The sequence below is a fragment of the Arvicola amphibius genome, chromosome 12 (genome assembly GCF_903992535.2).
Source record: "Arvicola amphibius chromosome 12, mArvAmp1.2, whole genome shotgun sequence".
NCBI lineage: Eukaryota > Metazoa > Chordata > Mammalia > Rodentia > Cricetidae > Arvicola > Arvicola amphibius.
In genome coordinates, this window is record NC_052058.2 from 109,203,173 (window position 1) to 109,347,351 (window position 144,179).

At 44.9% G+C, this 144,179-nt stretch overlaps 1 protein-coding gene and 1 long non-coding RNA gene across 4 annotated transcripts; one reads left to right on the forward strand and one right to left on the reverse strand.

The window, feature by feature from the left end:
• Window positions 1-724: 724 nt before the first annotated feature.
• On the forward strand, window positions 725-77,496 carry Tnfrsf11a (TNF receptor superfamily member 11a). 2 transcript variants are annotated; one of them, XM_038350096.1, is made up of 10 exons: window positions 725-837; window positions 45,368-45,449; window positions 47,297-47,422; window positions 51,499-51,642; window positions 56,314-56,407; window positions 58,108-58,202; window positions 59,958-60,071; window positions 62,048-62,100; window positions 63,845-64,625; window positions 74,812-77,496. In XM_038350096.1, the coding sequence occupies exons 1-10, from the start codon at window positions 760-762 to the stop codon at window positions 75,162-75,164; spliced, it is 1,920 nt and encodes a 639-aa protein (XP_038206024.1). In that variant the 5' UTR covers window positions 725-759; the 3' UTR covers window positions 75,165-77,496. The 2 variants fall into 2 exon arrangements, with proteins under 2 accessions (XP_038206024.1, XP_038206025.1); XM_038350097.1 differs by lacking the exons at window positions 725-837; window positions 45,368-45,449; window positions 47,297-47,422; window positions 51,499-51,642 and adding an exon at window positions 53,565-53,988.
• Window positions 77,497-113,582: 36,086 nt separating this feature from the next.
• LOC119827464 lies at window positions 113,583-139,610 on the reverse strand. 2 transcript variants are annotated; one of them, XR_005287673.1, is made up of 3 exons: window positions 139,399-139,610; window positions 138,190-138,417; window positions 113,583-117,935 (listed from the first exon to the last, which is right to left on the reverse strand). It is a non-coding gene; the product is annotated as an uncharacterized LOC119827464 (long non-coding RNA). The 2 variants fall into 2 exon arrangements; XR_005287672.1 differs by having other exon boundaries at window positions 139,521-139,578.
• Window positions 139,611-144,179: the final 4,569 nt, after the last annotated feature.

Genomic DNA, 144,179 nt, shown 5'->3' on the forward strand with positions numbered 1-144,179 from the left:
GGGCAGAGGTGTACCAGTGTAGCCAACACTGACCTGGAATTTGGAGGAACACAAACCCGGAAAGCAGCAATAAGAAGTCACAAACACACAACAGGATCGCTGCATCCCACATCCCAGACATTAAACTAGTTCTGTATTAGAGGTAGTGACTTGGCGGTTCTGGTGAAGGGCTTCGTCAAGCAAGGTGCCAAGTGTCTACCTGAGAAGCTTGCTCAGGGTGTGGCAGAGGGGGTCAGAGACAGGTGCGGTGGTGACCTCGAGGAGAGCCAAGAGGAAGCTGCTGCTGGAGGCAGCCAGGATGCCAGGATAAGGGAAAGACTAGGGTTGTGTAAAGGATTGGGGGGCGGGGGGTGGGGACGTGGACACTAGATTGTGTAAATTCTTTAATTGTAGTTAAGGAAACCCCAACAGGGATGCACCTTCTGCAGACTGGCAGGAAGGCAGGGTCCAAGGAAGGTGAATGGCAACCTTGGTGGGGTTGTCTAGGGCCTGCCCCGCGGGAGGCTGCACCCCGAGAGCTCAGTGCCTGGGGACAGCAGGGCTGCGCACAGCTCAGGTCTGGAGCGCGCGTGGAATGTCAAAACTACCGGTGCTCCGCACCCCAGCATCCCACGCTCCGGCACCCCCTGGCGGACTCGGGCCGTGGCGCGGGGGCAGGTGCGGGGCGGGGCCGGGCGCTCGGGGCGGGCCCAGGCGGGTGGAGGGCGGTGACGCCTGGGGGCCACAGAGGCCGTGTGCCCAGCTGGCCCGCACCGCGCCATGGCCTCGCGCGCCCGGCGGCGCCGCCCGCTGTCAGTGCTGCTGCAGGGACTCGGCTTGCTGCTCGTCCCGCTTCAGGTAAGGACCCGCACCACCATCGCCCGCCGACATCCCCCCCCCACCCCCAAGGTCCAATTCTCCTGGCACAGCCGCCCCACAAGCACTAGCCGAGACTGGGGGTTCGGGGGAGGGGTTAGCAGGTGCAGAAACCCCAGCAGGAGCGTGGAGCGAGGGAAAGACAATTGGAGGGATCCTGGGACTTGGAAGGAAGAGGTTTACGGAACCCCGACTCAAGCAGGGGATCTGCAGAGCGCGGAGCTCTGATGGTATTTTGGTTCTCAGGGTGCAACTAGTAGGTACCTTCTGCCTGTAGCTAACGTGACTCTCAAGAAGATCGTATTTACAGACCTTGTTAGTGACCCCTTCCTAAAGACTACTCCCCTGGGGGTCTCCTTTCAGTCCAGGTGAATCCCCGGGAGCAGGGAGTGCCTGTCTTGGCCTTCACACTTTCCTCTATTTTAGTTTTCCGTCCATCTCTCCTGGGAGGAAGGAGAGGTGTAGGGATATCCTGAATGTCCAGGAAGGTAGAATTTGAAAGTTTCTTCGGCAAAGGTGACAAGCTTTCCTTTTCGTGTCTTCCTTTTCTTCCCTCCTCCCCACTAACAGCTCATGGATCGACAGGAATTGCTTGTGCTTAGAAACCTTTGACCATGTTAGGATGAAATATGTCTTTGCAATGGTTGAAAGTAGGGTAGTGGTGCGCCTTGAGCCATTACTGCTGCCAGGAACAAGCCTCGCAATCCTTGCTTCCTCCTGGCATGGGTCTGGGGCCCAGTGGCAATGGAAATATGAGATCACAGGAGTACGCCGTACTCAGAAGCTAGGGTCTTTCTGGAGCTCTGCAGACACCATCAGCAGCCTAGAGGAGGAGGCAAAAGTCGGTTGTGGAGAACCCCTTCCCTGCAGCCAAATCCCCACGCAGGAAGAGTTCCCAGATCCCTGAACCCCCTCGGGTCCATCCTGTACCCCACGCCGCACTAAGGAACCGCTAGTGTGTGATAGAGTTTGGGCTGCTGGCAACTTAGGGGCTCGATTGGGGTTCCTAGGAGTGATTTCTTTTCCACATAATTCAGCCATTTAAAGCATGAAGCTAAATGTTCATTTCTGTCCTGGTGGATCCAGCTGTTAGGGCAATGAAGCTTGTACATCCAACACTTGAAAGCCTAGTGAGCCTGGGAGTTCCTCTGAAGGAAGGGAAATGTCAGTGAGGTTTTTTGGCTCAGCAGTTTTAGATTTCGTTTCTCCTGTTAAACAACAGTCTTAGGCTTCTGTGAATGTCACTGCCCTGGGGGTTTGGGGTGAAGAGAGAGGAGAAAGATGGCTTAGTTGGAATCAGAACAGAAACTGTGCAAATGCGTTCAAGGTTGGAGCAAGACCTGATTCTAGTAAAGATACATTCCACTTTATTCCCATTCTTTCTGAGAATGGGTCTCTCAGAGAGGCCACGGGAAAAGAAGCCACTACAACCTAGTGAAATTTACTTCTTTAAGCACTTCAAATGTTGCTTAATGAATTGTTCAACAGGTCAGACAGGGAGGACCGTATCTGAACTAAAAAACTGGGTCTCCAGTGAATAGCAAGCTGCCCAGGAAGAAACCTGCCTGACCACACAGCAAAATGGAAAAAAGAGAAAAAGCACACACATTTGATTCCAGTAACGAAATAGCAAAGCGTTTGGAACTAGCCAGCACTTCTCATATTTTGTATGTATGTATGTTTGAATGTATGCATTTACTGGGTGTGTCCTTGACCATGCAGGGGATGGAAACCAGAGCCCAGTACATGAGAACCCAGCAATTCTCCACTGAGGTGTGTCTCCAACCTCATATGCTTTTCTCATATCCGGATGACAACTTGCATGCTGTGTGGGTCACTTGCTATGCTGTTTTATTTAGTGAACAATAACACGAAAGTTGCTATATGCTCAGCATAGTCACAGATTTTAAATTGTCTTTATCAGCAGTTTGAATTGTGTGTAGAATTTGTGGGCACAATGGACTGAGCGTATGTGGTATAAGTAGACCTCTCAGATCATCCTGTCTCTAACATCTATTTCCTTTCAGCTTTTCTTTAAATCATTTTTAAATTATATACAATTTTTATTTGTAACAAAATCATATTTCAAATATGAGAGGTGTGCTAGAGGTCAGACTCGCAGTGAATGGTTCTCAACTTGTGGGCCTCAACCCCTTTGGGGGTCAAATGACCCTTTCACAGGGTTGCCTATCATATATCCTGCATATTAAATATCCTAAATATCAGATATTTACATTATGATTCATAACAGTAGCAAAATTATAGTTATGAAGTAGCAATGAAAATAATTTTATGGTTCGGAGTCACCATGTCATGAAGAACTGTATTAAAGGGTCACAGCATTAAGAAGATTGAGGACCACTGGGTCAAAGCATAAGCCACCTGGGGATTGCTCTGTCCTTCCAACATGTGGGTCTGAGGACAGAGCTCAGATCAGCAAGCTTAGTGGCAGGTATTGCCCGATGAGACATTTCACTGCCAAAGAGGGCATTTTATTGCTTCCCAGTAAGTCTATTGGCAATATGTGCTACTAAAATTCAAGTTACCATTTAAATGACACTGCAACAATGAAGATTCACAGTGAACGTTGATTGTATGCCTTTGAATCATACACAGACTTCTGCATCATCCACTTCCACTCAGGTGACCTAAGGTGCTCATGGGTGCTTTGCCTGTGTCTGTCCTCCCCAGTGAAAGTCCCTACTATCTTGTATCTGTCTGCCTGTGTTTGCAACTGAATTTGTTTTCAGAGCTAATGAAAATATGCCTTTAGAAAGTCCTAAGTTCCTGTGTTGATAGTTCGGCTATTTATTCAGTTGCACAGTTGTCATCGAGATAACTGTGCTTACGTTCACCAGGTTACCTAAGGCTTCAGGGCTGGCTGATGCCATCTGTGGAAATTTGCAGAGTGTAAGCCATGCTCTTAAGAAACAGGACAAATGCAGAATTGAATCTGCCCAGGTTATAGTTAAATGGCAAAGACAATGGGAGAAGCTGTGATTGTAGGGAGAAGCTGTGGTGGTAGGGAGAAGCTGTGATGGTAGGGAGAAGCTGTAATGGTAATAAAGAAGTATGTGACAGCAAAGACAGTGGGAGAATCTGATGGTAGGGAGAAGCTGTGATGGTAATAAAGTATGTGATAAGAAAAACACAGTGGAGGAGGAGGGAGCTTTGGGAAGAAGAGTTTTCTCAAATAGTCTTTGGAGGATGGGGAAATCAAGCTTCAGAGAAGAAAGGATCCAAGAGGTGGGTCAGGAAGAGAACTTTCTAGGTCAAGGGGATGGTGCCTGTGGTTTAGACATAAAGGGATCTTGCCAATGAGAAACCCAGTGTTTATGACCTTACAGATTACCTCAAGGCTCTGAATTCAGGAAATACACTAAACAGATGAGCTATTAAACTTTTATAGTTTTGAGATAACTCAGACATGGCCCTTACTGGGGTGGTAGGGCAGACGAATAAGTGAGTAGACCCTGGAAAAGCCTTCAGGGGACCCCTCCAAGGAAATCCCCTAGGGTGTGACTGTGTTTGTACTCCATGGCACACCCTCTCATTTCAGTTGGGAAGCCTGGGTGTGGATTAGCTGTTTGTTTGAGAACGTGGACACACCGTTCTAAGCTTTCAGATCTTGGGTTGGTAGGATTTCGGATGCCTCTGCCCTCACTCCCTTTGGCCTTCTGGACCTCTTGTGATAGGGTCATTCTCAGCCTGTCTTTTCGTCGTCCACCCGGCAGTTGTTCCTGCACAAGGAAAAAAATGGTAACAATAAAGTTATGTCTCTGGAGTCATTAAATCACTGTTTTATGAGGCCCTGGAAAGGGGAGTTCCAGACTCAGCTCGCTTGTAGAGCTGCTGTTTTGAGGAGGTGCTGAGTGAACTTTATCTGCAGTGGAAGTACGAGGAAATAAGCTCCCCGTCAAATTTTCTTATTTTTGGAGTGCATAGGGGAAAGTGAGCAATTTTCCCACCTCAGACATTTGGTGGATTCTAGGAATGTCTGTGCTTTTTGTCTCCTGTGTGTCTGTGCCCTACCTGATAGCCCTTGGCTGTCTAACTATTTCATGCCCTAGGCATCTCCCCAGCCTCCCAAGAGCTGGGGGCTTCTTCCTGCTTCCTGTAGCTTCCTGTCTTCTCTAGTCTGGGGACCCCTGGCTGCCTTTGAGCCACGGGTCCCTAGCTCTATCACTGTGTCCCTGCGGGGACAGGCTTCTGTCTAGGGCAGTGTTTTCTTCCTGCACTCACGTCTTTACCCTTATTTGCTGTAGGATTCCCTCTGGGTGCTGGAGTACCCTCTGCTAGAGAGCTAGAAAGACAGTTTAAGTTCAGCTCACACTGTCTGCCCACAAACACTGAGGCCGGAGGAACCAGGAAGGAGCTGTGGGCTTCTGCCAATAGGCTTGGTCCCTCTGCAGTTGGTCAGGTGCTTTGAAGTTGGAAGTCCTGTGGGGTTTTCTGTCCTGATTCTGAGAGGTGAATCACGTGTGTTTCCTGCCAGTGCTCCCTTCCAGGCCCTATCCCCCCCAACCCTCCTTCTCCTCACCTCCACCCCTCCCCACCCTGACTCCCAAAACTCCCGGTCTGCCTCTGTCACCAGAGGGCTGGCTGACACTGCTGTTCCTACAGCAGCAGGTTCCCGTTCTCTCCGACAAACAGCCCAAAGCAGCCGCAGTCAGCAGGTGTGAACACATTCTTCTCAGCTTCATGATGACAACTTTATTCTGCTTTTGTTTTGTTGGCTGCCATCAATCTTCAGCTTTTTTTTTTAGGTTTTTTTTTTTTTTTTTCCCCCGAGACAGGGTTTCCCTGTAGTTTCTAGAGCCTGTCCTGGAACTAGCTCTTGTAGACCAGGCTGGCCTCGAACAATCTTCAGCTTTGACTGCTACATGCAGCACAGGCTTTCATCTGTGAGCAGTGAGGGAAAAGAGTGTTAAATGCAGGCACTTAATATAGCAAGATCAACACCCTTTACCATTTAGACTGTAACAGGCTAAGAGAGACCGAACGACGGTCAAACCCAGCCTTAGGAGACCAGAATTCTAGCCATATATAAACAGTGGAGCATTTTCAATGGGGGTCGTCCCAACCTGAAGTATCCAGGGAGATCGCCTGTGGTGCCAGGGAAGAGAGGCGGGGTTGAGCGTGTCTTCTGGGGAGACCAGGAACTGCAGGAGGCCCCTTGGTGGGATGCTTTCAGAACTAGAGAGGACAGCATTCCTGAATTCAAGGGTGTGGGGTAGGGAGAGAAGGCATGAGCCAGCACTCAATGCTTTAAGTGCAGGCAGAATAGTTCAGGTATAACCTGACTGCACATGGTCTGGAGAGAGATGTGATGGACGTGGGTGAGGGCTGGTAGCCAGGGCTGGTGTGGGCCAACAAAGAGGCCTCTGCCTTGGGTCAAGGAAGAACTAGAAAAGGCTCAAATCAGGTCAGGGCAATAGTGAAAGAGGAGTTGAGTTGAGTGCAGGGGCAATTTCAGAGCTGCTGGCCATGCCTGCGGTGCAGGTGGCAAGGGATGCAATGCTGCTCAGACCTCTTAGAACAGCGGGCTAGCAGAGCTGAGGTCAGCAACAGGAGCTTACCACCTGGATTAGAGATTTCCTTGAGGAAAGTGCTCGGTCCAAATTAGTCTTTTTCAGGTTTGTGTGAAAACAGACATTTCCTTTAAAAAAAAGTGAAGGTTAAAGTGTTGAACTGTAGCATAGCCAGCCTGAGTTTCCCTAGTGTGGAGGTAACATTTAAAGGCCCAGGGGCTAGCCTGAGGCCATGTGTGTTGGGAATCCACAGAGCCATTTCCTGTCCTAGAGGTGTTTTGTGCTGAGAACCCTGATGAAAGCCCTGGTCTGAAAACCCTGAAGAGACAGAGATAAGTGGCATGTGACCTCCCCAGGGCACAGTGTCCCGACAGGTGTGACCTGACCTGTGGTCTCACACACCAGCCTCAGGGAGATAGCCTGCTTCCTAAAGAAGCAGTGTTTGTATTGGACCCGAACTTCTCCCTTGTGAAATCATTTTCCTGGCAGGTTGCTGTTGCTTTCCTCTCTGCCTAGCTCCTCCTGGATTCCACCAAGAAAAAAAATTCCCAAGCCAGCAGGTGACATGGAAGTCCTTGGCAGAGACTGAACCATCAGGTTTCCGAGCTTCAGGAAGAACAACCCTTCTGGCTTACCAGAGAAGTGAAGTTTATTACATTTCCTGCTGGGAGTGGTGGGAGCACAAGGGCCACTTCCTTGCACCAGCAGAAATCTGAAGGCTTTCCATCAAGAATGAGGAAGAAAAACTAGCTTTTGGTGAATGTGCAGCCTAAACAAGCAAGTGGGGAAATCGGCGTGGCGTTGCCTACGGTCTGCGAGTGTGGCAGGTTGGCCCGGCCCGGGTTTGGACCTGTCTTCCTAGTGGGAAGTGGACCCCTGTACCTTATTAGTTTTTCTTCTTGTGTGAGTGTGATGTGCATGCATGTAGCAATGCACACATGTATGAGCGTGTGCCAGTGAGAAGAGGACACCGAGTCTCCTAGTCTACCACTTTCCACCTTATTCTTTAGAAACAAGCATTTCTCAGTGGGGCTGGCAGCCAGAAAGCCCAGGCAGTCCTTCGTTTTCTCAGCTTACGTAGTGCTGAGGGCACAGACCCGTGAGGCCCTGCCTGCTTTATTACTTGGTGCTGAGCACCGAACCCTGTTACCCGTGCGTGTGCAGCAGCAGTGACCCTCTGAGCCATCTCCAGACCCTCTTTCACTTCATCTAATGTCACTAGCACCGGCTGAAAGGTCTGGTTTATAACCCAGCAGTTGCCAACCCATTTCCAGGCTGCTTCTCTGCTTTCTTGTCAGACGCAGACAACCTGGTCCACAGCTCCCACGTTCTCTTTAAAGCTGGGTGAAGTTATTCACTTCCGCCCTCACCAATCCGTGTGATTGTTTAAACATTCCCAATGCTGGGAACTTCCCTAAAGCTGTCTAGCTTCATTTGACCCCATTTTCTCCAATTTGTCCTTTAATGGATGCAAAGACCGGTAGGCCAATGCCTTCTTTATTTTAATATTTTTATTGTTCAAGGTTGCTCACCCACAACTTTCCTACCCTGAGGTTGGCCATGCTGGCTTTTTGACTCTCTTGGTAAGCTTTTGTCCCTGTCAAGGCCGTTAATGTTCATTTGATAATTACTGCCAAAACTAAAGCTCCCAGGGTTTTTCAGAAAGGATGACAGTCAGGGCGCAGCCTTTTCTGACCTCCGACAGCTCAGGACCACCCTCCCCATTCTTCCTCCCAATCTGAGAAACACCAGGAGCACAGAGAAAGATTGGAGTGGAGACTTGGAATTTGGTGTTGGGCTCTCCTAGTTCGGCTTCTCTTGCTGCGATAGAACGGTTTGACCAAAGGCATCTTGGAGAAGAAAGGGTTTATTTGACATACCCATCCCAACTACAATCATTAGGGAAGAAGTCAAAGCAGGAACCATGGAGGAGTGCTGCTTACTGGCTTTGTAGCCGTGGCTTGCTCAGCCTGCCTTCATGTCCAACCCAGGATCACCTGCCCAGGGTTGTCACCATCCACAGAGAGCCTGGCCATCCCACATCCATCATTAATCAAGCAAATGTCCCCACAGAACATGCCCACAGGCCAGTCTGGTGAAGGCAAGCCCTCACTGACCTTTCCTCTTTTGGGGTGACTTTTGTCTGTGTCAGGTGACAGAAACTAACTGACCCGGGAGAGGGAGACGGAGTGGACAGGATGGAGATGGGGCTAGTGGGGCATACCTGAGGAAGATCTTGTCTAGTCTGGTGTTTGACTGCCTAGCCAGACAGAAGGACTGGATTTGGTAAAAACTAGACAGAGGCGGAAGGAGTGTGGGTCTGAGTTCTAGCTGGCTGTGCATACCAGGTTTGTATTCTGCCTGTACAAAAGGAATTCTCCAACTGTGGTCTTTGGCCCCAGCATCATCCCTGCGCGAGCCTCACACCTGACCCAGAAGCTGTGTGTGTGTGGGGGGGGGGGGGAGGAAGATGTTCCAGCCATCTGCAGCTAACCTTCTGACCTCCTTCCAGCAATTCTGATCAAGATAGGAGGTCTGCTGAGATAGGCCCTGGCTTTCATGGAAAGGTTTGTGCTAAGTGACGTGTTAACAACAGGATGTGACTACTGAACTCACTAGAAGCACTTGCCACTGGTTGACCCCTCCTACGTGCCACTCATGTGCTGGCTTTATCTGTCTTGCCCACTCACTTGCCAGGAAGATAAGAAAACTGGGGCATACATAGGTTAAGAAGCGTGCCCACAATTATACAACTGGCAGGGGGCAAAGGTGTAACTCCTTACAGGCAAGTGCTCTGGTGACCATGAGCTTCACCTCTCAGGCTGACACCTTGTGCAGCCCTCTGTGAGGCAGAAAGCCCCCCCCCCCCAGTGAAAGGATGTCAGCAAGCTCTCAGAGGACCCACGTTCTAACCCTTGGACCCATGTACAAAGCAGCATGTGGTGGCATGTGCCTGGAATCCAACTTCTGGGGAGGCAGAGAGAATCCCAGGGCTTCCGGACTGGTCAGGGACTCTGTCTCACAAACTTCGGGTGGGAACCGGAGAGATGACTCCATGGTTAAAGTCCTTCCTGAGCATACATGAGGACCGGCACCCACATAAACAGTCAGGCATCTCATGCACACCTCTGACCTCACCCGTACTGTGTCCCTGGACCCAGGAGGATTGCTCAGACTTGCAACCTTCCAGTCAGCTTAAGAAATGTCCAGAGTTCCCGGAAACACCTACCTCAAAGGAATAGGTGGAGAGTGTTGGAAAAGGACATGTGACACCTTCTTCTGGCCTCTGTGCATGCACACAAGTATGTGTACCCACATGCACACTCACACACGTGTGGTAACACATATACACAAATAAACCTTTAATCAAAATTAAATAAAAATGTAAATTGATCAAGGAAGATATTCAATGTAGACCCCTGGCTTTCATGTATACCTATGTGTACACGCATACACATATACACTCGCACAAAACCCTTCCCAGAATGGCCAGACAGGATTGAGCTCATTCATGTTCTCTGTGTTGTCTAGTAGATAATGTGTTTATTGAAGTTTTTCTGGACGTGTCGATGAGCAGAGATGAAAATGCCCCCTTTTTACAGCTATAAGAGATAGAAGCTACGCAGCGTGCCTTCAGCCCAGGCTCTGTGTGCTGGTCAATCTCTGATTCAGAAGGAAAAGGAGTGTGACTCACTGACTCCTCCCTGCTACTTCCTCAGGCACAGGGACCCCAATCCCACTCTGCCCCCCAACACCAGAGGCTAACTGTACTGAACCATGATGACTGCCCTGCTGCCACCACCAGCACAGGCCATATTCCCTCCACCCTCACAGACCAAGACACCCGTGGCGACAATGTATCAGCCCCACGCCTCCCCACCTCACCTGTACACACTTGCATTTACCTACAGCCGCTGCTTGCTAGTCTTGGGCTTGGATCTGGGACATCAACACAGCCTTCTATCAGAGGGTAAATGTTTGGGTTCACTAGCTTTTGGAGGAAGTTAAATTTCATTTTCCAAGGTTCGTTATGCCTTAGTCTTATAATTATGATAAATTTGAGAATACCTCTTGAGATCATTGCTCTTCATTGACACCCTGACTGGATTTAGAATTTTTAGGCCTGTAGCTGGGCACATGGACTAGAGGGGTCTCACAGAGAGTGGAAGAGGAAGGGCACTCCCTGAATGTGGCAGCACGTTCTAGGTTGAAAGCCACAGTCCCTGGCTCAGCTTCCTGTCCCATCACAGATGGACAGACAGCTCTGTTGCATCATGCCTTCCCAGCCCCAAAGGACCTCAGAACTGTGAGGGAAAATGAGTCTTCCCTCCATTGGGTCTTTGTCAGGTGCTTCCCCCCTCCAAAACAATGATAAAGGTAACTAATATATCTCCTTTGACCCAAACTTCTAGGCTCTATTTTGATGTCTGTGAACCATGTACACTGTCTTCCATCACTGACATTTTGTTTTAGTTCCTTGAAAGGCATTCTACAGATTGTGTGTGTGTGTGTGTGAGAAAGAGAGAGAGACAGAGAGAGACAGAGAGAGAGACAGACAGACAGAGAGAGAGAGAGAGAGAGAGAGAGAGAGAGAGAGAGAGAGAGAGAGAGAGAGAGGAAGAAACAGATGGACCACATGGAGAGAATATTCTGGGCCACTCTCTGCCTTAAGCTCAGCTCTGTGGCAGGGAGTGGGCTGTGCCCTGAGGGCGACAAAGTGAGGTGTCACAAAGTGACTGGACATCTAAAAGCAGACCTCTGATGGTGGGGCATGAGATGTAGGCAGAACAATCAAGTTCACTGGGGCCATATCTGAACGTGAACACACCTGTGTCTCAAAACTCAACCGTTAATTTCCAATGGTCACAGAATTTAAAATGGAAAAGACAATACTACAAAAATATTGCTCCCTTCCCAACAGCCAGATTTTACCCGTGAGAACCCTGGGGCCCAGTCTATGTGTAAAAATTATAAGTGGCCAAAGTCCCAGAACTCACAGTGATCTTAACTGTGCAGAGCTGTCCCTTTGGGTTGGGGAGGCAGAACTGGAGACTGAGCTCCACTGGGCTAGAGTAAGTGTGTGTGGTGCAGGTCATAGGCTGGGCCAGGAGCTGGCTCTCGATTTCTGGCCCATGTGACAAGCACAGAAGAGACCAGAAGCTGTGCAGTGTGTTAAATGGCTCTGTATGCTGTCCCATGACAAAGGAGGCCACTGGCTCTGGACGTGAGCACTAAACTTATTTTTGTGGCTCGGTCCCCCAGGGTATCTCAGATTTTGCCCCAGATTGATGAATTTTTCCAAGCAAACTTGATCCAAAGCAGGGAGAGTTTTACAGGGTTTTCTGTAAAGGAAAGACATGTGCCCATAGTGCACTTTGGGGGGGGTATTCACTGATTGGGTGGGTGAGCACTGTCCAATCCAGGAATCACGCACCGTCTGAACAAGTTTTTCCGTCTTGCTTGTGAAGATGCAGAAGAGTAAGGAAACCTGTCTTCAATGTAGTGTTTCCCACACAGTAGGTTTTTAATAAGGGCCAGTTTGTTCTTAGTTCTGTTCACTACAAAGAATGTCTACATCCGGGGACAGTCGAAGTCTCTCAGTGACTGTTACATCAATGGTTCTCAACCTGTGGGTTATGACCTTTTGGGGGTCGAACGATCCTTACACAGGGGTTGCATATAAGATATCTACATTATAGTTCCTAACAGTAGCAAAATTACAGTTATGAAGTAGTAATGAAAATAATTTTGATTGCGGGTCACCACAACATGAGGAACTATATTAAAGGGTCACAGCGTTGAGAAGGTTGGGAACCACAGTATTACTTGAACACTTGGTCCTTTACATCAACAGACACATACATATCCAGATTCCAGGGCCTTTGGGGTGGTCAGTATAGCATGAAGCAATAGAAGTGACCCAGGGCGAATACGTTGGGGTATCTTACTGGCTTCAGTAGAAATGGAGTACCGAGGGGCTAGTCCAGGCTTAGAGTTCCTGCAATTTACCAGGAGGGTTAAATAAATTAAAAGAAACTGTAGACCTGCAAATGAACTAGAGCAGGAGAAATCCCAGTTGGTTAGACCACCAGCCCCAGCATACAATGGCCTAGGTGCAGGGAAAGTCAACTTCAACAAAATGATCAAGATGAGCAATTTCACACCTCAGCTCAGAAGCTGCTATGAACCTGGAAGGTTGAGAAAGGCAGGAGAAATGGCAGGGTGAGAAGCCAGACTGTGTCCTAGATCAAGAATTTGGGCCAGACTGCTAAGAGGAAGTGCGAAGAGTAACTAGAGGCAGGGCCGAGCAGCTGTGTTTGGCACCGGGAGTGTGAAGAGGCTGACCTTCATGTTTGTCTTTGATGTCTTCCTGACATTGCCATTCAGAACATGAGTTTAGAAATGCAGAGTCTCAGATGTCCCCACACACACTGGGCCAGAATCTGCAACTTCATGATTTTCATGTGAGCATCCACTTTTTGGAGCAGATCTGAATTTCACTGAGGCCAGGAGCAGCAGCAGAGGTGGACAAGTAGGGCAGCCCCTTCCTTGACCCTTTGAGTCCTGTGATCTTCACAACTTGATGCTACTATGCCTGTGTCCCCAGTGAGACCATCAAGGAGCCGGTTTCCAATGCACAAGGCTCTGTATTGACAAGCTTGAGCTGGGTCTGCAACCCAACACTCATACATAGCAGATGGAGGAAATGCGACCCTGAACTCAGGCCAAAGGAGTTTTTAAAGGGAAAAAAAAAACACAAGCAGGGAGTTCCTTGTCTTGGCGTTTTAGGATTAGGTCAGGGGGTAAGGGCCAAGGCCATCTTTAAAATCATTGGTCAGGCGATTGGCGCGAAACCACACACTGCTGACAGGCTGTCTGAGGAACACCTGGACTGTAATGTTTATCGCCCTGTCTTCTGATTGGCTGTGTCTTGCTGCCACAGCATATTCCATGTTTTTTTCTGGAATGGAGTTCAACCCCCGGTTGGTCACTTAAGATGGAGGCCCTTTCCTAGGTGTCTGTGAGGCTAAGTAAGTTTTCCTAGGTCCTCACATTTTCCCCTCTGACTGGTTCTTAGAAGTTCCAATCATGGAACCCTTCAAATTCTATGATTTCTTGGTGGAGGGGCCAGAGTGAGTCCACATGACCAGCATTTGGATGGCTCCCAGTCTCTCTTTCATAAACTGCACTAACTTGTTTAAAATACAAGGCCTGAAAGTGACCAGGATAAAAAGCAGACCAAGCAGGGTGGAAATTAAGGTGGTGAGCCAAGGTCATGAGTTGAACCAGGATTTGAACGAACCTTGGTGGGCCTCACATTCTCTTTTGTGTTTGGCTAGCCCCTCTCTGACTTTGGCCATGGACACTTTAACTACTCCTGAATGGTCAACACAGAAACAACATTCTCCGCCCAGGACTGTGCACAGTCCCCCTTGTTGGAGAAAGATGAAGTCTAGGCCCCATCTATTCTGCTTTACAGCTCTGCTAAAGGTGTGGGAGATGGGGTTTGCTAACCTCTCTAGATCTAAATCAGTGGCTTCGTGCAGATGGGAGCAGTGCTGATTCTGGGTGATGAGGGAGGCAGGCCCTGTCCCCGCCCACTAAGCTGGCTCCCAGCAGTATGCTCAGGGTCAGAGCTGTCACAGGCTCCCTCTTAACTTGGAGGAAGCCCCCTCCAGTTTGCTATATAAGTCCTTCTCCATGTGGACAGAAGTCCTTGGTCTTGTTCAGGACCACTGTATGGGCACAGGGTGTCAGTCCTGTGGAACAGGCCCACCAGGTGTCATTGAGGGAATCAGGTATTTCTGAGAGTTGGGGAGTGTTAGGGTCCAATTGCAGAGGGACTGTCACTTGTAGGGGGGAGACCTTCCCTATTCAGAGGCATTGGCCTGAGATCTGATGGAGCGTCAGTTGTCCTTTGGATTGCCAGCAGCACTGGGTAGAATCTGAGGTCTGAGCTTAAGTCCCCATGACAGCAACATAATAAGGGGGTTGCAAAACCAGAAAGTAACAGTCAGGTCAGGCTTGGTGGTGTGCAGGGTTAGGGCTAGGTCAAGAAATGTTAGGAGTGAGTCTTCTGTCTGGACCGGGTTATCCTAGGGGCCTGTGGTCACTGCAGGGACAGACAAGGTAAGCCAGGTTCCTAGGGGCAGTGAAATGGTCAGGTGCGGGGTGCTTCACTTGGATGCAATGGGATCAATCACCTGTTTGGGGCTTATCTCGACTCTGAAGAGTGACTGGTTTCTGCAGATGGTAAAAGTCAGTCCCAAGTCGTGGCCCCATTGGTAAAGTCATAGACTACAAGTCTTACCAGTGGTCCAATCAGCCTACTTTCCAGCTTCAGTGAAGCTGATGACCAACAGGTTGCAGGCCGTTGTACAGGTGCCTTCTCTTTTCATAACTCTGGCTCGCTGAACAGTTATTAAATCTCCGGTGACAGAGGGCGACCTGTTGATCCATCCAGTGGACTCACATCCCCAGCTGGCATGGAAATATGTCTCTGGCCCCCTACATTTATATCTTTGGGAATTGGAGCAAGGATGACCAGGGCAAACATAGAACCCATGGGATCTAATGATTGCAACCTAACTGGTAATAGGATGCTCCTTGGTCTAGATGATGGGGAGGGGGGTCTCATCTCTCTCCTGCCAGTTTACAGAGGTCTGTGTAAAGGTCAGGGAACCAGGCTCCTGGAGGGGTCTGGTCAGAAGTAGTGCCACTGGCTATAATACCGCTGTTTGTATTGACGTTTATCCAAGTTTAGTTCCACGGGGCATGTGGGTTTCCTGCAGCTCAGATGTCAATGGGTACCATCACCAACGGGAGCCATACTACCATTTGAACCAGGCCTGGAATTTGAGAGGGTTGTCTGGATCTCTTGACACCTCCTAAACTTTGCCTTGGTAGTCCTCCTTGAGTGTGAAGGGATCAGCAGGCCTGGCATGGGTGTAATGGACCCAGGGGGCTATATGATCAACCTTGATGACCATGGGTGTGGTTAACGGAAGGATGTATGTTCCATTCCGTCTGGGTTCCAGCAACCCCAGGCAGTCTCTCATAATGTAGACCCAATTCCCCAGTGGAGTTCAGAAGGAACACCAGAATCATAGAGGGCCCCGAGCTTGGGCCAAACATTCTTGCGTGCCTATTGGACCCTGTGTATAGTATAGTATCGAGGAGGTCTTGGTCATCCAGTTCTGCCAGAAAATCTGCCTGGATGTTGGGGATGATGGGAGGTGGGGTGCCAGACATGATTTCAAATGGTGTAAGCCCTATCTGGTTAGGGGGAATTTCTGACCCTATACAAAGGGAAGGGGAACCACCCAATCCGCTCCAGTCTCCAAGGTCAATTCAGTTAGGGTCTCTTAGAGTTCTGCTCATCCTTTCAACCTGTCCTGAACTCTGGGGTCTGTATGTACAATGCAACTTCCAATCACTCCCCAGGAAAGTAGTTAAACTCTGACTTACCTGGGACACAAAAGCCAGTCCATTGTCTGACCCTGTCATGGTTGGAAAGTCATACATAGGCAGGATGTCTTCAAGCAACTTCTTCACCACCACCTGCACCGTTTCGTACTTGGTGGGGAAAGCCTCTGTTCACCCTGAAAAAGTATCTACAAATGTTAGTAAATACTTGTAACCATGCTTGCCAGGCGTTACCTCAGTGAAGTCTACTTCCCAGTAAATTCCAGGCATTTTTCCTCTTTGTTGAGACCCAGGGATTTTAGGGTTGGCAGCAGCATTGGTGATCTGACAGGCTTTACAGTTGGTGACAATATTTATAATTTTTTGTTGTACATCTTTGATTTTGATTTTTGACTATCTAAGCAAATCCTGCATTCTCCGTGCTCCCGTATGAGAAGACTGGTAGATCTGGCTGCGCAGTCTCCTTCCCAGCTGTTCAGGCAGAATAATCTTCCTGTCTGCAGCTCTCCATTCCCCCCGCCCCCCCACCCAGTCTAGATACTGGGTCATAGGGAGGGTCTTAATCCGGGCCACATCTTCCTCAGTATGCCCAGGGTTCTTAGGTAGATTAGGTGTCCATGGGTCTACCAGTACATGTGCAAAGGTGGTGTGCCACCGGCTGGGTGGTTTTGTCTGACAGGTTGTTTCCCCTGGGTATGAGTCCATCCCCTCTCTGGTGCCCTGGGCAATAGGTGACAACCAGTTTCTTGGGTAACCATAGGGCTTTGAGGAGAGCCTGGATCTCATTTTTATTTTTGATGGTTTTTCCTTCCAGGGTTAGCAGTTCCCTTTCTTTGTATATTGTTCCATGCAGATGCATCATGACAAAGTGTACCCATTGTCGGTGTAAAAGTTAATGCTCTGACCTTGCCCCAGCTCTGGTGCCTTAGTTAGGGCTATCAGCTCTGCCTGTTGGGTGGAGGTCCCAGTTGGCATTGACTCTGCCCATATTACTTCCTCTTTGGTGGTGACTGCTGCCCCCACATACTTTCTGCCTCAGTATGCCAGGTAACTTTCTGCCTCAGGCAATATGGTGTTCCACAAGTCTGGCCTAATGCTGTGCACCTGGGTCTGGATCCCGGAACAGTCATGCAATAGCACTTCCAGGTCAGAATCGGCCAGTGGAGTAGCCGGGTTCACAGCTGAGGGCACCTGGAAAATTATTCTGACAGCAACAGTCTAATAATGGGTCATTCTGGCGCTGCTCAGCCACTGATCAGGGGCTTGCTTGAAGAACTCCCTCAAGTGCATGGTAAGACTTTGTCCCAAGATCAGCTTGTCAGCATCTTTGACCAGTTGGACCATAGTCACCATTATTTGGAGGCAAGACCAAGCTGCCACAGGGTCCAGTTTCTTTGACAGGTAGGGTACAGGCCATCACCAGGTCGACCCCCTTGGCTATCCCATTGTTTTCTTTACATATTGGTGAAATAGTTTGGTCACACCTGGCAGACCCAGTGCCGGGGCTAAGATCAGGCTTTGTTTGAGTTTATCAAAGGCCAACTGGCGGTTCTTAGTCCAGGTGAAATCCCACCCTTCTTTGGTGGCCTCATATAAGGGTTTGGCCAGTTCTGCGAAGCCTGGGATCCACAGGATACAGAAACCCACAGAGCCTGTTCACCTCCTGGGGGTGTTAGGTGTTGGGATCTTAAGACCACTGCCTATCCTTTAAGATGTACCCCAGGTACGTTACTTGATACTTGCACATTTGGACTTTCTTTCTTTCTTTTTTTTTTTTTTTTTTTTTTTTTGGTTTTTTGAGACAGGGTTTCTCTGTGGCTTTGGAGACTGTCCTGGAACTAGCTCTGTAGACCAGGCTGGTCTCGAACTCACAGAGATCCGCCTGCCTCTGCCTCCTGAGTGCTGGGATTAAAGGCGTCCACCACCATTGCCTGGCTACATTTGGACTTTCTTGACTGAAGCACAGTACCCTAGATCCCCCAGGGTTGACATCAGTTAGGCAAACCTCTCAATCTGTGACTGCAATCAGCAGGTCATCAACATGCTGTACCCAACTGATATCTGGATTCTGTACTCGGTACTCACCCAGAGCCTCATGCACAGCTTCATCAAAGATGGTGGAGGATCCTATGGTAGTCTAGTCCACATCAGCTGGCCGTTGATCCAGATCTCTGGATCATGCCATTCAAAAACAAAGTACTGTTGGCTCTTCAGGTCCAGAGGCAGACTGGAAAAAGCATCTTTTAGGTCCAGGACAGTACACCATTACTGGTTTGGGGCCATCAAGCTGAATAGGGCATATGGGTTAGGCACCGTGGGGTATATGTCAAGTACCCTCTTGTTGACCTCCCATAAGACCTGGACCAGTCTGTAATCATTGGTATGAGGATTCTTGATGGGCAACAGGGGTTATGCACAAGCCTGAGGACACCCAAGTCCATAGCCTCCTGATGTGTGGTGTGACGCCTTTTTTGGCCTCTAGGAGCAGAGGATATTGGTGAACCTTGACTGAATCTGCCCCTGGTTTAACTTCCACATATATGGTTGCTAGCCCCATTCCTCCTGTTTTGGCCCAGGCTTATTGGAACTCCTGAAGCCATCTCTCCAGCTGGGGTCAGGCCCAGTGACTACCTGATGAAACCTATACTCTTTAGTCAAACTACTGGTCACCAATACCTGAATGGGTTTCCCATCCTCATTAAGTTATTTAACCCCTCCATTAGAGAAATATATCTTGGCTTTCATTTTGGTCAGTAAATCATGAACCAACAAGGGGTATGGGAATTCTGGGATTATCAGAAATGAGTTCATTGCCCAGCCGCTCCCAAGTCCACTGTTCTTCAGGTAGTCCATGAATAAGGTTAATTCCAGTGGCACCCAGATCCAGGTCTTTATATTTGTCATGGGTCTATCAACCGTCAGTAACACTGAGTTCTGAGCTCTTGTGTCCACCATGAAGTCAGATGGTTTCCTGTTGGTGGAGGATGTTCTTTCATTTCCTGGCCACCCAGACCTGAAATAATCACACAGAAACTGTATTGACTAATATACTGTTTGGCCAAGAGCTTAAGTGTATCCCTAGCTAGCTCTTACATCTTAAATTAACCTATTTCTATTATTTTATATTTCACCACGAGGCTTGTGGTTTACCCATAATGGTGTGTAGAAGTCTTTCTCCTCCTGAATCTCCATGGCATCCCTGTGACTCTGCCTACTCTCTGTATATATCCTTTTCAGCCTGGCTATATTCTGTTAAGCCATTGGCCAAAAGCAGCTTCTTTATTAACCAATAGCAATAAAGCATATTCATAGCATACAGGGGGGAATCCCACATCAGTTTTCCTTCCACTCTTATGGTTACCCTGGGCTTGGGGAGTGGGGACTGAACCTTATCTCCCCTAATCACTGTCCACATCCCGTAGGCTGATGACCTTAGTGTTGCCTCTAGTTGCCTTAGGGGTCACTCTTTGGCCCAATGTCCTTCCTCTTTACAATACACACATTGATTCTTTCCCAGACAGGGCCTTTCTTTGTTACCTTTTGGTTTCTCATCCTCCTCTCCAGCCACCAGGCATCATGGTCACCTCCTGCACTCCTCGGGTTCCACAGTAGCAGCATCAGCAGCAGCACATTAGTGAGGTGTTGATTCTTGCACTGCACCTTTTTAATTTCCTTTTCTTCTACAGTATTCCTTCAATTATACACTTCTTATTCACCACTACTAAATTCCTGCTCTTCTCTCTGAGGCGTTCTAGCCTCTGTAATTTTCTCTTAATATCTGGAGCTAACTGGTTAAGGAAAACCAGGATCATTGCATCAGCCTCTCAAGGAACACCTCTGGATTTTCATCTGTTTCCTGTCTTACGTCCTAGACTTTACTCAGATTTGCAGGCCATCTTGCAGCTGCTTTGATGATAAGCCAGGAGACTCCCCTACCTTCAGTTGTGCTGTGGTCCCATGCAGGGAGAAGGCTGCATCTATGAGAGCCTGGTTAGTGGTCAGCTCTCCCATAGAGTCTGGTACCAATTTCCAGGGCTTGGTCTGTATCCAGTCTCTCTCCTTCATTGTGAAGAGGACTTACAAAAGCTGCTGACAATCATCCCAAGTGGGTTAATTGGTGAACGGAATTGTCTCACAGCGGCTAGTGGGTTCCTTAGGGTTTTCCGAGAAGGGTGTGTTTTGGGCTCTCCAATTATAAAGATAACTAGTGTCAAAGGGGCAGTAGTGATGCGATGGATTCCCTTCCTGGTCTGGGGTCCCACTACCCTGAGGGGACTGATTGTGGTCACCAGGTCAGGGATGCAGCTAGGATTGGCAGAGGAGGAGCCAGACGAATTAGCAGTGGATCTTGTGGTGGAATAGATGTGCCAGGGTCCAGGGTGTAGAGTGGAGGGGAAAAACATCTCTTCCTCTGTGTTGCCTCCTTGGAGGATCTCAAGCTTGGGGACTGAAGGGTTTTGGATGGGTGGATGCTTCTCAGCAGTGTCCAAGATTTTAACCTGCCAGGGCGAGAATGGTTTAATCCAGGAAAGGGGGTCCTCTACCAGGTCTCTCCAGACAATTGTGTAGGGCGAGTGGTCAAGGTGCCCTACCTGTGGCCTGAAGATAATTTCCTCTACTGCTCCTATATGATCAGGTTGAAAGGTCCCTCGGGGGCAGCCAACATTGAAAGTTGGCCATTCCAACCTGCAAAAGGTGACAAGTTTAGACTTTTCACCATGACTGATAGGTTGTGAACCTGTGTTTTGATATCCTTATAATGGATCAAGAGTAAGTCTAGGGGAGAAGAAGTCATTTCTCCCATAGTGTATGTCACAGTCAGGAACACAAATACAGACAAACTCAAGAGACCGAGAACACAGGAAAAATTTGCCCCAACAAGAGTAAAAGCAAAGTAACAAACAGACAGCTTGTCGTCACACTGTGGGAGCAACTTGCTTGTGTGCCCAAAACACTGTTCAAACCTGAGACTCTCCATTCTTAATTAAATAGAAGTAGGGTTCTCCATCCTTACCAAAAGGGTCTGGAATGTCCTCCAGTCCTTTGTGATCATGGTTGTCCAGCATGTCTGCTCTAACCACTGTTGATCACAATTATGGATTCAGGCATGCCACAAGAAGCTAAAGTAAGGAATGTGAGTGTGGACAGAAAAAGACCGAAGACACTTACCTACCCGTTGTAGACCCTTCCGGGTGGGGCTTCCGGCTGGGGTCCGTGGGGTCGTGCGAGTTCCTGATAAATGCACCAAATGTCATGCATGTGTTGCAAGACCCCCAATGAGGCCATCAAGGAGCTGGTTTCTCATGCAGACTCACAAAGGTCTTTGTTGGCAAGCTCTAGTTTGGTCTGCAACCCAATACTCCAACACAGGGATGAAGAGAATGAGGCCCTGAACTCAGGGGATAGTGAGTTTTTAAAGGGAAAAAAAAAAACACAAGCAGGGAGTTCCTTGTCTTGGCGTTTTAGGATTAGGTCAGGGGGTAAGGGCTAAGGCCATCTTTAAAATCATTGGTCAGGCGATTGGCGTGAAACCACAAACTGCTGACAGGCTGTCTGAGGAACACCTGGACTGTACAGTTTATCACCCTGTCTTCTGATTGGCTGTGTCTTGCTGCCACAGCATATTCCATGTTTTTTTCTAGAACTGAGCTGAACCCCCGGTTGGTCACTTAAGATGGAGGCCCTTTTCTAGATGGCGTCTGTGAGGCTAAGTAGGTTTTCCTAGGTCCTCACAATGCATCCCTAGATGGAAGCAAAACCTGGGTGCGTCCTAGGCCTCAGTGAGCCAGTGAGCTCCTAGAAGCTAACCATAGAAGTCGTTGCTTTTTATTGCACAGGAAAAACAATCTTTATCTCAAATAAACTATTAAAGAAAATAATCAAGGAATGGCAAAGGAACAAAAGCAGATCCTCTTGTATGTTGTTGGTGACGTAAAGTGGACCAGTCCCCGTGGGAAAGCTTTAGAAATCTAAACCTGGAATGACCATATGATTTCCAGCTAGACTCCCAAAAGATTTAGAACACACTGAACTATACCTGTGTGCTATTGTTCTTCAAAGAATTGCTGACTGTAGCCAGAATGTAGAAACAGCTCAAGTATCCATCAACAGATGGCTGGGTAAATAGAGTGTTGTATATCCATTTGGTAGAATATTATTCAGTCATAAAAATGAAGTTACATACATGATACAGTGTGGACAAATCTTGAATATTTGCTGAATGACTCAAGCCAGACAGTAAAGAATAAACATTGTGTGTTTTCACTTGTGTGGAAGTCAGCCCAATGTTTCAAGGCAGGTGGAAAAGGAATGAGGAAGTGTTTACTTTATGGCTGTAGTGGTTTTGTTTGGAAAGATGAAAGTGTTCTGGAAAAAGTCAAAAGTAATAGTTGCACATTGTTGAGATTATAATTAGTGACAATGACTATGTACTTCAGATGGCTAAAAATGACAATTTAAAAACTTAATTTTATCTTAATAAACTTAAAAAAACTTTATTTGCATTTACTTTATGCTGAGTTTATTCCAATGTCATAGTTTTCTTCCCCCTTCAGTTTCTTTGGAATATATTTTTTCTTTGGTGCAACCTCCTCTCATGGCTTAGGTGCATGTATCATCTCACTGTGGCAGGGGGAGCACGTGTGTAGGTCAGTCCCGCCACAAGCTCTGTTAGTCCTTCCCCACACCCCAGCTTCATTGTTCATCTACATGAACTTAAAGGTTTAACTGCAGATTCTACAGCTGAATCCCTAAGTTCAGCATAAGTCTCTGCATTCTTAAGCATGTGCAGCAAAAATTCAGCATGCTTTTTGGGCCACCAGCCCCTGTCTAGCTCCACTGTTTAGTTTGGCCATACCTCCCAACTCCACCATTATACCACCTGAAATGACATGCACTGCTTTTTGTTTATCTATTTATCTATCTATCTATCTATCTATCTATTTTGTTTTTGAGACAGGGTTTCTCTGTATAGCCCTGGCTGCCCTGGAACTCACTTTGTAGACCTGGCTGACCTCAGACTCAGAGATCCATTTGCCTCTGCATCCCAAGTGCTGGGATTAAAGGTGTGTGCCACCATGCCCAGCTACACGTTGCTTTTTTAAAGTCACATCTTTCAGATCCTTGGTGGCTTTTCAGATACCCATGCCCTTGATAGTCAAAGCAGTTTCATGGATGTTCTTAAAGTGAACATGAAGATTCAAACCTCTTTGCTTGAATGATTTTGTAGGGTATTTTTGGGTCAAGAGAGCAAGTGAGCTCAGGCTAGTTCATCATACACTAGACTGTAAATTACCCACAAGGTGTTTAGAATGCCAATGGATGGACAAACATAAAAGAGCCAACTCCTGCATTTCATAATGGAAAGCAACCTTTACTGTTGGAATGTTTGCTCTGTCCAACCTTTGCCCTCCAGTCCTCCCTGTTGGAGCTCGGGATCCTAGTTCTTCACTTGACCCGAAAGACTGACCACCTTCCTGCCGCCTGTTGGGTCTTAGCAGTCCTTAAAATGTGAATCATGGAGTCACTCAAAAGAACAAGCTCTCCCTCCTTCCCATATTGCCTTTGCCGCCCCTCCCTGGAAGGCCAGGTATCCTGTGGATTCTCCTCTCCAGTTGAGAGCTTCCTAGGTTCAGGATATGCCCTACATCTGCCTTCATGTACCCCGTCTTGCTCTGTCTTTCCTTCCATCCTTCTCTCAGCCCCAGCCCTTCCTCTCTCCATCCAGGAAGTGGTAACCTCCTCTGTGAGTCTTCCCCCTCAGCATCTACTTCCCTCCTCCTGCTTCTAGCACATACATACCCAGGGAAGGTTTGGACTCCAACCAGGTGCCCGGAACATGCTTTCTCTTGTTCCCCTTGCACCCTTAGTAGGAACTGAACTCGGACCTTTCCAGTGTTTGGCTATTGGGAGAGCTCTACACTGGGTTTCTTTTCTGCCCTTGTGTCTGTGTCTACCTGCTACTAAAAGGTCTGTGAGGGCAGAGACAGGCCTGTCATTTAATCATGATTCTGGCCAACACTGGGAGCTCAGCACTGATGCCTTTGATGGTGTGATGGTAACAAATTTGAAAAGAAGGTGACCTCTGATTAGATCCAGACTAGACAGGTCTCAGACATAAAAAATGAATTAATTTTTTTTTAAAAAAACAATACCAAAACATGGCCTTTTCCTGTAACTGCGAAAAAAAATATGTGAGCCCTGCCCTAAGCCCTCTACAGAATGGCGTGTATGTGGGGAGAGACCGTCAGTGTCACTAGGAGGAGCCGCCAGGCTGGGATGCGGCACCTCCCAGCTGAAGTCTTGAAGGTCAGCCCTGGACACAGTCATTAAAGGCATTTCCGAATGTCTCAGTCTTTGAGGATCAGGGGAATTGCAGGGTTTGTGAGGGTCGTGATCTTCTTCAGAACCATCTCAAATGAACTGCACTTAACACAGCTCTGTGAAGCACGCGTGGGTAGGATAGTTTTCTCTAAGAGCCGCATGTAGGAATGCACTTATTTGACATAGGTTGTGTTTGGTCACTCTGGGAGTGCCACAGTTCCCCATGTTTGGTGTGTGGTGCTGCTGAGGGAGCCAGAGGTTTGCTGCATTAGGCTAGCCCCCACCTGCCACTGTGCGGATCCCAGTCTAGCTCTCCCATTCTGAATCCACTTCTGTGGTTTCTCCCCTGAACCACTGGTATACCTGGGGTTCCACATTCCCGAAAGGCTCTGTAACTCATGGTCTCTCAGGTCTCACAGAGGGACATTGGGATATACCAGTGATCTCCAGATGATTTCCTGACCTCACTGCTTCCTAGGTTCAAAGCAGAGTTTCCATGCATGCCTCTTCAATGCTCTTCAGAAATGTGAGATGCAGTTTTTGTGTATACAAAAGAAAAGTGAGTCTTTTATCCATTTTCACCACATCTGTAAGACTGAAAACGGAGTTAAAGGGTTTATGCAAAGTGAGAACGTCTAGACAGGCATCTGGTCATAACTCAATCGATGTCCTATTTAACAAGAGTCAAGGGCAGACAGAATCTCGCAATCGCTTTATCAGCAGATGTGCAGGGTAAACTCTTGCCTATACCCAAATGCTCTCACAGCACACTGAATCCCAGGCACAAAACTATGGAAGTGACTGGCCACTTGTGAGGTTCTTGGTGAGGCAGGTCACAGCCTGGTTGTGCCCTTGAAACCTCCTGTCCTTCAGCCTTGTCTGCTGGGACCCTGCTAAAGGAAGCAAGTGTGTGGGAACTGCCAGACCTCCAGTATTTGGTGCCTTCTTTCCTGCACTTTTACCTCCTGGGAGGGCGTGCGTGCAGGTGATTGATACCCTATGAGTTCCGCTCAGATGAGCAAGGAAGCAGCCCTCTATGCCAGCGCGCCCAGCATGACAGCTGTTAAGCAATCCTGTTCCCATCGTCTATTGGAGAGGCCTTTCAGTTTCTGGACGGTCGCTGCGAGCTCGCATCGAGTTGCTGTCATGGATTACTGCACCTGGCTCTCACTGCAGCTTTATGGGCAGAATTATGAGCACTGCTGTGAACATTTAGAGGTTTTTTTTTAATTTTTGGCTTTTTGATTCTCAAGTTATAGAAATGTAATACTGGGTGTTGTGTTGTTCTGTCCGGAACAAACTGAAAGTCCTATTTCAAAAGCCACCAAGCCTGTCCTGGGAGACCCTCTGGCCAGGCCTCAGTCACCACGCTCCGTCCTCCGCTGTGAATTCTGCAGCCACAGTCTCTATATTTCTTCTGGTCAGATCTGACATCTGCCAGTATTTCATTTTTTCCCCTAGAAAAACTGATCGTGTCTGACTTTGGAACTACAAAGACCCCAGTGCCACTTCCACTTCCGTTTAAGAACATTTAACCAGGAAACACGAGTGGGATGCTATCCTTCCACCTACAGTCACGTGACTCCTGACGAAGACCAAGCCAAGGCTGGGTATCGCTCCTTGATGAGCCTGTCTGGCCTTCCAGAGGCTGGACTTCATTCCCAGCCCTGTGAAGAACACGAACAATCAAGCAAATACAACAACAAATCAGAAAGCCACATAACATAGAGGAGGGCAGTGGAAGCTTCGGAGGAAGCAGCTAAGGAGAAGGTAGCCCTGAACACCTCAGGTGGAAGGTCCGTGTGTCAGCCCCTGAACACCTCTGGTGGAAGGTCCGTGTGTCGGCCCCTTGAATACCTCAGGTGGAAGGTCCGTGTGTCAGCACATCAGAACTACTCGTGAGGGGAAGTGTTTTGGCCTTCTTGGCTCTCTTCTTAGCAGGGGAGGAAAAGAATTGAGGAAGAGAGCAGCTTGTTTGTCATCCATCCCATTCCATGAGGAACAGAGGCAGGCAGAGCTCTGTGGGCTCCAGGCCAGTCTGGTCAACATAGTGAGTTCCAGACCAGTCAGGGCAGAAAAGACCCTGTCTCAAGCAAAGAAACAACAACAGAGAAAAAGAAGAAATGAAAACATTTGTTTGTAGGTTGCTCAGATCTTTAAATGCTGTCTTGCGTTGGTTTGTTTACTTCTAGGTGGCTCAGAGAGAAGTACTTTCTCAGGGTGAGCCATTCATAGTAGGGGAATTCTCAGTGTCTGGAGTGCAGTCACTGGTGATTTCTTTGTATCCTATTCTGAATGGGATCAGTCCCAATAGTGCCTAGAGAGGATTCCTTAAACTTTTATCTATTATTTTTGTGTGTGCAGTGTGGGGTGCATTGCTCAAGCACGAAATTCAGAGGATAATTTTTAGTGTCCTGTCTCTCATTCCACCTTTGTGTTGGCTCCGGGCACGGAACCTCGTCAGCCTGTGGAAGAATTCCCCAAACTAGAAAAACTAGGAACAGAGTGTTGCTTTTTTCACTTAATGGTTTATTTTAAAAAAACCCTACATGGTTTATTTCTACTATAACATTTAGAAATTTGATGCCATCCTTTCTGAAATGATGACCAACTCTCAAATATAGTCACAGACAGATGACATTTTATAAAATACAATCTATGGAAATCCCCCATTGGGCCTGGATGAGGTTCTTTTCCTCTGACATGACAGAGAGGGCTTCTGCATTGTTCTATGCCGTGTTAATTTTCACTGGAGAAGAAAGCAATTTGAGTACACATCATGAGTTTCCCTGCAGTTGGGCTGACTAACAGCCTGAGACATGGGTCTTAAAGACAGCTCTCCTTCAGGGTTCTACAAACAGGTGCTCCTGGCTCTGAAACAGAAACATTTCTTCAGCTTATGGCTTTATTGCAGAGGAACATAGATCCACAGAGACTTGTAAAAAAATGTTTATTACATTTCTTTCATGTGTGTGTGATGCGTGTGTATGTGTAAGTATGTGTGGTGTGTGTTTGTGTGTGGTATGTACATGCTTATATGTGCATGCATGTGTGTGTGGTATGTACATGCTTGTGTGTGTGCATACATGTGCTTGGTATGTATATGTATGTGAAGTATGTGTGGTGTGTGTATGTGCACATGTGTGCATGTGTGTGGTGTGTGTATGCATGTGTAAGTATCTATGATATGTGTTTGTGTGTACATGCTTGTGTATGTGTGCATGTGTGTGCACATGTGTGTGGTGTGTATGTATGTGTAAGCATGTGGTGTGTGGTGTGTGTTTGTGTGTGTGTGTGTGTGTGCATGTAGGTCAGAGGACATCTTGTTCTCTTTCCACCACATGTGTCCTGGGAATCCAACTCAAGTTGTCAGCCTTGGCAACAAGTACCTTTATGCCTTGTGACCCCAGACGCTTAATTATAATTTATTATCTCTTCCCAAGAAAAATGTGGACATTTTTCTTCTAGAAGATTATGTCAGTGGCTAAGCTGAACACCAGCTTGTCTGCTCTGAAAGAAAAGCACACAAACCAAGAAACACATGGCAAAGAGACAGAAAAACCTAAGCACACGATACCACCTTGCAATGGGAGGCCCTGCGTGGAGATGTGTCCTGTTCACAGGCGCTAATAGTTCTTGTGAAGTCAGGGAAAGTATTTTCTTAGGTTAGCAGATGTTTATTGTGTGAACTATATAGAAATTTCTAGCTTATTGATTAAAATGTAGTAGGGTCTTCTCAATACACTGCCTGGTGGTTAGGAGTTTTCTTAAGATTTCTAAGAATGACAGGTCAGTTTGTAGTCCCCAAAATACCCCCAATCCAACTCACTACAAACAGCCTTGTCCCTAAGCAGTGATTCTGATGTGTCTGTCTCTCAAATGAGTCACAGTTCGGGGGGGGGGGGAGCTGAGTGTGTGTCTGGGCTCTTGCCCACTGCTGGTGGTGAGATGGTTGGAAATAGTGTCCTGTAGGCAAAAGGAGGGGCCACAGCAGGAAGAGCAGGAACCCAGGTGTTTAACTGGGAGACACCTGCACACACACACCACCAATAAATAAAACTAAACTGTGGCAGGTTAGCTGGGTGAGGCAGTGCATGCCTTTAATCCCAATACTCAGGGGGAAGAGGCAGATAGATCTCTGAATTAAAGACCAGCCTGATAGCAAGGTCCAGACTAATAGGACAATCATGTTCTAGGACTGGACAGCAGTGTCCAGTCCAAATAATGCCTGTGGAGATATAATAAAATCAAGTCTGGTAATCTTTAAGAGGTTATGTTTATGATGTGTGAGTTATGTAACACCTAATTTTTCAGAGAAACTCTGTGCACATAGAGCTATAGAAAGGCAAATGTTTGAGAGGAGAAATGGGTTTGAAGGAATAACTTGTAAAGATCTATTTTCGAGTTGGGTCAGGTAGTGGTTTTGGAGAGCAGTGATTTTGTGTGTGTGTGTGTGTGTGTGTGTGTGTGTGTGTGTGCACGCACAAGTGAGGAGGGCTAATGCCCGAGTTACACTGGACCTGGCTGCAGAGATGATCACTTCTGTCCTGGATGTGGAACCAAGTACACTCCGTATTCTGAGGGATGATGTTCGATAGTCCGACGCGCAGGATGGACCATCACAATGCTTCCGAGCAGTCGTTTCAGCTCTTCTGCCAAATTCCCCTAAAAAGTACCTCCCTGTGAGTGTCACCCAGGAAAAGTGTGTGCTTATCTGACAGACACCATTGCTGCTTTCTTAACGGGTCAGAAGCAGTTGATAACATTTGCTGTCTGAAGTGCAGCCGCCCACACATCTGTCTCTGTCATCAGCGTACACGGATGTTCACATCCTTAGGCTCAGACAAGTCCCGTCTGATGAAGTCTGCATCAGCCACATCCAGTTTTGCTTCTTGCTTCTGCTTGTCCCTTTTATGAGGGGGCCACTGAGGCCAGAAAAGAGGCTCAGCTCCCTCCAGGGAAATGGAATCCTCTAAGAGAAGAGAGAATGAGAGGGCCCAAGGAAGAGCTGTGGAGATCTCGCCTCAGCTGTTCCTGCTAAGTTCTGCTGGGCTTGCTGTGGTGTCCCGAGAGTGCCATCCCAAGTGAATGTATGGGGCACCCATTCATGGAACCTGGAGTCTAGGAGATTGATAGCCAGGTCTGAGAAGCAAGTTCAGTTCAGCCTTCCCCTCAGCAGTCCTTCTGTAACGGAACGGAACCTCCTCATGGGCCTCCGTCACTGTGTTCCTTGATCTGCTGCCAGGCCAGAAGGCTTCATAAAATAATTTTCCATAAATGAGACTTATGTGGTTTATTCCAGGTCAGGTTCACATTTTCCTTCCAAGATGTCTAATAGACAAATAAACTCTCTTTGATTTTGATCTTGACCAATGATAACTCTTTGTTCTTATCTCACATTACTCTTTTTTAAATATTCTTTGATAGTCTAATGCATATAATTATATATATATATATGATTTCATTCATTTTCACCCCCTCAATATTCCCTTTCATCTACCCCCACCCCACAGAACTCTTGATTTTCCTAGCAAGTCCCAGCCTCCTTCCATGCGTTTCTTTGTGTATATTACCCACTAAGCTTCATTACATTGCATGGCGTAAGTGGGAAGTTACTGGAACATGGACAACTTATTAGTGGCTATGCCCTTAAAGACAGCAGCTTCCCTCCTCTAGTAACCATCAACTCACAGAGGGAGGGGTTCTCACAAGCCCTTCCCATTTCCTTGGTGAACCTGTGATAGGCTCGGTTTTCTGCAGCTCCTTTGTGGGTAACCACAGCTATGGCGAGTTCGTGAATGAGATGATCATGTCATGTCCAGCACTACCCCTCAGTCTCTGGATCTTTCATGCCCCTCTCCCCCCCCCACAATCTTCTATGATGTCCCCAGATCCTGGGAAAGGGTGGCATAGATGTCCCATTTAGAGCTGAATATTTCTCACTATCCCTTAGTCTTGGTACTGCATCCAGTTCTGAGTCTCCTCATTAGCTGTTGTCTTTTGCAATGAGAGGAAGGCTCAGAGCAGTGCTAACCTAAGGGTGTAAACATGGATGTTTAGGCTGAGTGGTGGTGGCACATACTGTTAATCCCAACACTTGGGAGACAGAGGCAGGTAGGTCTCTGAATTCAAGGCCTGCCTGGTCTACAGAGTGAGTTCCAGGACAGCCAGAGCTACACAAGGAAACCCTGTCTTGAAAAAAAACTAAAGCAAAATATCAAAAAGTAGATGTTTAGAAGGCAGTCTTAAACACATGTCTATATAACAAAACAAAATTGTGGTTTCTCTCCAGTTACCAACTCTTGGCCAAATTTACCATACTAGACATGAATGTCTCCTGTATTCAGTAGACCTCAAATCCAATCAGACAGGGGCTGGTACCTCCATATGCCACCATTGCAGCAATAGGCATCTCTTGGCAGGCTTGGCTCCTGCGTTTCTTCTCTAACACTGCTCTCCATGTCCTCACCTTCTCCATGCCTTTTTAGACCTTCCTGTATCTATTTAAATTCATCACCTGTTTTACAAACCTGACCTATCTTCTTAACTCCCTCTGGTTTCCAGTATCTGTGTCCTAATCCGGCTGATGTGCACATCCTGAGCTTACTGCCAGGTCTCTCAGAACTTCCCTGGCCTTCCTCTGCAGAGGTCAGGCTCATCTGTAGGTATTTAACATTTATCTCTAAATCCCATGGGGGAGTCTGTGACTTGTGTGGAGAGGTAGGAAGCATAGCGTGCTGTGCACGCAATGTGCGGGTCTGGCCAGCTATCTCTGGCTATTCAGTTTTCCTTCTAACATAAAGGCTTGTCACTGTGTTTGTTGGTGCCTTCTCATGCTGAAAAATTAAAGGAGACAGCTCAAGACTGTGGCAATCATGGGGACATGGGCATGTTGTGCTGTATCAGAGTCATTCTGATTGGGAGCAGGTATCAGTTATGTTATTTATGAACACACTGCCTGACAGAAACAACCCAAAGGAAGAAGGATTCCTTTTGGCTCAGGGTGTCAGAGGGATCACTCCATCATGGCGGGGAGGCAGAAGGCTGTGACGGGATGCTTATGTCACAGCAGACCAGGAAGCAGAAAGGAAAGTGAGGACTCTGAGGCCTGTGCTGGTCACGGACTGCTGCCAGCTCAGCCCTGACTCCCCAGACAGTGCCACCATCTGGGGAGGAAGTTCAAACCATGAGCAAGAGGGGCCATTTCAGTTTCGAAGCATTAAGCCTGGAAAAGAAACAGCACTTTAGCTGGACTCCACCAGGCAACAGGCGCTCACACTTAACCCCCTAAGTGCTTCCAAGTCTGTGCTGTTTCGACTTTTAAAAATTTTTGGCATCCTGGGAGGTAAGCAGTGTTAAATATTTTTCAGTGTCAGAGGAAGCTTATAAAAGTGAATCCCTTGGTTTGGCCATATGATTGACTCATGACATTCCTGTATGAGTTCATGGAACAGATCCCCACTGACATGGGAGAAGTGGGGTCCATACTGATATGGAAGAAGTTGTGTCCCCACTGACACAGAAGTGGGGTCCACTTCTTTTTTTAACTAACTACATTTATTGATTTATTTTACCTCCTGACTGCAGTATCTCATCCCTCTTCTCCTCCCATTCTGCCCCTTATCTTCCCCTCACCCCCAACCACTCTTCTGTTTCTGTTTAGAAAAGGGCAGGCCTTCCATGGGTATCAACAAAGCATGGCATAGCAAGTTACAGTAGGACTAAGCTCGTGCCCTTGAATTAAGGCTAGGCAAGGCAACTCAGTAAAAGGAATAGGCTCCCCAAAGCCGGCCAAAGCGTTAGGGACAGTCTCTCACCCCACTGCTAGGTGTCCCACAAGTAGACTAAGCTACACAATTGTCACACATATGTAGAAGGTGTAGGTTAGTCCTATGAAGGCTTCCTCGCTGTTGACCCAGAGTCTGTGAGCTCAGGTGAGACTAGGTTGTTTCTGTGGGTTCCCTTATGATGTCCTTGACCCTCACTAACCTGTAATGTCCTTCCTACCTTTCATCAGGGATTCCCTGAGCTCAGTCTAAGGTTTGGCTGTGGGTCTTTGCATCAGTTTCCATCAGTTGCTGGATGAAGCCTCTCTGATGACAATTGGGGCAATCACCAATCTATAGGAATACAGTGTATTGTTAGGCATCATTACATTGACATTTTTTCTCTCTCCAATCATGTCTGGTTCTAGTTGTAATTTTTTGTTTGTTTGTTTAGTTTTTCAAGAAAGGGTTTCTCTTTAGCTTTGGAGCCTGTCCTGGAACTCACTCCGTAGATCAGGCTGTCCTTGAACTCACAGGGATCCGCCTGCCTCTGCCTCCTGAGTGCTGGGATTAAAGGCGGGTGCCACCATCATCCAGCTCTCATGTGTGGTTCTATCTTTCGTTTGTGGGCCGTCCAGCCTCTGGGCGCTGGCACTCCAGACAGTGTCAGGGTGGGCTCACTCTCAAGGTGTGAGTCTGAGGCTGAGCAAGTCATTGGTTGACCACTCCCCCAGTCCTCATCCCATGTATCCTGTAGGCAGGACAGACTGTAGGTTAAAGATTGTATGGCTGGGCTGACATCCCAATCCCTCCACAGGAAACAGCCAGTTCAGGCTACACATTCGCCATTGCTTAGCCGGAGTCATCCTTATAGATCCCTGGGAGCTTCCCTTGCACCAGGGCTCTACCTGACCCTGAAATGCCCCCATTTCTGTCATCTCTTTCAGTACTCTCCCCCTGCAGCCACCCCTCAGTCAGATCCCTCATTTCCCATCTCCACCCACGAGATTGCTTCTTTTCCCCTTGCCCATGAGATCCATGCATCCACCTTGGGCCTTCTTTGTTACCTAGCCTTTCTGGGTCTGTGGATTGTAGCATGTTTTTCCTTTACTTTGCAGCTAATATCTACTTATTAGTGAGTGCTTTTCCTGTTTGTCTTCTGGGTCTGGGTTACCTCACTCAGGATATTTTTTATCCAGTTCCATCCTTTTACCTTAAAATTTCCTGATGTCATTGTTTTTACCGCTGAGTAGTACTCCACTGTGTAAATGCACCACATTTTTTTTAACCCATTCTTCTGATGAGGGGCATCTAGGTTGTTTCCAGGTCTGACTATTACAAATAAAGCTGTTATGAACATAGTTGAGCAAGTGTCCTTGTGGTATGATTGACCATTGTTTGGGAATATGACCAAGAGTGTTATAGCTGGGTCTTGAGGTAGATTGATTCCCAGTTTTCTAAGAAACCATCATACTGATTTCCAGAGTGACTATACAAGTTTGAATTCCCACCAGCAATGGAGGAGTGTTCTCCTTACTCTGCATCCTCTCCAGCATAAGCTATCATTGGTGTTTTGTTCTTAGCCATTCTGACCAGTGTAAGATGGTATCTCAGAGTCGTTTTGATTTGCATTTCCCTGATAGCTAAGGATGTTGAATATTTCCTTTTTAATTTTTTTTTGCTTTTTAAAATCTATCTTTTCTCATTTTGTATAGCAATCCCAATTCCCACTCTCTCCCCTCCTCTTGCCCCCTTTATTTCTCCCCCCATCCCACCCTCTCCATCCACTCTTCAGATAGGGTAAGGCTTCCCATGGGGAGTCAACAAAGTCTAACGCATTGCTTTGACGCAGGACCAAGGCCTTCCCCATTATATCTAGGCTGAGCAAGGTATCCTTCCAAAGAGAATAGGTTCCAAAAAGCCAGCACAAGCAGTAGGGATAAATCCTGGTCTCACTGCCAGTGGCCCACAGTCTGCCCCAGTCATACAATTGTAACCCACATTCAGAGGGCCTAGTTTGGTCCTGTGCTGGTTCCCTCACTGTCAAGCAGGAGTTGGTGAGCTCTCATTAGCTCAGGTAATGATGTGGGAGGGTCTTCTGTTTGAGTTGATTTCATTGGTTAATAAAGAAACTGCCTGGCCCATTTGATTGGCCAGCCCTTAGGTAGGTGGAGTAGACAGAACAGAATGCTGGAAAGGGAAGTTAATAAATCGCCATGCCTCTGCTCTCTGGGTCAGACGCGATGAAGCTCTGGCCCAAGACGGACGTATGCTATAGTCTTCCCGGTAAGACACCACTTCGGGGTGCTACACAGATTATTAGATATGGGTTAGTCAAGATGTGAGTAAGAGGCTGAAACTAATGGGCCAGGCAGTGTTTAAATGAATACAGTTTGTGTGTTATTTCTGGGCCCAAGCTAGCCAGGCAGCTGGGAGCAGGGCGGGACGAAAAGCAAGCCTGCCCGCAGCCCCTCAATACAAGGTAAGCTGTTTCAGTGGGTGTCCCCATCATGGTCTTGACCTCTTCACTTGTATTCTCACTCCTCCCACTCTTTGACTGGCTTTAGGAGCTCAGCCCAGTGGTCCTCTGTGGATCTCTGCCTCTGCTTCCATCAGTTGCTGGATGAAGGTTCTATGGTGACATTTAAGATAGTCATCAGTCTGACTACAGGGCAAAGCCAGTTCAGGTATCCTATCCACTATTGCTTAGGGTCTTAGCTGCGGTCATCTTTGTGGATTCCTGGGAATTTCTCTAGTGCTGGGTTTCTTGCTAGCTTCATAATGGCTCTCTCGATTAAGATATCTCTTTATTTCTTTAAGTGTATCTCCACTATTTGAGATTCTTCTGTTGAGAATTTTCTGCTTAGACCTGTACCCCATTTTTTAAATTGGGTTGTTTGGCTTTTTGATTTCTAGTTTTTTTTATTTCTTTGTATATTTTAGATATTAGCCCTCTGTCAGATGTGGGAGTGGTGAAGATATTTTCCCATTGAGTAGGCTGCTGTTTTATCCTATTGATGGTGTCCTTTGCTTACAGAAGCTTTTCAGTTTCATGAAGGCCCATTTATTAGTTGTCAGTCTTAGTGCCTGCACTACTGGTGTTCTGTTTAGGAAGTTCTCTCCTGTGCCAATGCATTCAAGACTATTTTCCACTTTCTCTTCTATCAGGTTCAGTATAAATAAATTTAATTTGAGGTCTTTGATTCACTTGGCCTTGAGTTTTGTGCAGGATGATAGATATGGATCTATTTGCATTCTTCTACATGCTGATATCAAGCTATAACAGCATCATTTATTTGTTGAAGATGCTGTCTTTTGTCCATTGTATAAATTTGGCTTCTTTGTCAAAAATCAGTTGTCCATAAGTGTGTGGAATTAAATCTGTGTCTTCATTTAGATTCCAGTGATTTTTATGCCAATACCATGCAGTTTTTATTACTATAGCTCTGTATTTGTGCTTAGAATCAGGAATGGTGATGCCTCCAGAAATTCTTTTATTGTATAGGATTGTTTTAACTATCCTGGGTTTGTTGTTTTCCATATGAAGTTAAGTATTGCTTTTTCAATGTCTATAAAGAATTGTGTTGAGATTTTTGTTTGTTTGGTTTTTTTTTTTTTTTTTTTTGAAACGGGGGTTCTCTGTAGCTTTGGAGCCTGTTATAGACCAGGTTGGCCTTGATCTCACAGAGATCCAGCTGCTTCTGCTTCCCAAGTGCTGGGTTTAAAGGTGTGCCCCACTACCGCCTGGCAAATTGTGTTGAGATTTGAATGGGGATTCCTTTGAATCTGTAGATATCTCTTGGTCATTTTTACTATGCTAATCCTACTGATCCTTGAACATGGGAGATCTACCATCTTCTGATATCTTCAATTTCTTTCTTCAAAGACTTGAAGCTCTTGCCATATATATCTTTTACTTATTTACTTAGTTACACCAAGTTATTTTGTATTATTTGTGACTATTGTGAAGGATGGTGTTTCCCTGATTTCTTTCCCATCCCATTTAAAATGCATACTAATTTATTTTAGTTAATCTTGTATCCAGACTCTTTACTAGAGGTGCTTATAAGCTGTAGGAGTTCTCTGACAGAATTTTTGGTGTCACTTATGTATACTATAATATCATGAAGTGTTTATTTATTTATTTTTTATCAATAAAAAATCGAGAGTCAGATATCAGGGTAAGAACCTGAAAGATTAGCAAGCAGGGGAGTAGTTACCAGTTGCCTCTTACCTCTTCCATTTCTCCCTCCAAAAGTGCCAAGGTCCTCTCTCAGTCCCATCTTACTACTTCCTGTCTTTTATCTGACCACAGTCCTACAAACCTCTATGGTTAATTTTGGCCAGCTAGTGGCTAGCTCCTCCCTCTGACTCCAAGCAAGCTTTATTTGTCAGAACACAAACAAAATATCACACAACATATCCTCCTTTTGGTCTAAATAAAAAGTGAAGGTTTGAAGTAAAATAGTAAAACAGTATACAATAAGTACAATAGCTATTTACAAAAACATTCAGGCAAGAATTACATTAACAATGTCTAGTTCATTTATGTTTGATAAATTCAGAGAAAATATTCCATTATCTATCCTATCTTGGTGAGTTCAAAGTTTTGTACCTAATTCTCTTTCTATCCTAGTTTATATTACTAACCCAAAACTATTTTTTTATGTCTCTCAAGCTTATACACTTTACACATCATTAGTGAGTTTCTTTTCTGGGTCTGGTAACAAGGAAAACTATGATTAGTCTTCAACTCTGATGAAGACCTGAGAAGGATATAATATTACCTGAGTAAACAGGAAGAACAGAGCAAACAACTTCCAAAACTAAAAAATGACAGAAACAGGTGGTTGCCTGGATAGTCACCCAAGGCTCCTCTGCAACAACATTGGGGCATCCATCTTCGGCCTGCAGGCTGAGAATACTGACAGACTTTTCTTTGAAGCAGGAATCTTGAAGGACTCTCCTGCCTTATCTTGGGAAGTTCTGAAGTCACTTTCTTTTGTGTCCTGCTTGTCCAATTTAGACAGCACACTGTCAGCAGTTGAGGCTAGGGCAGTTTCTTGCCCAGTGTCTAACTTTTGTCACAAAGAAAGTAAACTTCATACGGAGATTGTTTTTGATGCCCATCATCTTCTCTGAAGTAGATTGGTGCTACCAGGAGCAGAAATAACTCATTGTGAAAAAAAATGAAACCTTATGTTATTAAAACATCTGAAATGCCATATTCTGTAGCCCTCTGAAGCATTTGAGGACCACATGCCTATCACAAATATATCTCTCTTTGACCTTGAAAATATACCTAACATGATTACAATTTTGACTGTAATAGGTGAATAACTAATAATCTACATTTCTTTATTATCCTAAATAGTTTGTAATAGTAACTTCCAAAGACTAAAAATTTGCATTACATTGTTAAATGAGAGGTACAGGTACATTACCTTAAAGACATATGTAACACATGTATAGTATGTTCTAACAAAAATAACCTTAAATTTGTATCAATATGCAAAAATATATTAAACAAGAGTAGAAACATATATATAGTATAACAAAATTAACCTCAAATTTGTATCAATATATAAAAATCTATACCAATGTTTTTAAGACTAGTAGTTGCTTTTATGGTTTAAAAGTAAACTCCATAGTCTACCTTTTTTATCCTATCATTTCTATACCCCATTCTTTTGCTTTTCAGAACAGGATCCCCAAATCTGTTCAGTTTTTTTTTTCTGGCCATAACCAGTAACAACTTGTAACCAATCCCCTTAAATGATGACATATATCCATAACCCTCTGAATGAGTAAAAACCACCCACCCCACCTCATAGGAATGTGGATGTCATGTTCTTAAAATTCGTTTATGTTGTCTGGGAGTGATGGCATCTTTAGAGTACCAATTGTTAAGTCCTGGGAGAGCTAGCTATATCATTTGTTGTCCAGTCTGTGTGTAATAGGAAAAATGCAGGGCTGTCTCAAGACCTGGCTATAGTAGTCTGTGAGGCTGGACCATCTCAAGTAGCCACCTTGAAATTATCCTGAGCAGTTTGTAGTCCAAAGTTGATCTTTGGGTCATGTTTGTCAGCTTAGTGGCATTGTCATAGTCCTGGTGGAATCGTCATTGTTGGACCATGTACTCCCATTGAAGACTTCAAAGGTTGATGTTAGGCATGATCATGGTTCACTGCAGAAAACTTAAACAATTTAAATGTCATATGCAGCAGATCTTGAAGAGAATAAAAGACCATAATTTGTTATGTGCTTCCAGAGTACAAAAAAGTAATTCCTAGTTATCTGATAGAGAATCAAACCTGAAATTATGTAGAGGAAGCCAGATGAAGCCTTTTTTCCTGGAATTAGTATTCTATATGATCATTAATAGCATGACAAAAAGTTTATATATATATAATCTTATAAATTTTGAGATGATATTTATACCTTAAGAAAAGTTTTAAAGAGTCAAAATAAAACCAAAGGATTATGAGATCAGTGGCAATAGAGAAATCCCTTAATTTTGTTTTTTCTTCTGTCCCATAGCAGGTGGCTCTTCTAACATGAGACAGAGATTTTGGATGTTCCTTTTAACAAGCATGCTTGGGTTTAGAGGAGGAGAGAGCCACACTTCAACTCCAAAGCCAGCTTTAATTAAACTGGGAGTATAAAAAGGCCATTTGCATTGTATGTCTATAGAGAACAGCAGAAACAAACATTTGGGAAAATTTATGAAATTTTATTCTGTTGAAAATGTGATAGACCAATTACTCTTTTTCTTGGAGCATTTTCTCTGGGTGATTTGTCTTTTTTCTCCAGATGTCTGATTTGTCCAGTGGTCTTCAGATTCCTTAGCTGGATGCTTTTATTCTCCCGAAAAGACAAAAACAAACCTTTCCACAACCCTAACTTTGGGAAGTTTCCCTTTTGGCAAATTGTATCTGATCAAATGAGAAGCATTTGTTAGTCATATAAACTAGTTTAGATTGAATGGTTACTCTGTTTGATGAACTATCACTGCTTTTAATCCAGAGGTTTCTCCTGTTTGAATCTGCTTTATCATATTTTCTTTATGGTTTCTCCTGAAATTTTTGTTTCATCTTCTAAATCTGTTATGTCATCCAGAAGAGTATTTTTTTACACTAGGCATTAGGTCCTTTAATTGCTCTGGGGAGGAGTTTCCCCATGGTGACAGGGATTGCTTGAACCAAATTTGATGTAGGAGCCTGTGAGAGCCCCCACCCCAAGCATTTCCCAATGGGAAAGGGTTACCTTGTCTGTCCCTTGCATAATCTACATTCCTTGATTCAATATTGTCCTTTGCCACATCTTCCGCACACTCCAGAATATGGAGTCTTCTGTTTGGATTATTCCTAGAAAAAACATTGCTTCTAGGAACACCCTATCTAAAATTCCTTTTTAGGTGACCTTGTTTACCACAATTAAAACATCTGGTGTTTTGATTTTTCTTCAAACCTCTGAAAATTACCTTTCCTAGCCAAGCATCATTATCATTATGGTTATGAGATTCAATACTTGAATCCATTCCTCTATGGGTGCTAGTATTGCCTTTAAAGCCTAGTTATGCTTTTGAATAGTAAATCAGCATTTTTAATAGCCAAAGAGTCAATCATTATTTGTCTAGCTTCCGGATTTGGTATCATTCTATTTTCAGCTGAAGTCAATCTTTGCCAAAAAAATCACTGAAGGTTTCTTTTGGGCCCTGTATAACTTTAGTAAATAACTCAATTTTTTCCAACTTCTTCAACTCTGTCCCAAGCATTCAAAGCTGCTGCATGGTATAAAGTCAGGGTGTGATCGTCATATATAGACTGTCTGTACATCAGCATGAAGTTGGTCTTGGGAAATCTCCATACCTCTAGCCCTACTTTGTTGTTCAATGGTCCTAGCCTCATCTTTCCACCAAGTCCTCCACTGTAATTGAGGATCAGGTGCCAATACTGTTGTAAACAAGTCTTTCCAGTCTTGTGGAACAATTCTGTTACTAGTTGACCATGGATTTAACATTTGTGTCACAAAAGGCAAATGCATACCATATGAGACTATCACTTCCTTAATTCTCCTAAGATCTAACGTTTCCACATGAATCCAGTCAACTCTTAATAGCCTGGGAAATATCTGTCATTTGGCATTTCTTTCTGTAGGGTGACTGAATAAATTAAGTTTTTTTTTTTATAACTGTGGGCTGTTCCTCTCTAATTTTATAATATAATGATGCAGTTGGTTCTCCTTTAAGTTACCCTGTCTTTGTCTGAATATCTCCATTATCTGTTTTAGTAAGTTTTTCTAAGGCTTGTACCTTATCAGTCAAAATTGCATTATTTTCTTTAGTAAAGTTTTCTAAGGCCTGTATCTTGGCACTCATATCAACCAACTTTTTTTAGGGATAAAATAAAAATTAACAAACCAATAATGCTTATAAATAATATTATAAATTCCAGCTAAGTTAATTATCACCTCATTTAATTATTCCATTTTTAAATGATTGATTGTGCAATCATACAGAGTCCTAACTCCCTCTGTCATAACAGTGTTTCCCAATTTTTTAATGTGGGAAAAATTCTCTCTCTCTCTCTCTCTCTCTCTCTCTCTCTCTAAAAATTATTTATTTTTATTTTATGTACATTGGTATTTTGCCTGCATGCATGTCTGTGAAAGTGTCAGATATCCTCAAGCAGGAGGTATAGACAGTTGTGAGCTGCCTTGTGAGTGCTGGGAATCGAACCTGCATCCTCTGGAAGAGCAGCCAGTGCTCTTAACCACTGAGCCATCTCTCTAGTACCTCTTTCCTTTTTAAACTAATTCCCCTTTAAGAATTTCAAGTTGTTTCCCTAAATATGCTGATAATGACAGTGAAGTGTAAGGCTGGCTATCACTGTGTAGCACATCTGGGAACAAAACACAGATGGTCACAGCCTGGCTGAGGACAGCTGCAGCTGCTAGCATGTAGCAGTGAGCTGAGAGTATGTGGTGGTTGCAACAATAGAAGCCCGAGTGAATGTCAAGGTGGCAGCCTAGTGTGGCAGCAGTCCAAGGAGGGCATCCTGGGGAAGCCTGCAACCCAAGGTGAGAGGGAGTCAGCTGTCTGAAAAGTAGATACAGGATCATGCCTAAGAAGGACACATGGCAGGAGCTGCCTGATGCAGAGCCAGATGGTCATGTGCAGGTAAGTTCTGCAGTGTTTGTAGCCCAGGTGCCTCTGGAGTGTGGGGCTTGTGGAGTTTGGTGGCAGCCAGAGTCTGTTGTAGAGAGGTTGCAAGAAGAAAATTCCAGACTTGCTCTGAGGACTTGGAGAAAGAACGGAAAAGCCAGCTGGTGGCACGAGCAGGAACTCTCTGATCTTTCTTTGAGCAGCCACCAGTTGCCGGCTCCCTTTTCCGTTCCTTCATCTAAAAGGGCCAAGGTTCTCTCTCAGTCCCTCCTTACCACTTCCTATCTCCTCTCTCTACAGTCCTCCAAACCTCTATGGTCAGCTAGTGGCCAGCTTTGCCCTTTGACATCAAGCAACCTTTATTTGTCAGAAGACAATCAGAATATCACGCAACAATATCATCTGTAAATAGCAACACTTTGACTTCTTCCTTTACAATTTGTGTTATTTGTCTTGTTACTGCAGCTAGAACTTTGCGCATTATATTAAATAGATACAGAGAGAATGGACAGCATTGTATTGTTCCTTATTTTAGTGGAATTGCTTTGAATTTTCATCTAATCTGGTGTTGGCTATAGGCTTGCTGTATATTGAATTTATTATGTTGAGGTATGTTCCTTGTATCCCTGATCTCTTTAAAACTTTTACCATAAAGGTATGTTGGATTTTGTCAAAAGTTTTTTTCAGCATCTAATAAGATTACCATGTATAATTTTTCCTCTCAGTTTGTTTATATGGTGGATTACATTGACAGATTTTTATATGTTGAACCATCATCTCTGCTTCTCTGGGATGAAGCTTACTTGATTATGGTAGATGATCTTTTTGATGGGTTCTTGGATTTGGTTTGCAAGAATTTTATTAAGTATTTTTGCATTAATGTTCTTGAGGGATATTGGTCTGTAATTGTATTTTTTTGTTGAGTCTTTGTGTGGTTTGGGTATCAGGGTGACTGTGGCCTCATAAAAAGAATTTGATGTTCCTTCTGTTTCTGTTTTGTGGAATAATTTGAGGAGTATTGGCAGTAGCTCTTTTTTGAAAGTCTGGTAAAATTCTGCACCAAAACCATCTGGCCCTGGCCTTTTGTGGTTTGGGAGATTTTTATTAATTTCTTCTATTTTCTTAGGAGTTATAGGTCTTATTTAAATTGTTTAGCTGGTCTTGATTTAATTTTGGTGTTTGGTACCTATCAAGAAATTTGTCATTTTCTTTTAGATTTTTCAATTTTGTGGAGTATAGGTTTTTGAAGTATGACCTAATGATTCTCCAGATTTCCTCACTGTCTGTTGTCATGCCTCTCTTTTTCATTTCTAGTTTTGTTAATTTGGACATCATCTCTCTGCCTTTTAGTTAGTTTCAATAGGTTTGTCTATCTTGCTGATTTTCTCAAAGAACCAACTTTTTGTTTCATTTATTCTTTGTATTGTTCTCTTTGTTTCTATTTTCTTGATTTCAGCCCTCAATTTGATTATTTTCTACCATCTATTCCTTGTGAATATGCTTGCTTCTTTTTGTATGACAATTCTCTAAATTCTTTATGCAAGTGCTTAGTGCTATGAACTTTCCTCTTAGCACTGCTTTCATTGTGTCCTATAAGTTTGAGTGTGTTGTACATGCATTTTCATTGAATTCTAGGAAGTATTTAATTTCTTTGCTTATTTCTTCCTTGACCCATTGGTAATTCAGTTGTGACTTCCTCATTTTCCATATGCTTGTAGGCTTTCTGTAGTTTGTGTTGTTGGGCGATCTAATAAGATACAGGGGGTTATTCCTTTTTTGTTATCTATTGAGACTTGCTTTGTGACTACATTTGTGGTCAGTTTTGGAGAAAGTTCCTTGAGGTGCTGAGAAGGTATATTCTTTGGTGTTTGGGTGAAGTGTTCTGTAGATATCTCTCAGGTCCGTTTGAGTCATAACATCTGCTTGTTCTGTTATGTCTCTGTTTTGTTTCTGTCTGGCAAACCTGTCCATTGGTGAGAGTGAGGTGTTGAAGTTTCCCACAATTACTGTGTTGAATTCAATGTGTGGTTTAAGATTTGGTAATCTTTCTGTTACAAATGTGGGTGACCTTGTATTTGCGGCATAGATGTTCAGCATTGAGACTTCACCTTGATGAAGTTTTTCTTTTGATGCATATGCAGTGTCCTCAATCTCTTCCATTTTGGTTTGAAATCTATTTTGTCGTATATTAGGATAGCTATTCAGCTTGCTTCTTAGGTTGTTTTGTTGTGCAATCTTTTTCCAATCCTTTACTCTGAGGTAATGTCTGTCTTTGATGTTGAGGTGTGTTTCTTGTATGCAGCAGAAGTATGAATCCTGTTTTTGTATCCATCTGTTATCTTGTATATTTTTATTGATGAATTGAGTTCATTGATATTGAGAGACATTAACCACCAGTGATTTTTTTTTTTAGATTTTTAATTCATGTTACTTTTGTTGTTGTTATTGGTAGTAGTGGTAGTGTGTGTGTGTGTGTGTGTGTGTGTGTGTGTGTGTGTTCCTTCTTTGGGTTTTACTGGTGTGAGATTATGTGTTGCCTGTGTTTTCATGGGTATAGCTAATTTCCTTGAGTTGGTGTTTTTCTTCTATAAATTTTTATAGAACTGGATTTGTGGAAGAAATTGTTTAAATTTGACTCTGTCATGAAATATCTTGTTTTCTCCATCTATAATGATTGAAAATTTTGCTGGGGATCATAATCTGGGCTGGTATCTGTGGTTTCTTTATATCTGCATGATGTCTGTTCAAGCCCTGTCTTTTAAGTCTCCAGTGAAGTTGGATATAATACTAATAGATCTGTCTTTATATGTTACTTGGTCTTTTTCCTTTTTAGCTTTTCATATTATTTGTTCTGTATGTTTAGTGTTTTGATTATTATGTGGTGAGGGGACACTTTTTTTCTGGTCCAGTCTATTTGGTATTCTGTAAGCTTCTTGTACCTTCATAGGTATATCCTTCTTTAGGTTGGGAAAGTTTTCTTTTATGATTTGCTGGATATATTTTCTGGGTCTTTGAGTTGTGATTCTTCTCCTTCTTCTATTCCTATTTTTCTTAGGTTTGGTCTTTTCATAGTGCCCAAGATTTCCTGCATGTTTTGTGCTGGGAATTTTTCAGATTTAAAATTTTCTTTGACTGTTGAATCTATTTCCTCATCCATATCTTATATTCTGTTGATGATGCTTTCATTTGTAGTTCCTGTTTTTGTTTACTCAGATTTTTCATTTCTAGAATTCCCTCAGTTTGTGTTTTCTTTATTGTTTGTTTTTTCTTATCTTTCTTGGTATTTTTTTAACATACTTACTGATTTTTTTCTAATTTTTCCTTGATTTCTTTAAGGGATTTTTTAAATTTCCACCCTAAGGACCTCTATCATCTTCTTAAAATTATTTTAAAAGTTTTTTTTCTTGTACTTCAGCTGCATTGGAATATTCAGGTCTTGTCATAGGATAGTTGGTTCTGATGGTGCCCTTTATGTTGTTGGTTGCATTCTTACACTGGTGTTTAGGCATCTGGATTTGGTGTTGATTTCTGTTTTTGTCCTTGTTGGATGGGTGTTTTGTTCCATTGTTTTCCTTTTCTTCTCTGGTCTTCTGGCCTAAGTGGTGACTGACAAGTCTTTAGGTTCAGTAGGGTGTCTCCACTGAGGTTTTTTTTTTGGGGGGGGGGGGGGCTTGGGTTCCTACATTTAGCCTGCCGTCTGATAAAGTTGAAGTCATCCTCAAAAGTTGTAGACCAGAATATGGAGCCCAGAGAGTGCTGTTCTCTGACTGGTGGACTATACCTGGACCTATGGAGTCTGCCAGAGCTGGGGGCAGAGACTGGCTGCAGGGAGGATGATGAGGTATGAGGGCTTGGAGCCAACTTCTTAAGTGTCTTTTATGAAGCTGTTTTCACCTTCTCTGCACGCACGGAAATTTCCTTTAATTCACCCTACTTCTCTGTGTCACTGAAGTGTTTTAACTGTCTAAGCGAAATGAGCCCTGTGCTGAAAGGTTGGGTTTGTGTATCCTAGGGGAATGTTGAAGGCAATAGCATGAGCACTTTACGATATTTTCGTATGCTTTGCAGAAGAACAATGTGACAATTCATTTTCCTCTATATTTACTTGTTTTGTGTGCTTGTGGTCTCATATGGTCAGAGGTCAGACTTTGGAAATTGATTCTCTCCTTTTCCATATGTTATCAGCTTTGGCTAGCAAAGCCCTAGCCACTGAGCAATCTCTCAAGCCCTACCCTTCACTGTTTGTGCTGTCCAGGAATAATTTGTGCACAGCATCTTCCTGATGTCACTTTTCTTTTCAGGTGACCCTCCTGGTGGCTCCTCCATGCACCCAAGAGAGGCATTATGAGCACCTTGGACGGTGTTGCAGCAAATGCGAACCAGGTACCTCAGGGATTTCTAGCTTTCCTTTTTTTTTCTGTCCTAAGAGATGAAGGAAGAAATTTATAGACCTTTCATGATAGTGGTAGGCAATGATGTTTGACACTCAGAAGACATAATGCTTCCCTTCAATAGATAGCATTACCTATGAATCTAGGGTAGTTTCAGAAACAGATCCTCTATTGGTCCTGAGATGGTAGAGTTTCCTGAAATCACATCCTAGTAAAGCATGAAGTGTATCTAACTTTTGAAAACGTGCACACAGCAGTCTTATTCCGGAATAAGTAAGTGGACTTGCTTATCCCTTGACAGATCTTCTCCCATATAGCAGTCAAAGAACACAAAGGCAGCCACCTACCTACCACCTTCCACAAGTGTGGCCAGTGTTTGTGTGCCCCTGTGGAGTACCAACCTTTTAGGTCCTCACTTTCTCTTGTTCTTGGAGAGGGTAGCAGAAGCTGGGTTACTTTATAACTGAGGTCTTTCTGGGTGTTTTGGTTGCAAATAGCTCTTGAGTATAGAGGATACAGAGACAATACTTTGGTTTTTGTTTTTCGAGACAGGGTTTCTCTGTAGCTTTGGAGCCTGTCCTGGAGCTAGCTCTTGTAGACCAGGCTGGCCTCGAACTCACAGAGATCCGCCTGCCTCTGTCCCCCGCCCAAGTGCTGGAATTAGAGGTGTGCACCACCACCACCTGGCTTCAGAGTCAATACTTTGATCAAGTGCATGTGTGTATGTGTAGCATGTACACGTGTCAGTGGAAAACTCTTGGTCAAAGTAAACTAGCCGCTAGCAAATAGTCCATATAGAACAATGTAGACAAGTATCCATGGTGACGGTAGAGGAGAGCTTGAGGATAGGAGGGGAAGACCAATCCTCTTTCTCAGCCCTCTTCTTCCCTTAGTCCGTTCCTGCAAATCCTCAAGGTCTACAGGGCACAGTTTAATTTCTGAGTTCAATTTCTCAGTCAGCAGAGTTTGGGAGTACAAAAGATGGTTGGTTGGTTGGTTGGTTGGTTATTTAGACAAACTAAGAGACATCTGTAGTCACAGCAAACCGCGGAGGTAGCAACAGTACACACAGAGAATCTGGGACAGGATATTTCGACTAGCAGAGGCCTGAGGAGCCTAGGGGCTGTACTCGGTGCCTGCCGTTCCCTTTCCTCACATATTACCCTGTCTTAGAAGGGTCCTGGAGCAGCGGCTCTCTAGCCACATCTGCAGATTGACGTTTACATCTTCATGCAGTGCTGGGGATGTAACCCAGATCCTCATACACACTCAGCGCTGCTCTTCTTGTTTAGTTTTCCCTTCCCTTCCCTTCCCTTCCCTTCCCTTCCCTTCCCTTCCCTTCCCTTCCCTTCCCTTCCCTTCCCTTCCCTCCCCTCCCCTCCCCTCCCCTCCCCTCCCCTCCCCTCCCCTCCCCTTCCCTTCTCTTCCCTTCCCCTCTCCTCTCCCTTCCCTTCTTTTCCCTTTTCCTCCCCTTCCCTCCCCTCCCCTTCCCTCCCCTTACCCTCCCTTTCCTTTCCTCCTCTCCCCTCCCTCTTCCCCTCCCTCCTTTTCCCCTCCCTCTCTCTCTTCTTTCTTCCTTTTTTCCTTTCTTTATTTCTTTACATCTGTCTGTTTGTTATTGTTTGTTTGTTTGTTGGGTTGGTTGGTTTTTTAAAGATAGGGTTTCTCTGTGTTTAGCCCTAGCTGCCCTGGAACTTGCTCCTTAGACCAGGCTAGCTGGGATCTAAGAGGCCAGCTGGAATTAAAGGCATGCACTGCCATATCCAGCTTGTTTAGTTTTGATCAGCATTTATTGTCATTGTTTTGTTTTTGATTGACACATTATGTTCTCCATTTAAGGAAGATACCTGTCTTCTAAATGCACCACTACCTCTGACAGTGTGTGTGTGCCCTGTGGCCCAGATGAATACTTGGACACCTGGAATGAAGAAGATAAGTGCTTGCTTCATAAAGTCTGTGATGCAGGTGGGTCTGTCGCGCTGACACACGTCACCAGGGGCGTGGAGATGCACCATCCACCTGATGCTCCTTAAGTCTGTTCTGTAGACGCGTGATAAATAAGCCTGCTACTTTTCCTTTGTCGTTGTAGGAAAAGGTTCTGCTCATGGCTTAGTGCCTCCAGCGCTGCAGGTTAAACATTTCCAGCTTTCTGTTCCAGAATAGGCATTGCACTTTAATTGCAAACACATCTTACCATTGACAAAATGTTACCCCAGTGTTTGGTGTGCCTGTGTCATTAGTCCTGTACCTGTCCCGTTTTAAAGATAGAGAAACTGAAATCTGAGATTAATTCCTCCAGGATAAACAGATGAGAAGTGGGCCTCCAACTGATCTGACTCATAAGCCTTTTCCTAAATAGCAAAGTTTTTATTGTTAAAGTTTATTGTTTCACCAGGCTGGCATAATTTTGGGAAGGGGAGCTGGATAAATATATTTTAAATAAAAGGTTTTGAGACAGGATCTTACTCTGTGGCTCAGGTTGTCCTGTAACTCAGTACATCTCCATGCTCAGCTCCATTTAAAAAACATAGCTTATGTTTAGGAATCAAAATATAAATATGTCTCATGAATTCCCTACGAGGTTCTTCTCTTTCTTCTTTCCATTTTCTATTGTGAATACTAACGCATCCACCACGTTACTCTAGCATAGCTTCTGGTGTGGATTTAATGATTGCATCCCCTGGGTGTCATTGATCATATTCTTTCCTTGGTATTTTTTGTATTGCACATTGAATTTAAAAGGCTGATAGAATCCTGGTTTATTTTAGCGAGGGTCTGGCAAAACCCCTTCATCCATTGTATAGTGCAGATGAATAAGAGTGGGAATTTTATTTGTAATATTCACGATAAGTATGAGTTGGGTATTTTCCTCCAGTTCTAGGGATCAATTCCAAAGCTTACACATGCCAGCCAGATGATTTATGACTGAGCAACATTTCTAACTCTTGATTCTTTTAGAAATAGAGGCTTCCTATGTAGCCTGGCTTCCATCTTCCTGCCTCTACCCCTCTGTTCCTCTGCCTCTGCTCCACTGTCCCTCTGCCCCTCTATCCCTCTTCCCCTCTGCCTCTGCCTCTGCCTCTGCCTCTGCCTCTGCCTCTGCCTCTGCCTCTGCCTCTGCCTCTGCCTCCCTAGTGCTGGGAATAAAGGCATGTACCACCATGCCTGGCTCCTTTCTGTCACTTTGTTTCCCTGAAGCAAAGCACGTACAGAAAAGCCACACTAAGTGCTTGTGGCTTTCAGAACCCTGGCTGGATTGTTCAGCCTCCTCCCAAGCATTTGCCTCAACACGATGAATTCATGCATGCCATTGTGTCTGAGGTGCTGCAGTTTGTTGAAGACACTGGTTTTATTTGGTGGTCAAATTATCATACCACTCTGAAGTGAGCCCAGGCTGTCATCAGTACACACACACACACACACACACACACACACACACACACACACCACACACGCATGCCACAGGGCATCCAAGAGGATCAGAAGAGGCAACAGATCCCTCTGACAAGGGCAGTGAGAACTGAACTGAGGTCTGTTGCAAGTGCTCTTAACCTCTGAGCCATCTCTCTGTCCCCACTGGGACCTTTCCTTTAGTGCTAAGGGAGACCCATTATTGGTGACTTAATCTCTATAGGATATGGCCCTTAGAGCGCAGCTAGGAAATATGCATTTCTGAACACTGTCATTCTTCTAATGTGTTGGGACAGCTGGCAGATTTTAGCCTGGAGAAAGTACTGTGGAAACTCCACTGGGCACAAGCATCTGATCAAGTCTTTTTATTTCCTTTAATGACCTTGAGTCATTGCTGTCTGTTGGAAATAAGGATTCATTCTGTCTACCGCCAAAATTAATTAGAGCTGAACACTGAACACATCCGATTGTTCTGGAACTGCTGCCACCTCCACTCACTCACACTTGAGCAGAAAAGCAGCGGGGCATGTGCCCCCTGTCTGCGCATGCCCCCGTCTGCGCATATGTACTATGTACATATTTCTGCTCAATTGTCTTTTGTGCTACACGAGTTTGGGCAGTGGGTACAAGGGCAAATAGGGCTCGTACTTGGGTCTAAGAAGCATAAAACTAATAATGTCCCTTCTTAATTGTCTGTAACTTGAGACAGTGAAGGAAGAAACAGGTTTGATTTTCCCTGTCTCCTTCCCTTTGGAAATCAAGGTACAGAAGCCATTAAGAAAATCCAGATAAAGGCGTGCGCCACCACCGCCCCGCTTTAATACCAGCACTCAGGAGGCAGAGGCAGGCGGATCTCTGAGTTCGAGGCCAGCCTGATCTACAAGAGCTAGATCCAGGACAGGCTCTAGAAACTACAGGGAAACCCTGTCTTGGAAAAAAAAAAAAAAGAAAAGAAAATCCAGATAAGATGGGGTCTTTCAGTCTTTACCGAGAAGCTTTTTGCCCGTTTTTTATTTGTTTGTTTCCTTTTAAAGAGTCATTGTTTTTAATTATGTGTATGTGTGGGGGTGGTCTGTACATGGCAGCATGTGCCCAAGGAGGCCAAAGAAGGTCCAGTCCCCTGGAGCTTAGTTAGAGCCAGGTGTTAGCTACAGGATGTGGGTACCTGGAACGGAACTCAGACGCTCTGCAAGGACAGTATGGGCTCTTAGCCAGTAAGCCATCGTGACAGCCACCTGGGCAGTTTAAATGATGTCTTGACTTCATGTCACGTGTGTGCACACCTGTACAATTCAGTGTCCTCATCCACAGTAGCTGCATTCCATGAAGTCACCCCAACCGTTGAGTTCATGAGTCCCGAATCACTGGAGATTCCCAGGAGAATTTAGCACTAGCTTCCTACAAGCCCCTCTCATCAGAGGCCTTTGTCCCACGCACAAAACCCCTTGTCATGTGCATTTCACTGTTTACTAGGTAGGTCTTGTGAGCCAGCACACAACCCAGACTCACACAGCTTTATACCACACATGTTTTCTGGGCAGGACACATCACTGCCTTCTTGAGACACAAGACAGCACTACACATGGGGCCATTTAAAACAAGGTCATCGGCAGAGAAAAGCCCAAAGATGAGAAAAGTGCTTTGGAGAGACTGCAGAAAGAAGCTCATTTAGGCTGTGAACCTAGCTCAGCGGGAGAATGCCTTACTGAAGCACATGGGGTTTGGTTTCGATCCCCAGGATTATCCTGGAAGGTGGGGGGGCCGAGAGGAGAAATCACTCTGTATGAAAGTCAGTCCTGAACGCAGAGGCCCTCACGGAGAGCGAAGAGTGACTCCACACCTTGTGTGGTTCAGCCCATGTCCAGGGTGATGAAAATACCCCACAAGTGTCAGTAGGAATTGTAGTGAACAAGGACACTCATGTGAATCTGAACAATAAGAGTGATTGTGTGTTGGGCACTCAGTTCCCATACACCCATATTCCAGAAAACTGAGAAGCTGAGAAAATAGAGTAAGAAGCCAAGCACTTTCTGTTTATTGTGTGTGTGTGAGAGAGAGAGAGAGAGAGGGAGAGAGAAAGAGAGAGAGAGAGAGAGAGAGAGGGAGGGAGGGAGGGAGGGAGGGAGGGAGGGAGGGAGGGAGGGAGGGAGAAACACAGACAGACTCTGGTTCATAGGTCAAACGACTGTGCCTGTTTCTGTGCTTTGTCGTCTTGACTGAGCACCCCAGAACCCTTCAGGACCCCTGGATGTACTCACATCTCCAGAAACTTCATTAAGTCTGTCTAAATTTTGTTTGATATCTGAATTTACAAGAAAAACAAAAACAAAGAAACAAAAAACCCCAAAACAACAAAAACTAGCAGTTGTGCACTGCTGTGCAATTCCACAAATAATTAAACCTCCTAACACAAAGCTGTCTAGGGAGCCCACACAGCTCTCTAGAAAAGGGTATGTTGGATGGTTTCCTACCAACAAGGAAGTGCGGGAAGGAACTCTGGAGTTCCTCAAACCTAGTGAGTCACCCTGTTGGCTGCCAAATGCAGCTGGTTGGGGACAGTGCACCGGGTGGACAGTGCATGTGTGTCTCCTGCTTTTTGCTGGTTGCTGATCTTCTCTTGTCTCCCACAGGCAAGGCCCTGGTGGCAGTGGACCCTGGCAATCACACGGCTCCACGGCGCTGTGCCTGCACAGCCGGCTACCACTGGAACCCAGACTGCGAGTGCTGCCGCCGTAACATGGAGTGTGCGCCTGGCTTCGGGGCCGAGCATCCCTGTACGGCACGGTTTTGTGTGTGTGTGTGTGTGTGTGTGTGTGTAATCCAACAGAGCCCTGCCGTTATACCCCTGCCCAGAAGACTTCCAGGGGTTTGTCACGACTGTGTCAAGGGTGCTCCAGGGAGCCCAGTTGGCTCTCAGGAACCTTAGAGTGGACTAAAAACCCAGTTTAGTCCAGCTTCCAACAGTACAGGGGCAGTCATCCCGAATTCCCTTACCCCTCCCTCAGCTTTGTGCCCATGGGCCTCAGTCTGTGAAAACCGAGGGTCCCCACTAAGTAACAGACAATATAGTGCAGGGATTCGCCAAGGCAGTAAACATCATGCAGCATCTTAGAAGGGGGTGCACACCTCGGGACATGTTGGAAACTGACATCTACAGATATTGATTTCCAATGTAAAGAGTTCCTAAAGGCTGACTGTTGGGAAGTTATAGCTGCAATAACACGTTGAGAGCAGGCAATGGAGGGCTGGGGAGACATTCCTGTCTATATAGAGCACGTTTCACCAGCATGCAGACCTAAGCCCAATACAAGAACCCACACTGAAAGCTGATCCCAGCTCCAGCAAGAAAGGAAGCCAGGAAATGCGAAGTCCTAGAGCAGGCTGGCCAGCTAGCCTGGGCAAAGCTCCAGCCAGCCACTGGACTGTGAAAGCCCCTCTCTCCAGAGCACTACTTAAGCTGACTGTTGGAAGTTTGCAACCATCCTCCTTCCAGGCAGAATTGCCTCCTTCTCTTTGTTGGAAAGGCCTTTCCCAATCACCTCTTCTAGCCCTTTAAGTAAGAAAGAGTAAGGACTAATTTGAAATTCATTAAAAAAAAAAAAACTTGAATTGACTTGAGTTCACAGAGTAAAAAGAGAGTCTTCTGGATTGTGCTGCCACCATGCTCATTACCATATAACTGGCCACACGGTTGTTTGTTTTTGAAAATCTTAGAGGTCACAGCTTTTGGACCTTGAGAGCAGGATTGCCCCGTGTTTACATTTGGGCTGAGTGCCCGCCAGTGGTGCGTGTTTGCAGAGTTCTCTCTAGCTCCTTGCCGAGTTGTTAGCATAGCTGCCGAGGAACACCTACAGCTTCAGCACCTTCTGAGTGACATCCTTGCTCACAAAGTGATGTGGAGTTGTGGGTATTGTTAATACTCTACCATCTGAGAACTCCATTGTGTCCTTCAGCTTTGTTGAAAGCAAAGAAGCAGAAATCCTCTGGTCTTGCGAAAGTGCTTCTGAGAGCTAGCCCTTCTAGCTCCCAGCTTCTAGGAAGTAGCACAAAGCAGGTTTTCAGAGTTTGCTTGCCAGTCTTTCACTTAAAGCCAGTATACTTGGATGTGCTGGAAACTCGAATATTATTCATTGAACCCACACGGAAGAGTGTATCTAGCCAGCACGGCAGGCCTCTGCATCAGCGCACTGAGTCATCCACACATGCTCTCAGGAAAAGTCAGCTGCAGGTTGTGACAGCCAGGCCAGCCATCCCCACCACAGTCAGATCCCTGCAAACTCTGCGGCCTCTGTGAACAAGGGAGTTGCCTGCTGCCTTTCTGATTTCTGGAAGGTATTCTTGAATGAAAAGGAGGACATGACTGTTCCTATGAATAGTGGAGGAGAAGGTTATTGTAGATGAGAGGGAGTGTGTAGCCAGAGGCAGGGACATCTATCTGAGAGAGTTCACAGTGATCATGACCAAGCTGTGCCATGTGAGGAAAGGGGCAAGGAAACCTAGAGCCAGAAAACTTAGAGGCCAGGAGGGTAAAAGGGTAAAAAGAACCAGTGTAGCCAAAATCTCTGGATTATACAGAGAAGATCCTCTGGAGGAAGGGCAGCCTAGCCTCTGGGGTTGAAGAGTTCAGGGTAGGAGGTGGGGTTTTGCAGACAGGTGGACCCTGTAACAGGTAGGTATAGAGGAAAGAGGAAGCTGCCAGAAACTGCTAGTGGCCAGTGTCACTGCAGTTAACCTTTGTCCTGGGTTTGCCACCTAACAGTTCTCTTTGCCTTGAACCCTTGGAAATGATCCATTTTGACAGGTTGGTGAACTCACTCTTGGTCAGTTTGTACAGTGCTCACCTAGCATGCACAGAGCCCTGTACTGATCCCCAGTACCAAATGAGGCCTGGTATGGTGGTACACACTTGCAGGCCTAGCACTCCGGCACAGGAGATCAGACGTTCAAGGTCATCCCTAGCTACACAGTGAGTTTGAGACCTGCCTGGGTTACAAGAGACCCTGAGAAGACAAAGTCACTCATGCCCGAACTTGCAGTATACTTGGATTCAAAACAAATACTGTCCAGTGACCACACATTTGCTCTGGGTCAGCAGGGAAAGAGAAGCAGCGCAGGCAGCGGTGAGTGCAGCTTTGTGGTCATCAGTATTGCAGCTCCTGGCTCGGTATAGTGAGGCCAAGGTTGGGTTCAGAGTAGATAGAAGTGTAACCTCTTGTATTAGTGTGAGAAGCCTGGTTGTAAAAGGGAGAAGGGAAATGAAGCCTTCAGGGTATCACCGGTGGGCCAGAGTTAAACAAGAACCACCAAAGTCAGGCGGGTGGAAAGGAAAGTCCCTGAACCCTCCTCAGAATCTTCTAGATTGCATTACTCTTTTATTTTTAATTTGTAACTTTATTTGGGGTGTGTGTGTGTGTGTGTACGTACACCGTAGCCCATTTGTGGAAGTCAGACAACACCTCTTGAGAGTTGGTTCTCTCCCTTCATCAAGTAGGTTCTAGGAACTAAACTCAGACCTGGGGTCAAATGCCTTTATCTCACCCACGCTTTGTTCATCTTTAAAAAACAAAACTCGCTGTATGTCTCTGTGTATGTGTCTGTGTGTGTGTGTCTGTGTGTGTTGGTGTGTGTGTGTCTGTGTGTGTGCGCGTGTCTCTGTGTCTGTGTGCGTGTCTCTGTGTGTGTGTCTGTGTGCGTGTGTGTCTGTGTGTGTATGTGTCTGTGTGTGCGTGCGTGTGTGTCTGTGTGTATCTTCTGTGTCTGTGTGTGTGTTTGTGTGTGTGTCTGTGTGCATGTATGTCTGTGTGTGTCTGTGTGTGTGTGCATGTCTGTCTGTCTGTCTGTGTGTGTGTATCTGTGTGTGTGCGTGTCTGTCTGTCTGTGTCTGTGTGTGTCTCTGTGTCTGTGTGCGTGTCTCTGTGTCTGTGTGTGTACATGTGTGTGTGTCTGTGTGTGTGTGCGTGTCTCTGCGTGTGTGTCTCTGTGTCTGTGTGTGTGTGTCTGTGTCTGTGTGTGTCTGTGTGTATGTCTGTGTGTCTATGTGTTTGTGTGTGTCTGTGTGTGTGCGTGCATTTGTCTGTGTGTGTGTCTGTGTCTGTGTGTGTGTGCGTGTCTGTATGTCTGTGTCTGTCTGTCTATGTCTGTGTGTCCCAGTGCTGGAGGAGGCCAGAGAACTTGGATGGATCCATGGGGTTGGGCATTACGCTGACTGACGTGGGTGCTGGGGAACACACTCTAGCCTGTGCTCATCTTTTGTAAAGCTGTTTCAGTTAATGTTAGTTAGTCAATAGCCCTACCATTATTAGGATTGCTACCTAGAGAGTCACACTGTCATATCAGTGTGGCAATGTATCTTATTTATTGCCAAATTACAGAAATCAAGCATATACTTCCTATCAGGCATGTACCAAGAAATTTAATTTCTTATTGTTGGTTTGTATTCATGTTACTAGTGTCAAAAGCCATCTGAAGGCTTAGCACTAGCCAATGGCCTGATGTTGGTGTCACGTCAGCATTGTCCCTCTGTGCCTACCAAATCATCATGCGCCCATTGCAATAACGGTAGGAGACACAGAAAGCTCGCGGCATGTCTTATGCTGCTAATTTAGCCTAGGAGGAATGTGAGAGGTGAATCAAGCTTCCCAGGCAAGATCAGCTTCAGCTCTGAGTACTGTGGATGAAGGCAAGACCCACACTGTCTCAGCATTCGCATTTACTTTTTCTTGGGACACAGTCAAAACCATTTGCCTCACATACTGTCTCTAGTTACTTCTGTGCTGTGAGCAATCACAGCCTTTTAGGGGGAAGAGACTTACAACCTTCCTCTTGGGGTAGGGGAGTGTGGTGACTGCCACACTCTGTAGCCTGGTGAAATGAACTGCTCACCCCACTTGGCAGTGAACCACCATTTCTTTAGTAAGTCAGTGGTGGAGTCAAATGTTGGCAGGCATTTCAGTTATTCCGTGTTTTGAAATAATGACTTTTGTAGTAAATAGTGTCATATAGCCCATATCCAAAAGGCTTGGTACCATTTTTCACCCCCATCCAGATTTTAGAGTAATGAGATATTTCGGCGTTGGAAGAAGGTATTTTCCTTAAAGACAGGGATGGCACCACATTTGCCTGCAGCTGAAAGCTGATGCAGCCTGAGGCTGGAAATAGTCAGGCAGCAAAATTCAGCCTCGTAACACAGATGGGGAAATGTGTTGAGGTGAAAGGCCAGGCAAGGCTGTACCTAGCTGGACATCAGACGTCGTCTTGGTAACCTGACATGAAGCCTTTCCAAACATAAATCTGCAAATACTTCCTCCACCTGGAGGAAATAGCAGGAGGTACAGGTAGCCAGGCAGACCCAGGAAGATGGGGTAATGCTTCAGGGACACCATCCTGGCCGGTCTCTAAGTGTGTCCTTGATTTTATCTGTTGGCTTTTGTGTGTGTGTCTGACAGTGCGGCTCAACATGGACACGGTGTGCACACCCTGCCTCCTGGGCTTCTTCTCAGACGTCTTCTCATCCACGGACAAATGCAGACCCTGGACCAAGTAAGTGACCATGCAGAAGCCCGAGGACGCGATCAGCCTCAGCAGCTCTGGGTGGAAGGCAGGTTGAGTGTGTCGGGTTAGCTTCCTCTCGAAAATGTCTGTCGGTGCCACAGTAGGGAATGAGCCTCGAAGCTCGCTGTTGGACCCAGCATCTGTCAGAGCTTTGTGCCACTTCTTACATTCAGAAATATATGACCTCCAGTTCCAGTTTCTGTTTCTTTAACTTAACTTTGTTTAATTGAAAATTGTTTATGACTTCTTTGTCTGGGACAGGGGTGGAATGCAAGGCCTCCAGATACGCTAGGCTTATCGTCCGGGACTGAGCTGTGCCGCAGCTGGAGCTAAGCCATTCCTGCCTCTCCTTCAGCACCGCACCTCCCATCTGCCCTAGTTTACTCGTCTGTCTGTGTGCGTCTGTGTGCACTGTAAATGCTTTGGGTTTCCTGAGTCATCTTGAAGCTCTTTCCAAGCCCAATCACAGAGGTCCATCTGTGCCTTTGATTTTACCCCATCTATAATCATCTTGATATTTCATTTTCACAGATATTTTAATTCCCAGTTTGTTTATTATTTTTGTTGCTGAGGATGAAGCCAGGGCTTTGCACATATGAAGTTACCTGGTGATGTTTTTCTCCACTGAAATGTGTGTCTCTGTGGCTTCTTACAATTGCTGTGCACTTCACTGGAGAAATGGACCACCATTTATTTACTAAGTTCCCATTGCCACCCCTGGAAGCAGCTCTGAGTTTTCTGCAGGGATGTATATAGTGATAGTGTGGTATACAGACAAAGCAGCCCTTACCCAAATCCTGGGAAATATTTCAAATTTGTTTTGGGTTCTGGCATACTTTTAGCTGTGTCCTGAGAATTGTCAGGGAAGGATGCCAGGTCCAAACACAGAACCGTTCACGTACAGAACTGCTCGTGTACACCTTACACACAGACCCTGAAGGCGATCACACACTCTAAGTTATCATGTAAATGAAGTAAAGCTTCATGACGTCTGATTTCTGAGTTGAGGTTTCACATCGGTGCTCTAAAAGTGTCACACCGGACTGTTGGGTTTTGGGTTAGGGACCCCTGACTAACGTATAGGGCAGCACCGCACGTGAGTTACGTGGGACAGGCTCCGAGCGCTTCGCATCCTGGTGTTTAATACCAGCGCTAAGTGCAATGAGCCTTCAGTTCCAAACATGTCTTTATTTCTCCAAAGCTCACATGACCCATCCCACGAGCTGCTGCTGGTGTGTCTGTTTCTCCTCTTCCCAGCATCCACTGTTTGCAGACAGCTCTCACTGCGCCGCCCTAGCACCCCCCGTCAGGATTATACTGTAGACCACCGCACGTGGCTCAACGGGTTCTTACAAAACGCTGTTTCCCGATGCAGTTCACCCAGGTTTTATGTTAAGAAGACTGTATTTTTCATCTTCAGAATTGTACTCATCAAAACGCTCTCAGCAGTTGAAGTCCTCTTTACATAAGTTCCTTCTTCGCTCTTGCCTGCTGTGTTCTCAGTAGTTCTCAGCGCTCCCCATGTACTCTGTCCACCTCTGAGGGCTTCTGCTCCCAAAGCAAGGCTGAGGAAGTTATGGCTTCCCTTCCTAAAGGAGCTCCCAGTCTAGCTCAGGGTAATGTTTTCTTTGTGGGGTTTTGAAAGTTAAAAGTGTCGACCCACAGCATTGCCTGCTCTTTCCTCACAGCTGTTCCCTCCTTGGAAGGCGAGAAGCACAGCCAGGGACGAATAAATCAGACGTGGTCTGCAGCTCTTCCCTGACCCTGAGAAAACCACCCAAGGGTAGGATGAGCAGAGTCTGTGGGGTGGTCCATGGTCGCAGGGGGGTGTCTCTCCAGAGTGACAAGCTAATGACAGGGATTCGTTTGTGCTCTTCAGCTCATTCTGCCCACGATCGTCTTGGTATTATTTTCATTTTTCATCAGCATTTTATTTGTTTAAAAGACTTATTTTTTATTTTTTGTGTATGGATATGTTAATATGTTTATGTTTGTGCACCACATACGTGCATTGCTCCAGGAGGCGAGGAGAGGGCATAGCATCCTCTGGATCCTCTGACATTGGACTTCAGACAGTTATGTACTACCATGTGGGTGCTAGGAACTAAACACAGGTCCTTTGGAAGAGCAGCCAGTGCTTTTAACTGCTGAGCTGTATCTCCAGTTCCATCATTTTGTTTTGTCTATTTTTGAACAGTATGAGATTTTTCTCTTTTTTAAAAAAATGTTTATTTTATGTGTGTGAGTGTTTTATCTCCATTTATTCATGTTCATATCATGTATACTAAGTGCCCGAGGAGGCCCGAAGAGGGAATTGGATCCCCTAGGACAGGAGTTACAGACAGTCATGGAAGACACCATGTAGGTGCTGGGTATTGAATCTGGGTTCTCAGGAAGAGCAACCAGGTCTCAAGTGCTGAGCCCTCTCTCCAGCTGCCTTCTCAGTTTCATTTTTTTCTTTTCCTTCCTTCCTTCCTTCCTTCCTTCCTTCCTTCCTTCCTTCCTCCCTCCCTCCCTCCCTCCCTCCCTCCCTCTCTCTCTCTCTCTCTCTCTCTCTCTCTCTCTCTCTCTCTCTCTCTCTCTCTCTCTCTCTCTCTCTCTCTCCCTCTCCCATTCCTCCCTCTCTCTTGTCTGTTGGAGATTTTACCCAGTGCCTTTCTACATGCTAGCTACTTGATAGCATTTTTTAAAAGATTTATTTGTTTGTTTTTATTTATTATGTATACAACATTCTGCCTTCATATATGCCTGCTGGCCAGAAGAGGGCATCAGACCTTATTCTAGATGACTGTGAGCCACCATGTGGTTGCTGGGAATTGACTCAGGACCTCTGGAAGTGCAGTTGGTGCTCTTAACCTCTGAGCCATCTCTCCAGCTGATATTCTTTTCACACGGAGTTAGGGGTGAGCTATAAACATAAATGCCAATGCCAGTGCATGGTAGGGGTGATAGTCAGAGTGCGGGTATCTATGTGAAGATTTTGATCAAGCCAAAGAAGGCTACTTGTTAGATCTGTCTGTGATTATCTGTGAGCATTTGTAGGTCAAGCTAATCTAAATATGGTTTTGAAAACTTGAAAGAAAGTAGCTGGCTAGCAGAGGCTTCTTTAGGTGAGTGGCTGTGTGGTGGGCTGCACCCCAGAAACAAGAAGCTTGGGGAAAGACCTTCCCAACAAGCAGAGAACCAGGTCACAGAGCAGCAATAAGGCCATGAATAAGAACAGCAGCTGTTGAAAGATAAACTTAGCCAGACGAGCCAGGACGGTGTGATGGATGGCATTCAACTCATTCTTAACCGGAGATAGGACAGTGGGCCTGGGCCGCCCTCTCCTGGAGGGGAGACCCCTGAACAGGGTGGGTTACGCTATGGAGTGTGTCATCTAACAGCTGTGAACTCTCTGAATTCAGGGCTGGGAGCTCTCCCCTTCTGGCTGCCTAGACACCCACATCCGTGATTCTTGGGTTGGATTTATAGGACTTTGTCATCTTCTAACTTGGTAGAATGAAGTGATCTTTAACACTGTTTTCTTCCACCACAGAAGCCCAGATTTACTTGCCCAGTCTCGTCATTCTGCTCCTCTTCGTCTCTGTCGCATTAGTCGCGGCCATCATCTTTGGCGTTTACTACAGGAAGGGATGGAAAGACTTGACAGGTATTGTGTCCACAGTGGCCTCTGAAAAGTGGCCTTGAAGAAAAGAATATGGGCACTTTCCATAAAAGCGTCATAGGTGGTGGTTCCTCACTCCCCACCTGTGATTCCACACTTGAGGCCAGGCAGATTAGAAGGGCATCCCTTGAGCAAGCTGGCTAGCTACATGACTTGTAGTAGTGAGCCTTGGGTTTAAGTGAAATATCCTGCCTCAGTGTGCACGGTAGAGGGTGACTCATGAGGATTCCTGGGGTCATGTGCACATACATGCACGCATGCACACACACACACACACACACCACACGAATGGGCACACACATATGAACATGCATATACACATGCATGCACAGCACACATACGTACATACATAAATATCCCATACATATATTCAAGCAAAAACAAAACCACAAGAATTCGCAACTCCTGGCTTCAGTCTTCAAAGTGAGTGAAGAAAACGTTGGATTTTCATAATGGATGGGATAAAACTTTGCATATTGTTGTTACAGATACACCTTCCTTGTGCCCCTCTCTTGGTTATCTTGCTTTCTCTTATGCACAATAAGGTTTTGAATGGAGTGAGAATGCGTGCGTTCTGCACTATGACAGATCTGGGTGCATCATAGGGGTTTGATGGATTATTAGTGGGTCCTTGTTTGGTTTCTGTTTCCGTGATAAACACCATGACCGGAAGTGACTGAGAAGGGAGAGACATTTGCTTGCTTGTCTGTTTGTCTTTACATCCTACACTTCGGTGTCCAGAAATCAGGGCTCAAGCCCGGAACCTGGAGGCAGAAACTGAAGCAGAGGCCATGGAGATGGCCTACGGACTTGTTTCCCATGTCTTCATCAGCCACCTTTCTTTTCAAAATGTATTGTATGTGTATGGATGTTTGGTCTACATGTAAGTCTTGTACCACATGCGTGCCTACTATCCTCAGAAGCCAGAACATGAAATCAACCCCGTGGGGCTAGACTTACAGATGATTGTGAGCCTACATGTGGGTGTTGGAAATTGAATCCAGGTCCTCTGGAAGAGCACTCAGTGTTCTTAACTACAGAGACATCTCTCCAGCTCCTCAGCTACCTGTCTTAGACAGTCCAGGCCCTCCTGCCCAGGGCTGGCATTGCTCACAATAGGCTGGGCTCCCCTCTCATATCAGTCAGCAATCTTAGTCCCTTAGACAGTTCACAGGTCAGTCTGATCGAGACAGTTCCCCCGGTTGTGGGTCCCTCTTCATAGGTATTTAGGTTTGTGTCAAGTTGGCAGAAACTAACTTTGAGAGTGTTTTTCCCTTTAGAGATCAGCAAGTTCTGTTGTTAAAAAGTAAGATGCCTTCAGAGTGTTTAAACCAGTTAATTTATTAATTGGTTGGTTGACTCCCACTCCTGTGCTGGAGACTGAACCCAGGTCTTTTCTTTTGTTAAGCAAGTACTGTCCTACTGAGTGAGGCACATACTGGTCTTGTTGCACCCCCATGCTGAGGATGGACCCCGGATCTTTGTGCATGCCAGGCGAGCTCTCTGCCATGGGGGTTCAGCCCCAACCCTGGCTGAATTATAATGCTAGTGCCTTACTGTGACACTTACAGCGGGTATGTTTACGTAGACTTATCTAAAATGGGAGAAAGTCAATACACAAAGGAAGAGAAGGAAATAGTGATGGGCAGGGGCAGGAGGAAGGAAATGGGGAGGTGTAGGTCAGAGGCTACAGCAGCAGATGTATAGGATAAACACACCCAGGGAAGAGTGTAGTACAGTGTGAGACGTTTTGCTAATTCAGTTGATTTTGGCACTTCTTGCCACATACAGGTCACCATTTAACATGATGGATAAGTTAATCCATTTTATTATAGTAACAACTTTGCCATCTATATTTATCTTATAGCATCATAATGTTAAGCTAAATATATAAGATAAAATTTATATTAAAAATAAGTAGAAAATTATAACATATAGTTATATCTTCTCTTTTTTTCCAGCTAATTTGTGGAACTGGGTCAATGATGCTTGCAGCAGCCTAAGTGGAAACCAGGTAAAAGTGTTTACTGCCTCCTCTAAGCCCTGCCACAGTCTCTAGAGCTGCAGCTGGCTAGCTGTGGAGCACACTGCCTACCAGGCAGTAAAAACTCTGTCCGAGAACTGATCCCTGTTCAGTAAGTCAGTGCCCATTGTCTTCATCCCGTCCCATTCCCATGCCTTCCCTGATCCCAGGCTGGACACCGAATGGTGCAAGCGTACGACCCCTGAGCCAGACAACAGTCTTCATTCCAATTCTGTTGTCTCTGTATACGTAGTTTTAGAACTGGACATGATCACCTACTGCAGATTCATAGGAGAAACCATCTACGACTTTCCTTTACTCTGTAGTTATTTAATAAATATTCTCCTTTGTCATAACTTCTAAAATTATTGAAAAATATTAAGAGTATTGCAATGAGAAGCCTGATGCCCAATGCTTGGATTCATCAGTAGCTCACACTTTATCACACAGATTTAGTCTTTGCTCTTTCTGTCTGTGAACCAAGTGAGTCTGGAATCACTTCAGAGTGAATGGAGATTGTGAAGTCCTCTGTTTGTAAGTGTGTAAATGCATGTTCCTTAAGAATAAGTAGTCTCTGTCAAAATAGAAAAATAAACAGAAACAGAACTGGTACTGGAGCGATGGCTTAGTGGTTTGGAGCATGCACTTCTCCCCAGAAGGCTGAGTTCAGTTCTCAGCACTCTCCTTAGGCAGCTGACAGCCACAGGTGCTCACAGCCTGCAACTGCAGTGCAAGGGGATTCTATGCCCTCTTCTGGCCGGCTAGGACAACTAGACCCAGATGCATAGGTGTGAACACCACACACACACACACACACACACACACACAAAGTTAAAAATAAAAATAAATTTTTTAAAAAGAAAACAATGGATGCTCGTGTTCCACTCACTCTCTCCTTAAAGGTAGGTAGGTAGGTAGGTAGATAGATAGATAGATAGATAGATAGATAAGCACATTTATTCAGTTGTGGCCCTGGTCTTGTAGCTCAATTGAAAGAGTGCTTGCCAAGCAGGCACAAAACCCTGAGTTGAAAACCAACAGAGAATACATTTGTCTATAATCCAAGCACCTGGGATGTAGAGGCAGTAGGATCAGAAATCCAGAGTCATCCTGTACTCCCTAAGAAGACCAGCTTCAGTTACATAAGACTGTGTCTCAAAAATCCAAAACTAAACAACAAAAACTTAAGAGTGACTTAGCTATCTTCCAATCCAAATTTGATATTAAAATGCTAATTATTCTAGTTTGTCCTTTACATCTGTTATGAGTATAAGATCTATCAGCTGCAGACATTGGTCTGGTTTCTATAATTCAGCTCCAATGCCACAGCATCCGCTCTCCTCTCTCCCTTCCCAGCATTACATTTTCTATAAGCTTCTCATTTGCTGAGTTACAGGACTCACAGAACTAAAGCACGCTGCAGGCAGAGCTGTGGCCTGCAATTCAGCAGTTGTGCATCTGTCGTCGTTTTGCTAGAGACAGATGTGTCCAGGTGTTACTTGCATTACCTCTTCACCTGTAGTGTGCAGATGCCATTCATTGCAGTGAAAATTCATTTATTTCTGTTTGTGTCCCTTTCCAGAGTTCTTCCGTACTCTGTAACTTTAAGCAACATAAACAAATCCATGAAGTATGGGCCACCTGTAATTGTCTAGGAGGAAGCAGTACATAGCAACACTCTTCTGCAGGGGTTAGGCAAACGTAGTAACTGGATATTCTGAATTTACATCCTCAGGAGTCCTCGGGTGACTGCTGTGTTGGTGCACACTCAGCAACCTCTGGTCATCAAGAAGCACGTGAAGGAGTGTTACTGATGACTCTAGGGGAGAAGATGCTTCCAAAAAACATGTGCTATCTGGAAGGTGGTTCTGGGGTCTGTGAGCCTGTGTGTGCAGCAGGTGGACCCTGTGCCGAGGGTAGAGATGCCAGGATGTTCACATTGGTCAGCGAAGTCGAGATCCAGGGGGACCTCTCAAGGAAGATTCCCACAGAGGATGAGTACACAGACCGGCCCTCACAGCTCTCTGATGGTTCGCTGTTCCTGATCCAGCCCGGGAGCAAATCCACACCCCCTTTCCAGGAGCCTCTAGAAGTGGGGGAGAATGACAGTTTAAGCCAGTGTTTCACAGGGACTGAGAGCACGGCTGAGTCCGAAGGCTGCAGCTTCCTTGCACCCCCATGCAGAACTGATTGTATCCCTTTGTCCCCCGAAAAGTACTTGAAAAGAGAAATAGAGGATGACAGTTGCCTGCCCTGGGTGGCCAACTCCAACTCAACAGATGGCTACCCGGGCTGTGGAAACACTCCTGGGGAGGACCATGAACCGCTTCTGGGTTCTCTGAAATGTGGACCCTTGCCCCAGTGTGCCTACAGCATGGGCCTTCCCAGCGAAGCAGCAGCCAGTATGGCAGAGGCAGGAGGACAGCCCCAGGACAGGGCTGATGCAAAGCTTCCAAGCTCGGAGAGGGGGGCCTCAGGATCTGGGGGTTCCCCCAGTGACCAGCCACCTGTATCTGGTAAGTAGCTTTCCTGGGTTCCCACTTTTGGGCCGAATGCCTGTCTTGGGTGAAGGGTCAGAAGCGTATTTTACAATCTTCTGGAGAAAAGAAAACCAGCACGAGAGACACACAGCCCAACTCCTTTCTCTGCTAATTGTCACAGGGTCTCTTGTAGCCCAGGCCGGCCCCAAACTCACTCTACATGACTTTGAGCTTCTCCTCCTTCAGACTCCATCTTCCCAATACCAGACTTACAAGTGTAGGGCATCTCACCACGTTTACTGGGGCTTCATGTGTGTTGGCCAAGCATTCTACCAGCTGAACAAATGTCCAGCCCTCTGCAGAGCATCTTGACAGGGACTTTGTGTTGTGGGCTGGTTGACTGTTGTCATGACACCGTCCTCCAGGCAGGCTGCTACCACCTTACGCATGCCTGAGTCCTCTGCCTTCTGGCTTCTCATGGTTGGATTTGCAGTTAGTGCTCCAGCCTCAGGACCAAACCCTGAAAGACAAAGTCAATAGTCATTTTAGGAGTGACTGAATCATGGTGTTCCCTCATATTTGGGGAGGGGTGGGTAAAAGAAGCCTCAGCTTCTAAATCTGAGGACAAACAAAACTGTTTAGTTGATCCTTTATGATTTATTTAAGTAGCAAGTTAAGGATGCAGTAAGTGCCTTTTGTTGCTTTCTAAGAAAAGTCCCTTTTTTAGCTACCACATTTAATGTTTATTAAACCCAGACAACAATTTACAATCAAGTATCACTACAGAGATTTGTTTCCGCAACATTGCTGGAACACAAATTGCCCACCAATGATAACCAATGATAATATTATGACTTTTTGCCTGAGGGTAGAACACCATCTGTTAAAAATTATGCATCATAGAGGACTTCATACCTGATGGTGAGGATGTCCTCTGGGTATTATTAGCCTGGTCAGAGGCAGGGAGCTCACTGAGAATCTTTAGTAAGCTGTAATCATTCTCGGGGGGGGGGGGATGAATATATGGGTATGTACCACTTTAAAGGCTTCTCCGAATCCCCCAACTGGGGGAAGGATAGGAGAGAGAGAAGGAGGGAGGAAAGAAGAAAGAAAGGAGAAAAGGAGGAGAGAGGGAGGGAAATAAGGGAGGGAGGGAAAGAAGGGAAGGAGGAGAGAAGAGGGAGGAAACAAAGCCCATGTGGGATCCCCCTCCCCAGAGGTGTCTTTCTTTTCCTGCTCTTGGTTGGGACTTCAAGTGGTGCCAGCAGCTGCATTTTACAGCCAGGGCCTGGCCAGATTGAGCCCTAAAGCACAAAGGCTGTCTTTGCCACAAGGTAATGTAGTTCCCGCCTTGACTGGTAGAGCAGTGTGCACTTCCGTCTCTGTGGCTGGTGTGGACACACAGACACACCGTTCCATTCTCAGCTGTCGGACTGAAGGAGAGGAGACATTCTGCATATGGAGAGAACTGATTTGATTTTCCTCTTCAGGACTCTAGAACTTTGAAGAAAATGTGTGCATGGTGTGGGACATGGAGGGAGAAAGAAGCACAAAGCCCCAAACCAAACTTTGTCCTCCACTTAGAGTAAAAACAGTAGTCTGCGGTGTCAACCATATACTCCCTAGGCATAGAGGAAAAGATATCACATGTCATCAGCAGACAGTGTTAATTTGCAAAAAGTCGACAGCGCTTTTTTTTTTTGAAACAAAGCATTATGTTTTATTTAGTTTAGTATTTCTATAACATATGTAATGGTGGGAACATAGAGTCTGGCCTTTGTACCCTTTGAATAGTGTAGTTCTTACACATTATATGATGACTCTGGATAAGTATAAACATATTTTTTGTTTAACATTAAGAGTGTCCTACTTCCATAATTATCATTTTCTTTTTGATTTAAGGTGAGCTCTGAGTTTAAATACTTGAATTATTAGAGGATAAATTCTCACTTCAAGGATTACAGAAGTTGGAGGAATGCTGTTCATATTAAGTTGGGGAGTGCACAGTTCATATTAAATCCCAACATCGGGTACCATCATTGCCACCTTTCTTTCACTTGTGTCCTCTGTACACTTCTGTTCACTAGAGAAGAGCTCTTATTCCAATACTGTCACCGTAAAAGAGTTCCTCACATTTTTTAGCCAGGTAGTTCTGGAATAATATAGGTTACAGTGTTCTAATTCCAGAATCCATACTTTGTTTCCTCTTTACTGAATCAGACCATGGCAGTGTGGTATATGATTCTTTTTTTTTTTTTTTGTCTGATGTTTAGCCGTGCAGAATATCAGCAGAACCAGCTCATCACCACTAGCAGGCCAAATTAATTCTCGCCTGAGAAGCAGTAGCCAGATTGATTTTTAAGGCCACCCCATTCTCTCCATAATTACTTCTATACAAACAGTCCTTATGGTCAAAATAGTATATTCTTAGCTTTTTCAAACTGTCATAATTCAGACTCTATAATGTGTGTGAAGCTGTGTGATGCTTGGGGAAAGAGAAGGCCCTGTCCCACCCTCCTACAAGTCATGTGCTCTGAGGACTTAAAGAAGGTAACCTTGTTTCTGGGATTTTAGGTTTATACCAGGTTGTTATTCTGTTCACTTAAACTTATAGCCAAATCAAGTGGTGTCTAACTGGGGACTTCTAAAGGAAAGAGTACCATATGGTCTTGTTTTAACCACATTTTACCTAGTATGTGTGTGCATGTGTGTGCACATGTACCATGACTCTTATGTAGAAGTCAGCTTTTGGCAATCTGTTCTCTCTGTCCACATTGTGAGTCAGGGATCAAGCTCTGACGGCCAGCAACCTCTGACTTTGCCTGCTGAGTCGTATCTCTAGCATATGCTACCAGCTTTTGACAAAACATAAATTCAGAAAGCTCCACAGATAGAGATAACTTGAGAAAATACTCATGGTTGTCAAGTCTACTCTAGTGATGCCCCTACTCTTAACGAATAGTGAGAATTAGTAGCAGAAACCAGTGAAGATTTTGTCTTACCAGGACTTGATTCATAAGTGATGCTTAATTCTGGGCTCATGATGGTTACCGTGGTTACAATCCCGTTGGTAACAATCTTGCTGTAAAAAGACTCCATCACCAAGGCAGTTTCTAAAAGGAAGCATTTGATTGGGGGCTTGCTGTAGTTTTAGAGTGTCCATGATTATGATGGGAAGCATGGTGGCAGCAGGAAGACAGGACGGTGGAGCAGCAGCTGAGAGCTGATCTACGGGCAGGAGGCAGAGAGAGCAAGAGACCGGGCCTGGCATGGGTCTTTGAAACCTCAAACCCCAAGTAACATATCTCCTTGAACAAAGCCACATCTTCTCTGACAAGGTGATGTCTCCTAATTCTTCCTAAACAATCCACCAAATGAGAACAAAACTTTCAAATCTATGAGGTTCTGGGCGACAAACCACTGCATTCCACTCTTTGGTTCCCATAAACTTGTATCTATATCATAATGCAAAGTGCATTAAGTTCAAATTCAAAGTCCCTGTAGTCTGTCACAGTTTCAAACTGTTTTAAGGTCCAAAGTCTCATTGGGCGGTGGTGGCACACGCCTTTAATCCCAGCATTTGGGAGGCAGAGACAGGCGGATCTCTGTAAATCTGAGGCTAACCTAATCTACCGAGTGAGTTTCAGGATGGCCAGGACTACAGAGAGAAACCTGTCTCAGAATAAAAAAGAAGTCCAAAGTCTCTTCTGAGATTCAAGGTGACCTCTTAATTGTAACCCTCTGTTAAAGCAAAAGCAAGTCACAGACTTCCAAAAACAGTGGCATTATCATTCCAAAAGAGAGAACAAGAAGTCATAGCGAGGACGTACTGGACAAAGCAAGACTGAAACCTGGCGGGGCAAACCTCAAATCCTGGAGCTCCGTGTCTGATGTCAAAGAGCTTGATAGCTCTTTGATTCTCCCATGCTTTCTAGCTTTGTTGAGAGCAATGCCTCCTTTCCTGGGGCTGGCTCAACACCCTGTATGCAACCCTCCTTGGCATATAGCCCATGGTTCTCCAGCATCGTGGGGCTTCCAGTGAATCCATAGTTTGCCTTCACAGCCTCACACAATGGCCTCTTTAGTCCCTATGCAGGGACAGCCCTGCTACATGGTCTATTTAACCATGGCGGAATATTCCACAACACCTTTACGTCTGCACTCTTAAATCAAGAACTACATGGCTGAAACTGCCAAGTCTCGCTGCTTTCTGGAGCTGGAAACAGCCCTATTCTTAATTTATATTTGTGCGTGTTTTTCTTGGCTGTAGCTCTTTAGGAAGAAATAACTCCTTAGGCCTTTTCTTTCACAAGCTTCGGGATTAGCTGGTGGGGTCTTGCCTTGAGGGCACTCTCTGTTTATTCCACTAAGCATTGGGCGAATTGGATCCGGCATTGCATTTCCTGGTTCTCTTTCTCTTCAGATTGTACATTTATTGCTTTTTGCCTTGCTTGTTCTTTTTCATTATAGATCTACATTCGAGTAATCATTAATAACCACATGACACAGCCAATACTAGACTGTCTTGAAATCTCCAGTTAATGATGTTAGTCCAAAGCTCTTTCACTTTGCCTCCAGCACATTTTTAGGACAGGGGCAGAAAGCAACCACATTCCTTGCTACAGTATTACAGGAATTATCTGTACCCTGGCCACTAACATTGTTATCTCTGAAACCTCTCTAGCTGGGCCTCCATTTTAGCTCTCAGCCCTGTTGCCTTCCAATTTCCTACTCTGACTGCCCATAAGCCCCAGTTATAGCATTCAGTCTCATGTCCAGTCCAAAGTCCCAAGTCTTCGTGTCCTCTGAATAGGTCAGGCCCCTCACGGTAGTACCTCAGCCCTGGGCCAGCCTCCGTCCTACTCACTGTTCTAGTGCTGTGAAGAGACCCCGTGACCAGGGCAACTCACACAAGAAAGCCTTTAGCTGGGGGCTTGCTTACCGTTCCAGCGAGTTAGTGCGTGATTAGCGAAGTTCCCAGAGCAAAGAGAGAGCAAGAAAGAGCTTGGGCGTTTGAGACCTCAAAGCCTACTTCCAGTTACACACCACCTCCAACAAAAGCCACACTTCCTGATCCTTGCTAAACAGGTCCACTAACTGGGGATCAAGCATTCAAATTTATAAGCCTATGGGAGCCTTCCTGTCCAGACATGACACCCTCCTACAGGGAATTAGGAGAGTTTTCACTGTCCCAATGGAGAACTGGTATTCTAGAGGAAAGAATAACAGCTGCTTGTGTTTACCATGTCTTCTGCTGACCCGTTATCCTGCTTCAGCTTCCAAAATCACCCATATCTTTCAGCCATTTCTGAGCTGGAAAGGGTTGCTCATTTACAGGACGGAAGCACCCCTTGAGGAACCCAGCTCTGTGATCTTTCCCACCAAACCCCTATCAACTGTCTGGAGCTTTGAAAATAAGAATGGATTGATGATAAAGTAAGAAGAACCTGCCATTTCAGATGTGAAGTCCTACAGCCTGGCTGCCTGGTCTGTGACCTGTTTGTCATGATGCTGGCTTTTCTAGACAAGCCTAGATGCTATCACAGCCTTTATCAGCAAGCCGGCAGCCAATGCATTAGTTATTTTTCATGTTACTATACAAATACCTGACAGAAGCAACTCAGTGAGGAGGGAAAGTTTATGGCCCAGGATTCAGTCCAGCACATTGGTAAAGGTGTGGCAGAGAGGATGGTTCACATCGCATGACCGCAAGTGGAGGAAAGGCATGCCAGAGCTTGGTGGTTCTCTCCTTTCCCCTTTCTATTCCACCTGCCCCACCCTCGACTGTGAGCCCCCCCCCCCCCATACTCACATTCAGGTCTTTCACTCTCAGTTAAGCCTTTCTGGAGATGACTCCACCAAGGACACATCCAAAAATGTGACCAGTCTACTAGATAATTCTAAATCCAGTCAAGGTGACAATGAAGGTTAACCATTGCCAGCAGCCACAAGCAGTCACTAGGAATTTTCATAAGCTTCTTGTCCCTCCACTTTTGGGTATCTCCAAAAGTGGCTTGGTCTCCGTATGATCATGAACATCTATTTATATGCTTGTAAATTTAAACAGAATAAACACAGAAACAGGAAATTGTCCTTTCACCAATGTAGTCTCAGCCACCCATGTCTACGGTTTTGGGTAGGGGAGAAGGGGATTGAAGAACCGGCTCTGACGACCCTGGACACATTTACCAGTGCAGAGAGCAGAGACAGAAACAGGCAAGTCAAGCTGCTTTAACCTAGCGGTCCAGACCCTCCCTAGCAGAATCCTGGGAGCCCAGGGCACTGGAGGAGGAAGTTTTATAATTTACTGTTGAAGGAAGAGGCAGGCTGTGTTCCGCCACCCGGCTAGCTTTATACCCGAAATAATTACATGGAAACTGTATTCATTTAAATACTGCCTGGCCTGTTATCTGTAGCTTCTTATTGGTTGATTCTCATATCTTGCTTTAACCCATATTTAGTAATCTGTGTAGCACCACGAGGTGGATCGCTTACCAGGGGAGCTCTTAACCTGCGTCCATCTCGGAGAGGAGAAGCATGGTGACTGCCTATGGCGACTGCCTGAAGCGTCTGCCCACTGCCTGCTACCCAGCATTCTGTTCTGTCTACTCTGCCTACCTAATTTTCTGTTCTCTTAAAGGGCTGAGGCAGTTTCTTTATTAGCCAATGAAATTAACACATAGACACTCCTCCATCAATTTACTTGTCAGTAATATTTGGCATTCATTAATGTTAAAAGTCAACACATTATTTCAAAATATATGAAAAATGTGGTCTAGTTAGCTGGCTCAGCCATTAAAACACTTCAGCAGGAGTATGAGGGCCCGAGTTCAGACCCCCAGAACCCACATAAATGCCAGGTTCATGTGGAAGTCTGCTTGTAATTCTAGGCCCAGAAGCCAAAACAGAGGATCCCCAAAACAAGCAAGATTAGTCTATCAGCAAGTTCCGGGCTTGATTGAGAGTCTCTGCTTTTGTGAACAAGGTAGAAGAGAGATATTTTCAATCATCCTTGGCCCTCCACATGCACATGCACATACACACTCACCCGTACCCACATATATGTGCCCACACACGTGCACATGCACATACATACTGCAAACACATGAAAGTGGAAAAAGAAAAATTCCTTCACATATTTTTTGTCTTAGTACTATCCTCTATTCTGAGCCGATAGACCTCGTTTGGGAAGGGCTTGCTCCATGCAGCCTCTAACTAATTCTCAGCATGATTCAGAATGGAACTGTTGTACATTACTTCCTTCCCTGGTATCACATGCTCAATGTCTCCCGAATGCTTGAAACAGAACTTGCATTGCCATAAAAAGTAAAGCCGCATGAGAAGCATATGGGTGAAATATAAAATGTTTGAGTGTATTTGTGCATATTTTTAGTTCTCGTCATGGGGAAATCTCCATGACAATTTGGTCGTCTTATCTGGCTGCTTCTTGTGATTTAATATTCATATGATATGCATCTTACACAACGTGATACGCTTTTGTGACGAGAAGACTGCATTCCCTTGCTTGAGAATGCAAATTCTGCCAGGAAGTGTCTTCTCAGAACCAAGCCTGTGCTTTCTGCCTGAGGAAGACATTTTCTACAAGTAAATGTAGAAACAGTATTCTATATAAAGTGTGGATTCAGTACAGTGCAAACATCATTCTGATTATAATGAAGCACGTCATTTGTTCATCATTCCTATTGTCTTAGACACTGCTTTTAACACTGTCATGTTATCTGATCTTTTGTCTAGCCAAGTCACATTAAATATTAATGTGAAGTCAACTAACCCATTTTAAATGTAACAAAAATATGCCCATGGAATTCTGGCTTTTCAGTCCTAATTTTGAATAACTTTTACATACCAGCTCCACCACATTCAGAGAGCAGGGACATGGCCGCCATTGCCGAAAGTTTACAGACCTATCAGTGACATACATTCATTACTGGAAGTAAGGAGATGCCTCAGTGCCAAGTTCTTGCTGAGCAAATGTAAGGATCTGAATTTGGATCACGTCCCAGCATCCACTTAAAGATCCATATGTAGCAGTGTACGCCCGTAATCCCCAGGCTGGGGCATGGAAACGGACCCTAGGAGCTCCCTGCCCAGCCAGTCCAGTCAGCGAGCTCCAGGTTCAGTGATAGATACTGCCTCAGGAAATCAAGTAGAGTGTGAGGACGCTTGACTTTGGGCTTTGTGTATGTACCTGCATATTATCCGTGCATACGTATAATGCACTCGCAGAAAGATTTGCTTAACCGTGCAATAAGTACTTTGTGTTCATTATCTTAATTACTTATGGAAATCTTATGGAGTGAGTTCCTCATCCAGAATGACGAAGCCATTGAGCAGTGCATCCATAATTCAAATATCTGACGGTGGGGCTTATGCCGTAAAGCACCGTACCATTGCCTCTGAAGTCACTATTGAAGTCACATGCACATCTTTGTGTAGCATACAAAGCTCAGGGTTTTACTGGTTCTGATTATCTGAGATTCTGACAGAAGAGAAGTAAGCAGCAGTGGGCTGGCCGTGATGGTTTGCTGGAAGATAAAATTGCTAATGATAAATAAATTCCATGTACCATGATACCACCAGATAAATCTAAGTATGACAAGGAGAAGAGATGAGATTAAATCCAGAATTATAAATCAATCCTGTACTAGATCAAGAGGCCCTCTATGGTTTAATATATTGAAGAACATATTAAATGATGTCATAATAAAACAGTAGAGTGGCTGTACCGAGGAAAACCATACTCTAAGCAACTCACAGTTATCTATTGTATTAAATACACGTGGCATGTGTTTAGTTAGACTATTACATTTGTGACATGTCTGTGTTACCTTGGTTTCTTGTTTTGACTTTCCCCTGAGTTTATCTGGTGAAAACATGAGAACTAACAAGAGATGGGAGAGAAAGTCATAGATAAGGTCTGTTTAGTGCACAGTGCAGGTTAGAAGCAGCTGCAGGCGACCTTCCAAGTGAGCAGGGAGGTAGAAACACTAGCTAGGCTCCCTGATGGTGTGCTGTGCACCCTAGGGGAACAGCAGGAATCACCGGCCTTTGAGTCTTTGGATTTGTTGCTCACATTTAAAATCTTTATCTTCCCATGGGCTTTTCACTGTGCTTCCACACTGGCTTCTCAGGAGGTACCCACCAGCAGGAGGAAGGCTACCCCAAAGTAATTTCCTGATTGCCCATAGCACCTTAGTCACTGTCTGATTAAGCCTTTCCAAGTTCGAGGAAACTTCCTTCAGGAGGGTAGCGCAAACCTCATTGTATTTACATAAATCATGGTTAAGCTGGCTCACAACAAAAGATAGGCATGAACGGGGAGGACTGGAGACCTGATGCCATGATCTCACTGGCATGTCCCTGTTCAGACCAAAGGATTGTTGGTGATGCTGAGTGTTGGGGGTTTGGCCAGTTATTTTTCACCTGAGAGATTTCTGGAAACTTAATCTTTAAAAGGAGACAGGTTTCCTGATGTCTGTTAGACTTCCTGCTTGCCAGGAGTTTTATTACTAAGACTGCTTACTTCCAGTTATCCATTGAGGAAGGATAGGACTGGATTTCTTTCTATCCCCCTTTTCTCTCTCTCTCTCTCTCTCTCTCTCTCTCTCTCTCTCTCTCTCTCTCTCTCTCTCTCTCTCTCTCTCTCTCTCCTTCCCCCCACTCTCTCTGCTCCTTTCTTTTCTTTTAGAGGAGTAAAACTGAACTTTATTAATATCTAAACTTTGAGCCCATTTAGCTCCATGGTCATCCTGCGTGGCTGAGACCTTAGGCCTTTTGGGAAGGGAATGGGAAGGCCATTCTCAGTTGCTTCAGTGAACTGAGGTCTGCTGGCTGGGCGGCTGCCTGTACTGGACCTATTGACATCTGCCTCTGCCTTCTCCACCCTCTCCTTTCTTTTCCCTTACCACTATTCTATTCCTGCCCCGCTTCTCTCCAACTGAATGCTGTCTAGATTCCAGAATGCAGGTGGGTTCTCCTGCCAGTGTCCTGGAGTTGTGTGTGATCCCCGCGAGGTATGAGAAGATGAAACACAAGAATGGCCCACGGGCTTCTGTCCTTTCACTCATTTCTTCCCCTCCCCCATCTGCTGTCACAGGGGGCCCTCTAAGGTGGCCCAAACTTCCCAAAAGAACGCCTGCTGTGGCTCCAAATGACACCCTGTAGAACCTGATACACCTTCTCTATACTCTGTCCCTTGCAGGGAACGTGACGGGAAACAGCAATTCCACGTTCATCTCTAGTGGACAGGTGATGAACTTCAAGGGCGACATTATCGTGGTGTACGTCAGCCAGACCTCGCAGGAGGGCCCGGGCCCTGCGGAACCGGAGCCGGAGCCGGAGCCCGTGGGCCGCCCGGTGCAGGAGGAGACGCTGGCGCGCAGAGACTCCTTCGCGGGCACGGCTCCGCGCTTCTCCGACTCGTGTGGAACCGGAGCCGGGCTCCAGGAACAGGGCACCTACGGGACCAAGGACGGGACGTCGCGGCCGGTGCAGGAGCAGGGCGGGGCACGGGGTTCACGCAGTACCCTGGGCTCCGGACAATGTGCAGAATGACCCCCGAGTTCTCTGCCTGCCCTGGGCGCGGAGTACCAGGGCTTTCACTAAACAGATGTGTCCTGGCTATCCACTGCGCACCTCCTCGCAAGGGCAATCTGCTGGTGTGGTGGTGAAGCTCCTCACTTCCCGTGCTTCTTCCCACCTGGTGTCATTCAGTTTGGCCTTTTTTTTTTTTTTTTTTTTTTTTTTTTTTTTGGCAACGTTGGTGTCCTGCCTTATTGAGGTCTGTACCCCACCCTAGTATTTATATTTCACTTGATTTTGTAGTGTGCTTCTTGATGCTGTCTCTTCTTTCTGTCTCGACTATTTAAGGGTTTTTGTTTTGTTTTGTATTGTATTTTGTTTTTGACAATTCTGAAGGTGCTGTCTCCTTTACATTATTTTGCACTCTGCCCTCCAGTGGTCTGGCGAGGGCTTCTGCCAGTGTCCTCTTAGCACATTGGGAATAGGCCAGATGTGTAAAGCTGGGGACTGAAGTGCATGAAATGAGTAGAGGGATTTTTAGTTTCTGGAAATATTCTGTGTCTCGTTTTTTTCTCAAAAGAAGGGAGACCCTGCCCCCCAACAACAACAAGCAAGGTTGTCAGATTGTATAGATAGATACTTGAGAACTAAATTCAGGGTGTGTGGCCTTGTTTTGTACCTGTTTTGTTTTGTTTGTTTCTTGTTTTGTTTTCTTTTAGCACAGTGACAGGTACTTGGCCACTAAATCTCAAAAAAAAAAAAAAATCCTAGCCTTTGTGGTTTGGCATTCTTAATTTTAAATGATTTAAATGCTATTTAGAAAAGGTGGAAAAGGTGAATAGAACATGGGACCAAAGAAAAAAAGAAGGTGCCAGGGAAATTCAAGAAAGAATGATGCTGGGCGGTGGTGGCACACATTTTTAATCCCAGCACTCGGGAAGCAGAGGCAGGTGGATCTCTGTGAGTTCAAGGCCAGCCTGGTCTACAAGAGCTAGTTCCAGGATAGACACAAAAGCTACTGAAAAACCCTATCTCAGGGAGAAAAAAAAGCCCCCCCCCCCAAAAAAAAGAAGAAGAAAAGAAAGAATGAATAAAGTAGCCACGCTGATGTGCGTAGTCTCTTTCTACAGAAGAATGTCAGAAATATGTTCAGGCAGTAGGCCCTCTTTTCTTCCACAGTATTTGTGCATGAGTAATTCAGTTTAATGGAAGTAAAAAACAATCGTGTGTGTGTGTGTGTGTGTGTGTGTGTGTGTGTGTCGTTCATGCCTTTAAATTGCACACCAGGAGATCTAGAGAGTTGATTTGCCGTTAAGAAGACTGAGAGCCTAAATTGAGTACCCAGCCCTCCTGGGCAGCTCACAGCCATTGTAACTCCAGCTCCAGGCATCTACAGGCAAATACACACATGTGCATATACACACAAAAAATAAATTCAAACTTCTATGACACGACTGTAAGAAAATTAATTTTCCTACAGTGATTTTCTTTCGGCGTGGCCCTTTTGCGACGAAGCAGTTAAGACTGAAAGGGGCCACTGGGCTGGGTTTGTCATGAGAGCTCTCAGATACTGCAGAAGGGCTGAAGCAAGCACTTAAGCAAGCTGCACGCAGTTTTGTAATCTGAGAGGTTATGAGCCTGTTAATGATGGCCACCGTACAGCCACGGATACCCAGCTGAACAAAAGGGTATCGCTGTCTTCCCCCCCCCCCCCCCACTGCAGTTCCCCTGGGGTCACTGCAGTTGATTGTGATTTGAATGCAAAAGCAGAGAATGGCTCTGTAACTCATGGGCTCTTTCTCCAACATAAAGAGCTGCGGGAAATAAGTGCAGGGCTGGGATGTGCAGTGATCAAATTCTGTTAATCTCCTTCCGAAGAGAGGTGAGACTCAATTTAACAAACCATCATACCTTTTAGTGTGGAATGTATTAAATAAACTCCACAAAGTGGCGTGCAGAGCTAAACACCCCCATCCACTGTGACTCTCTCCGTCTCTCTGGACCGACTTCACCTTTGTACTTCCGTTCTTCCCCATACAAAGCCAATAATGATAACAACATCATTTTCCTACCCAGAGTTATCAACAGGATGCTTCAGTGAAGTTAAAGTACCTTGAACTCCTAAAATCAAAGTACTAAGGGCATTAAGAATCTACTTTGTGGCGGTGGGGGATACGGTTCCCCACAGTGATCCCTGCTAATGTTGTTATATTGGTTCAATGCCAACTGAATGACAGGAAATACATGATGAAGACAGATATTTGCATGTGTGTAGTCAAATGTTTGTGACAGGTTTAAACGATATAATGAAAAATGTTTCAATGACATGGTAAAGAGACTATTAAACCTTTATTTGTCCATAAAAGATAATTTTTTATGTCTTGCTAAAACAAAGCTCATTACAAAACTTATGATTCAGCCAGGCACGATGGCACACTCCTTCAGTCCCAACACTAGAGAGGCAGAAGTAGGCAGATCTCTGAGTTCAAGGCCATTGTGGTCCGGTGTTGTTCCTTAGGATGCTGTCCTATGACTCGAGACAGAGTTTCTCATTGACCTGAACTAGCTGTTTCATCCAGGCCGGCTAGCGAGTCTGCAAGCCCCAGAGAGGCTCTATAGCACTAAGATTACATACTTCCTACGTCTGGCTTTTTGTAGGTGTCTTAAAGAGAGAACTCAGGTTCTCTCGTATGTACCAATTGTCTCCCCAGTTTTAAACCAGCTCTTCGTGACATGCTTGGCAAAGGGGTGAACTTGGGCAGAGGTCTGTCTTCAGTGTGGTGTTGAAAGGTGGCATGCATCCTCCACTCCGCTGTCCATTGACTGAGGCTATGGGGAACACTGCCCATGAGGTGTATAACTTGCTTTGCAGTTGGGGATGAAGAACCACTTTATATAGGAGCTTTTAATGTTTGGGTCCTGAGTGACCAGAGAAAGAAGATCCAGAGAGCTGGAGAGCCAGGACCTCAGGAGAACAGACTGTCAAAGGAGGCTGCGGGAAGGCTGACTGTGGACTTCCTGAGCCTTAGGGCAGTGATGATGAACAGGCTATTTCCCACTGCTAGTGTCTTACCAGAAAAGAGGGGGAACTTGACACTGGGTGATGGAGTGTCCAGGGGCAGGCCCAGCGAGAGTCTTGCTGGCATCAGGGAAGCTGAGCTCAGTAAGTTCTGGAATCCTTGACAATAGACATATAGAAACCACACCAAGTAACTGCTTTTCCACATCCCTAAGGTGACAGGGTCAAATGCATGACCTCAGTGTCTACTGACACCCTCCACCATGCCTGCCTATGGCTTCACTGAGCCTGGCTCGCTCTCTCTCTCTCTCTCTCTCTCCTTCCTACAGTTACTTGGGGTCATTCTTGGCCAAAAGTACCCTTCAATTCCCCTTAGTAAATTTAACAGTCAGAAATGCTTCTCAAGGTAAAGGAAATGAAAATTTAAAGAAGCTTCAACAGATTATCTATAGCAAGAAGATAAAATCACCTGTCCTGTAACTTGTAGCTTCATAATGGCCGAAGAGCTGGTGACACGACCCTTTGTCTATGTGAGGGAATACAGACTGGCATTTCCAGTCAGCCTCACTGAAGACTCATCTCATGCAGGTGCCTCACTTTCTGTCTGTGTTGTGAGAGCAGCAGTCCAGCAGGTGTGGGGAGAACCCGAGGTGAAGTGCAGCCCCATCGTACCCAAGTTCTCACAGCACGTTCTCTCGCTGTCCCTCTGATGCCTGTCCCCTCCTAGACTCAGAAGCCATGCCATACTCCATTCTGTCTTCCTGAGTCAGACCACATATCTGGAATGAGCTCTGCCACCCACCACAGACACCTAGCCATTTTTGAAACTGGGACAGAGGGACACATCTTTCCACAAAGAGTTGGCAGGACTATGCCATCTAACCCAGCTGCTGCTGACATGTACATAGACCCTATCTAACTTCACACCATCTTGTCCTGAGAGCCAACAGTTAAAATGGATCCTATTGGTCTCTCCGTCATAGCCAAAGACCTGCAAAGAGAGTGAATACCCACATGTGGTTGAAGGACTGTGTTGTTTTCATCTAAGGTGTCTCTCCAAGTTCAGGAAGAATAACAAGATGGCCATCAGCTCAGAAGAGGCTATAGTAGAGAACCAAACCACTGTGAGAGGGGATTGGAGTCCAGTAAAAACTTTCAGTGTGGCTCGGGATTCTGGATAAAATGTTTACCTTGCATGCATGAGTTCCAGTCCCAGAACCCAGGTAGAATGAAGCCAGAGTGGGCTCTTGTAATCATACTGCTGGGGAGACAAAAACAGGCAAAACCCTGGACCATTGGTCAGCTAGAATAGTCTGCCTGGTAAGTTCAGACTTCAAATGAAAGATCTGGCCTCAAAAAGGTAGATAGCCCCTGAAGAATGACACCCAAGGCATCCTCTTAAACACACACACACACACACACACACACACACACACAAAGCTGTCACTGTACTAAAGGTCTTGGTCTCCCAAGAGCAAGGAGGCAGAATGTGAAGGCTCTGTGAACACTAAAGTCCCAACAGAACCCCCATTCTCATGCTGAGGCTCCTGAAGGCCACCTTTTAGTACAGAGGAGTGACACAGATTTATTATTACTGATTTTAGTGATCTATTTCAATGGCTAAGAAGTTGTGAGAATTTATATTTGAGGCTTTTATTTACAAATAAACATTGTTAGCATCAACTCCCTATTGGGTTTCTTCTATGAGGATGAAGCTCAGCCTTTTGGGTTATGGTTGTCCGAGTTCTGACACAACGTAGCAGTGTGCTGAGCACCATTACAAACAAGACACAGGATGGTTGCAGCACCCTGCACCCCTTTTCCCTTAAGTGAATAGATCCTCCCCCCATCGCCACCCCCATGCCATAGCCCTCTGTTTTCCGTTCCTGCATTCTTCTATGATTGGGAGAGTTGGAAGCCGTTGAGTTGGACTGCTTCCAGACGAGTGCTGCTGCAGTCTGTGGGTCCATCCGAGTTCTTGGGCACATCCTAGCCCACTCCTCTTCACTGGTACAACAAGCTTTTATAGAGTTAGACTGTTGCAGAGTTTTACTCACTGACATGTAAAGTTCTTTTCTGTTGGAGACAATTACCAATTATTGTCTATCTCTAAAAACTGTTGTGGACATGGAATGGAATTTCATTTCTCTTGGGTAAGCATTAGGAGTGAGATGGTAAAGTCATTATATTCTACATTATAAGAAACCTCAGACTGTTTTCCAAAGTGTCTACAGGATTTGGCATTCCCATCAGCAATGGTGATAGGCTGGGTTGCTCCACATCCTTAGCACTTACATCATCAGCCCTTTGGGTGTTTGTTTTATTAGCCATTCCAATTGACATGTAGTATCTGAGCATGCTCCAACTTGCAGGCTGGGACTTTGCTCGCCCTGTCATCTTTATCCCTAAATTGAGTGAGTGTGTTCAGATCTTTAAGCCATGGTAACTTGTTTTCCTACAGACTTTGTATGTGCTTGTGCATCATGCCAGCCGATGTATCTCCCCAGCCCTTCTTGGTGACCTTTAAAGTCCTGTTATTTACTGAACACTAAAGTACACAGGTTTGTAAAACTTTTCTAATTTTTATTGGAAAAAAATTTCAATTATGTTTTCCCCTCTCCCAATTCCTCTCAAATCCTACCCAGCCAACTTTATGTTCTTCAAAAAAATCAAAACAAGGGCTGGAGAGATGACTCAGTGGTTAAGAGCACTGGCTGCTCTTCCAGAGTTCCTGAGTTCAGTTCCCAGCAACCACATAATGGCTCACAACCATTTAGAATGAGATTTGGTGCCCTCTTCAGGAATAGAGGCATAATTGCAAATAGAGCACTTGTATATATAAAATAAATAGATAAACTTTAAAAAAAAAGAATAAAAATCCTTCCTGGACCAAAATATTCCTTTAGGGCTGGAGGAATGGCTCAGCAGTTAAGAGCTGTGCTCTTTCAAAGGTGCAGGGTTCAGTTCTTAGAACCCACATGGCAGCTCACAACTGCCTGTAACTCCAGTTCCAGGGGACCCCAACACCCATGGCAAAACATAAATGCACATAAAATAAAAATAAATAAATTTTAAAAATATTTTAAAAATCAAAGCACACAAGCACAAGACCAATAAGACAAAAAAATGAGTTCAAACAAAGCAAATTGAGACAAAAATTCCCCCCCAAAATAGCACTGAGTTTGTTTTGTGTTGGGGAATTTCTCTGTGCACGGGCCTGCCATAGAGTGTGGTTGACTTATCCAGTGAGACTCCATTGGCAAAATCTGATTTTCCCTTTGCCAGTGGGTATCGATTTCAAATATCTTCCTGGTTAGTGGTGGGCCCCATGTCCATTTCCCCCTCTCACTGTTGGGACCCCAGTGTGGCTTCAACCTGTGCAGGCCACAGCCACTGTGACTGCATACATGCATCCTGTGCAGGCCACAGCCACTGTGACTTCATACATGCGTCCTATGCAGGCCACAGCCACTGTAACTGCATACATGCATCCTGTGCAGGCCACAGCCACTGTGACTGTATACGTGTGTCAGTCCTGTTGTACCTGGAAAACACTGCTTGCTCGGACTCATACATCCACTTTGGCTATTACAATCTTTCTATATCTTGTCCCATGTACTTCCCTGAGCCCCGATGGGAAGAATTGAGGAAAATGTCACATTCAGGACAAAGCACTCCACAACCTGCCAATCTGTGCACACTACCCAGTTGTGAGTCCCTGTCATGAGTCCCTCTACTGCTGAAAGGAACTCCTCTGGTTGAGGGATCTGGGAGTATAGCGAAGGGAATCATGAGTCATTTCGTAACTATGCTCCTTTAGCAAATATTAGTCCAAAGTTTTTCCCTAAGCAGGTGACCTATCTAGTCTCAGGTTCTTGGCTGCTTTAACAGTCTTGGTTTAGCAGTGTTGGTCACTCCCATCAAATTTGTGCCACGTGCACATGGATGTCTTGCAGGCCGGTCACTACTGTGGATCACAGGGCCAGTAGCTGGGCGAGGTTGATGACTGGCTCTCTTCTCTGGTAGCCTGAAGAGGGTCTTCAAGTACCATGCGTGCTAGTCATGGAATGAAGCTTCTGCTTAGGCACCAGCTCTGTTGTCGTCATCACAAGGCCTTACCATCAGGATGCAGAGAACAATCAATGGCCTTGGCAATGGCCTGTGATCTTTTTATTTTATATGTTACTTGGTCTTTATCCTTTGTAACTTATAATCTTTTCTATGTTCTATAAATTAGTGTTTTGATTATTATGCGGTACTATCTAATTGGTGTTCTGTATGTTTCATATATCTTGACAGACACCTCCTTCTTTTGAGTGGGAAATTTTTCTTCTATCATTTTGCTGAAGATATGTCTTGGACCTGTGTTTCTTCTCCTTCTCTATCCCTATTATTCATAGGTTTGGTATTTTCATAGTGTCTCAGATTTTCTGGATGTTTTGCCTGAATTTTTTTATTTTAAATTTACCATTTTCTTTGACTTTGCTATACATTCCTTCTCTTTTCTTTGTCTTGTACTCTGTTGGCAAGACTTACCTCTGAGGTTTTTGTTTGACATCATAAGTTTTCATTTCCAGCTTTATTTCAGTTTTGGTTTTCTTTAGTGATTCTATATCTACTTTCAGGTCCTAAGATATTTTCATTATTTCATTCCACTGTTTGTTTATGTTTCATAGTCTTTATTGAGGGACTAATTCATATCCTCATTAAGGCCTTTGAACGTACTCATAATATTTTGAAGTCCTTATCTTGTGCTTCAGCTAAATTGCAGAGACTGGGGTCTTATGATGGGATTGCTGGCGTCTGAAAGAGGCATGTTGTCTTGACTGTTTGCATTTGTGTTTTTGTGCTGCAATCTCAGCATCTAGAATTACAACATTTTAAGTGTTTCTTGGTGTAGACATCAGATCTTGTCTTTGTTGGATGGGGACTCTGTTCTTGTTTCTGTTGCTTGCCCTGGATCCAATGTTAGTGTGGTGGCTACAGGGTTCCTGGTAGAGAATGCTCCAAGGTCCAGGGGTCAGTGTGTGTCACAGAGGGATGGAGATAGCTAGAAGCAAAGGCTGAAAGGGCAGCAGGAAAGAGTTAGGTCTGCACCTACAGACAGAGTTGCCAGGGAATCAAAAGGAGTCCATTTTGAGGCAAAGAAACCATGTGAAAAGCAAATTCAAAGGTTTCAGTACATTTTGTAAACGTCCACTATTAGGAAAAACTAAAACTTTACAATTTTTCATTCTTTAAAAATGTATGTTCCAGGGGTATACTCCAATAGGTTATTTTTTTAGAGTAAATATTTCAGCAATTAAACCTCTTTTCACAGCCTCGGAGTCCTACTTGCTATGTGGAATCTCACAGCCTGTTACCACTTCTGAGACATCGCAGTCACCCTCTCAGAGACCCATCCATTTGTGGTGACCTGTAAATTTGTAATGAACATGTTTATATAAAAATCTTTCACTGGCTGGTGAAGCATGACATGTCCTTTTATTATCTTCTCTCTTCACTGTTCTATATATTCTATATATTGTTATATATATTGAGAGTAATATGATAATAAGATGGTGATAGATGAGGGAAAATACAATTAAATCCAAATGGTATTATTTTCTAACCCTGGAAATAGATGTAAGCAGATTCAGTCTCAGTTTTATCATTATGAGAAAACTTGCTTAGTTACATAGATCTACATCTACATCTGTGAGTTGTTGCTCACAGGCCCGGGGCATAGTGGGAGATTTTGTGTCCTGGCAAAGATTCCCCATTGTTGTCACATTGGTCTGCAGAGATGGTGTGGGGGATGTGAGGAGCAGACTGTATGTAACGCTGGGAGTCCCCACTCAAGAGGGTCCCAAGGCGGGGCGGTTGGTGGTACATGACTTTAATACCAGCACTCAGGAAACAGAGTTAGGAGGATCTCCATGAGTTTGAGGCCAACCTGATCTACACAGGGAGTTCCAGGACAGCCAGAGTTACATAGAGTCCCTGTCTCAAAAAAGGGGATGTTCCTGGAAGGACCTTTCTAATGAGCTTTCCGGGCAGGGAAGGACACTGAACTGAAGTTCCCCAAGATGGCACCTAGATTGGTGGTCTGATATGAAGTTTGGAGGTGAAAAGTCTAGCCAAGCCACCATGACTCAGCTTGGCAGACCATGGTGGAGCTGTGAGGCCAGTGGAGTTGTAGCTCTGAAGGCCAAGCCACCCCTTGGCAGCAGGTAAGTGTCCGTGGGGGTCTGGGGATAAGTGGATTCTCAGCAAAGACCAAAGGCCCCAGCTGGAGGGCCGGAGGGCACTGCTGTGACCGTCAGTCTTTCTGTGCCTTCATTCAGGAGAACATGTGCCCTGTGGACTCATCAAGGGTTCTAATGACTAGAACAAAAGCATAAGATATGAGCGATGTCATATCTGCAGGCTCTGCGCTTAACAGGGAAACTGAAGATGGGACCTTGTTTATAAGCTAGTGACATAGACCAGGCCAGAGAAGGGCAGATGCAAGGAAAAGAAGGACCAGGGCATTCTGCATATGGCTACAGTCACTGCTGCCAAGAGTGGTGTAGGAGGTACTTCTCTATTTGTGTTGCTTTCATTGGTTGGATAAAGAGACTACCTTGGCCTTTTGATAGGGCAGTCCTTAGGTGGGTGGAGTAGACAGAACAGAATGCTGGGAAGAAGGGAAGTATGGCAGACGCCATGGCTCTCCTGCCCTAGGTTAGAATCTTGCTGGTAAGCCACGGTCACATTGTGATACACAGATTTAATAGACATGGGCTAATCAAGATGCGAGAGTTAGCCAAGAAGAGGCTAGATATAATGGGCCAGGCAGTAATTTAATTAATACAATTTTGGTGTGATTATTTCAGGGGTTAAGCTAGCCAGGCACTGGGCCATGGCCTGCTCCTCCTTATACTACACAAGAGTACGTATTCTTTTTGTGTGGTTGAAGAGAAGGTTTCTATTGTAGATGTGAGGGAGGGAACATCCAGAGGCATCTGGAAGAGTCTACAGTAGGGAAAGAAAACAGAAGACTGAACATGGCTGGCTGACTGAACCAGGCCCTGAGAGGTGGGGGGGAGAGTGAGAGAGAAAGAGAAGAGAGAGGGGCAAGAAAGGAGACAAAAAGAGACTCAAAAGAACCAAGAAAGCCAAGATAGCCAAGAACAAGAGTATATATTCATGAAAACATAAGATGAGAATGAAACTGGTCGTAGCACTTCCTATTCAAACTCCAGTGCTTCCCCATTGCCTTTGGAACACAGACCAAACTATGCAGAATTCTTAATGACCCTTCACCATGGCTACATCTCACTCAACTCCCCTCACCTTCCATGGCACTGGTCTCCTCTCCCACCTCCAGGGGAAATGTCATTTTCTCTGATTACAGTCCTCTTCAGCACTTAAATCCAAAATGTGCCTCAGCTCAATGTAACCCCACTTGGCGGGTCAGCTATTCAGGGTCCTCTGAAGGGGCACTAACCTGAAAGAACATGGGCTGGAGAGAGAAATGGAGACCAAGCAAAATTCTATTGTCAAGGTCTCCTTTATTAAGGTGAAGGTTACACCTTATATAGCCCTTGAATGAGAAACTCGGCTTGGGGTGGGGGAAAGGGGGTAGCAAAGGTCACCAGCTAGCAAACCTGGTGTTTCTTGTGCAAGCAGAAACATTCTTTTTGTGGTTCCCTTAACAAACAGTTCTCAAGATAGGATGTGGGGCTCTCTACAAACATCCTTAGGACAATGGTCCCTGCTATCATCTTTAGGACAATGGTTCCTGCTATCATCTTTTAGGACTATGGTCCCTAACAGCTCAACACTTAGCAGGGCACCCGCCTTCTCTTCCACAGAGTGGCTCAGGCCTATTAAAAAGGAGTGACCCAGGAACTTTCCCGTCACAAAATGCATTCCAAATGACAGTGGCCAGCTTAATTTAGAGTGGGCATGTGTCCTCCACACCCAGCCACCACAGCACTTCCAGCTGCTCCCGTACTCAGCAGCCCCACAGCACTCTGTATATGTCAGTGTCCAATCAATACGTGATGCGTGACTGAACGTTACAATGATGTTACAAACCTTCAGCAAGGCTCTCCAACAATGTCCTATGCATTCAAAGTTTGGTCCTCAAGTGGTGAAGACTTTGAGGTGATTTCATCACAGTGGTGCTAATCTCATCAACAGATTAACCCACTTTGAGTTCATAACTGAGTGGATTATTGGGAGGGTGTGATCACTGAGGGCATGCTGTAAAGGGTCAATCTTGTTACCACTCTTTCCCAGAGATCATGACGTATGCAGCCTTATCCACCACACCCACCTACCACCATCATAATATGGTCCAGGTCAATGTAGTCTAAAGCAAGTTCGAGACATTGTCAGTGAACTTTTTTATTCTGTGTATTTTGTCACAGTAATGAAGCTGACAATCTCATGGCCGGTTAATGTCCCCGGCATATGGTTTCTCACCGAGTTTCACAAAAGTCCACTCTCAGCCACAGTGGTTTAAAGGAAAGATCTGAGCGCTGAATGACCAGGCAAGCTAAAGAAAACCAAACTAACGAGGTCTCACGCAGGTGAGGCCAAGACAGTGCCTGTGAAGAAGATAACATGGGGTAGACTGAAACATAAGATTATTTCAAGATCCTCTAAGACAAAACCATCAGGGAGCTGACAGAGCTGATGGACCCCGCCCACCCCATCACTGCCGCATCTGTGTTCCCGCATGGTGTCCCTCTAGGTCAGAAGGGCCAAGAGTTGATCATTCTAAAAAATTGTTCATGGGCACAGTTTTACACAAAAAGATCCCCAAAAGGCCCAAGAAGGAAAACAAAAACCTGAGATGCTTTAGAGGGACAGGAAATGTCAACATGACACAAGCTAAAGTCACCTGAAAGGAGGGAACCCCAACTGAGAAAATGCCTCCATGAGGTTGGGTTGTAGGCAGGCCTATAAGACATTTTCTTAATTAGTGATTGATGGGAGGGAAGTCCATTGTAGGCAGTGCCATCCCTGGGCTGATAGTCCTGGGTTCTGTAAGAAAGGAGGCTGAGCAAGTCATGAAGAGCAAGCCACTAAGCAGCTTTCTTCCATGGCCTCTGCATCAGCTCCTGCCTCCAGGTTCCTATCCTGACTTTCTTCTGTGATGAGCAGTAATATAAAAGTATAACCCAAATACCCTTTCTTCCCCAAACCATTGCTTTGATTATAGCATTTCATCTCAGCAATGAAAACCCAATCTAAGACATGAATAAGAAAAAATCAACAACAACAGCAAAACCCAATCTTGGGCTACAGACAAGGACTCCTGATGAATATTCCCAAAATTCATTTCTATAAAAAGATGATATGGATTTCCCCCTTTCCAGCACCCAGGTCAAGTGTAGGTCCACACACAGTGACAAAGGGAAGATAACCCCACTCATAATAGCTAAGAGGTATTGACCTATTACTGCATGATGCTGGATATGTGCTTCAGGATCTTGTAGAGTTTATAAGAGCTATCACATGTGAAGAATAGTCGAGAAAAGGGAGCTCTTTAAAACCAAGAAGACAAATACAAGCCTTGTGGTTGCCTGAGGGACTCATTGTATCCAAACATATAAGGTTGGTATGGACAGTGAACAAATGTACATGGCATGGAGGGCATCTACCAAGAGGAATGGACAGTGGTCACTATTCTCTAAGAACACTGTAGTCAGCCATGGGTCTCTGTCAATCATACGTACTGTCTCATGATTAAGTAGGCAAAGTAGCCACCGAATGATTGTTCTTTTATGAAGCAGAGAAGGGACTGTCCCTCTCCTCTATAGATGTGCCTCCCACAGGCCTGTTTGTATCAAGTATTTTAATTTAATATTTGTTTTTATTTGAGATAAGATTTAACTATTTAGCCTTGGCTAACCTGTTTCTCAGCTTTGTAGACCAGGCTGACCTCAAACTCTTAAAGACCTGCCTGTTTTTTCTCCTTGAGTTCTGGGATGAAGGGTGCATGCCACTACTTTCTGGCTGTATGTGGCATTTTAATGAAAGCTTACTTAGCATTGCAATAATACCCATGAGGTCTCAAAATGACTCATTTTTTAAAATCACTTTTACTGAGTCAGTATCATTTACATATAGTAAAATTTGCCTTTTTAAGGTCTGCACTTCTGTGGATTCTGACTAATATATGGAGTCCTAGCACCACCAAGACAAGGCAGGACATTCCACCACAGCAGAACTCTCCCTCCTGCTCCTCGGTAGTCAGTTGCCTCCTCTACCGCCACACCTGGCAGTAGTGATCTGTTCTCTATTTCTGTAGCTTGGCTTTGTTTGCCCTGCTATCCAGATGGAGTGTGGCCACCTGGGTCTGGCTTCTTTCACTTAATATAGTGTGGGTTTTTTTGCATGTTATCTCTATTTGTTTCAGTTTTATTACCTAGTAGTTCTGTTTGGGTCTGTTTGCTTCCCGTACTCTGGCCTAACAGTGTGATTTGTTTAGCTGTTCATGAGTTGGGCTGCATTAGGGTTAAGTTTAAGGTATTTATGAGTAAGACTATTTTCAACATTCCTGTAGGCTTCTGTGCAGGTGTGGGTGTGCCCAAGAGTAGGAAAAATGGATTGTTTGCTCTGCATTATGGTCCTTCAAGCTGCCAGAACAACATGCCACAGTCTGAGTACATATTTTTGTTTGCTTGTTTCATATAACTGGAGTTTAAAAAATTATTTAATGAAAGTTAAAATTTCTATTAACTACTCCTGAAATATAAATTTCTGTTTTCAAACTTTTCTCAGTGGTTTACAAGCAATAAAAATTGATTTTTTTTATAGTTATGGAGTCTGGGAAGTTGTCTTAGTTAGGGTTTTATTGCTGTAAAGAGACACCATGACTACAGCAACTCTTATAAAGAAAAACATTTAGATAGGGCTGGCTTATAGTTCAGAGTTTAAGTCCATTATTGTCTTGTTAGAAAATATGGCACTATGCGGGCAAACATGGTGCTGGAGGAAGAGCTGAAAGTTTCACATCTAGATCGGCACGCAGCAGGAAAAAAGAGTAACACTAGGTCTGCCTTGGGCTTCTGAAACCCCAAAGCCCATCCCCAGGTGATTTGAAAGAAAATGGCCTCCAAAGGGAGTGACACTATTAGGACGTGTGACCTTGTTGGAGTAGGTATGGCCTGGTTGGAGGAAGTGTGTCACTGTGAGGGTTGGCTTTGTATTCTCCTATTCTCAACCTTCTCCCAGTATCACAGTCTATTTCCTGTTGCTTTCTGGTAAAGATGAGCCAGCACCATGTCTCCCTGCACTCCTCCATGTCCCACCATGACGATAATGGACTGAACCTCTGAAACTGTAAGCTAGCCACCACAATAAAATGTTTTCATTTGTAAGAGTTGCCATTGTCATGGTGTCTCTTCACAGCAATAGAAACCCTAAGACACCCAGTGACACATTTCCTCCAATAAGGCCACACTTACTCTAATGAGGTCATGTCTTCCAATAGTGTCATTCCCTATTAGCCTATGGGGGTCATTTTAATTCAGACAATCACTGAAGTCCAAGATAGGGTGCACAGGATTGGGTAGGTTGGTTGGTTGCTTGGATTGGGTAAGTTGGATGGGTTGGTTCGGTTGGGTGTGTAAATTAGGAGAGCTATCAGTTCTCTGGGTTAGATACCTTTCACCACCTTGAAACCTTTTCCCTTGGCTGCCAGACTTGTCCATATTGATTGTAGAGTCAAAAAACAACTTGGAGGAATGACTTTTCTCCCTCTACAATGTGGTTTGGTGGGTTGGTTGGATTGGTGGGTTGGGTTGGTTGGGTGGGTTGATTGGGTTGGTTGGTTGGGTTGATTGGGAGGGTTGGTTGGATTGATTGGGTGGGTTGGGTTGGTTGGATGGGTTGATTGGGTTGGTTGGATTGATTGGGTGGGTTGGGTTGGTGGGTTGGGTGGGTTGACTGGGTTGGTTAGTTGGTTGGTTGGTTGGGTTGGTTGTGTGGGTTGGTTGGTTGGTTGGGTTGGTTGTGTGGGTTGGTTTGATTGGGTGGGTTGATTGGGAGGGTTGTTTGGGTTGATTGGGTTGGTTGGGTTGGTTGGATGGGTTGATTGGGTTGGTTGTGTTGGTGGGTTGGGTGGGTTGACTGGGTTGGTTAGTTGTGTGGGTTGGTTGTGTAGGTTGGTTGGGTTGGTTGGGTTGATTGGGAGGGTTGATTGGGTTGATTGGGTTGGTTGGGTTGTTTGGATGGGTTGATTGGGTTGGTTGGTTGGATTGATTGGGTGGGTTGGGTTGGTTGGATGGGTTGATTGGGTTGGTTGTGTTGGTGGGTTGGGTGGGTTGACTGGGTTGGTTGGTTGGGTTGGTTGGTTGTGTGGGTGGGTTGGGTTGGTTGGGTTGGTTGTGTGGGTGGGTTTGGTTGGTTGGGTTGGGTGGGTGGATTTATTGGGTTGGTTGGTTGGGTTGATTGGGTTGGTTGGGTTGATTGGGTTGGTTGGTTGGGTCGATTGGGTTGGGTGGGTGGGTTGGGTTGGTTGGGTTGATTGTGTTGGGAATGTAGGGGTGCTCCTGTGGGTCACAGACTGTACAGCTCTTTGTGTGTTCTCACACAATGAAAGGAACCAGGCTATCGCACCAGGCCTACTTCATCACGCCACCAATTCCATTCATAATCCATCGTCTCATAATCGGGTCATTTCCCCAAGGCCCCACTTTCAGATACCATCACCTACTTTGGGATGAGGTTTCAACTGGAAATTTGGGGGAATGCAAACATCCAGCAATCTTTATAATAGCCAAGCAGGAGAAATACAATTGTTCCATATCCTTGCCAACAACTGGAAATTTTTATAACGACTGATAAAAGCCTTCACAGTTGCTAATGATGGGTGGAGTTGGTTTTGTTTTGTTTCCTAGAAATGAGGAAGCATAGAAATGGACTTCAGAGCATACTAAAGAAATCAGTAAAGAGATAAAGTATTCTTTTGAGTAATTCAGGGAATTGTGCTCTTAAATGATATCTTTTTCCTTATTGTTAGTCTTCCAGACAATATACCTGTTACCCCATCAGTAGACAGAATAGCAACTGGTCTGAAGCATTTTTAAACATTTCAATGAGACTGTTTTTTTTTTTTTTTTTTGGTTAACAGGAAGTGTTCTACTTTCTTAATACTGCTTTGAAAAAACTAAATGAAGATTTCTGTGCCCTGGGGAAAAATAGAGCCATAATTAGAACAATGGCAAACTTGGGCTGGTCTCATTTCTCTTCTAGGAAATGGCTTGTTTTTGTTTTAAGTTATCTGTCTGTATGATATATTATCTGCTTTTAAAATGACGTATGGACAATTCAGCACAATGAGTTGCCTCAAATTTCCCTCCAGCTTCCTCAGAGCCCAAACAAACCGATTTTGTGTTAAGTACAGAAGTATTACAAAATAACTCCAAATAGTTAGCATTGGCCCAAATGTAACATAGTTAGAGAATTATCTTGGTAACAAAAATAAGTCTGTAAACCAACCTGAAGACTGATGCTCACACCCTGAAGCTGGCCTCTTTGGAACATCATTCTAGTTCTTCATTAGCTGGGAAATTAAAACTAAAAGGAAAACACATCGGCAACAGTGTGGCAGAATGGTTCAGAGGAGGCCAGCTCCTCTGGGCAGGGCTCTTTCACCCTTTCTGACCTGCTACCCAGTAGTGGCTCCCAAACCAAGTGAACAAGCCACTGTAAAGTCAGCACATTAGAGATGAAGCCTAGGGTTCTCTCTGAGGATTCGAGTTAACTGTCAAGGAGAACTATGGAGGGTCTGGATTACTAGGGTGAGCCTTTGGGTTTAGTCTCCTTAGTGTGGCTTAAGTCTCTTGATGTGATCAGGGCTGAAGAGCTATGCAGTGAGGAAGGACAGTTCATTTGTCAACTCAGTTAGGAGCCACTGAAAATCCTTACAAATTGAAGGCAGAAGATGACAGCTGCCCCAAAGGCTAAATTATTCACTATACCCACTGAAGTTCCAGAAAAACGACCATTTCCTCAGAGACTGATCCCAAATAGAAAACACCTGAGGCGGGGGAGGGGTGGGGAAATCAACAGGCAAAAGCACCTGTTATGCAAGCCTGACCCAAAAAACCTGTAAAAGCCAGAAACAGCCATGAATGCTGTACCCCAGCACCCCAACAGCAAGAGATGGATACAGAGACAGGGGAACCCCTTAGAGGCTCAAGGGCCAGTCACCTGGTGTGTGCATCTTCACAATGTTGAAGGCAAGGCCTAGCACCCGAGATTGTTCTCTGACCTCCACACATGTGTATGGCATGCATGCCCCTGATGCAAACACATCCACAGATCATAAACACATACATGCACTAAGTAAATATTTTAAAAAGAATAACAAAGCAATAGGATGGAGCTGACTTTTTGTTAGGCAACTACTTTGTGCTCATTTGAGATCTGGAATCTGTTTCATGAATAATTAAATGTAATCTTATAGAGGGTGACAAGGAAGTCTTGTCCCACAGTTACTTGTGCTGGCCAGGTAAAGTGAGTCACAGTTCTAGTCCAGGTGCCAGACTCACAGTCCTGCCAGACCTGCTCAGCTCCAGCCCCTTTCTCTCCCCACAGCTCCACAGTTGCCTCCCCAGCAATCAGGAAGAACACTCTGAAAGGGAGCTCACCAGAGTTACCAGGAAAATTCAAGATGCCCCAATGAATCTTCAGATAAACAGTCTCTACATTTTTTAGTATTTTCATGTTGCAAATATTATAGAATAAAACAGTTTTTCTTTCATCTGAGATCTAGACTGAACTGGCCATTTTACTTTGATTTACTAAGTCTAGCCCAAGCCCTCTTTGGTGCACTCTGGCCACACGGTGGAGATTTCCATATTCTAAGTCTGTTCTTCCTTGTGTGGTCATTAGTGATTAAATCTCGCCATGGTATTTCCTTAGGAGGCGGCAATGAGGAAGGGATACAAGGGAGGGGTCCGCTTGAGCACAGGCAGGAAACTATCAAGCACTTCCTTCTTTAGGGTCATTACCTATGGAACTGGAAACACTGGCTGGCCAGCTCCATTCCCACATTTCCACATAGTTGTATGTACTTAGTTCAGAACTTTCCAGGGAGCTGGGGAGATTGCTCAGTGAGCAAGTGCTTGCTATGCAGGCGTGATGACCTAAGCTCTGAGTGCCAGCGCCCATGTAAAAGCTAAGCACTGCCGCAGGTGCCTGCATCCCAGCACACCTGGGGGGGCAGAGACAGACAGACCTTAGGGGTCCTCCTGCCACAGTTGTGGCAAAAACAGCAAACTTCATGTTCAGTGAAGAGATTCTCTCTCAAAAACTAGAATGGAACGTGATTGAGGAAGACAGCCATGTTGGCCTTTGATCTCCACATGTGCACATATATGCATGAACACACATGCGTAAACACGCATATGGATAAGCACATATGCATGAACACACATGTGCACAAATACACATATGCATAAATGAGAGAGAGGGAGAGAGAGGGGGAGAGAGGGGGAGAGACAGAGAGAGAGCAAAAAAAGAAAGAAATTACCAGTATATGCTTTGTGACATTATCACCCATGAACTATTTATTTTGTGGAATCAAGAAATTTGGAACCAGTCCCCAGGTTCCTTCTGAGACAGCTTAATATGTTTTTACTTGAGGGGGCCGGTGGCAGAGTTGATCAGTAGGACTCAGCCGACAGCAGTGCTGACTTTGGTGTGGAAGTTAGCAGAGCTCTCAGCTCTCTGGGCTGGACACCTTCACCACCTTGAGATCTCTTTTCTTGGCTTCCGGGCTCTTCCATATTGATTGTAGTGGTCGAAGAAGAAGCTGGAGGAATTGCTTTTCTCCCTCTACCCTGTGGTCACCAGGCTTGGCAGAAAATGCCCTTCCCTGCTGAGTCAGCTCACTGCTCGATATTTTGAATTTGTTAGGGATTTGAAAACAGTCTCATCTGGCTAATAGCCAGCCTGATCCTTCCCCTTGACCTCTGTAATAAATGACCAGGCACAGAGCCCTAAAATAGCACAACTGTGTTATTTTATAGTTCTAGCTGTTAGATCTCTACAGTGTGTCTCCCTAGGCTGAAGTCAAGAAGAGCAAGTTCCGCAAGCCTGAGGGACCAGCAGGGTCTGTTTCTTCTGCAGGTCTTTTTGAGCTTCTAAAGGCTGTCTACCTCTCTGGTTTGGCACTTCTTCCACCCTCAAAGGTAAGCTCGCATCACTTCAGCCTCTATTCTGCTGTCTTCTCTAATTCTCATGCCTCTTCTTTCACTGCAGAGCTTAGCAGTGATGCAAAGGCACCTCAATGCTCCCCAGTGTTTCCCAGTGTTCCCCAGTGTTCCCCAGTGCTCCCCAGTGCTCCCTAGTGCTCCTCAGGGCAGTGAGGGCCACCTGGCCACCCAGGAGCCTTAGTTTAATTTTTTCCTTAGACTCCCTCTCCATCAGGCTCCTGGAGGAGTGACCGTCCTGTAAGACCCATGGACCCTGGAAACCAGCAAGACAGCTTAGTGGGTGAGGGCGCTTGCCAGCAAGCTGGATGAGTTGAGTTCACTTTACTCCTGGAGACCCACATGGTAGAAGGAGAGAACTGACTCTCTCAAGTTGCCCTCTGACCCCGACAATGCATGTGGCATGCACGCACTCACACAAAATAAACAAGAAAAATGAGCCTATCCCCCCAAAAAAAACCTTTGAGGCATTATTGGGAGGTAGCAGAACTTTTAAAGGTGGGGGGATAATGGGATGTCTTTGGGTCATTGAGGGCATCTCCTCAAAGGATACTACGGGACCCCAACTTTTCCCACTTTCTTTTACTTTCTGGTCATGAAGTCAGTAGCCCACACTATCATACATCCCTTGCCATTGCCACTTGGTCCACCCAGTAGAAGCCCAAAAAATGGGTGTACCAGATCTTGGGATGGAAGCTCCAAAATTATGAGACAAAAGAACTCTTTTGTCACATAAATTAATTATGCCAAGCCCTTGGTTATAGTCACCCAATGCTAGCACAACTGTGGGCGTCAGGTATCCGTTTGCTGCCTACCACACCAAGCATACTTGCTAAGATGTCTTACGACTTAGCTCCAAAACATCTGTGGAGAAAAGTAGACGTTCCCCGTCAGAGCCTGGCATGAAGCGATGAGTGGATTGTTTTGCTTCTTTCTCTGTTCAGGCTTCGGGTTTCCTGGGCTGTGTCCACACTGTCTCTTGTGAGTCTTTCCAGGACACATTCTTGCAGAAAGTTGCTGGAAAGCTACACAGCCTCCTCGCACAGGGCCTGTAGCCTGGGGAGGAACGATCCAGAGCCTGAAGGACTGAGAATCCCTGACTGGTCCTTAGCAGCCAATGAGAAAAGTACACAGTCGAGGCCAGGCCTTTGCTCTCTTTCCTCTCTGCATCTCCTTCCCAACAGCTCAGCTCCTTGGCCTCCTGGGGCCCACTTCAAAATCTCCCCTACCTAGCTTGCTATCTTCCCATGACCCCCTTCCTGCTGGGACAAAGAAGGAAAGGAAGGCGAGGGAAACTGAGAGAGGGCAGAAAACACCAGCCTCCTGCAGACATAATCAGCTGGATAAGAAACAGTGAAAAGAGTGAGCGCATGATCCGATGTCCCCGCCCTCTTGCAATCTCCCACTCCATAAAAGACCCAAGACCTTGTTGGGAAGAATTTACCTTGATGTTGAAGGTCAACCAAGATTTGCACTTACTGAGATTTCTTTCTTGCTCCAGTTCATGCCATATTTTTGCCCCGATTCTGAACTTTTACTCTAATAAGAGATGTCCTTTCTGTTGGAATGTTTGACTGTATGAGATTCCCCAAATGTCAGGCTGGAAGGTAATTTCATAATTCATGTTCCAACCATCTCAGTATATTTACTCAATTGCACTTTTCAAAGGCTCCACAATTGCTTCTGCTCAAATCTTTTCATTTCCACACTAGACATAATTCTGAATATTAATTGAAAGTCATAAAGCATGCCAGCAGCACCTTCCTGTGAGGATGATGTATTCTAACTATTAATTACCAAGGTTAGTGTGTGCTGGAATGTCAAACACGTGCCAGGAATATTCTCTGATATTTCAGGGACATTCTAGCTCCTGAAGCAAAACTTTTTCTTTTCTTTTGAGAAGGGTTTCTATGTGTAGTCCTGGCTGTTTTGGAACTCGCTCTGTAGATCAGGATGGCCTTCAACTCAGGGATCTGCCTGTCTCTGCCTCCTGTGTTCTGGGATTAAAGGCATATACCACCATGCCTGCCTGGGCAAACCTTAAAAAGATTTTTTTTTTTTTTTTTTTTTTTTTTTAGAAAACAATCTTTCAAAAGTGTCATTGGTGTTTTTCTGTGAATTGCCTGGGCAAGAACTTTGCCTCTGTTTGATAATACACTTTTATATTATGTGCTAATTTATCATCTTCTGGGGCAAGTTTCCTTATTGTTCTCCAGGAGGCCTGTACTTTCCAAGCTGCCTCAAATCTACAGTAATCCTCCTGCCTCTGCTTCCTTAGGCCTGCACCTCACACACTGGCCACAGAACTACAATGACCCTCCTGCCTCTGCTAACTGACAAGTGTCACCACCATGCTTGACAAATTGTGAGCCCCTGAAAGAAGCAGCCCCACATTATGCTATAAGGAGACAGACTGAACCAGCCAACTCTGGACCAATGCTCAATGGCAGCATTCCTGCTCTGGACTGAAATCTTCAGTGGGTGACGCCTCCTTCATTCCCAGCTTACTTCACTGTCCGCTGTAGAGGATAAAATCAATTCTGTGGCTTTAGGGACTCCAGTACATGGCAACTTCCTGTGATTCTTGTTGTTACCTTATTAATATCATAATTATATCATCACTAGTAACCAAGTTGCTCTCTACATCTGCCTGAAAACTAAACATCATAAACTAGCCACATCAGCCCCTGTGCCTCAACAGACATCTCTCAAATGCCTGTTTGTGGATTTTTCTTCTCCCTTTGATGGCTTTCATTCACTGCTGCGACTGTACAAAAGGAACACAGTATATGACATATGACATACACAACAAGTTAGCAGAGCTGCTAGGTGAGACACAAAGCCCGGCCCTCTACATCACATTGGTGTGTCAGTTTCTTTCTCATTGCTGGGATCAAATATCTGACAAAAGGCAACTGAAGAAAAGAGAATCTGTTTCAGCTCACGGTCTGAGGAGACACAGTCCATGGTGGTGGGGGAGGAGCAGCAAAGGAGTCTGAAGCCACTCATCGCCCTGCATCTGCAATCACGGAGCAGAGAGATGTGAACACTGGGTCTCGGCTCCCTTTCTTGTTATTCAGTCTAGGCCCTCAGCCTAGGGGATGGTGCCATCCATATGCAGGGGTTTTTTCATTCGTAGTTAAGCCTCTCTGGAACATCCCCACAGGCACCCCCAAAGGTGTGCCTCATTAATGCCTTAATGTTTCTTAATCAAATCAAGTTGTCTATTAAAATTAACCACCACAGTTGGCAAATGTGGACATTAGGTTCAGATATTGGCACAGAGGGGGCTTGTGTGATGCCAGTGGGACTTCATTTCTTTAGGATAAAGCAGGAAGTTGACCCAGCTAGGACACTCATGAAAGACTAGAAATGCTATCATGACTGGGGAGCAACCTTCTAGACCACAGTTGTCCTACAGACTGAGCTGAGGGGATGGGAATGCTTTGCCCGTTGTCCCTGTATCACCACGGGTTGCAGATGGCTACTAAACACTTGAAACAGGGCCTATGACACTGAGAAAATAGATTTTCTATTTTAATTTTAAAATGTAAAACCCAGATCTGGACCACACATAATACCTTCATGAGAGAGAGGTGCATGCATTTGTGTGTGTATGTGTGGGGGAGGTAAGCTCTTCATGATTAGGATAAGTGTACCTACCCGCTAGTCAATGTATTACAAGATTAGTTCTTTGTCCACGGGGATGATGGAACTTTTAAGAGATGGGCCTTTTCAGGTCAACGGTGGCATGGCCTCGAAGGGAATTATAGAACACCAGGCCTTGCCTGGTTCTCTTTCACTCTCTGGCCACGATGGAAGTGATTTTGCTTCCCTGAACACTCCAGCCAATATGGACTGCAGGTCCAAAGTGACATGGCTGCTAATCATGGGCTGAGAGTTCTAAAGCTAAATACAAAACCAATGTCTCTTCAGCACTGATTATCTGAGGTATTTGTTATGGGCAGGGAGCTGACTCCAACAGGATCTGTATAAATGGAGGTCATGTCACAGCTGCTGGAGACCTGCTGCTTCTGGATTTATAGACAGCTAAAGATAGGACCTGGACTGTGTAGGGATGGGGAAGAGGACTGGAGACAAGGCTCATTGGTTAAGTGCTTACTGTTTTTGCAGAGGACTGAGTTTAATTCCCAGCCCATCAGGTAGTTGACAACTTGCTGGGACTCCGGTTGTAGGGATCTGACACACGCATCTGGCCTCCAAGGGTACCAGCACTCACGTGCACACACCCTCCCCCAACACAGATAGACAAACTTAAAAACAAAGAGTGGAGAAACCAAGCTGAGTTCAGACAACTGGGAGAGCATTTATTTCTCTGCTTTTGACTGAATCCACTTGAGCAGCTGCCTCAAGCTCCTGTTGCCATGGCTTCTCCACAGTGATGGACAGTAACCCAGAACAGTGAACTGACACAAACTCTTTCTTCTGAAGCTGAGTTTTGTCTGGATATTTTATCACACCAATGAAATGACATTAGAAAAAGGGGCAAATATCTCACCCATTGCAAAAGCATTCAATGAATTGTTATGATATGGTATAAATGGATTGGGTCCAAACCACAGCGGGCAAGGAACAAACAGGTCATTGGAAGTTTTATTGAGGAAAAAGGAAAGGAAGGGAGAGAGGAGAAAGAGAAAGGAAGTACAGAGTTGCCTCGTGGGCAAAGAGACTTGGAGGGAGGGAGGGAGGGAGAGAGGGAGGGAGGGAAGAAGGGAGGGAGGGAGGGAGGAAGGGAGAGGCAGAGAGCTAGAGAAATAAAGAAAAGATGTAGAGAGAGGCAAAGAACCAAAGACCAGTGGGAGAGAGGAAGAGGAAGAGGAAGCAGTAGGTTGAATTCTGCCTTTTAAAGAGATGGGCATAGTGCATGTGCATAGAGGCCGTGCAGCAGGTCAGTGTACTGCCTACCATGCATGCAGGGGTGACACTCTCTGCCAGATCCCCAAAGGGCAGGGCCAGGTGCACCTGGAAGATAGCAGGAACAGTATAAAGCAAGCTCAGTTAGGGACTGCGCTCCCCAGCTTGGCTCAAGGACTGTCTGAACTCAGTGCCAAGGGCCTGTGCAAAGGTTCATCTGACTATGTTCAGGAGCTATGCCGACAAGTCTCCTGGAGAGCCAAAACAGATTTATGCCTCTACCTGACTAGGGCTTTGCTCATGAGTTTCATGAAGAAGACTCCTGATTCAAATTGCTCCACTAAGCTTGAGTCTTCACTATAAGGCAATAGCTGGTGAAGACACAGAGCAGTAAACAAAGTATTATTGCCTCTAGTTAGAAAATGAAAGAAGTTTTCAGTGGACACTTTAGATTCTAAGCTTTAGAAGCAGGAATGAAAGATGGCTTGTTCATGGGTTGATTATTATTGCAGGCTCAAGGACAAGCATTGTCTCGGGAGCATTAATTCCAGGAAAATTCTTGGGAATCATGAATAAAGAAAAGCTAGTGTTGGGGCTGGAGAGATGGCTCAAGGGTTAAGAACACTAGTTGTTCTTCTAGAGGTCCTGAGTTCAATTCCCAGCAACCACATGGTGGCTCACAACCATCTGTAATAGGATCTAATGCCCTCTACTGGTCTGCAGGCATACACATAGGCAGAATACTGTATTCATAATAAATAACTCTTTTAAAAAGCTAGTGTTTATTACAAGTATGTTCCTTAAGAAACCTTATAACTTACAAAAGGAGTAAAATGACAGAGCCCCTCTGATGACATCAACCAAGCTTGATCATTCACATTTGAGTGCGCTCATCTGTTCTGTACTTTAGCTACTTCTCTCTGTCACTAATGCATCATTTTAAAGTTTTATTTTTATTTGTGTGTGTACACACATGTGTGGTTGTGTCTGGAAAGCAGAAGAGAGCATGTGAGTCCCTGGAGCTGGAATTAAAGATGGTTGCAAACACCTGCAACATGGGAACTGGAACCAAATTTCTGTCCTCTGTTGCACAAGTTTTAATAATAAAAACTGAATCCAGATATTGGGGTAAATGCTGAAAGATTAAAAAAAAAAGCAAGCCACATCTACCTCTTACCTTGCTAATCCTCAGCTGAAAAAAACTCACCACATTTCCCCTTTTTTGTCTAAAATAAAAAGGTTATAACTAATACAAGAAAAATTATATACAATAAGTACAATAATGATATACAATATATAGGCAACAAAAACAAAAATATCTAGTCCATTAGCAATTGAAAAATTTAGAAAAATTGAGTTCAAAATGTTGTACCCAATTCACTTTCTATCCTAATTTGCATTACTTAAAACTATCTTTTTATGTCTCTCAACAATATATATTTTACACCTCTTCTGTAAACTTTGTTCTGAATCTGGTAGCAAATGTGGTGATATTTTGTTTGTGATCTAACAAATAATGCTTTCCTGAAGATAAGAATGCATAGATAACTAACTAGTTAGCCAGAGTCCTTGCAGTGTTGGGACACACCTTTAATCCCAGAATTTAGGAGACAGAGGCAGATGTATCTCTGTGGGCTCAAGTTCATCCTGGGCTACACAAGGTTGAGTCTGTCTAAAAGAGAAACAGAGCTCATACAAAAGTGATCCCAGCACTTGGGAGTCACATGCCTATAATCCCAGTGCTAGGGAGGTGGAGACAGGAAAGATAAGGCAGAACAGAAAGGAATATAAGGAGGGAGGAGACAGGAACTCGGTGCATTCTGAGTTTTTGTGGAGATGGAATGCAGTCTGAGGATGAGGCAGTCTGAGGATTCGCAGAGATAGGATCATCCATTTGGTCAAGGTAAGAACTCTTTAGTGGGTGGCTGCTCTGCTTCTCTAATCTTTCAGCATTTACCCCTATATCTGACTCTGGGCTTTTATTATTAAGAACAATTAGAATTAGTGCTACAAACAAGGAAAACTATAACTATTGTCTTTAACTCCATCAGAGACCCAAGAAGGAAATAATATTACCTGAGTAAGCAGGAAGTGCAAGGAAGTGACTTACAAATAAATGTGAGATATGACAGAAACAGCTGGCTGCCTAGACAGTCACCCAAACTTCCTTTTCATACATCTTCTGCCTACAGGCCTAGCATATCTAAAAGACATTTCTGTGAAGCAGGATATTCTGAAGGGCTGTCCTACCTTGTCTTGACAAAGTTGAGCCATCACTTTCATTGTGTCCTGCTTATCCAATTTGGACAATATACTGTTGGCAGTCAAGGCAAGGACACTTTCTTGCCCAGTGGCTTACTTTTACCACAAAGAGAGTAAACTCCATAAGGAGTTTCTTTAATAAAGTCTCTATTTTCCTTTTAGAATCAACTCAGAGACCTTTTCCATGTAATTTTTTAATGTTTTACTATGTTTATGCAGTAGAAAAATCCATTCTAAGATAATATATTCTGTCTGCATTAATATTCCTATAGGAGAGCGTTTAGAGGGTAAAATAACTAAAGTGCATTCAAGTTTTATATCTAAAAGATCCACATGTGCATCTTGTAATTTCTTTTCCACCAAAGCCAATTCTCTCTCAGCTTCAGCTAATAATTCTTTTATACTAAGTTCTTGTCACCATCTAAGGTTTTGAACAAATTCCTTAGTTCATCATTTTTTCACCCCAATAGTGGACTGTAGATAAGAAATGTCTTCTAGCAATCTTTGAAAGTCATTTACATCTGTAATCAATCTCTCCTAATTTGTATGTTTTGGGGTCTAATTTTTGTAAACCTATTTTATAGCCTAAATAATAGAATTCCCTCTTTATATTTTTTCAGGAGCAATTTGTAAAACCAACAAGGCAAAATTTCTTTACTTCTTCAAACATACTTTCTAAAGTATCTATATTTGAATTAGCTAATAAAATATCATCCACGTAAAGGCAAACTATAGATTCAGGAAATTGCTTACATACCATTTCCAGTGGTTTGCACAATACTGGCACAGGGTGAGGCTATTTATCATTCCCTGTGGGAGAATCTTCCATTGATATCTCTTAACAGGCTGAGAATTATTATAAGTAGGCACTGTGAAGGCAATTTTTTCTCTTTATTTTTCTTGTAAAGGTATAGTGAAGAAGCAATCTTTTAAAACAATAACCAAAAGAGGTAATCCTTTGGACAATAGAGAAGGCAAAAGAATGCCAGACTGAAGAGAGCCCACTTTCTGAATCACCTTATTTTTTTCTGAGACAGGGTTTTTCTTTGCAGCCTGTCCTGGAAACTAGCTCTTGTAGTCCAGGCTGGCCTTGAGCTCACAGAAATCTGCCTGCCTCTGCCTCCCAAGTGCTGGTATTAAAGGTGTGCACCACCACCACCTGGCTTGTATCACCTTATTAACAGCTCTTAAATTTGTTATCATTCTCCATTTTCCAGATTTCTTTTTAAAAACAATACAGAAGAATTCCAAGGACTTTTTGATTCAATGTAATGAACTTTTAACTGTTCCTATTATAAGGCCTGCAGTTTCTCTGATGCTAAAGGTCATTGTGCAACCCATATAGCTTTGTTCATCAACCATTTTAGAGGTAGGGATGTTGGTGCCTTTGAAATATCAGCAGCTATTGTGTCCTGTTCTTGTACAACTTGAATGGTTGGTGACTATTCTTTCTAATATTTTTCCCAAAAACATATGTTAATTTATAGTTTGCTTCTAAGATTGAGAGAATGTTAATCTAAGTACTCCATTGCTGTAACAAATTATGTCCCCCACAAATTTATTGCTATGTTAGTCACATACGCTTTAACATTCCTCTCTGTCCTTCTGTCCCTATACATTAGACTCATCTTTTACTTTGTTTTACCTGAGATAATGTTTCAATCCCTAAAAACTGAACATTTATCTCCTATGAAACCAATTTGTATGTCAAGATTCTGATGCAATTTTTGCTACATTAGCCTCTGTGTCTACAAGACCTTCAATGACAATGTAATTTATTCATATTTTTAATTTTGATCTTTGTTCAACTTATAGAAATTTGTCAAAATATTTGCTTTATGGTTTCTTCTGAATTTTTTGTTCTATCTTCTATAGCTGTTTTATCATTTACAGCAGTATGGTTACTTATAATAGGCATCAGGTTCTCTAATTACTCTTGGAAGGAGTTTCGTCCATGATGACAGGAAATAACTGAACTGAATTTGGCATGGTGCCTACGAGAGATCTCTCAATGAGTTTCTCAACAGTAAAGTTACCTTGACTGTCCTTTGTTGATCTACATTCATTAGTCCAATGCCTGCTCTTGCCATACCTTCTGCATAATGCAGAAGGAAGAGGTGTTCTGTTTGGATTAGTCTTAGAGAAAACATTATTTGTGGAATGCCCTATTTACAATCCTTTTTCAGGTGACCATGTTTACTGTAATTGAAACACTTGACATTTCAATCTTTCTTCAAATCTCTGTAAATTACTTCTCCTATCCAAGCATCATCATGGTCTTGAAATTCAATCTTGATTGTATCTTAGATCCATTCTTCCACAGGTACTGATCTTGCCTTTAGTAACCCTATCTACCCATTTGTATTGTATATTAGAATTTTCAAAATCCAGATATTCAATTATTATTTGGATAGCTTCTCAATTTGGTATCATTCTACTTACTGCTGAAGTCAATCTTTGTAAGAGTTCCATGAAAGCTTCCTTTGGGCCCTGTATAACTTTAGTATGTTCTTTCCTACTTCTCCAGTTCTGTCCCAAGCATTCAAATCTGTTGCATAAATCCAGGGCATGGTCATCATATAGTGATTTCTATTCTATAGTAGCATAATTTTCTTCTCCAAGAAGTTCATCTTAGGAGATTTCCATACCTCTCTTCTTATTCTTCTCTCTCTGAACCAGGTACTCCATTGTAATTTAGACCAGGCTCTAAAACAGCTTTAACCAAGTCTATCCCTTCTTTAGGGATAGTTCTATTACAAACTGACCAAGAGTTTAACATTTGCTTCACAAAAGGTGAATGCATGCCATATAAGACTATTGCTTCCTTGAATCTACTTAAATTCAGTATTTCCACAGGAGTCAATTAAGCTTTTGCACAGCCTTGGGGATATCTATCATTTGGCAGTTGTTCCTGTAAGGTTACTGAATAAATTAAACCTGGGTGTTTGAAAACGTTAGGCTGTTCCTCTCTAACCTTAACGTGCAATGCTGAGAGTGGTTGCTTTAAATTCCTCTGTCTGGATCAGAATATCTCTTTGATCTGTTATTAAGTTTTTCTTAAACTTGTATCTTAGCACTCAGATTAACCTACTTTTTTTAATGATAAAACAAAAAATGATAAAGCTGATAATGTTTATGATTGACATTACATAAATACCATCGAAATTAGTTATCCTCTCATTTAAGTGTTTTATTTTCAAACCGTTCAGAGTATTTTCATATAGAGACCTAACTCCCGTTGTAATCATGTTTCCCATTTTTAATGTGGAAAAAAACTTTCTCTCTTCTTTTGAACTAAATCCCCCCTTTAAGAATTCCCAATGGTGTTACCAGCTCTGCTGACAATGACGGTGGAACATAAGACCATGTAGCACGTCTGATCAGAGAACACAGGCGGTGCACAGCCTGGCTGAGGACAGCTACAGATGCTAAAGTGTATGGCAGCAGCCCGAGGGGATCTGGGTCTAGGGAGGCCCACACCCAGGTGGGAGAGGGAGCAAGTTGTCTGAAAAATTCACTTGGGACTGTGTGAATAAAGCATGTGTGGCAGGAGCTGCCTGAAGGCAGAGCCAGCCGGTCTAGGGTGGATAAGTCCTGTGGCATTTGGAGTCCCGATACTTCTGAAGTTTGGGTGGCAGCTGGAGACTGTTTTAGAGAGGCTACAATAGGAAAATTCCAAACTCACTCAGAGGCTTGGGGAAAAAAAGAAAACCTAGCCGGTTGGATGGTGGCTCCGGCAGGAACCCCCACTTGAGCTTTCGCAAGTGCCAGTGGCGGCAAAGTCATAGGCAAGCGGCTTTTTCATGAATTTTTGCCTTAAAGTTGGGTGCCAGATGTTGCACGAATTCTAATTGGTCTTAATAATAAAAACCCAGAGCCAGATATTGGGGTAAATTCTGAAAGATCAGAGAGACAAAGGAGCAAGCCACAGCCATCTCTTTGTTAACTCTTCAGCCCACAAAGGGCCAAGCACCTGGCTCCTCCCAGCTATGTTCTTCTCTCCACCCAGTCATTCACTTCCTGTCTGTCTGTACAGGCCATCAGACTTCTATGGTTAAATAGTGGCTAGCTCCACCCTCTGATCTTCCGACAAGCTTTATTTGTTAGAGCACAAACAAAATATCAACACAGTCCTTCACACGAGTAGGCCACACTCTTAACTGCCGAGCCATCTCTTCAAGAGCTAATAGGCCATTTTAAAGAGAATTCCTGTGGTGGTTTGAATAGATATGGCCCCCATGGATGCTTGGCCCACAGGGAGTGGCGTGTTTTTAGGTGACCTTGATGGAAGCTGTTGTTTGAGGAAGTGAGTCAGGGTGGAGGCAGGCTTTGAGGGCTGGCCAGTGCAGCCGTTTTCCCTTCTGCTGCCTGCAGATCAAGTTGTAGGACCTGCAGCTCCTCCTCCAGCACTCTGTCTGCCTGCACGCTGCCATGGCCTGTCAAGATGATAGTGGACTAAATCTCTGAAACTGTGAGCCAGTCCCCATTAAATGTTTTCCTTTATAATAATTTCTTTCATATTGCTGTGGCCATGGTATCTCTTCACAGCAATAGAAACTTTAAGACAATTCCACATATAATTTCATCTAAACATTTTTTCATTTGCATCTCCAAAGACAAAGACATTTAAAAAAATCACAACATCATAATCATATGTATGTTATCAAGTGCTCTTTATCATCATCAGATAATTACTGCTGAGATATCCCTATTTCCTTATTCGTAGTCACAGTGCACGCAACACAGAACCCAAGCGAGATAGATCCACACTTGGCATTCAGCTGGCATGCCTTTTCAGTGGGCTTTGTTCTATAAGCCCCATTCCATTTTTTTTCGTGTCTTGACTCTACGGCTGGAGAGGTGGCTCAGTGGCTGAGAACAGATGAACAACCGTGAAGACCTAAGTTCAGATCCCATCATATATAACAAGCTGGCTCTGAGCTTTCCTGAGCATGAAAGCCTGGCACTCTGGGCAGAGAAGGGGACGGTGGAGACTGGTGGTATGTTGGAGCTGCCAGTCTAGCAGGAAAGACAGAAGCTTCAAATCTGAAGAGAGACCATGTTTCAAGGGAATACAGCGGGAGCTGTAGATGATGGCACCTGACATCCTCCTCTGGCCTCCATATACACATATCCACAGGGGCCGCCAACACCTGCACACATAAATGTACATACATTATACATATATACCCAGAGAGAGAGAGAAAGAGAGAGACAGAACAAATATTGGTCTTAGGTATCCTACAACTAATGGATAAAGAAAATGAAATGGGATCTGTATACACCACAGAGTTCTATTCAGCCATGAATAACAAAATCTTGTTATGTGCTTGGAACTGGAGATCATGTTCAGTGAAATAAGTCAGATTCACAAAGACGAAAGCTGAATGCTTTTTTCTTTTCATATGGAGAGTGGGGTGCAAAATCAGAAAGGGCATGAAAGAATAGGAGACTTAAAGTGTGGAAATGGGCTGGAGAGACAGCACACTGATTAAGAGTGCTGACTGCTTTTGCAGAGGGAGGACCCAGGTCCATTTCCCAGCATCTACATGGCATCTCACAACTGTGTGTAACTCCAGTTCCAGGGGATCTGACGCCCTCACATAGACACACATGCTGGCAAAACACCAATGCACAAGAAATAAACAAATCTTTAAAAACAAACAAACAAACCTCATTTTAAAAGCCTGGTGGTGGTGATGCAAACCTTTAATCTCAGCACTTGGAGACAGAGGCAGGCAGATCTCTATGAGTTCGAGGCCAGCCTGGTTTACAGAGTGAGTTCCAGGACAGCCAGGGATATACAGAGAAATCCTGCCTCAAAAAACAAAAGAACCAAAAAACCGAAACAGAATAACAACAACAAAAAGATGTAGAAACAGAAATTGGGGAGAAGCTGGAAGGAGATGAGGGCAATAGAGGGGTGAAGATGAGCAAAGTGCATTGCATGCATGCATGGAACTGTCAAAAGGAAAGCCATTACTTTGTGCAATTAGTAAGCAGCCAATAAGAGCACTAGCACTGGGCTATCTCTCCTGTTCACTTCCCACAGTTCTGAAGAGACTGCCACTCTTGGCCCTCTATTTCCTGTAAAGCTCAATTGTAGTGTGAAGCGGCGGGGCTGCGTCCCGCCACCCAGCCGCCGGCTAGCTTTACACCCGAAATAATTACACGGAAACTGTATTCTTTTAAAACACTGCCTGGCCCATAGTTTCAGCCTCTTATTGGTTAATTCTCACATCTTCCTTTAACCCATATTTAGTAATCTGGGTAGCACCACGAGGTGTGGCTTACCAGGAGAGATCTTAACCTGCGTCCATCTCGGAGAGGAGCAGCATGGAGACTCCCTATGGAGACTGCCTGAAGCGTCTCCCCAACTCTACTTCCTTGTTCCCACAATTCTGTTCTGTCTACTCTGCCTACCTAATTTTCTGTTTCTTAAAGGGCCAAGGCAGTTTTCTTTATTAATTAACCAGTGAAAGAAACATAGACAGATAACTCTCCTCCATCATTTCCCCTTTTTCTGTTTAAACAAAAAAGAAAGGCTTCAACTTTAACATAGCAAAATTACATATAACAAAACAGTTATCAAGCAAGTATTACAGTTACAATATTTAAATCTATTTTATCTTTTATCATAACTAAGGAAATCTATAACTATCTATTTATTCTTCAACTCCATCAAAGACTCCAGAAGGATATAATATTACCTAAGTAAACAAGTCATTTGTAACTTTCAAACTCTAGAAATGACAGAGACAACTCGCTGCCTAGACAGTCACCCAAAGTTCCTCTGTACCGTTGGGGCATCCATCTTCAGCCTTCAGGCCCATAGTGTCCAGCAGACTTTTTCATGAAGCAGGAAATTCCAAAGACAGTTCAGTCACTTTCTGCTGTGTCCTGCAGAACGTCTCGCAGACTCTTTCATGAATCAGGAACCCCGAAAGACCATCTCACCTTTAGGCAAGTTCAGCAGTCCTCTCTCTGCGGGTTCTTTGTGTCCAGTTTATGGAACAGTCCAGGCAAGAGCAGTTTCTTTCCCAAATGGCTAACAAACTCCATAAGTAGCCTCTTCGATGCCCATCTTCCTCTCGAAGTAGATTGGTTTCTGTCTCAGGTTAGGAGTAAAATTATGAGACAGAATATTAATAACAATAATGTTGATAATGGTACCAATATATTTGCCTTCTTTGCATTCATTCATATCTATGGTTGTTTTTAATGCACCTTTCATTGAAGATATGCACGTATACGTCTATATGTGTCCTTGTAGATAATGCTTATCTCTCTCGCAACAAATGACAAAATTTTTTCTTCAGTAATCTTTGCAGTTTCCAGGATGAAGATGGGGCCCCGCAACATCAACTCCAACTGGTTATTATGACGTCATGTTTTTGTAGCGCTAATATTTGGCCTGTTTTTTGGTACCAATTGCACAGAACACTTTTGAATGGTGCACATTTTTGACAACATTCTGGCCTCATTTTCTAAAAAAATTCAGAGGCTGGACACATTTTTCCTAGATGAAATGTTACCCTGGGTATTCTACCATCATTTGCTTTCACAGGAACCCCTGGGAAGAAAAGTCACCCCTATGTCAGCTGGAAGCAATCTTGGATGACGACGCCCCCCCCTCCCAACAAAGTTTACCCTCAGATTTAGGGACACTAATTGGTGGCTGGTATAGGGTGGTCGGGTTGTGGAAGGCTTTATATGGACTCAGGGGTATAAATTATGTGTATATCTATATGTATATATATATATAAAAAAAAGAAGGGGGAGGGAGGGATTAACTGGTGATCTGAAGGAATAATTGATTTTTGTGAGTTATTGTTTTTTTAAAAAAAACTATATGAGTGTTGATTCTTGTATATTGATATATTGAACATTGTATGAGAGTATGATACTACCTCTGTTTGAAACAATTGTTATATTGACATTGCTTACTATATTGCAATGTACATCTCTACCTCTGATACTATTTATGTAATGACATTGTTTACTATATTGCAATGTACATCCCTACCTCTGATATTATTTATGTAATGACATTGTTTACCATATTGCACTGTACATTTCTACCTCAGATATTATTTATGTAAGGACCCTGTTTACATTTGGAAATCATTGTCTTCATTTATTGCACAGTTGTCTATTCTATTCGTCATACAATTACGTAAGTGTTGAGAATTATATGTTGGTCATATTTATATTTAGGACAATCAGGTTTTTTAGACACATAGAGGTTGTATTTAGTATAGATAGCATAACCTTCAACCTCTTTGAAGAGCTGTAGAACATGGCCTTTAATCTAACCTAGAGTTTTGTATTTATGAGACACAATCACTCCTGGCAACAATGCTCTACTCCCGAGAGAACGTTGAGCACCAAAGACACTCCACTGGGAGTTTGTCTTCTACTTGGCAGAACTGGCCTTGGGGCAAAGAAAAGCCCATACCTCCATTACTGACTAAACTACGAAATATCCATAAGTGGATAAAACAGAATTGTCTTATCTTGCCAAGACAGGATAGGATTGTTCTACTAAAGGTTCCTTGCCATTGTATAATGGTATGTCAGGTTTTTTCAGGCCTCAGCCAAAGTTGGTTGCCTCAACATTGCTATCAAGACTTCGTGTGGTTGCCCAGGTAGTCAATTGTCTCTGTCTTGTGTTGCACATTTTGGAAGTTTCTCGTTTGTGCTTCCTGGTTGCTTTGGTAATTTTACTCTCCTTCTCAGATCTTTGATGGGGTTGAAGATTAGATAATGGTAGCTACCTTCTAGATTATTTAGACTTCCCAAAGTAGAGTGATTAGAAAAACTTTTCGTTATATACTTCTCGCCTGATATTGTTTACTTTTTGTAATTTTATATGATCTGTTCCCATTGTATATAGTTGTATTTGGTTTCTGAATCTGTCTTATTTAGACAAAAGGGGGAGATGTTGGGGCAGCTGGCCCAATCCCTGCGTTCAGGGGCGTGGCTGCTCCAGCGGGGTAGCATTCCCCTTAAATAGGATCGGGGCGCCGGAAGGAGCCCCGTTTTGATTCTTCCCTGCGTACCTTCTGCTCCACTGGACCCTTGGATCTGTAAGTTCCCTTATTCTCCCTTGTATTAAAGCTAATTAATTATAAAAGGACTACCGTGGTTATTTCCTAACCCCTCCGACCGCTGGCAGCTGCCACACTCAATCCTCTTGTAAATCTTAGCAGATATTCTCCTACACAGAGCAGCCATTCCTAAAGATTTTGTTCCCTGGTGGTGTCATTTACTCAGAGAAGGTAGGGTAAACATTGACTCTTTCCCTTATTTACCAGTTTTTAGAATAAGGAGAGGTACCTGCTCTAGCTATTTCCTAAGATGACTAAGCATTTTAGTAAACACATGGATTTTAACATAAATTGTGTTTTAATTCATTGCATTTTAAAAGTCTTTTCAAAAGCTTATTTTTATTTTATGTATATATAAATGTGGCTGAATGCATGCATGTGTAACATGCACACGCAGGTGCCAACAGAGACCTTGGGTGCATCAGCTCTCCTGCAGCTGGAGTCACAGATAGTTGTGAAACAGCTGCTGCAGGTGCTGGGCTCTCAACCTGGGTCTTCTGCAAAAGAAGCTATTAAGCCTTTTTCCCAGTCTTCTTTGCGGTCACAGCTGCCTCTCCCTTCTCCCTTTGATACTCAAATAGTCTGTTCTTAGCTTGTTGGGCTTATCATATTCCTTACTGTGTCCTTTAAACATAGCCTTGATAGTGCCCTTTACTTCTTGTCTGAGAACACGGTCCAGGCTCGCTTTGCACATCTCCTGCCTCTGAAGTGAAATCAGTCATTCCACAGAAGCCTTCATCCCATGCATCGTGGAACAGATTTTCAAAATCTCAGACTGGAGCCTGTGAATATTCTTCATGAGTTGGCCAATCATGATAATTATTTTTAGATCTCATAGTGACGAAACCAAGAAATATTTATAATACCATATGAGTTCATATTGATATATGTAAGTTAAATTACAGCTATAGATATTTTGCTTCTATTTGTGTGTATGTATTCATGTGTGCGTTGTGTGTATAAATGCATGTGTGTTTTTATATCTTTAAAAACATGTTTATTTAATTGTGCTTTGATGTATTTACACACACACACACACACACACACACACACACACACACACACCACTGCCAGACAAGGTCACTTCAGAAAATTCTGTCCGTGATCTCTGTCACATTCTCTCTGTTGTATTTTTCTCCGTGCAGTAATTCTCCATTTACTTAATTATTTTTAGAAAAGCAAGCAGACATGTGTGTACACATTATCCTTTCCAAGACTAGAGAAAGGACAGCCCATTACACAGCTGTGCTGTCCTTGGGCTGCATTTTGCTGTGACTCTCACTCCTGTCAGCATGCAGAACATCACTCCTAACTGCCAGCACTAGTGTGTGATGAGTTTTAATGCATTCAGCCAGGCCCCTGCAGATGAGGCTGCGCTATTCCTGGCCTCAGCAGAAAAGTCCTAGTGTGTGTGTGCCTTTCTTATTTTTGAGAGGATGATTTTTGTAAGTGATTCCTAGTGGTGAGATTGCTGAACCAGAAGGCACTGCATGTCATTGTAAGAGCTATTTCCAGATTTTCGGAGAGGCTTGCACCACAGAGCATCCCACCAGCAAAGAGAATGTTACTCCAGTTTTGGGTTTGGCCTCTCTGAGGAGTGAAAAATAACACTTCAGTGAAGATTTAATTTCTTCTCCATGCAGGAGCTGCAACCCGTTTACTAAGATAGGATGCCTTTGGATATAACACCATTGAAGACGACAACTTGCTCCCTTGCTACACTGTATATTGAGTAGGGAGCTTCTCCCTCCTCTTACAGATGTATTTGAATGGTTAAGTCCTCATTCAGAGAAGCTAAGGCAGGATGAGTTTATGAAAACGGAATGTCCACCATTCATGAAACAAGATGTTTCACTTTTCCCTGCCCCCAAAGCGAAAAAGGAAGCTCCTCCCTCTTCCAAAGCTGAAGTCAAAGCAAAGGTCTTGAAAGCCCAGAAGTTAGAGCTGAAATATGTCCACAGCCACAAAAAGAAGACCTGCACATCACCCACCTTGCCATGCTCTAAAGGCAGACCAAACACCCTCGAAAGAGCACCCGGGAGGAGCAAGCTTGACAGCTACACCATCATCCAATTCTCCCAACCACTGAGTCAACCCGGAAGAAGACAGAAGACGGCAACATGCTGCTCACTGTGGATGTCAAGGCCAACAAAGACCAGATCAAACGGACTGGGAAGAAGCTCTATGACCTTGATGTGGCCAAAGTCAACACCCTCATATGATCTGACAGAGAGAAGGCAGATGTTCTCCTTGGTCCTGATTATGATGCTCTGGATGTTGCTAACAAAATTGGGGCCATCTAAACAGAGTCCAGCTGGCTAATTCTAAACAAACATTTTTTTCACTATAAAAACAAGTAAACAAATAACAATATGCTTCAAAGAGCCTTAAGAAACATCTGCCATTGACTGCCCTCAGAATCATCCATCAAGTAGTCAGTGGATGTTCTTTAAGAACATTGAATCAAGCCAAGCAGTGGTGGCACATGCCTTTAATTCCAGCACTCGGGAGGCAGAAGCAGGTGGATCTCTGTGAGTTCGAGGCCAGCCCAGTCTACAGGAGTTAGTTCTGGGACAATCTCCAAAGCTACAGAGAAACCTTGTTTTGAAGAGAGAGAGAGAGAGAGAGAGAGAGAGAGAGAGAGAGAGAGAGAGAGAGAGAGAGAGAGAGAGAGAGAGAGAGAGAACATTGAATCAAATTCTGGACTCGGAGGCCCTTGATGAAATTATGAGAGTCTGGTGCTCGACAGCAAAAGATGAAGCAGGAAAAAGGCATTATAACTTTGGTCAAAACCATGTGAATTTACTTTAGAAACTCCTCTCTCTGCCCACACAGAAGAAATGTCTGCATGTTGTTTGTGCAATCTGTTTGTATTTCAACAATGAAAAGTGTTTTAAAAAATGAAACTCTCAATTCTTTTGTTTAATTTTAATCAAATTTAGCATTTTAACGTTATAAAGTGAGTCTTAAAATTGTTTTCTAATTATATTTATTCATTTATTTCTGTGTGTGCTTGCACATGCTCATGTATGTGCCATGGTGTTATGTGGAAGATACAGAACAATTTGTGTGAGTCCTTTACCGTGTAGGTTTGGGGAATCAAACACAGGTTGTCAGCAAGTTCTTTTACTTATTGAGCCATCTCCCTGGCCCAGAGGGTGAGTCTTTTGTGTGAGCCGTTACCTTTGCAGAAGCATCCAATATCACATGTTTACAAAAATCCCTTGCTCAGGGTTTGCTTCTCTACAGCACTTAGGAACGATCTCCCGGGCCAGGAACTGTGCTGGTGACTGGAAGTACAAAGGTGACCACTTGGTTCTGTTCTCCAAGGAATGCAATGTGGCAGGCTGGGCAGGAAACACGTACGTCAGCGGAAGCTCCTCCACAGGACCAGATAGAGCAGACTGTACTGTTTAGTGTTCCCACTGGCACAGCTCCCCTCTAAACAAGTGTGTTGAGATAAAGTCCACACACTGTATAACTCACACATTTAAAGTGCAGTGTGGTTGGGGTTACATGTTCCCCCACAGAAGGCGTGCAGCCACTAGGAGATGCCTGTCGCTCCCCTCAACCTTCCTAGGCCACCTCAGGTCCTCTGTTCTCCCTTAATCTCTCTGTTTCGAGCACTTCCTACAAGGAGTGAGAATGACACCCCGCACCATCTTCCATGACTGTCTTCTCTCGGGGAAAACCATTCTGAAACCTCGTCAGTATCTAGAGCACATCCTTTCATTCTTTATTGCAAAAGCATTTCCCATTATGTGGCTACGGCACGTTTTCTCTTCGCTGTTCTTTCATTAGGAGGCGTTTCAAATGGTAAAAATGTATATTTCATCTCAAAATGTGACTTGCCACATTTTTAACCCATTCACCACTGAACGCTTAAGCTGTTTTCCTTTGTATATGTATCTGTGATGTATGTATGTGCCCGTGTATGACAGGTGTATATGTACATGTGTGTATGCATGTGGAGGCTGGCAATCAAGTATCATCTTCTATTGTGCTCGACCTTATATTTTCAAATGCTTTAAAATACTTTATGTATGTGTACATGTGCAGGTACAGATGCGTATGTGCATGTGTGTGCACAGGACTATCTTGAGGTCAGAGAAAGGATGATTGATATCTTGGAGCTGGGGTTACAGGTGACTTTGTAAGCTCCTAAACGTGGGTGCTGGGATCCCAACTCTGGTCTTCTGATAGGCCTTAACTTCTGAGCCATCTCCCTAGTGCTGCGTTCTTAGTTTTTGAGAGAGGCTCATTGTCAGTGGGGCTGGAGCTCCCCGCAGGGCTGGAGTTCTGGCTGTCTCAGCCTCCCCGCTCTTCCTCCGAGTTCTGGGGGATGGATTACACAGTCATGCTTAGCCTTTTATGTGGACTCCGGGACCCCATCGGAGGCTCTCATGCTTGCGCGACAAGCGTGTTCTCACGAAGCTGTCTCCCACCCGGTCCTCCTCTGCTTGGCAGTGAGTGCTGGTGCTGTAAAGGACGGACATGCGCCTGCCCTGAGCAGACTCCGGGATCCCGGGTCTCATCGCTCGAAGTCCCTCGGGAGAGCAGCATCTTTATGTATGCCCACCGTCAAGCACAGCCGCAGAAATTTTGTAAGTTGTCAGCCTCTTGCTCAGAATTACCACAACACTGATTTTTCTGTGGCGGCCCAATGCTGGCAGTTGGTCTGAGCTCAAAGTCAGGCACTGCCGAACACATTGCTACAACATGAACTATCCAGTTCGTGCTTCCCCCTCCACACACACGTTCTTTCTCAGCCATCCCTCTAGGAGCACACACACACACACACACACACACACACACAACACACACTGTGTTTAGCCTGGCACCACCTGCTCTCAATGCTTATGCTCCAATTGCTTAATGGTAGGTTCCAATATTTCGCCAGGAGAAAACGCCAACTTGTTTAGCCTCCTCAGATTCTACCTGTCTGTTTTTCAGACATCACACCAGTTGGAGATGTGCCACTTCTCTGGTGGCGTCCTGTTTCTTCCACAGCGCTGGCGCCCAGCCCCCACACCCCGAGCTCTGTCAGACTGCTCTCGTTATCTCGGCCTTTATCAGAGGGTTAGAGCTGCAGGGCTTCCTCTCTGGTTTCACATCTCTCTAAGCTTCTTTTTATTATACGTCCTCAATAAGAAGATCATTTTCCCGATAGAGAACAAAAGCATCATTGAGTGGTTCTGAGTGGTTCCGTGTTAGGTGTTTACACGCTACTTTCCCTCCAGCCTGTGAGTCGTCTTCCTGGTTTCTGACTGGTGGGAAAGTAGAGTCCTTTACGTAGGTAGCAACATTTTTCACAAGTCCTGATCAAGAAAGATTCCTCAAGCGGTACTTAGAGGTCCAGCTCTGTGTGGGTTTTGTTTTATTTTGTTTTTTGAGACAGGATTTTTCTTTCTAGCCCTGGCTGTCCTGGAACTCACTTTGTAGACCAGGCTGACCTCGAACTCACAGAGATAGCCTGCCTCTGTCTCTGGAGTGGAGGGATTAAAGGCATGTGCCACCATGCCTCGCTCCAGCTTTGAGTGCTTTTGCATAGCTGGCTATAGGGTCATTAACCTTGGACACTGTGCATCTTGGATTCACTTCTCTTTGGAGAGCTTTAGGAACTCTCTCAGCTGACGTCCCTAATCCCTCTTTCACCTAGGCTCTGTGGGAAGGAAGACATTCACATGTCCCCATCCTTCACTCTATTTCTGAATACGATAAGAAATACTTTTGCAGTCCCCAAGGCAAGGTGGTTCTGGTTAGGGTAGGGAAATAGTGGGCTAAATTAAAGAAATTATTTCTAAACTCTTTACCATCTCTGAAAGTTCAGTACTAAAACCTCCCGTGATGTGACTGACTTTCTCATTCACCTTAGAGATGGACAGTTGCTCCCCCTTCCTTCAGCAATGTGGGTGCTTGCTGTGAGGGGAAAAAGCTTTGCTGTGGGGGTCCTCTTTCCCCTCTAGGCCTGTCAACCATCAGTCTCAGAGGGGAAAGAGGAAGAAGGGGCCACAAAGCTCCGTACCCAGCCCATAAGCACTAACGGATACAGATTCCAGTGAATCAGCTCAGTTTAACTCCAGAGTATAAGGAATATACAGGATGGGGGACCTGGGGATAAGCTCGAATTTTCACTAAGTGGCATACTCCTGTCACAGGCTTAGTATGCAGCAGTGGGATCCTACAGCAGAATTCAATTCCAAGTCTTCTCAGCAGTGATCTGTGCCAAGGGTCAAGCTAAAGATGAGTCAGGCATCAGGTTTAGAGTCAGTTTTTAAAGTCAGTTTTCCAGACCCAGAGGCATTCTCCAGATAAGGGAAGATAGAGAGCAAGAAGCCTTGCTGGAGAAGGAGGGAGTTTCCATATTGCTGTGCTTAGAGAAAGCTGTCAGGTCACTGCAGACTGCGTCCTCCAACCAGCCAGAAAAGTCTTCCAACATTGCTAACCTCCTCCTCTTCCCTGTGTGTGGGACTCACTGGAGAGCCTGCTCAGCAGACACAGGGATGTGTGTCCATGGTAGCTCTGTCCAGGGCCGTTTGTGCTTCTCACACTCAAGCACACAGAGTCAATGCTTGCTGGTCACAGTAGGTGTAAGTCACCACGGAGACCGGATTGACAATATTCAGTCATTGCCCCAAGGGAAGCCCAGGTTGGCCTCTGTGATCCTTTGGCCTTGCTTTCTTTTATTACAGTCAACACGCAGCCCTATTTTATGTGTATTTTTTTATTTAAAGACCTTTAATACCTGTTATTAACTCACTAGCATGGAACTATGACAGCCTTCTTTGGAATTCATGTTTACTCCAGAAGGCACATCTCAGTCATCCTGTACTTTGACACATGAGATAGCACTTGGCACTATGAGCAGGAGAATCATCATAAAAAATATAAAACTGTGGTACTAGGTAGACTGGAGAGATAAATCAGTTAAGACATAAAAAGTAAATAAAGAAAATAGACTCGGGCATGTAGGGTGATTCACAACTGAGCCACTCCGTGTTTCAAATGTTAAAGAAGAGAGCCCTGAGATCATGAGTTCATTTTTGTGAAGAGACTAACATGGGATTTCCCAGTAATGAGGACTGATTGAATACACACACATTCATGTGCACACACGCACACCTTCCCCTCTCCCTGAACCTTTAGCATGTGTGCAACATACTTACCATAACACAGGCCATGTTGTGAGCAGGGGGCCTTGACTTTTGGTTCATTGGTACATACACCATGCCTAACGCAGGACAGGACTCTGGAGGCCAACAGTGACTGTGTGTTTGATAAGTAACTGAATCACTGTGTCCAACAAGGTTGAGTGTAGCTCTCACAGGTCCATAGTCTGTAGAGAATAGAAAACATCTTACAAAACCTGCCACACCATACCTGGACTTGAGTGAATAATAAGTTATCTTGTGATGATGATGACCATGACCTTGGTATGGTTCTTGGTATGTTTTTGTATTGTGTATCAGCAGGTGACTGATAGATCATCATCTACAAATCTCTATGCAACTAGTTTACTTTTCATAAACCCAGAGAAACACTCAATAGACCAGATGTGTTTGTTTGGTCTCCCTCAGGTTCTATTTCTGCAGACTATTTGAACTTTAGAGTGTCCAAAGACAGACCAAGAGTTCATTAATATATTTTGAAGGGTTCAAGATCTTTTGGAGAGAAAATTGGCATAGCGCCATCTAGTGGTCGACAGTAAAACATAGGGCGATTGAAATGGGTTTGGACCATGCGCGGGCAAATTTCATGTCAGCTTGACAAAAGCTATAATTATCAGAATTGAGGGAATCTCAAATGAGAAACTGGCTCAATAAGATTGAGAGTAGACAAGTTATAGGGTATTTTCTTAATTAGGGATGTGGGAGGGACCAGCCCATAGTGGGTGGGGCCACCCCAGGCTGCTTATCCTTGGTGCTTTAAGCAACCAGGCTGAAAAAACCATCCATGAGGAGGAAGTCAAGCATCACTCTTCCAGTGCCTCCACATTCCTGCCCTGTTCAAGTTCCTGCCCTAACTGCTTTTGACGATGAGCCGTTGTACGGACGTGAGAGTGAAATAAACACTTTCCTTCCACGTTGCTTTTGCTCTTAGTGTTTCATTGCATCAATAGAAACCATGATCAGAATTAGATTCTCCTTATGCACCTAAACTTAGGTCGCTTTTCTTGTAAGCAAGAGGTATATAGGTATATAGAAAACAAAAAGTGGAGAGGGGGCTGAAGGTGGCACAGTGGGTGAGGGGCTTCCTGTGCAGGCCGGAGGACCCAAGTTCAAATATCCATCACTCAAACAAATATCTGGGTGTAACAGTAAAACCAGATAGGGCTAGTGACGGGAAGACTGTAGGGGCTTGCCAGTTGCTGGCTTGTCAGCAGTGGTCGGGATGTAGGCCATGTGTTTCCAGGTTTTGGGCCACTTATCCAAGGAACTGAAAAGAAGAACTCATACATATTTGCAAAAAAAGTGAGATGATTTTATTTGAAGCAAATTGATACTCGGCACATAGAGGGCGCACTGTTATGACGGGTAGTGGACCACAGGCGTGGGATTACCCATGATCCCCAGCGGGCCACGGGAGTGAGACCCATGATCCCCAGGTGCTCTTCAGGCTTCCTTTTGCAGGGTTCAGGAGGAGTTGGCTTACTTAGGGGGTAGCGAGTGGATGCTTCGCTATTTTGACTGATAGATTAGATCATATCTTTATTTTTTCCTCCTCCTGCATATGTCTCTTCCCAGAATGCATCTGATTTTAATCATACGCATATCCAATTATGCACAGGCATGTGATGGTGAATAGAGAAGTCTGCTGAAAAGTTTGCCGAGGAACACACCCCTAAAACTAGTTAAGGCCGGATGGGCCCTTCTATTTTTCAAACCCACACACATTGGAAATACAGCTGCACATAAACTATTCCAGTTGGACACTTCCTAGGTGTCAGGAAGATTATATATGGAAGTATATGCAGCCCAATGCAAGAAGGGGTTTGGGCAACCCTGAGGTTGCTAGGTGTAATGCCTGGAGGGTATATATGTGCATGGTGCCTGCAAGTGAAGGAATGGAGATGCTAAGAGGGAGTTTATGTACACAACCAAAACCCAGTGGGGTCCTGAGCGCAACTATCTCCTATGTCTGTCTGCCTCAAGTTAGAGACAGTGTTTCAAGAGAATATGGTGCCTTTAGTACATATACAATACACTACAGCACACACAAACATACATAAGCACACAAAGCAAAAGACACACATACATACACACAGAGAGAGAGAGAGAAAGAGAGAGAGAGAGAGAGAGAGAGAGAGAGAGAGAGAGAGAGAGACAGCACTAGATTGGTTAGTGACTGTGAAAATCTAGTCACTGTGAAAATCATTAATAAATGTATTTTTGAGCTTTGCAATCATATATGTGATTTTAAATCCCAGCTCTGTTGCTAACAAGCTTTGTAACTTGGAGCAAGATGCCAGTTCCCCAAGTCTCAGGTTCTCCCTTTATAAAATGGAAATAATAGTTTCTTTGTGTTTATTTCAGGGATCAGACAAAATAATGCATACAAAGCATCTAGCAGAGAAGCTGCCAGCTAAGGAAGTAATCATAAAGTTACAAGTGAGGGGCTGAGCTGCAGTCTGCAGGGAGGAGTACAGGGTTTGCCTAAGGAAAGCACTCACCGTTGCATGTGTGCTGAAGTCTAAATGTTGCAATCTAAATGTTGCATGCTTTAGAGCAGGCTCATATGAGTGATCTATTGAACAGATAATGTGTCAAAGAGGAGTCCTGAATAAAAGGACTCAGAGGAAAGTGCATACATATTTAGTGGCTCTTTCAGGAAAAGCAAAGGGTTATAGCAGTTTCTTCTGTGCCTACCAAACAGAATAGGTAAAAAGTTAGTGACCCAAACCTAAAGGTGTTCCAGAAACATAATGGGCCCTGACAACCTTTCTGAGGAAAAGCATCTCTCTGGGGAACCAGAAAGGTGGCTTAGTGATTTAAAAGCATATTGTTCTTGCAGAGGACTTGAGTTTGATTCCCTGCAACCATGTCTGGCAGCTCACGACCGCCCCTGAACTCCACTCCAGGGACTCTAGTACTCTCCTTTTACCCTGTAGATGCCTGGACTCATATGTGCATACTCCCACACTGACATACATTCCTAGATACAATTTAAAAATAAGAATAAATTATAAATATCTATATTTCTATGCCATCAAAGCAATGTCTGAAGCACAATTCATAAATACTCAGAGACAGAAACTGAGGTTCAATCTAAGGGTCAGAAAAGCAAAAGAACCAGCCACTGGCTTTTACCTCTACCAGAGTCCAAAATTGCGACCCTACCTCCAGGAATCTCTGAATGAGAAAATGTAGTGGTATTTTGTTGTATAAATAACAAGTAGGACATCCCCTTATAATTTCCTTGGCTTGTTGCCATGTAAGGGAAGAATGGCTGTGAATTCCTTCTGGGTTAAGAAAAATAAAGTTTGATCAAGGGATACCTTGATCAAATCCCTGATAGGAGCAGATGTCCCAGATGATCCAATGTTTTGGAGCACCTCTGTTACAATTCCTCTGAGTTCTACATCCAGAACAGCTTTAAAACTGATGGCTGAGATGTTCCAGGCTCACAGAATACTCCAGTCACAACTTGACCATAATCCTAAATTTTCTTTAGGTCCCCATAAGATTATCAGTGCCCCCAATCAGTAGGAAGTAGCCTAGAAAACTATGCCCACCTTCCCCAAAATGAATTGTATATGCTTGTCTTTGTTTAGATTGTTGATTACAAGTTGTTATTTATAATGGTCAGGAAAAAGGTAAACAAAGAAGATTAGATTCAGACTTCTTGTTTTGAAAAGAAAAAAGAAAAATAGTGAAATGCTGTGGGATAATGCCCTTGTACCCTGTAAAGATTTGTTGCTTGTATTAGTTTAAATAAAACACTGATTGGCCAGTAGCCAGGCAGGAAGTACAGGCGGGGCAACCAGACTAGGAAAATTCTGGGAAGAGGAAAGGCTCAGTCTGCAGTCACCAGCCAGATGCAGAAGAGGTAAGATGAGAATGCCTCACTGCTAAAAGGTACCAAACCACATGACTAAACATAGATAAGAATTATGGGTTAATTTAAGTTGTGAGAGCTAACTAATAATAAGTCTGAGCTAATAGGTCAATTTATAATTAATATAAGCCTCTGTGTGCTTCTTTGGGACAGAAAGGCTGTGACTGGGTGGGACAGATTTACAGACGTCAGAGTGAGACACTGTGCTGTCTGGCACGCCTATTGTTCACAGTAGTCTGACAACTGGGGATATGGGAACTGCACTGTAACTGAGTTAGAACCTGCAGCTTGTGCTTGTCCCTTCCTATTTCCTGTGTACAGATTGTAGGTCTTGACCTCCAGTTCTTCTGAAGGAAACGGGATATTTTCTGATGCAACAAAGATGTAAGTTACAGTGCGATCATATGGGAGGAGTGTGGTCCCCAATCCAATACCAGAACAGTGTCCTATAAGAAGAATGGAAGGGACACACAGGGCATAAAATGCCGTGTAAAGACTCATATGCACAGGGGAAGACACAATAAGGATACCACATGACCCCTAAGATTGGAGTGACCTGTTCAAAAGCAGAGGAACACAAGAGATTGCCACCAACACAGAAACAGAGACAGACATGGAACACTCTCTCCAGACAGAGAACAGTCATGGTGGCACCTTGATATCAGACTCAGACCTCCAGAGCTGTGTGACAGTAAGACCGCCTGTGTCAAACTACCAGTCGGCACTATTTAGTGTAGCAGCTACAGGCAGGTGCATGCTCTTCCTAGCAGAGAGAAGTCCGGTGTGGATGGGTTGTGGGTGCTGATCTGAGCAGAGGTTTTGTGGGTTCCCCCCACATATGTTTATGTACATATACATGTGTGTATATGTATATGCATGTGATAGGTGTGTGTGTGTGTGTGTTCCTGTCCACATGTGTGTAGGTGTACATGTGTGGAGAGATCAGAGGTTAGCAGTCAGGTATCTCCACTGTCCTACACTTTACCTTGTTCATTTGAACTGAAGCTAGGTGGCATGTTCTCCACCCACCAAGTGCTGGGACTAGGGACTGGACTGCCACCCCTGCTGGGGATTTACCAGTGTGCCAAGCATGCCAGCTCATTTGAAGAGCAAATGCTTTAGCCCCTGAACCATCTCCCCAGCCCACTGGGCAGTTCTTATCTATCTGGCATTCTAACCTTATGAAATCACAGGAAGCTGCCTCTAATCAGGAGGGTCGGAGGCTGAATGCTTCCTGTTCGGGCTACAATGAGAAGCTCTTAAAGTGGGAAACACTGATTGTGCTCTGCAATGCTGGCCCCACCAGAGTGCAGGAAGGTGCGGATTCCTGTTTCTGTGGCCTTCCGTTGACAGGGCATCTGTCTTCTGTTTGCTCGAGGAGGACATCCATCAATCTGGTAGTGCCTGATTTCTTATGGAAACTTCTAGATGCTTGACTTTTCTTTCCTCCTTACCTCTCTTTCCCCCACAGCCACGATCTCCACCCCAGTATACACGCTCTCTTCTTTGAAAAGTGTGAAAGTTAAGTTTCTGAGCTTTGGAATACCCTTACTCAATTAGCACGCACCGCCTTGCAGCCCAAGACCAGTATTCTTCAGGAATTTGGCTTTAGAAAATGCTCACTCACCTGGTTGATCCAATGCTTAAAATCAGGCAGAGGGCCTGCTGCCAAAGGGCTTGTATTTAAGAGCAACTCCACCAGATGGCGCTCCGTCGGAGGTTGGGCCTGGGCCCTTGAACTTCCCTCTCAGTGTCTGAAAATAATCGCAACGAAATCCTGGAGCCAGAGAAGCTTCTAGAGATTGATGTAGGAGATTTCGCTTACCCTTCTCCTCTGACCCAGTCTTCGCCATACAGAACTTTCTATCGCCTCCCTCATTAACAGCCTCGTCTAGAATCAAGTTCCCTCAGCAGGCCACAAGTGAGAATATTCCTCCAGGCTCTTGCAGCCACGGGATGACATAGGAGGTGGCTGTCAGTTGGGTGAGCCTGTCACCCTGTCAGGGATGGTGATCTCAGGAAGCCAAGATGCCATCGCAGCGCCTCATGGTATGCCATCCCTCCTCTGATGCCACCCTGCACTGGTCAGCCACAGAGAACACTCTGTGCTCATTAACACCCTTGGAACACACAAGGAGCTGCCAACCCAGAGAAGGATAGCTCCATTTTTACACCATGACAGGATAGCTGCATTTTCAATTAGACCTCAAATACTCAAGACTGAAGAAGGAAATGAAGCCAACGTTTACTGTCAGAATCTCTAAACGCTTCAACATGGAAGCAAAGTCCGGCAGCCAGCAAGCTTGGCCCGAGACTGGGGACTGAGTAGCAATGAAATGCAGGTGGCTCTCCTGACTACCGAGTCTGTGTATGTTAAAACAGACTTCCTGTTACATCATCCATGAAAAACTTTGCTCTTTCTAGGTGACAAAGCCTGTTGGACACTGGCTTGATAAACATCCTTTGTCATAAATTGAAAAAAAATAGTTTCGTCTTCTTTGTTCAGGGTTGGAGCTTGCAAACAAAAATTTCTTGGTAAAGGGAAAATCACACAGTAGGTCTACAATCCATAACCCTCTCTCATCTTCTTGCTGACATTCAGAGAAGTTTGTGGGACTTCCTCTGAGATCCCGACATAATTATCACATGTTCAAAATCAAAGCAAAGTGGTGGTTTATGAAGGATGGAGAGGGGTACAGGCCCTGTGCTGTCTTCCAGTATGTCTGCTGAGTGATCACAAGGAAGGGCTCAAAAAAGACAGTGCGGGGTGGGCATCCTCACACTGGTAGGGTCCGTCAGTCCCTCAAAGGCAAATGCACTCTCTGCGCCTTCCCGAGAACACTGTGAAGTAGAATAATATGACTTTAAGAGCATCCAGTTTCCATATGACATCTGACTCTCTCCTTTGCCATCAAAATCAGAGGCCCCATCTTCCTTTGTTTCCTTTATCAAAACTTCATCTCAGGGGGAAAAAATTACCAGCAACTTTAAGACAATGACAATTTGGCACACTCCTGATCCCTGCCCCGCACCTCTATGAGATTTTTCTGTGTTTATTTATCACGGAGAAGGTGCAGGAAGCCTCCAGAAACACAGATCTCCAGGTGCCCTTGAACTCATTTCAAAACACCAGACTGCCCTTCGTTCTATTCCACAGCTCAGTACCTGCATCCCGTGCCTGGGGCACCACATCAGAGATGTCCTGGAAGAGATCCAGTTCATCTCAAACGTCACTCTGGTTAGGAGTGATAGTGAGTGAAACCCCACAAATTTCTTCTCCAGGAGGATGTTAGGGATCACCATTTCCTGTTTTATATCTCCTGAAGTCCAGAGCTTTGGGATAAAGACATTCTGCTGTTCTCTCAGCGGCATGGCTATGAGAGTCGTGGCAGAGTACGACTCCCCAGAATTAAGTATGTAATGACCAGCAGCACAGGTCCACATACGCGGTCAGCATTATACATTGCTCTGGTAAGCAGTGCTCACTGTGACAGCCTGGGACTCCCATAACGTGACTTACCAAGCCAGGCTGTCAATAATCCCTTTTATTCCAGTGTTGGAGCCTGGCAGCTTCCTGTGCTCTAGCTTCCTGGCAGGAGAAAATCCACTAATGTCTGGAAGATAATAAAACCACCCCATGGCCATTCAGAGTACTCACCATAATGCTTTCGGCCCAAGACTGTGAGGGCTGCCAGGGACAGAACCAAGTGACTGGGAATCAAGGAAAAATCAGACTAAAATAAAAGATGCATAGATGACTCCCAATATTGGAGTTATCAGGTATGAACTCAAAAATAGACATATAAATACATTTTAAATGTGAACTTATGCCAGAGAACCATATATAGTCTATGGTTTTTAAAACACCAAGTAGATATTAGAAGAAGAAAAGGAAGAAGAAGAAGAAGAAGAAGAAGAAGAAGAAGAAGAAGAAGAAGAAGAAGAAGAAGAAGAAGAACAACAACAACAACAACAACAACAACAGCAGCAGCAGCAGCAGCAGCAGCAACAACAGCAACGTGGGGGCTGAAAAGATGGCTTATCAGGTAACAGAGATTGCCACAAAGCCCAAAGACCTGACCTTAATCCCAAGAACCCATGTAAATATGGAAGGACAGAGTGAATTCCATAAAGTTGCCCTTTGACCTCCACATGCATGTCATAGCATGTGATCAGTGGTACATAAGTTCTCTAACTTGTCCTGTATACTGACATCATAAGAAATGAATATTTTTTAATTTAAAAATTTTAACCTTTCTTAATTGTAAAGTTGTGATGGTAACGTACTTTTGGGACCCACTGGGGCACCAGATGGTAGAGTCTGTGTTTCCAACACATGCCTAACATACAGCATCAAGTGTTTCTCTTACTGCCGTTCCCACTAAATAGGGTGGGGCTAATTAAGACTCTAATGGAAAGGGCTTACCAAAGAGTAGACACAGAAGAGCATTCATGAAGTAGAACTTGTTGTCAAAGCAATGATATCAATTGTGAAGCACTTTGATAAATGATAAACACATATTCACATAACAGACAAAGCACACAGTAAGCATGTTCAATCCATGTAACTGCAGCCCCATAAAGGCAAAAAACTGAGCAAATGAGATACTTTGTGCACTGTTAGCTGAAAAATTGATGACTAGAGGTATTAAAACCCTGGCTCAAGAAATCACAAAGACCTCCAGATATCAGAAACGAAAAGAATGGCACACCTGCCCACACCACAGTCAGAGGAAATAAAAGGGAAACCTCGTGAGCAACCAAGCAGGAAAACCCATTGCCTCCAAAGGCTTGGCAGAGAAACTGATGGCTGACCTCGGGCAGCAACGAGATAAGGGAAGAGTGTGTTTTAAGCACTTAATGGAAAAGTATCTTTAATTCTGTTGGGAGAAGAATCCTTTAAAATAGAAGGAAAATACATTTCAGAAAAACACAAGGTAATTTTTTTTATCTGAATAGTTATACTATAAAAATACTTCAGATAATCTAAGAAAATAAGGGAAGGAAAGGAAGAGCACGTGACCTGGGCTGTGGGAGCCACGCACGATGGAGGCTGTCGGGTCACCACAGCAGCGGCTACAAAGACCATCGCTGGGCACCGAGCTAGCACAGGCGCCTTTACTCCCAGCACGTGGAAAGCAGAGGCAGGAGGATCTCTGTGAGTTCCACAACAGCCAGGACTGCATATAGAAACCTTGTCTGAAAAAAAAAACCTAAAAGACAGGTGCAGAATTAAAAATAATTTCTCTTTTGCAGCCTGGACCGCATTGCCGCTTTGCTCAGTTAAGCTTTGATGCAAAAGACAGCTCAAAGTGATGATGGTATTGATAATGTCACTGAGAATAAAGAGTTGATATTGTAAAATCAGTAAATAGATACAGAGATGCTGGCTTTCTATATGGATAGCAAGCCAGGGAAGTGCATGGGCAAATCTGGCTGAGTCTGGGGGTCATGGAGGAGGGATCTGGTCTTCTATCTGCTCCACTGTCATTTGCAGGAACCCCATGGTAACTTCCTGTCCCGGTCTGCAAATCTTCTCCAGGAGACAACTGGGACCTTGCTACTAGAAATCAGAAAACTAAGCATCAGAAGCTAACTGCACAGTGCCTGGCTTTAACCTGCTTCTGAAGCAGGACTGCCAGCCTCTTTTCTCTTTGCTATTGCCAAGCAGCTCTTGATAAGTTGGCATGGTCCCACCTCTCCAACTGCTTGCCTTCCAAACAGCCAATTGCTATATTTTTGTTTGCATGAATTGCCAGATTCTATCTCCAGTTTGGGCCATGCACGTAAGGCAAAGGGGAGCCTGCAAGTGCCAGGAACCTCTTGGCTTTGGTAACTGGGGCAATAATAGACACTACAACTAGGAAGCCATTGAATGACACCCTTAAATCCTTCTTCCACAGCAGACATTGCTGATGGATCTGAGCCCTAGTCCTCACAGCCTGGAGCACAGTCTACTCTGCAGCTCAACTGCCTACAGGGACACTGTTAGAGTGAGTCATATGGCAAAACTTTACCTAGAGCTTAGTGTGGATCCCTAAAGACAAGCCAAAGCCAAATGTTGATTCTTTGAGACAATACAAGGCAGGTTTTACCAAGCAAGTAACAGGTTATCCTTAAAATCCACCCCCATTCAACAGATGGAAACATCGAGACAGAGAATGTGGTGGCTTAAGATTGTATGCCTAGTAAGTGACAACCGGAGTGGGTGAAACTAGTCCTATTTACACCTGAAACCCCGCTGTCCCCGGCAAGCCACACAGCCTTCAGAGAGGGAGACGGAGAAGGAGCCAGGGCAAGACAGTGTGGTGTCAGACACAGAGAGAAACTTAGTTCCTAGGAGAATGGAGGTGACAGACAGGAGGAAGATGGGAGAACAAATCACCCAGGCTCCCCAGTCCAACCTAGGCCTGGGCCTGAGCTGAAGCCAGCAGTCTCTCCAGAACACAGGGGCTGTGCCGAGGGGACTCAGGACAGTCCCTTGCCAACCACAAAGGTGGACAATATCTACTGTGTGATAAAGGTCATCACGGGGAGTCTGTCGACGCTGGTGCCAGTTTTACTAAAGATTTATTCCTGCTTATGTATATGCCTGTGTATTGCGCATGTATGACACATGAATGTGGGTGCCCTTGGATGCCAGAAGAGGCCACTGAATCCCCAGGAGCTGGAGCTGTAGGGAAAGAATCCCAGGTCCCCTGAAACCACAGAGCCAGCCATCAGCCCAGCCCATGTTGATGGTAATTTTAAAGTAAAATTATATGTTCTTATTATTCTTTTGAAACAAGTGACGTCATCTTTAATAGGCAGAATCACTCCCCAGCCTCAGAATTCTGTATGCTCAAGCTAGTGCAGTTGACACCAGAATGGTGTCTTCTCCTACCATATGGCAAGATGAGTTTTATCAATAATTATAAAATGAAGGCAATAATGATAGTGATAGTGAAAGAAATGAAGACAATGACAATTTCCCTTTGTTAAACTTATTCATGCACATAATGACGGTAGATAAATAATGCATTGCCAGAGAAGGAGAGCGAATCTTTCTTCTCAAACAGGGCCTTAATGTTCCTAGGATAGCTTCAGATTCTTGATCCTTCTGTTTCTGCCTCCCAAATGGTGAGATTATAGGTGTGCACCATGACACACAATTTTAAATGCAAAGAGTTGAAAACGAAAATGCCATTTTTTCTAAGGAAGAGTTTTACCTCCTCATTGATAATGAGAACAGTGTACCTTTGGGTTTAGAGACTTGTGCAAGTTTGTTAAAATTTTCTCAAAATTGATCCACATATATTTGCAGTCTGGCCGTGTTTACAACATCGATCAAACCAAACTTTTCACTTACTGCAGCTTCTGAAGCTTTCTTTCCCTTGTGGGGTTATGAAAGTCTTAGACAGGAAGATAAATTAAAGCCAGACATGGTGGTGCATACTCAGCACGTGGGAGGCTGAAGCAGGAAATTCACAAGTTCAAGGCCAGCCTGAGAAAGACGCTGCTCAAAAAATGTTTCGCAGTGTAGTCCAGTGGTTAGAAGTTTGCTCAGCATGCTCAATACAGTAGGTTCAATCTCTGCCACCACATACATACATACATACATACATACAATTGCATATATGTATTTACGTGTACATGAGATCCATTAAACCCAGCAAGTCTCACATCATAACAAATTCTGGAAAGGCAGCACAATTTATGTCTTTGTTTCTTCTGAATAAATCCTAGCCACTTTCAAAAGTCATAAAGATAAAAGTTTTTCAATAAATAACCCACCATCAGGAAATCTCTCACAAATTTCTATGCATTTTGTTTATGAGTCTCTCCCCTGAAAACTCAGAAAATGTCTGGATGACATAAAACATGGGCTTGAGTCACTGCTTGTGCAAGTCCTGGTGACAGCAGGCTACCAGCACTAACAAATTAAGGCTAACACATTTGCTCATAACTCCTGCTTTCTTCTTTGTCTGACGACTCTTTGTAGTGTGTGTGTGTGTGTGTGTGTGTGTGTGTGTGTGTGTGTGTGAAAGAGAAAGAGAGAGGGAAAGAGTTCAGTGTAAGATTGTGTATGAATGACTGTGTGTATGTCTCTCTGTGTGTTTGTGAGTGAGAGAGGGTAGGGAGAGAGGTGATGGATAACTGTGAGTGTGTGTGTGTGAGTGTGAGTGCATGTTTGTGAAAGAGAGAGGGAGTTCAGTGTAAGACTGTGTATGAATGACTGTGTGTGTGTGTGTGTGAGAGGGGGGAGGAAAGAGAAGAAGAAGGGAGAGAGGTGAGTGTATGACTCTGTGTGTGAGAGAGGAGTGTGTGTTTGTGTGTGTGTGTGATGTGTAAGAGAGAGATGAGTGTATATGTGTAAGAGTGTGAGTGTATGAGTGCACACATGTTATTGTGTGTGGGTACAGGTGTGGGTCTCATATGTGGAGGCTAGTTGGTACCTTCAGGTGTCAGTCTTTTCCTTCATACCTCATTTGATACAGGGTCTGGTGTCCACTGCTATGTGCCACAGGCTAGCTTATTTGATACAGGGTCTGGTGTCCACTGTTATGTGCCACAGGCTAGCTCATTTGGAACAGGGTTTGGTGACCACTGCTATGTGCCTTAGACTAGCATTTGGAACAGGGTCTGGTGTACACTGTTATGTGCCATAGGCTAGCTCATTTGGAACAGGATCTGTTCACTGCTATGTGCCTTAGGCTAGCTCACTTGGAACAAGATCTGTTCACTGTGATGTGCCTTAGGCTAGCTCATTTGGAACAGGATCTGTTAGCTGCTATGTACCATAGGTCAGCTGGTCCATGAGCTTGCGTGGGTTCTCCCTTCTCAGCATTCCATTTCCTGGGCTCATACCTGCTCACTGTATCTGACTTTTCCGTGGATTCTGGGATACAGACTCCAGTGGTCAGGCTTGCACAGACAGGAATACCAATGAGTTGTTTCCCCAGCCCCTTCACTCTTCTTTAAAACTGATTGCTGACTTCTTCGCTTTTTAGACAAGTAATGTTTTCTCTACAGTTTCCTGGCACAGACCCTTGGTGAACAACACGGCCCTTGACATATCTGGTTACACATGCCAGCGTCTTCCTACCATAACAAAAGAACCGAAAGCAGTAGCTTAGGAGGAGGCAAAGCTTGTGGTTTCACTCCATAGTTAGCTCGGTTGCCTTGGGCCTGTGACTGCACACTTTATCACGGCTGGACACACAAAGCTGAACACGTCATGCTAGCTGCGAAGCCAGAGGGAGAAATGGACCAGGATCCCATTATCACTCTCAAAGAGAAGCCCCCAGTGGCCTAACAGCCTCCCACTGGTCCCGCCAGTCAGATGCTCTACTGCTTTGTGTAGGCTGCTGACCAAGCCTTTAATGTTGTATGAGGGCCTGCTTGTTGGGGTTTATGTCCTGCCCAGTTCCGGCAGTCATTAAGCCCCAAATAAAATCATACAGAGGTCTCCATAAGATTATAAACTGATTGGCCCATTAGCTCAGGCTTTTTATTAGCTCTTGTAGCTTATATTAACCCATTATCCTTATCTATGTTAGCCACATGGCTCAGTAACTTTTTCAGTGGGGCAGGTCACATCCTGCTTCTTCTGTGGTCTTGGCAGGACTGCAGGATATATGGGCTTCCTTTTTCCCAGAATATTCCTGTTCTACTTTCCTCACCTCTACATCCTGCCTGCCTACTGGCCAATCAGCATTTATTTAAAATGTAATCGACAGAATACAGAATTGTCCTCCACCTTTTCCCCTTCTTTTTTTTAACAAAGGAAAATATCCATAGTCATTTGTTGGGAATGTGGGCATAATATTCCAGGTTACTTCTGGCTGGTTGGGTGGACTGATAATCTTATGGAGACCTAAAGAAAATTTAGAATTATGATCAAGTCCTGACTAGAGTATCCTGTGAGTCTTGATCATCTCAGGCAGCAGTCTTGAATCTGTTCTGGATGTAGAATATCTGGGCCATCTGTTCCTACTGGAGATTTGTCAGGTGGTCTTCCTTGATCAAATCTGAGTTTTCTTAACTCAGAATGAATCCATAGCCTCTCATTTCCTGTGGAAACAAAAGCAAAATCTCTTCTCCAAAGTAACATACCTTTTGACTTCAATTTTGAAGTCAAGGTATTTTCAAAATACCTATCTTGGATTAATTCAACAGCATTTACAAGCAAATATATTTTAGCAGCTGTTGCTTCTTCCTCAGCATTCAAAAAATTCAAAGAGAGCATAATAACATACAGTATCAAGATTCTCTGTGTGTTTTCCATCTTTATGCAGCTTTATTTTAAACTCTATTTCTTTTATTTTTAATTTTTGGCTTTTTGAGACAGGGTTTCTGTGTATCTTTGTCCTGAAACTCACTCTGTAGACCAGGCTGTCCTTGAATTCACAGAGAGCCACCTGTCTCTGCCTCCACAGTGCTGGGATTAAAGGTGTGTGCTACCACACCTTGAACTCACAGAGATCTGTCTGTCTCTGCCTCTCAGGCATTGGAATTAAAGGTGTGTGCTACCACACCCAACTACTCTCTTTCTTTTTTATTTTAAGGACTTTAACATTTTTTTCAAGCCTGCATATATTTTTAACTACCTAGCCCTGTGGAGGACAAGCCCTAGTCCTGTTCATGACATAGTCTAGTGGCCACAAACATATTTGTATTGCTACACAGCATGACAGCATTGAAGTCACCCAAGTTCCTTCCTCTGGCTCTGAAATCACTTGGTCATTGGCTTCTCCACTACTTTTTGGAATAAACACACATAGCTGAGTCCAGCCAAATGAGCTTCCACATGGAATCTGATGTTTATCAAGGAAGAAACAATAAAAAAGTGCTAATTTAGGCTTTGTTTCTACTTTTCAAATCAACAGTAGTCACAGCTACTTAAAACTCAGAGCAATGAAGACTTGCTGAAGAAGAATTGTGTTAGCAAAGTGTAGACTTTGCCAGCACATTGTGACATCAAGAAGTAGACCTGCTTTAAGACAGTCTTCTGTGGGGTGTCCCCCATAGAAAGTGACCCCAACCCACTGTAGTGTCTACTCCCATAACATTGACCCCACCCCCCATGTCTATACGGACTTTAATAGAAATTCCACTGGCTTCCGCACAGTCCCTTGGATCCCGGGAAATGCCTCTTTCACCACACCATGACTTTTCTTTTTCATTAGGGTCTCCTGCCTCACACTGTCCTTGAACTCACTATGCAGCTGAGGGTGCTCTTGGGTCTGACCCTTTTACCTCTCCCGTGTGCTGTGGTTCTGGGTTTGCTCCACCACACCCAGTTTACCCCAGTGCTGGGGAATCCACCCAGGGCTTTGTGTGTGCTGGGCACACTACCAGCTGAGCTCCACCCGCACCTGACTTCATTACACTGGATTAAATCCATCTCAAGGTAAGCCCCTCCACTTTGCTGTCTCTTGCCCTGCCTAGGAAGGGACAATCTCATGTCCCAGAGGTCTTGTCCATCTTTTCTTGGGGGAGCTGAGAGCTCTTATCTGGAGCTTGCCTTGCTTGGCCCCATGCAGACTTCCTTTCTATAGGACCTGGGAAGGGGGCTTCTGTCCCCTTTCAGACCCACTGACTCTAGGCTTCTAGTAAAATGCCCTTTCTCTCAGGTCCCTTCTGATGTGCTCACGGCTTGCCAGCGAGGTTAGATGACCTTGGCTGGCTGTCCTGGACTCTTGCAGATGGTGCTGCAGGAGCAGGTCTGAGTTCCTAGGCTGTCTCAGAGGCCTGGGAGCCACACAGACTTTTCAGAGTGTCATGTTTCCTTGTTTGGCATCTTCAGAGTGGCTGGGCCCTGGAGACTTCAGGTGTCTGTCCTTAGTATTTGGAGCTGGGTTTCCTGAGCAGTGTCCTCCTCACATGAGCATTGCTATTTGCCAGGACTCTGCCCACAGAACAGGCAAGGATGGTTTCCTATAGTCAACTCTGGCTTTGCCTGGGACCACTGCTGCTCCATCCCCAGACTCAAATTGTCTTGCACCTGTCTGAGATCGGAGTCAGGAATCATGATCCCTGCTTTCGAGGAGACCTTAGGGTGGCGAGGCTTGGTTTAATACCCACAGTGCTGCGACTGTCCTGTGGGAAGAACAGGGCTAGAAGACCCTCACTCGTAACTTCCATCATTTATCATCATCAACTCAAACTCACTTAGCTTCTATTTGGCCCAGACTCGGCAACCGGTGTTACACAGCCAATGCCAAGCATGTATAAATAGATGGGAGTACCTCGCCTTGGAGAAGCTATGATTCAAAATCACAAGACGTATCCACTGCACAGCCAGATGTCCTTAGAAATATGGGGAAGAGTGAGGCATGGAAATAGCTCCTCTCTGTGACTTTGTTGTCAGTGTATTTTTACACCAGAGCAGGAAAATCTGCTACCTATGTCTGGCAACAACACGTTTAAGGAACGGTCCTTTAAAAGCTACATACACGAACAACAAATCTGTGGCGTGAGTCACTGGAGATGCTTGTGTGCTTCACCGTGGCACGCTCGTGGCCCTCTGCCCGTATTGCCCAGATGCAGCCGCAGAATCTTTTCGAGCACAGCTCTCAGTTGAGCCCCACTTGTCACATGGAATTCTAAAGTGTGAGGCAATCTCAGTTTGTCACATGGGCACATGGTAGACTTGCAAGTGTCAATTAACAACATGTGGGCTGTCTACCTTTCAACCCCACTGCTTCTTGGTGACCCACCCTCTCTATCTCCCCTTTACATGCCTGTGTGTGTGTGTGTGTGTGTGTGTGTGTGTGTGTGCACCCACGTGTGCATGCATGTGAGGGGAGAGGTCTAACTCAGGAGTTATTCCTTAAGAGCCTACTTCCTTATTTTTTGAGGCAGGGTCTCTCACTGGGACCTGGGACTTGGCAGTTAGTCACCTGTCTCTGCCTCGCCGACACCTGGGTTTATGAACACATGCCACCACGCCCTGCTCTCTACTTGAGTTCTGAGGATTGAGCGCACATCCTCCTGTTGGATGTTCTCAGCCCCAAGCTTTCCCTTTTCTCCATCTGTATCTTACCGCATCCCCCACGGAGAACCAGCTTCAAGGAGGAGGCTAATGAACCACAGTGTGGAGCAGAGGCACCGCACCCAAGGAGTGCAAACTTACAGAAGCAACAGCAGCTTCGCAAGGAAATTATTTGACAGACTCTCTTTCCCAACTACCCCCAATTCCTGGGGCAGATGGTTTTGTGAAAGGCCTCTTATATTCTGAAGCCAGATGGCTCAAATGTGTGCTGGCCTCCTCATGACTATTTGAGAAAAGTCCCTTGGAGACTTCAATACACAATCTTGAAGATTGAGCCAAATCATCGAGAAATTATTTTGAGCCAGGGGAACACTTTAGGCCAAGAAGTGAACAGGGAAGGAGTTCCTCAGGGCACCTGTCATGATCGTCACCCTTTGGAGACACGCACCTTTGTGAACCCCATTGTCAAGGCTAGGTTGTTCTAGAATGAAGATGTTGAAAGAAGCCTCAAGACACAAACTTGGTCCATATCCACCTCGAATCTCAGCCGTGATTTTTTATTTGTAAACAGGATGTTTTAAAAGGTTGCGGAAGAATGAGATGAGATCCTACTGATGAGGGCAGCTCCTCAGCTCAGTGAGGCTATCCGTAGAATAGAAAAGGCATGGGAAGAAAACCCAGAAGAAAGTTCTGGGACAACAGAGGTAGAGGCTGGAGGATGCAAACACAAACTAAGGATGGTTAGTAAACCCCAGAAGCCAGGAAAGGATAAAGAAGGACCCCCAAGAATCTTTTGAGGGGGAATGGCCCCGTCTGGTACAAACACCTCACTCACACTTGACTCTTAGGTGCAAGGAATGCCATTCCAAGACAGCAGGTATAACCATCATACAGGGAGGACATGGGGCAGCTCTGCTCACAGTGGAAGGTGTGAGTGCCTGGCTAGAGGGGAGGACACAGGGCAGCTCTGCTCACAGCAATGGGTGTGAGTGCCTGGCTAGAGGGGAGGACACGGGGCAGCTCTGCTCACAGCAATGGGTGAGTGCCTGGCTACAGGGGAGGACACAGGGCAGCTTTGCTCACTGTGGAGTGTGTGAGTGCCTGGCTAGAGTGTAGAACACCAGGGCAGCTCTGCTCACAGCAATGGGTGTGAGTGCCTGGCAGCCTTGTTGCCTCTAGAACGAGGCTGACTTCATTCTCTTGCTTGTCTGGTACAGAGCATCAGAAGTTCTGAATGGGAACTGAAGTCCATGGCAGCTGTGTGGGTTTGAGCAGCTGTCAACCCCTACCCAAGAAAAACGTAGGCAACTAGGGGCCACCATGTGCTAGAAAGAGAGCAAAAACCACATAAAAACAGGGTGGGGAAGCAGCTCAGTCGGTAGCATGCTTGCCTGACATACAGCAAGCCCTGAGTTCTGTCTGCAGCACTGCATAAGCTCCTGGCTTTTGGGTCATCCTCGGCTACATAGTGAGTTTAAGGCCAGCCAAGGCTGCATGAGACCTTGCTTCCAAAAACCATACCACCAGAAAAACCACTATAAAAATCAGAACCATGTAACAGGTAGAGCGGAGCTCAAGAGGGCCAAGCATCCGCGTACCTTATTACCGGGCACTTGATTTCACGTGCTTTCATTGGTAATGAGGATTCAGTCAGGTGGGACACCCACTTGAGAAGGCTGCCTAGTAGTTAATAGCTCAGAAGGAAACATGGAGGCACTTTTCTGTCATTAGCTGATGTGTTTTCCAAGGCACCATGTCTTACTATTTTCTGAGAGCCGCTGAATGCAGCTCACATCGGCCGCAGGGAACAAAAATGGGCTCACATTTTCTTACCTATTCCTTGATTCACAATTACTACTGAAAATAAAGAAAAGCCACCAGCTGCCTGCTCCGAAGCTCCAGTCAACTTAAACAGCCTTTGTTCTCTGAGGAAAAACATATTTTTCCAATTTAAAAAGTCCTTGTTAATGATGGTTTAAGTCTCTGTCCCAGTGTTTATTCCTTGTTGTTGGGCATAAAAGAAGGCGTCCCCCCCACAACTCCCCAGAGGACTGATAGATTCCAAACTCAGCAGTCACTCATGTTCCAGGGCTTCCCAGGTAGGGAGGGGTATGGCATCGGAACTGATCAAGACTAGAGGAATCGATGGGAGCCAGCCTGAGCAGGTGCACCACAGAGCATCAGACAACAGTGACTTTAAGTAGGCTGTTTGCCCCTCCTCCAGTGCCAAGCCCAGGTAGATTTAATATGTATGTTTCTGGGTCCTTAGAACTTCTGTATCAGTAGCTCAGAGACACTGGATCAACATTTCCCTGCAGGCTCTGAGCTAGCCCGTGGCTTTGTAGGATGAGAGACTGAGGGAGGACAGCATGGAAAGATGGGGGTTTGGGTTTCAGTGGCTTGAGAAGGCTGTGCCGTGGCTGCTGGGATGCTGACCACAGAGATGTGAATGTTGCCACGGAACCCACTTCTTTCTGGATGGCTCTGACATGCACATCCCATAGCAAACAATGACCAGAGCATGTCTGAGTTTTGCCATGTGTTAACATGGGTTTTGAGATGGGCTATTTTGTATTTTTATGATACCAAATTTGGTTGTTTTGCTTATTTGATCCAGATCTTTACTAGGTAGTCCAGGCTGACCAGTGCTGGAATTACCAGTGTGCATCATGCCAGTCTCAAACTTACATTATTTTCCTCAAATTTCTAGAGAAATATTTTGATCATCTGGAAGGTTTTATAGAATATATTCAAAACAGGCACTAGTCTATTTTCTTGGGCTTACACTTCACAGAATGCTGGACAACTACTCCAGAAAGCTGGCTGCATCCTTGAATCCTTAATTCAGAAGAGACAATGGGGCTGCTAGATAAAAGACGCACTGAAAGGCAGGAGAGTCCGCACTCAGGAGCCCTGTGAGTGGAGAGTCCGCCCTCAGGAGCCCCAGTGGAGTGGGAGAGTTCACACTCAGGAGCCCCTGTGAGTGGAGAGTCCACACTCAGGAGCCCAGGTGGAGTGGGAGAGTCCGCACTCAGGAGCCCGGTTAGTGTAGTGAGGAGCAGCGGGCAGGCCTGCTTTTCATCCCGCCTGGCTCCCAGCTGCCTGGCTAGCTTATGCCCCGAAATAACAACACACAAACTATATTCTTTTAAACACTGCCTGGCCCATTAGTTTCAGCCTCTTATTGGCTAATTCTCACATCTTGCTTTAACCCATATTTAATAATGTGTGTAACACCACGAATGGTGTCTTACGGGGAAAGATTCAGCATGTCTGACCCGGCGGCTGGCTCCATCGCATCTGACCCAGAGAGGAGAGGCATACTAACTTCCCTTCTTCCCAGCATTCTGTTCTGTCTACTCCACCCACCTAAGGGCTGGCCTATCAAATGGGCCAAGGCAGTTTCTTTATTAACCAATGAGAGTCCTCCATCAGATTAGAGTGGAGAGTCCATGCTCAGGAGCCTGGGTGGAGTGGGAAAGTTCTCACTCAGGAGCCCGGGTGGAAGTGGGAGAGTCCATACTCAGGAACTCTGATGGAGTGATCTGATTCTACCTACCTTCTACCTCCTGGGAAGCATCCCTGAGTAGGCTCAAGTCCACAGTGTGTAACTGGCCATGTTATTCTCAGGTCTCATCCTCAGATGGTGGATAGATGTCTAGCAGTTCTCCTTGGAGGGTTCAAGTCTGCTCCTAGCCACCAAAGGCTCACCAGTGAAAAAGACAGCTTGTGAATGGCTGGCAGTCCACGGTCTCGGAATAGTAAGCTGAAACAATAGCTCCTCTTCCTGTGGCAAGGGGCAGAGTCGGAAATAAGGGATAGAACTCAGGTTGGGAGTGCTCAGAAGAAGCACCATAAAGGCTGTTGAGAACAACATGTCTTGTGATTTTCTTCCTCATAAGTGGTCACTGAATGTTAGAGCAAAGTAAGATCATATTGTCCCCTCTATGATGAAGTCAATGTAGCTGGGTGAGGACAAGCATAGAAGGATATGGTCTTGGCTTTCAGTTATGTTATGATAACACTTTCATCTGAATTATTGTCTCTGCAGGCTTAAAAAAGCACAGCACAGCATCCATCAGTCATCTATCCCAGCTAAGGCTTACACACATAGTTAACACGTCTATGTTGTGTTTAGTGCCTGATCCAGAGCAGAGCAAGGCAGGCCTACTCACTCCTTAGGGGAAATGACTACCACTTCCTTGGTAAATTGTGTTATTTTTTATTTCCTGCTAGAGTCTTCATCCTGAGCTTTTAATTTATTTCTAACTAAAGTCAAGAATGGAGTTGGATATGCAGGGTTCATATTGTGACCAGTGTGACTGAGGGTGTTTGAAATTGATTGAGGACTGCTGGGTATCCATGGGTCTCAGCACCCAAGGAAAGAAAGAGAGGCATTGATGTCATCTGAAACAACCAGGACAGCAAGCACAGATCTTAGAACACACAGGGAACTCTTAAGAGAGCAGCCAGTAAGCCCCTCCCCCCCCATAGTGTCGATGCTGTATTCAGAATGAAGGCTTGTTGGGAGGCCACATTCTCTTTGGTTATAACACAACAAATCAAGACTTTGTGTCTATGGCTGGTGTGGATTCAGCTCTCGATTGCCCAATAGATGATGAAAGGGTTAAGTGTTTCCAGGGGCTGGGCACAGAATGGCCAGTGCCCTGCAGCAAGATGTAGCAAACCCACGATACAGCCCATATTCTGGGCTCCTTGTAGGGCAGGGCTGAAGGCATCCTCCAGTGAAGGACTTGTCTTCGCTTACCTTTCTTCTCTAACTTCCTTCTCCTGTCCTGTTCTGTTTCCTCACTCCCCTTCTGTCTTAGGGTCTCTGTTGCTGTGAAGAGAACCGTGATCATAGCAACTCTCTCACAGGGACTGACTTACAGTTTCAGAGGGTTAGTCCATTATCTTCAGGATGGGACATGGTGGCATGCAGGCAGACGTGGCGCTGGAGAAGGAGCTGAGAGTTTATATCCTGATCCACAGGTAGAAGAAGCAACTGTGTCACACCGGCCATAACTTGAGCAAAAGGGACCTCAGGCCCATCCTCACAGTGACATACTTCCTCCAACAAGGCCACCTAATAGTGCCGCTCACTATGAGGGCCAGTTTCTTTCAAACCTCCATACTTTCTCAAGGGAGTATCTCCTCTATCAATGGGGTCCTCAAGAACCCCCACTTTAGTTCCAGGTCCAGAAGCTGACCTCAGTGAGGGTGTCTGTCAAAAGATTCCCGAATCTACTTGCAGGAGGGATTCAATAGCCAGAGTGAGTTTTGTAATTTGGGTTTTATTACTTACAGAAGGCGATTCTGGTGCTAATGAGTCAAGCAACACTCCTGGGTCAGACACAGGGCCACCCTATGAAAGCACAGTCTGTGTCCACCTGCCCAGCAGGGCTGCAGGTGCTGGGGTGGATGCTCTGACTTCACTTCCAGATCTGAAACAAAAAAAGCAGACCCTTCTCTGAGTTGAATAACCTTAGGAAATAGAAATTCCCTATGAGTTTTGTACAAGAATCCGGCACTAAAGGATAGAGACCAGATTCTTGCGCTGGTCAGAGAGATCCTTAATGTTTGCTAATATTATTTATTGGTCCCCAGTACCCTCTGTGCCATAGGGTCATACCTACCCAACAGTAAAATGCTACCAGTGAAGTCCACCATGCTGCTTCACTGACGATGCCAAGTGCTGAGGTGGAAGGCACCAAGAAAACAGGATGATATCCGAGAGAAGCCTTCCTACAAAAGCCAAAGTTTTGATTTATAACAGGTACTATTTTTACATAAATACTACAATATTGATCGCACCCTCAGCGGTGTGCTTAAAGGCAACTCAAACTTGGTAACAACTTCAGAGGAATCTTTTTGCAAATGTTTACCATTCAGACCTTTTTCCACGATCATTTGATGGAAGCTTACAGGATGCCATCCAATTTATTGAACATTGATTGAACAGAGCTGCTGTTTTCCTTCAATGCTCCTGACTGAGGGCCCGAGACAGACACAACAGTACAATGTCATCTCCACAAATAGAGCAGAAACAGAAACAGGAATGGGGGGTCAAAAATAAGTCCCACGGAAAGTGTCTGGAAAGTCCTCCAAGATGTGGGACTTGAAGAAGGGGGAGGACTTTAGACAAGAAGGAATCCCAGAAAAGTCAGGATGCAAGCTTTAGGGAACAGCATGCAAGTTGCATTTTATAGTCAATTCCAAAGTTACATTCACAGGCGTTGGCAGGATGCCTCAGTGGTTAACAGCACTTACTGCTCTACCAAGGACCATTTGGTCCCCAGTACACACGTCAAGTGGCTCACAACTCTGTAACTCCAGTTCTAAGGGAACCCAACGTCCTCTTCTGGTTCCTGTAGGCACCTGCACTCATGTGCCCAAACCAACACGCAGAAACACCCAAATCACACAAACCAACACACAGATACACCCAAATGCACACAAACCAACACACAGACACACTCAAATGCACACTAATCAACACACAGACACACCCAAATGCACACAAACCAACATATAGATACACCCAAATGCACACAAACCAACACACAGATACACCCAAATGCACACAAACGAACACACAGATACATCCAAATGCACACTAACCAACACACAGATACACCCAAATGCACATAAACCAACACACAGACACACCCAGATGCACATAAACCAACACACAGACACACCCAAATGAACACAAACCAACACACAGACATACCCAAATGAACACTAACAAACACACAGACACACCCAAATGCACACTAACAAACACACACAGACACACCCAAGTGCACACATACCAACACACAGACACACCCAAAGGCACATAAACCAACACACAGGCACACCCAGATGCACATAAACCAACACACTGATACACCCAAATGCACACAAGCCAACACACAGACACACCCAAATGCACACAACTTAAAAGTATAATAAAATGTGAACTGTGTATAGAGCTCAGCTCATAGCTGCTTCTTCAAGCGGGCTTCTAAAGCACCTGCTGCCGCTGGCTTCTCTGAATGTGTTGTTTGTGTTCAGGGATGGAGGCCTGACTCTCCCCTCAGTCACACAATAAAGGAATACACAAGATCTTTCCAGCTATACCCCAATTTGCTGCTTTACTCACTTACTAAGTAGATTTTTTAAAATTTCCATCCTGTCCTTTTGTTTTTAAATTCTCATTTTTCCAGAATCTTTCTGCCTGGTCATTTTTATAACCTTGATTATTTTTGTGATTTCCTTTCTAGCTTTTAAACATTTGCTTTTCTTTTTTTTTCTTTTTTCTTTTTTTGGTTTTTCGAGACAGGGTTTCTCTGCAGCTTTTTTAGAGCCTGTCCTGGAACTAGCTCTTGTAGACCAGGCTGACCTCGAACTCACAGAGATCCGCCTGCCTCTGCCTCCCGAGTGCTGGGATTAAAGGCGTGCGCCACCACCACCCGGCTTTATTTTTAATTGTGAATATGCGTGTGTGTCTGTGTGCAGTATGCGCTTGAGTTCAGGTGGTCATGGAGGCCAGAAAGGATCCCCTGGAGCGGGGTTATTGTGGTTGTGAGTCTCCCAATGTGGGTGCAGTAGGTGCCTTAGCCACAGGGCCTCTCTCCAGACCCTCGGCGTTTTCCTTTCTGCTACAACACCACTCACATGGTTCTGGCATCTGAAGAGGATGCTCATCTGTGTTGCTCGCTGTCTCTGCCGACCCTCACTCATGGTGGCTGGCTTGCTGGTGTCTCCCACGTTCTGTGGGTTGACACTCATTTTGTTATCTCACTTCCTGGGAATCCTGAGGGTCCGAGGTTGGAATGCTTTTGTCCTGAGACGACTTAGGTTTGCTTCTGCTGAGGGACGGGCACCATCCCAGTAGAATGAAAGAATCCACATCCCCACTCCCTCCTTTCCTGATGGCCCATGGTGGACGGCAGCGCCAGCGTGAGGCAGATCCTCGTTCCATCCTTCTTCCTAAATATTTCCATTCAGATCCATCTCTTTTCCTGCCTGGCACTGATTTGATCACTTGGACACATTTTATTTATGTGTAGACATTCTTCTCCTTCCATTTAGCCACATGATTGTTGTCTGAATGTTGTAGGGGAAGGAAGAAACTTGTGCCCCAAGCACCTTGTCAATCAAGCACAGGCCTTTGTGTATAAGAAGTATCCACCATGTAACTAATGATTTCTTAGTCATTATTTAAACATAGACCCAGGCAAATTAGCAAACTTCATGCCATTTTCCTCTCAAACCAATGCCCTGTTCTGTGCAGCTTGGCCTTTCCTTGTCCTATGAGCTTGTAATTATCCAAAGAGCTTCTTCCCTTCACTCACAAGTGATTAACTCATTGCTGTGGGTTCAGCTTCACCCACTGCCACCACCTCCCAGTCTGTTGCTAATGGTGGCTTACAGTAGCTGGGCTCACAGCCCAGAGGCCTGTTTGTTTGTCCTGGTGTTCATTACCCTTTGGCTCTCTTCCATCAGCTGCCAGTGCAGAACTATTTACATCAACAAGAGAAGCCCTGGTGAGCCTGCTCTGATAACTCACAGCCTCGGGATGCCTTTCAAAGCTGTCCTCCCAGGACACCTCTCCTGGCACTGGCCCCGGGCACCCCTGGTTTCCCTAAGGAAGTGGCAGTTCCTGGCCCATGGCTTGGATGATAAGGTCTTTACCTCTGATTAGCGCCCTGGCCAGGAGACATGCTGTGGAACTTGCCCAAAGAGGTCATGACAGCTGAGTCACTGAAAGTGGCATTGGCTGGGGTTCTGAGGGAAGAATGCCCACTGGGAGCTGAGCCAAGGTGCTGAGTCATGGTTCTGGGCTCTGCATTACTTGCTGTAATGTCAAACCTTCTAGAAGAAGGAGAGGTCGCCCTTCCTTTAACACTATACCACAGAGAAACATGCCCAGGTGTTGCACAGCACCCCAGAAGTATGTACAAGTTTGATGTATCAATTTTTAAATATTTAGTATGTCAGTGAAAGAGAGAGAGCGAGTGTGTTTGTGTATGTGTGGAGGTCAAAGGTCAACTTGTGAAGCTTTTCTCTCTTTCCACCACGGGGATTCTGGATGAAGATTCCGGGAATTGAATTCAGGTCATCAGTCTTACCAGCAAATACCTTTACCCGCTGAGCTGTCTTGCTAGCTCAAGTATCAGTTATTTGCAATAAAATTAATTGATTAAAAAAGACTAGCATTTCCTATCCAGATTTATTTTATGGTAATCTTCTTTGGACTGAAATAAAAAAGAGATTGTAGAATACTGGTTAGAGTCACCCATCTTCCCACTGCCAGGGCCTGGGCCAATATGATAACCCCTGAGAACCTCGAGTTCATTACCACCAGCATTCCATCCTTGGACACAGGTTAGAGGCCCTTCTGTGGTCTGGGGTCCGGGCAGCAGTCTAATAGTCTTAAGTATAGGACTCCACAGTCCCAGGTCTGAAGAAACCAGGCTGAGGGAGGGAGCCAACCATCGTTTTCAATGGAACTAAACAAATTCATGTTCTTGCTAGCATTCACAGCAGGTGATAGATATA

Coding starts and splice junctions, on each gene's coding strand:
- Tnfrsf11a (XM_038350096.1), top strand. CDS start 760: ATGGCCTCGCGCGCCCGGCGGCGCCGCCCGCTGTCAGTGCTGCTGCAG. Junction 56,408..58,107: donor AAATGCAGACCCTGGACCAA/GTAAGTGACCAT, acceptor CTTTCCTCACAG/CTGTTCCCTCCTTGGAAGGC. Junction 60,072..62,047: donor GGGATGGAAAGACTTGACAG/GTATTGTGTCCA, acceptor CTTTTTTTCCAG/CTAATTTGTGGAACTGGGTC.